Source organism: Mustela nigripes, chromosome 1 (genome assembly GCF_022355385.1).
Source record: "Mustela nigripes isolate SB6536 chromosome 1, MUSNIG.SB6536, whole genome shotgun sequence".
NCBI classification, from domain to species: domain Eukaryota; kingdom Metazoa; phylum Chordata; class Mammalia; order Carnivora; family Mustelidae; genus Mustela; species Mustela nigripes.
Genome location: NC_081557.1, coordinates 49183117 through 49322095, shown reverse-complemented (window position 1 = coordinate 49322095; position 138979 = coordinate 49183117). Strand labels below are relative to the sequence as shown.

At 54.7% G+C, this 138979-nt stretch overlaps 4 protein-coding genes across 8 annotated transcripts; 1 reads left to right on the top strand and 3 right to left on the bottom strand.

Annotated features, from left to right (window-relative positions):
• Positions 1-3517: 3517 nt before the first annotated feature.
• Positions 3518-21353, bottom strand: RELT (RELT TNF receptor). Of its 4 annotated transcripts, none has more exons than XM_059410271.1 (11): positions 12333-12576; positions 10340-10408; positions 9252-9326; positions 8954-9120; positions 8674-8753; positions 7795-8052; positions 6469-6549; positions 6094-6175; positions 5694-5951; positions 5055-5253; positions 3518-4918 (listed from the first exon to the last, which is right to left on the bottom strand). In XM_059410271.1, the coding sequence occupies exons 1-11, from the start codon at positions 12429-12431 to the stop codon at positions 4871-4873; spliced, it is 1416 nt and encodes a 471-aa protein (XP_059266254.1). In that variant the 5' UTR covers positions 12432-12576; the 3' UTR covers positions 3518-4870. The 4 variants fall into 4 exon arrangements, with proteins under 4 accessions (XP_059266254.1, XP_059266282.1, XP_059266264.1 ...); XM_059410281.1 differs by lacking the exon at positions 12333-12576 and adding an exon at positions 21191-21353 and having other exon boundaries at positions 3519-4918; XM_059410291.1 differs by lacking the exon at positions 12333-12576 and adding an exon at positions 20649-20737 and having other exon boundaries at positions 3519-4918.
• Positions 21354-27816: 6463 nt separating this feature from the next.
• ARHGEF17 (Rho guanine nucleotide exchange factor 17) lies at positions 27817-84106 on the bottom strand. Its single transcript, XM_059410246.1, has 21 exons — positions 80823-84106; positions 46398-46475; positions 41236-41418; positions 38947-39063; positions 38635-38727; positions 38253-38429; positions 37906-37956; positions 37551-37660; positions 37361-37446; positions 35706-35824; positions 35165-35378; positions 34578-34651; positions 33792-33991; positions 33329-33627; positions 32586-32835; positions 32232-32318; positions 31862-31929; positions 31481-31629; positions 30874-31048; positions 30476-30745; positions 27817-29614 (listed from the first exon to the last, which is right to left on the bottom strand). Exons 1-21 carry the CDS (start codon positions 84012-84014, stop codon positions 29418-29420), a joined length of 6189 nt encoding a protein of 2062 aa, XP_059266229.1. The 5' UTR covers positions 84015-84106; the 3' UTR covers positions 27817-29417.
• Positions 84107-84798: 692 nt separating this feature from the next.
• LOC132024218 (uncharacterized) lies at positions 84799-87445 on the top strand. Its single transcript, XM_059410258.1, has 3 exons — positions 84799-85095; positions 85183-85305; positions 87326-87445. Exons 1-3 carry the CDS (start codon positions 84799-84801, stop codon positions 87392-87394), a joined length of 489 nt encoding a protein of 162 aa, XP_059266241.1. The 3' UTR covers positions 87395-87445.
• A 451-nt stretch (positions 87446-87896) lies between these two features.
• P2RY6 (pyrimidinergic receptor P2Y6) lies at positions 87897-127039 on the bottom strand. 2 transcript variants are annotated; one of them, XM_059410224.1, is made up of 5 exons: positions 117868-117955; positions 98861-98952; positions 95828-95892; positions 94981-95042; positions 87897-94141 (listed from the first exon to the last, which is right to left on the bottom strand). In XM_059410224.1, exons 2-5 carry the CDS (start codon positions 98898-98900, stop codon positions 93121-93123), a joined length of 1188 nt encoding a protein of 395 aa, XP_059266207.1. In that variant the 5' UTR covers positions 98901-98952; positions 117868-117955; the 3' UTR covers positions 87897-93120. The 2 variants fall into 2 exon arrangements, with proteins under 2 accessions (XP_059266207.1, XP_059266216.1); XM_059410233.1 differs by lacking the exons at positions 98861-98952; positions 117868-117955 and adding an exon at positions 126931-127039.
• Positions 127040-138979: the final 11940 nt, after the last annotated feature.

The window sequence follows — 138979 nt, the reverse complement described above, 5'->3', positions numbered from 1 at the left end:
TTTTGGGTTTTTGTTTCGTTTTGTTTTGAAGATCAGATAGTGATCACTCTGAAAGATTGAAGCCAAGAATTTGTAACTATGATATTTACTGTAAGCTGTAGAACATTCAATAACTATTAAAAAAAAAAAAGTTTCCAAAAAAAAAAAAAAAAAAAAAAAGTCCGGGGTGACCAGACTGGTGGTTTTTGGGGCAGGGAGACACAGCTCATCTCTTAGGCTAGTGAATCCCCTGGGTTTCTTCCAAAGCTCATTCTGACCTTGTTTTCACCAGTCAGATAACACCTGTGGTGCATCTCCCCACAGGCTTAGCAGGCCTTCACTGGGATTCAGCTGAGGGGCCTGGGAAGTAGCCATCAGCACCTGAACTAAGGTGGGTGATACGGGAGCTGGGGGGGAGGTGGTCGTGAATGATGAGAGCTGCCATCTGTTGAGGGCCTCCCATGGGGCCAGCACTGTGCTTTATGTTTAGTAACTCTCCTAATCCTCACAGCCCAGTGGTTGGTGAGCCTGTGGAGAGGGGGCAGCCAAGGAGAGTAAGTACCTTGGCCCAGGTCACAGAGCTTGAGCTCAAGGTTCATAGTTGGAGCTAACACTTAGTCTGGCTCCACAGCCCAGGCACTGAGTCCCATTCTGCCCACCCTGGAGGCGGCAGTTTCTGTGTTTACTTAAACACAGGTAAATTTGTCAGGTGGGAAACCAAGGGAAGTGCTTATAGGTTTACAGTCACAGAATGACTATAATGGGAGGTCAGGTGGTCTCCATCCAAATAGTCACATGCTGTCAGTTTCTATCCTGCATCTCTTCCTCCTCTCCCCTCTGGGCAAAGGCACTGCTCTAGCCCAGGCCCCTGCTTCTCTTCCTGGTCATTGTGGCCACCATTCCCTCCCAGGGCCTGACCCGGACCATCCACGCTCTACCAGCCTCTAAATGTTCAACCTCCTCAACTGGAAAGCCCTCGAGGCTGACTGACCTGGCCCACACCGGAGCTGTAATTACAGTTCAGGACTCCTAAGCACCCCAGCCCTTTCTGGCACCCCGTGCCCTGTGCCTCTGCAGCATGCCCCCCAGTATCCCCACCTGTCCTCTGACAGGGAACTCATTCTTCCTCCCTTGTGCAGTGGAAGGCTCTGTCACATGTGGAAGCCAAAGGCATCTTTGGCCACAGACTTTGTCGGGTTGTGTCAACAGTTTCGCTAGGGCAGGAAAGGGATTTTCTCCAGGGACTCAACTCCAGGTCACAGTGGTAGGACTGAGGGCCAGGAGCAGGCAGGGAGATGGAGATCTGGGCCCTCATCCTCATTTGTCTGGTCCTTGGCGCGATGGGTGGAGTTAGGCGAAGTCATACTCAGAACTCCCCTCAGCCCAGTGCCCCAGCTTGTCCTCCAGCTCCCAGGGCTGCCAGGATTCAGAGGGGGCACGCCTAGGAGGGGACAAGCCAGGAAAACTTCCAGCTGAGGGTGCGGGCCCTGAAGGCCAAGGACATTGGCTATACCTCTACCTGATCCCTCAGCAACTAATCCCATCCTTTTGGGAGCTGGCCACATGGGACAGGTGAAGAAATTTAGGCCAGAGTTCTAGTTTCACCTTCCAGCAAACAGACAATGAGGGGGTGGTGCTGGAGGGGAACTGTTCTTACTACCCCAGAGCCCAGCACCATGGTGGGGGTCTTTCTTACCCGGCCTGGGAAGCCCAGACCCAGCCTGTTTCTACAGCAACATGGCCTTTGGAGTCCACAATCCAACCTTCCCCTGGGAAAGGAGGCCAGAGAGTCGAGAGAGTAGGAGAGCCCACCTCCTACCCCATCCACCCAAGCACTGGCTCTTGCTGTCTCATCTTGGGGTGTCATCCAAGTGCTGGGTGAAGTGGGGTTGGTTGGCTGAGGAGACAGCCAAGTTTGAAAAACCAAACCCTGAGATGCAGCTAACAGTTGACAAATAGGAACACCAAGTGGACCCTGGCAGCCCAAGGGAATGTTTCCTTAAAAGTGCTAGTCCCCTACAATAGACATCTGTTCTAGACTTTGGCAACCTTTGGTTGCCAAAATTCCAGAAAATTCCTCCTGGTTATTTATATGGGGCCGTGCAGGCAGGGCCCCACTGCCATCCCCATTTCTCTTATTTATGTGCAGCCTGCCTCCTTTCCTCTTCTCCCCTAGAGCAGGTAAAGCTTTGTCTCCTAGGCCCTAAGAGGTGCCCTCCCTTTCCTGCACACCTCAGAAGCCTCAGAGAAAAAAAGACCGTGCCCTGGAGAGTCAAAAGGCAAAAATCTCAAGGCTCATCTGCCTAGCTTCTCCGGGAAGGAGGTTTCCGAGCTGCTGCTGGGCCAGGCCCCTGCCTGTGGCTTCCACACAGGAGAAAGGCCTCTGCCTACAGACAAAGATGGTGACCTCACCCTGGCGTCCTACCATGGCCCCAGTCTTGGGAAGCCCTGGCAGAGTTGGGCAGGAGTCTGGGAGTGGGGGCAGTGGCAGCTGTGGCCTCAGGGGACAGCAGCACCTCAGGCTAATTCTGGCTACAACAGGAGCAGCAAGAATAAGAGAGTGAGCTGGCTCTCCTGTAGCCCCAGCCTGACAGCCATCTGCAGCAAGATGACTCCCATGGGCTGTCCCTTTCCATACCTCCCCCAGCTCCCTCAAACATTAGTAGCTGGTTCTTCAGCCTCTCTTTGGGACTCTCCCATTAGCATTTGAATGTGTCTCCTCCTATCTTTAAAAAATATACCAAATGCCCAGAGAACCCAGAATTAACTAAAAACCTCTCCCTGGAGCCTAGGTCTCCACCTGCTTTACCTGGCACAGTCTGGCTTCCGCAGGGAGCTCAATCCACTCAGACCTGGTCCTGCTCTCACCATGTCCCCATGTGCATTAACTGGGGGCTGACCCAGTGGTGGCCCTTGGCCTTGTGACCCACCTTGCCCCTCCCTCTCCTTTCCTCCCTTGCAGGATACTTCTCCCTTGGTCTCCTTCCCACCTCTTGGCAGTGCCCCGGAACAGCCGAAGGGTCTGTCCCGAGCCCTCTCCCGGTCCATTCCTGGTACATTCCCTGCATTTCCCTTTCCTAAATGTCTTGGTATCCCTGGCCCAAGGGCTTCTAGGAGCTTGTGGGGCTGCCTTCTGTTGCCCACCCTCACTCGTCTCCACACCTGTCACCTTTGACTTCCAACTTCTCCATTTCATCACAGTGTCCTTGGGCCTCTGCACATTGTTATTCCCTCTCTGGGGACCATGATCCCCCTCCCCACATTATTCAGCTCCTGCCATGTCTGTCTTACCCATCCATCCTCCAGGCTCCTTATCCTCTAGAGCTATGCTGTCCCAGACAGGAGCCACTAGCCACATGTGGTTAGTTCATATTAAGATGTGCTTTAACTATAAAACACCAGATTTCAAAGCAAAAAATGACTATTCATAATTTTTATGCTGACTTTATATTGAAGTGAAAATATTTCAGCTGTACTAGCTGAAATACATTATTGATACTTTAAAAATATATGGCTATTAGGAAATTTTAAATTACGTGATATGGACTGTATTTCCACTGGACAGCAGTGCTTCTAGGGGCTTCAGTGAGAACCAGTGAGGTGAGGGGCCTCCCCACATCCCCTGCTGTCCCATGCCCACCCACCACAGAGCCAGCCCTGCAAGGTGGGGGGGATGGCCTGTCCCCCACGCCATACCTGACACAGCAGTATTTGGTGAAGACGGACGACCTGGGAAGAGGCACAGGGAAAGAAGCTCCTCATGACACCACTTTCCCACCTTTTATTATCCAATAAATGGATGGGAATGTAGACAAGGACAGGACAACAGCAAATTTTCAATAAATAAGAGAAATGGGGATGGCAGTGGGGCCCATGCCTGCACGGCCCCATATAAATAACCAGGTCACTGGGCTACAGTGGACATGGAGCCGGGCTGGGCAGTCGCCTGCACTGCCCAGCTGGGGGATAGACACCAACAACCACAGAGACACAGAAACGACTTGAGGCCAGAGGGGCCTCTCCAGCCCCGCACACACCCCCTCCCTGAACACTCCTGAGATCTTGGGGTGACTATGCAGGCTGGCACCCTGTATCACAGCCTTGCCCAGGTCAAGACTGTGGTTCCAATTTCAATAAAAACAGCAGGGAGGGGGGCAGATACATGCATTAAGCCCCTTCTGTAGGCAGAGCCAGGGATGGGCAGCCCCATGGGGGCCTGAAGGCACAGGCCCTGGAAGCTGCAAAAATGGGGCCACAGATAAAGCTACTAATGGAAGGGGTGGCAAGGAGTCAAGCTCTCCCCGCACACCACCCAGGCCAGAACCTGCAAGGAACCAGAGAAGCCCTGCGTCCCAGGACACCTCTCTCTCCCCACTTCATGGTCAGAAGAACTATAACCAGGTGATGGCCAGGGACTTGCCCACAGTTAGAACCAGGGAGCTCAAGTCTCCAGCCCACGGCTTTTGGTACCTCTTCCCTATGTGACGCCCACTGGAAGAGGAGGGAGAGGTCCTCGCTAGGGCCCTGGACGGAGGCGGGGCAGTAGATTACCAAGGTGTGGGGCCAAGGGTGCCAGGCTGAGGACCCCTTCCCACAGCCAAGGCTAGCCACCTGGTGGTACAGAGGGTCCTGCAGGGTCCTAGGTTCTGGCCAGGGCAGGGCACAGGGGCAGGGGAGGTGCCCTCAACCTGCTCCTGCACACAGCACCCGCCAGCTGGCCTGCCTCTACACGGGGGTGGACACTCCCACCTCCAGGCCTTGGCCTTTGCTGTTCTGTCTGCTGGACCATTGCTTCTTGATCCTCACAGGCCCAGTTGCAGCTCTACCTCCTCCGGGAGGCCTCCAGAACCTCCCAGGGCAGGGCTGCTGTGTCTTCAGCTGAGGCAGGCCATCAGATAACCAGAGTGCTCTCACTTAGCCGGACCACATAGCGGTTTTCCTGGGAGACAGAAGTGAGGACTCAGAGCTGAGTTAGGGGGCTTCTGGGCTCCAGGAAACTGGCCCCTGCCCAGAGCTCCCATCTGCAAATCCAGGTTGGTCCAGGTGCCAACATACTTGCCCCCTTAGGCCCTCACCTCAGCCTTGTTCTCTGCCGGGGGCTTCAGCCACTTCGTATGGCTTCCACCACTTCCCAGCAGTGCCCGCTGCTCAGTGGGGAGGCCAGGTTGTGGGGAATCAGGGAGGTCACTCGCTGAGGGCCCAGCCTCCGTGATAGTCTTCACCTCAGGGGCTGCTGAACTTGACCGTTGCTCTGGAATTCGGGCCACTCGGAACCTGCAAGGAGTGGTGGTATAATGACACCCCCTCCCTTTAAAGGGAGAACCTTGGGTATAGAAAGGGCAGCACCTGCTAGGGTCCCACACCAAGTTCATGGATCAGAGCCTGAGCTCTTCCTTTATCCTCCCACCCACAGATGAGCCCCCAACTACCCCCCAACCCTAGGTTGTAGATAAACAGTCCTTTGGCCTGAGGGCCCCAAGGTGTGATGGAGGCCAGGACCCTGCCCTGGGTCCCAAGGACTCGAGTGAGATACAGCAGATATGGGAAGACCTGACTTCTCCCTGACCGCCCCACACCCCTTCTGCTTAGAAGCATATTGAGGCCAGAGAGGGAGCATCACTGAACAGGATGTTCAGGGCTCAGATAAGGTTGGGGAGATGGGGCCCTGAGTATAACGTCTCTCCCTGACGCTCCTGCGTCAGTGCCCATCTCACCTGCCCACAGATAAGATGGTGATCTCGCCCTGGCGTCCTGCTTTGGCCCCTGACTTTGGAGCCCTGGCAGGGTTGGGCAGGAGTCTGGGAGTGGGGGTAGCGGCAGCTGCGGCCTCAGGGGACAGCAGCACCTCGGGCCACTTCTTCTGGCTGCACCGGGAGCAGCAGGGGCCAGAGAGTGAGGCCAAGCCCTGCACGGTGTGGAGGTGGTGGCGATGCGGGCAGATGTGTGGCAAACTGGGGGTGCCTAGTGGCAGCCTGCAAAAGGCACAAGTGGGAGCGGTCACTAGGGCAGGCCCATGCCAGGGGTCACCAACAGGGTAACGTGAACACATCCGAGTGGTGAATCCCCCCAGAAGCAAGCCAACCAAGTGTGGGCATGGGGCCCCTGCCCACTCACCTGGGCACAGGCCCGTGGCCAGTCTGTACCAGCTGTTTGCTGTGGTACTCCTTCAGCAGCTCCTCCAGGGCCGCCGCATTCTCTGTGGGCAGCGGCAGTCAGAACCCAGCTCCCTGTGCCCTCTGTGCCCCCCAGCCCCCGCCCAGCTAGGGTCTACCCTCCCCACCCCCTCCAGCCCTTATCAGGCAAGAACAAGAAGAAAAGGGGCAGCACCCTCAGCCATGCTGATCAGGGAGTGCCAGCTGACCCCAGGTGTCCTGGCGGGAGGGGCAGAGCAGGTGGAGGTTGGGGGATGCTCTGACCCCTATGGCTGCTTCAGGCTCTGAGAGACTGTCTTCTCCAGGGCTTGGCCACAGGCCCAGACCCTCCCCTTACCTTTCTTCTCTGTGATCAGGCGTACCAGGACCCCGATGGTGTCCTCGTTGGCATCTTCAGCCCTGTAGGCGGGGTTGATCCCTGCAGAAAAAAGCCACAACTGTGATCCTGGGGAAGGGGGGGGGGGGGGGGTTGGTGGGGGGGGGCCTCGGGGGCTGGACGGCTACACCAAGATGTGGCAGCAGAGGGCACCCCAGGCCTCCCTACGAGTTGTGCTGCGCATGGGTGTTTCTGCACTGCTTGCCCTTCGGGCCTCCTTATCATGGCTCCCTATGGAGTGAGGGTGGGGGAGCAGTCTTTTCTGGGGCCTGCTGTCTCTCCTCCACAGCTTCAGGGAGCTGTGGGCTACCTTTCTGCCCAGACGCCCGGACAGCTCTCTGGCAAATTCTGCTGTTCCAGGCTTATCACACTTCCCTGCACACCACTGTGTCCACATAACTAAATGGGGGCCGTAAAGGCCCAAACCTCAAGAGCATGAGAATGAGCCACGTGACCAATCCTAGGCCAGCAGCCAACAGCTCCTAGATCTTGCACTCAGGCAAGATCCAGCAGTTAAAGGGAGACCTAGGCTAGGAAAACAAGTGCAGTCCTGGGCAAAATGGCCTGAGCTGCCATCTTCCTGCCCCCTCTAGACTGCAGTGGCAGGAGGTAGGAAGGACTCTGGCCAACCCCAGGCAGCCTGGGGCACAGGCCCCGGAAGCACCGTTTCAATCTTGACTTGGCCACAAGGCTCTTTGGGCCATGTATGCGCACTGGGGACCCTTGCCCTACTGGCCTTCAGGCAATTTGGGGTGGGGGGGCTGTGGTGGGAAGGGGCCTGGGGCCCTGGGAGGAACACATCTCTCCCTCTGGTTCCAGGACTCCTAACTCAAACCACAGCCTGGAGATGAAACCTGAGCCCCTCGTTGGGGGTGGGGGGGCAGCGTGCTGCTGCCAAGGACAACTGCCCTGCCAATGCTGAGGTCAGAGGTCAGCCTGAGTTCCCAGAAGGTGGACCAACCCTTGAACTGCAGCCCCCAAGGTGTCCAGACCCCACAGCTGGGCAGGACCTCACCCAGGGTGAGGATCCCACTGAAGCCACTTGACCTCTGCTCTGCCCCTGTCACCACCTCAGGCCACTTCACCTCTCCTTCCACTGCGTCACTCTGAAGAGTCACCTCTCAAGCCCACATGCTGCACCTCCAGGAAGCCCTCCTGGCTAGCCCTCTGCAGGCCCCTCCCTGTCAGTCCGTCTAGGCCAAGGGATTCCCTTGTGAAGCCCCCCAGCTGGGCTGGGCTCCTCCATGCCCTTTGGCCTCCCCACCCAGACCCCAGGCCAGGCCTCACCGCTGCCTCCACCTCCAGGGCCAGGCCCAACCTCCTTGTGGGCGGTGCAGTGGTAGCCCTTCCGCTTGAGCAGGTTACACACCAGGATGCCCAGCAACCCCATGAGGCAGAAGACAGGCACAATGGCAATAACTGCATACTGGGCAGCCGTCTCCTCAGGGCCACCTGCCCGGGTGCTATTCCCAGGCTGCCGCGTATCCCCAGCGCTGGTGTCCCCTGCTGCTACCTCCACGCCACGTCGGGCCCGCCGTCCCCGCTCTGAGCGCCAGAGGATGGAAGCATGGAGGAAAGAGGGAGGCAGAGAGGCCCAGGGCCTGAGTTAAAGTTGCGGGGGGTGGTGTGGAGGGGGCACTACAATGTCCAGAGCTGCCTACCACCCACTCTCCACCATGCTCGGGAAGCAAAGGCCAACTCCCCCCTCCACATGTTTCTGGCCTTCTTATTAATCAGCCTGAGCAAGGCCTCATCAGACCTCAAGACAGCCAGACCCAGAGCCCTGTGGTCCATCCCCCTCATTCTGGGACGAACAGACAGCACGTGAGCATATGCCAGTGCACACAGATCCCGGCTCCTGCGTCTCCCTGACTGCGTCCATGAGATAGTTGCCTCAGAAAGCTCCTGATGACAGGTGAGAGGTGTGTGTGCTCACACTCATGTGCACGTGTCTGAGGGGATGAGGACAGGAGACAGGAAGGACATTACCCCTCAGCAGCCCCCTCCCCCTGAGCTGTGGCTGCCACCTGCTAGATGGTCTCTACCACGCGGAAACAAAGTGAGCAGACACACTGCCAGTGGGACAACTGATCCCATCTTGCTGGACACACTCTGGCCATATTCCCTTCCCTGGGCTCAGGGTCGAGGGCCCCATCTGTCACTCACCAGAGCAGCCACGAGTACCCAGAGGCATCCAGGAGCATGGCTGACAGGGAACATGGGGGACCCCCAAAGTGGCAACCCACCTGCAGGGAGAGAACACATCATTGAGGCCCAAAAACTATCCTTAAGAGAGGCTCCTGCCAAGCACACTCACTAGTCCTGGCCCATCCCATTTCACAGATAGGAAGACTGAGGCCTGCTCCAGGTGGGTGAGGCTGGGACCCCAGGACCCAAAGTCCTGGTCAGCTAGCCATGAGCCCTCGAGCCCGACCCCATGGCTCACCCAGGCTGGCAGTCTCCACATAGAGTGTCTTGAGTCGCTGTGCCTGCCTGGGCCTCCAGCCTCCCCCGAGGACTGCAGCGGGAATGGGGCTGGCACGGGCCAGGGCCCCACAAAGCAGAGAAAGTGCCGGGGGGACAGGATCTGCATAATGTGCCCTGCCCCGGGTCCTGTGGGAGAGAAAGGGTGAGAACAAAGCCAGGAGCCAGGCCTCAGGTTCCTGGGAAGCCAGGTCTGGAGAACCTGCACCTGGTCCTCAACAGTTTTCCCAGGACAGGTCAGGTGGGCAGGGCAAACTCACCAGGTGGGGCTCCTTCCCAGGTGGGCACTGCCAAGAGGTCGTTGATACTGGAGTGGCCAGAGGCCAAGGAAGCAGCTGGAAGAATGGCAGGGAGGACACACTGAGCGAGCAGAATGTGCCGGAATATGGCATCCCTGGGGCCATCTGTCCACCACCCACTTCCTAATGCCCCAGGGGTGGGGACCATGACCACTCAGGGCCAGCCCCCAGGTTTCAGGGACACTCTTCAACCTCCATCCATCAGGCTGCACATAAAACCTGCCCGTCCCATACCTGCTAGGTCACCTTGGCCTAGGTACAGAGAAAACCATATCTGCTTCTGGAAAGTGCAGGGAAACCCCAGACAGAGCCACGTCAGGATCTCAAGCCCTCAGGTCCCTGAGTCACACCCATTCCAGCTAGTCAGGACGGTAAAGAGGAAGGGCTTCTGAATTCATCTCTCAACCACCCCCCTTCCTGAGGCTGTGGCCCTAGCACCGCAGCTGGCCATGTTGGTAACCAGCCCTGTCCATCACCCCTGGGGCCAGGTCTGCGGCTGGCGCTTCCTATTCTGGGCCCTCAAGAGAGTCTTTGGGACCACGTCCTCTGTGACCGCTCCACACAAAGCCACCCAGTTCACACTCCTGCACCCACACAGGGTGGGCTACATCCCAAGGAAGGAAACTCAATTTGCATCTTCCAGCACATTCCACTGAGGGCTCCCTCTGTTCCCCATTCTAAGCATGAACACTTGCCCAGAATCTCTCCTGCTGCAGGGAGATCCTCCCTGAAACCCTGTCTTCCAATTTGGCCCCTGATTGGGGTAACAGGCACAGAGTGCAGGCAACTGCCCTGAAGGGCAGAGGGAATATCACGCAGGAGGCTCTGGAGTCCTCCTCAGGCCCCAGATCTGGCTCCCAGCACCTGCTGAGTGCTGGGAGGCCTCCTGTGCCAAGAGCTGTGTAGATCAGGATGGGTTTCCTAGGGTCAGACTGCAATTCTACAAAGAGCTAGCACAGCTCCTAGCACAGCTCCTGGCATGGGGTCCCTGAGCACACATGGACAGCTGGGGTACAGGGCTTCATAGCAACATCGCATCTCCAACTCACCACAAAAAGGCAGGACAGGGGCCAATGTGACGGGCTTGGCTTCATCCTCAGGCCCTGGGAGTCGCCAGCCTGGGAAAGAAGGAGGTGAGGTTCAGCAGGAGGAGGGAATAGGCAGGCAGCTGCCAGCCGCTGTCTCTCCTCCCAGCACTGCTTCCACGACAGGACTAGATGGGAATTTGCAAGGTGTTGTGGAGCAGGCAATGCTGGGGGCGTTTAGCCTAGAATCACTACACTCTTTGCCCCCACAAACCTGAGTAGAGGTGGGGGTGTGCTGGCTGGGGTTAGCCTCCCAAGGCAGCAGAGTAGGGACAGAGGGCTCTGCCAGGTTTGGGGGGCTTCCCGGAGGAGGAAGGGCTTCCCTCCCTTTCCATAAATAGCCGGGTACACTGGGACTTGGGCAGGGGGCCTGCAGCAGCAGTCCTGGGGTGGGGGCTGAGAGGGTCTGCCATCCCCTCACACCCAGACTCTCTACCTCACCTCCAGCTCCCAGGGTCCCACCCCTTGGACCTCCTCGTAGGCCCTAGCCTTTCCTGCTTTTCTGCCTTCACTTTTGCTCCAAGTTTCTGCTCCAAGGAAATCCCTTTCCCTCAGCCATCAAAGACCCAAAACAAAGGCCTTGTTTTCTAGAAATGTCTCAAGACTTCTCTTTCCCCTAAGCTGAGCCCAAAGCCCTGCATGTCTCCCGACCCCACCCCATCACAGTCCTGTTCTCCCTACGTGTCCCACTCCCCACCCAGCGGTCTTCTCCGCCAAACGATGTGGAAGGATGCTGGGAGGGGTCTGATGGCATCTCTGGAGCAGCAGCAGAACTTCTCCTATCCTAGCAGCCAGGGTTCAGCCTTCTGTCCCCTCTTGGTCACCTACTACTGTACTACTGTGTGCCAGGCACTGCCCTTATCACAACAGATAGTAGAAGACAGACACTGTCCCTGTCCTCAGGGAGCTCACATCCCTATTGGCCAATGGCCAACAGATAAACAGGGAATGGCCCCCTGCCAGATGGCGAGCAGTGCCAACAAACAGGCAGGGTGAAGGCGCAGATGCCACAGGCCTAAGGTTGAGCACCCAGGCTCAGGGTATGGTGTCCTCTGGAGAGAAGCCCCTAGCCATAGACAGGTTGGAAGAGTAGGAGGGGAGATTCAGATTAGACAACAAAAGGAGCTGCCCCAGAACAAGGGGAAGGGAGTCCCGGTCACATACTTCCAGGAGGCCTGCCTTCAGACTCAGGAGGGGGAAGGAAGGAAGCTGGATTTGTCAGGCGTCCACCACAGGCCACACAGCTTCTGACCCCTAAGGGGCGGCCAAACCCCCAGTTAGAGCCCCCAGCAGGGTGAGGGGACCCCACCTGGAGCCCTGTGCTGCCTGGTGCCGAGCCCAACTGGAGAAGCCCCGCCTGCAGTCAGCCCGGGGCCCCACTCGAGCCCCTGGGGCCTACAGATGGCCCAGCCTTCCCACCTGCAAAAGGAGCCAGAGGAAACTGATCCCCTACAGGACCTCGGTGGCAGCGAGGGTTTGAATTACACCACAGAGGAGGGGGAGGGGCTGCAGGCCTGACGTCCCTGGGACTCTCCAGGTCCCTGGCAGCAGCTCTGGACCCAAGGCCAGCTCAGGGGAAAACCTGGGACAGGAGAAGGTCAGGCCACAGCATTAAGGCCACACACTGATGGTCAGCTCCCAACAGGTGGCATACCCAGACCCATCCCCCAAACCTGTTCCCTCTTCTAACTTGGTCAAGAATCTTCCTTGCCAGTTTCTGGCCCAAAGTGGCCCTTCCCCTACCCAGGCCCACCTCCCACTCAAGCCCTTCCCTGCATGAAGATCTCTCTTCTAACCCACAGACTCGACCACGAGCCCCAGGTTGACCCCACAGGGGCTGGGGCAAGGCTGAAAAGAGGCACGACAGCTCCAGAGAGGGCCCCAGTGCCACCTCTGGCCCCGACTGGCACCCACTGGGTGTCCCAAGCCCACATAGAGGGGCTGTGTAGCTGCTTACCTCCAGGCAAATGGGGAGCTGCGATCTCGAGACCTCCAGGAGGAAAATGGGGGTCCAAAGGCCCAGACTCCAAGCCAGCAGGGGCCCACTCAGGTACATTCACAGACACTTGCCGCCTAGCGCCCTGACGCCTTCTAATTACGTGCCTTCTAATTATCCCAAACTAGTACTTACTCCAGTCTGGCTGCCAGTCTCTCTGCTGACAGCCGCCACCCCCCCTCGGCCAGACTGAGACCCCGGATGGACCTGTCCAGTCAGGCAGCCCATGCCAGCCACCCAGAACCCCCTCTGTGCACACATCTGCTGCTCTGGCCTCCCCCTGCACCTCCTTCCTAGCAAGGACTCTAGCATCTAAGCCTAGACTCTTGGAATCTTGACTGAAAAGCAAGTTCAGATCAAAGCCCCTTGGCTGGGTGGGCCATTGGAGACTCTGTGAAGTCTCCATCCCTCCCCCTCTGCCTAGTCCTAAGGCCAGGCAGTCAGTGACCTTCTAAAGCCTCCAGAGGGGCTCCAGGAAGAAGACTGTCACAGGCAGGCGGGGAGACCCACGCCCACAGCAGGGAACCTCCTCTCCCAGTTCCACTGGGGGCCCAGTGCTCCCTGCAGAGAACCAACCCGAAAGGCCCCAGGGCAGAGGAGGAAGTAAGCCCAGAGGCCACTCCTCCTGAAGTCTCCCAGCCTGGGCCTGTCCCCACTGCCACCAATGCCCTGTGGGACCTGAGCCCCTGCTTCAGCTTGCTGGGTCTCAGTATGCTCATCTGCAAGATGGGGACGTTTAATCCCAGGGCAGGGCTGCAATGAGGTTTACATGAGGTGAGGAGCGCAACGCGGGTCTTGTGATTTCCTCCCCCATCGCTCCCTTTCCCTCTGCCCCTCAGGCCCAGGTTTGTAATTAAGTATGTTTGCTCATTTGTGCTGCGCCCCCACTCCCCACCCTGACGCAGCACCGGCTGGCCTGGTGTCTCTCTCCTTCACCGCAAACCGCGCCCTCCCCCCAGCAGTGTCTGGAGCAGAAGGCCGCCACAGAACAGGCTTGGGGGTAGCGGGGGGGCACAGGCTTCCTCACAGGCAGCCCACCGCACCTCCCAAAATGCCCAAACAATCAGACCCAGAAATTCCCTGGAAGAAAACCAGCTAGCGAAGCCCCGACCAGGGCTGTGGAGCCCCAGGAGGTGCAACCTGGAGGCCTCAGAGAAAGAGGAAGCTGGGACACCACCCAGCCCTGGGGCTGCTTCCCCTTTTCCAGAGCTGGTTTGGTGGGGTCACTCGGTCACTGTCCGAGGCTCCAGCCTGGGGCCCTCCTCTCCAAGTCACCCTGGCCTCCTAGAGAAGCTCTGCGGTATCCCAAACATCGCCCACCACCCCTTGCCCTTGGCCCCTGGCCTCCAGTTCAGCCCCAAGTGCAGCCTTGGTATCTTAACCCTGGGATCAGGCCCTGCCCCCTCCTAGCCATTCTGAGCTTCTTGCACTCCCCTACACTTGCCTCTCTCACAGAGCCACTGGTACTTGCTGTTTCCTCCACCCAGAAAACCTTCCCATCACCTGGCCAACACCTACTCCTCCTTCAGCGCTTAACTCACAGCCACTTCCTCCTGGAAGCCCCCCTTATGCATTCCTCATCCTGTGTGTAACTGTCCCGTTCACCCAGCCTCTTCCGCAACAACCTCCATGGCCAGTGCTCAGCACACGGCCCGACCCTGGCCCTGGCGAGTGGGTAGACCTGGGGGGTGGCTGGAGAACAAGGATCAGGAGAATGTACAGCTTCTGCCAAGGCCAGGAAGGCCCAGAGGCTGGAGTTGGGCAGGAGAGTTTGAAACTGGATCTGAACACCTGAGCTAATATGGGGGGAAATCAGTCTGCCTTGTTCTGCTCTTCACGGGCTCCGGGGCTGTGGACACCCCGTCTCCCACCAAGACAGAGGGCTGTTGTGAGGCCAAGAGAATTTACCTTAATACTCAGCGCAGGGCCTGGCACAGAGTCATCCCTCAGTGAGCACTCACCATACCTCAGTTTCCCCATGTGTAAGCTATGGAGCGGGGAACAGGGCACACCTGACAGGCAGGTATGAGGCATAAAAGCTTCTTCTCCATTTACATAGTGTTGGGCCCAGAGCCTGGTACACAGGAGGTGCTGGGTTAGCCATGGTGAGGATGTGGGAGGAAGGAGAGTGTAAAAAGGGAGAGAGGTCTGGAAAGGAAGGGGGTCAGAGCCCAGGTCACACCAAGACTCACATGGGAGCTGAGAAGCCAGCACGGCCCTCAGGGCCTATGGGAGTCTTGGAGGGTTGGGGGGTGGGGAGAGGTACAGGACAATTTGCCTCTCAGAAGGCTCCCTGGGTGGCCTGCCAAGGAGGCAGGTCTGGGGAGACAGAGGTGGGACGCAGGTCCCATGCGGAGCAGGGGGTGGGAGGCAGCTACTTCTGTTTCTGGCCGGGGGCTCTAGGGCCTGTGGACCTCCCTGCAGCCTCCAGAGGCTAGAGTTGCCTGGAAACATCTGGGCACAGGCCTTCCTTGGCAGTGGCCGAGACAGAAAGACAAAGGCCGCCCATCAATAAAGAAATCCAGGTTAGCAAGCAACCCCGTGGTTCCCTGGCAACTGAGGCTGAAGTAGGGCAGTGGCCACAGTGGGCGGCGGCGTGGGCAGCTCCACTGGCCTCTCAGCCATCCTCCGCTCTCAGACTCTCATTCCCTTGGGGTTGGTCTGTGTTGCTGTACTCCTCACAGAAGAGGTGAGCAGCCCTGTTTCACCCCCAGGTAAACTGAGGCCACGGGCAAGCACTTGTATGGGTCACACACCCAGGGAGTGGTGACACAGGGGCAGAGCCCAGGTCTGGCTGACTCTGCTTCCCCCCTCATCCCTGACGCCCCCAACCCTGAAGCCTGGCCTAAGCCCCAGTTCGTCGACTCCATGGCAGAGGCTCAGGAGCTAGTGGCACAGGGAAGCAGCTCGAGGAGAGGCTACCGCCGAGCACCCCAAGCACCCAGGCAGTCCCAAGGGGAGGAGGTGCTGCCCCCTCCCGTTCCAGGGCTCTCTGGGGCCTCTGGGGCTTCCCTCTAGCCAGCCTTGTCTGCACACTACCCTAGTCCACGCCAGCTCCTTCACAGAAAGGCACCGGCCCCTGTGAGAAGCAAGAAGCCCAGGAATGGGTGGGAAGGGGCGGGCGCAGGGCGGAGGCTGGCTCAGGGCTGCTGGGGAGAAGGGCAGCTGCATTCCCACCCCGGCCTTGGGCAGACATAATCTCCCAGGCCACAACCCTTGGGTAAGGAGCCCATGCGTGTGGACCCCCAGTCCTGCAACAGGGGATAGCATGGTTCTGGCCCTCAGACCTCCAGGCTGCCCCACAGCTCCACCAGCAGAGGTGCAGGGAGTTGAGGGGGGTAAGTAGGGCTGAGGGAGCTAATTGGCCCTTGAGGCTGAGGTGGCCAGACTGGGCTGACCCAGCTCCTCCCAGTCTGGTGCGGTACAGAGGCAAAGCCTGCCCCTTCCCTGAGCGGAGTCTGGGGCCAGGGGAGGGGGGCACTAAACCATACAGCCGTCACCGGGGCACTCTGGGGCCCCCGGAACCTCCTCACTGCATGCCTCATTCCCATTCCAAGCCTCAACGAGAGGGTCCCAGGTTTCACAAATGAGGAAACTGAGGCTCAGAGAGGCTAAGGAGCACCCTATAATAACTTGGTCTCAAAGGAGACGAGGTTTACCACCCAGGAGTGGGGGCACGCAGCAGGCAGCCCTTGTCCCCAGCACGCCAGGCCTGGCCTTCCTACAGCTCCTGCAGGCTTTGCTCCCACCCAACACCCAACTGTTCAGCACCCTGGACTTCCTGCAGGGACCCGCACCAGCCCTGGACGGTCTCCCCAGCCCCAGGGCCGGCCCACATCCCCAAGCCTCGGTTTCTTCCCCTGTAATGTGGAGAGTTGTACTAGATCAGCTGATCTCTTGACTGGAAGAACCAGAGTTCACAGTAGACCAGTGGCTCTTCTTACAATCGGGCTTCAGCCCAGGTGCCACCACCTGCAGGAAGCCTTCCCAGCCTCCCTGTCTGAGTGGACCCTCCCCTCTCCTGGCCCTTTCAGCCACCTGTGAGCTCCCTGGAGGAAGGAGGGAAGGCAGAAAGGAAGGCAGGCAGGCAGGCAAGTGCACACGGGAAGCTGGGCACACAGCAGGGCCAGGCCCCTCCCTCGGCTCACTGCTCCTTCTCACAGAGACCACAATCTGCAGACCCAGGCTTAGGTCCCTCCTTCTAGAAGCCCTCCTTCTCTCTCCACCCACAGTCAGACCCTGCTTCTAACTGGCTGCAGAGGCCCCTCCATCCCTCTCTCTGTGCCAAGGAGCCAGGGCACACGCTCACCGCCACATGGGCCGGTTATTTATAGAGCTCTCATCTTTCCCAGGGTGGCCCAGGGAAGAGTTTTGGCCTTCCAGGCAGACAGTCTGGGGTTAGGATCCCAGTGACACTAGGGTCTTGCAAGTCCCTTCCCCTCTCTGGGCCCTCCTTTCCCTGCCTGTACCTGGAGGAGACCGCTGACCCTCAGGACATGAGGCTAAAGATGTGCGAGCCTCCGGGATCCTAATTCCAGGGTCGGGCACATGGCAGGGATGCCGCACTGGCTCCTTCCTGTCCTCCTTGCCACGCCAGCCATTGGCCCGGGACCAGGCCCAGGCACCCAGGGCCTCAGCAAACAATAGGTGCTGAGCTCTGCCAGAGAACTTGTCCCACTCACCCCCAATCCCGAATTGGGGTGGGGCCAGATGGACCTTGCTGGCTGGCTCAGGCAAAACCCCTCCTTGCCACCTGGCCAAAGGGCCAGCCCCTTGCAGAAGGAGTCTGGCCTTATCCAGCCAGCCCCACCCCTTCCTCCTCCCAAGGCAGGTAGGCAGCACAATCCCTCTGTGGAAACTGATGCCACAATTGTCAGACAACACTTGCCTCCTCTTAGAGACAGGGCAAAGCAAGATCTTGAAGATCCTGAGTGCCAGACTCCAGCGTCATGGCTATGTGGCTCAAACTAGGTCTGCTTCCCTCTGCCTGGAGTCTCGGCGTCCCTACGGAGCAGCTTGGGAAGGAAGGGGATCCTGGGTCATTACCACAGAGACCTGAGCCCAGGGCCTGGCACACAGCAGGCAACCTCCTGGCCCAGAAGGGGAGCTTTGTCCCTACGAAAAGGAGGACCAGGAATCTTTTCCTCCAAGCCCCCAGAACACATGTAGGAGCATCAGAGACCCTGGTTGCAATTCTCCCTGTGCATCCCAGCACACAGTAGGCCCTTGGGGGCTGCCCTTCCTCAGGCAGAGGCCGGCCAGCACAGATACGGCAGAGAGGGAGGCCAGGCTTCCGGCTGAAGCCGCCCTACCCAGCTGGGTATGCAGTGCCCATAAGCACCCCACACCGGTTCCCGAAAGTGGCGGGGGACACCTGGCAGGTGGGCCACAACAAAGAAGAACTACCATTGGGCTGGGAGGGCTTCCTGGGTGAGGAATGGCCAGGAGGGTTCTAGAAAGAGGAGAGAGCAAAAGCAAAGGCTGAGTTGAACCAAGGCATCTGGTTGGGAGAAAGGGTGAAGATGTTCCAAAGGTCTTAGAAGGAAATGTCAATGTTAGGATGAAGAGTCTGGACTATACTGTGTAGGCAAAAAGTAAGCTGCTTTAGGGAGGATGCTCTGACAGGGCATGGAAGAACTGGAAATGGAGGCAGAGAGGCCGGCCCCGGCGTCTGGGGCAGGACAGCAAGGCTGGAGGGGAACAGAAGAGGGAGCTGTGATTTCGTGAAGGTGTGTCTTGGGCCAGCTTCCAGTCTTGGGCCACATCCAGCCTACCGGGGGACATGTGGCACACAGAAGGTAGGTAGGGTCCCTGTCTGCAGGGTGAGAGCCAGAGGGTTCTGGGGCCCTTGGGTAAGTCTCAGCACTTCTCAAAACTCAGTCTCGCTTGCTCGCTCCCTCTCACTGTAAAGTGAGGCTGACCCTATGTGTGGAGGCAGAGTGCTGACTGCCTGTAACAGTCTCCCCTCCTTGGCCAGACATAGGAACTTCCCTCTGGCCGCTATCAGATGAGTCCCATGTGTGTAGAAACCCAGGCTGGCCCAGTGTCATCCTGGGAGGCCCAAGTTCCCAGAAAGGTCTAGCTTTGGCAAGGTACAGGATAGGGCTGGGAGGGCCTCCATCAGGGCTAGGACCCCAAGAGGAGGCTAAACCTTCCTCTCTCCCAACCCCTCCCCAGGCCCTGAGCTATTTCCCTGTTTGCTGGGGATGGAAATAACTCAGGCTCGCCCCAGGAGACCAAGATAGCTATTCTGATCAGCCCCAAGAAGCACAGCTCCAGTCATTCCAGAGAGGACCAAGGGACACCCTGACCCCCCAGCTCTCGCTCTTGGCCAAGTGGCAGCAGCAGTCAGAACTAGCAGGGGCCTCTGGGAAGAACAGGGAGACTGAAGGACTGAGAGAGAAGGGCAGAAGCTCAAGGTCACCCCAGCCGGCCCCCCACTATAGCATGTGGGCAGATTTGTGTCTCTAGAGCAACTCTGAAGAGGGGAATAAAGCCTCTCCAGTATTGCGAAGATCAGTTGGGGCTCTCAGCTCTTCTTGCCATTCCCCTCCCGCCCCTGGGAGCCTGGGCTGTGCGGTTGACTCCTGACACTCTGTAGCTATGGGGATGCAGGCTCTAGAAGATAGGAAATGGGCCTCTCTGGTGACCTCTGGCTAGGGGTGAGATCTGTGGGAAGGGAAGAGGAGGAGGAACAGGAACACCACATAACCTACCCAGCCACAGTGTTTCAGACGTGTTTGCAAATACACACCACACTCAGAACTCACAAAGGCACACTCTGGCAAGGCCATGCTTGTAGGCCCAGGTTCAAGAGAAGAAGCCTAGATAAGCCATGAACAGATAGATACGAAAAAGGTGGATGGCCCTCTCCAAGCATCTCACAGGGTTTCGGGGACAGAAAACCGAAATTCCAATCCTGGCACTCTCCTGACTCTGCATGACCTTGGGCAAGTCACTTTGCTTCTCTGAACCTCAGTTTCCCTCTCTGAAAAACAGTCACATCTCAGAACAACTGTGAGGATTCAGCAAGAGTACATCATAAAGTGTTCAGCATAGCACCTGGCACTGTCCCTCTTTCATCGCCCCAACACAGAATGCAAGCAACATTTTCAGAGGAGGACAGAACTTCCAGATCCTTTAGCAGGTATCCCCTCACCCCACCTGGTCTAGAGAGCCCAATTTCCATTTCACCCTGCATGAACCCAACAGACCATCTTGTGGCGGTGGGAGCCTCAGAGGGTCTAGCCCAGATGGTGAAGGGGTCCTATGCCAGCTCTCCAAATCAGAGACCCCTGGTGGAGAACAAGTCCATGCCCCCTCTCCTCACACAAAGGGAACTGAAGGAGACGGGGGGACAGAGAAGTCAGTGTCTATGGATCAGAATCCTGGCCTTGGTCTGAGGAACTGTACTTCCATCCCTCTCACCAGCAGCCCCTAGGCCACTGTGTCCCCAGCAGCCAGCCTGCCCCCACCCTCCACTGCAGTCTTTCTGCCTGGACGACAGGAGGGAGGGGAGAACAGAAGCAGTTGACCCAAAAACAATAGAGGATCCCAAAGTGATGATTCACAGTCCATTCACAGCCCAACACCTCAGTGTGCAGAAGGGGAGACTGAGGCCCAGTGAGGGCAGGGTCTGAGACGAAGATGGGCCCACTGAGAATACAGGTTACTGGGGACAAAGATTTGCCAGGCATCTGGGACCTCAGTGTGTGAGTGTTTGGGAGGTGGAGCCTGAGACTACCTCAGGGCCGTTCAGTTGCTGCCAGAAGCGTCAGTCACCTCACCAGATGCCACCCAGCCTCAATGTCCTCTCCCGCTGCCAGGGCAAGTCACTCAGGGTCCTCCCCACTGACTAAACTGAGATGCTGAGAAATGCCTTCTTGGGGACAGTTCTGGAGAGACCCCTGGCCTCTCCTCCTCTCCCTCCCTTTATCTACTGGCGGGTGCTTGAGGTCCCTCCTCTTTCAGCCTCTTACTCATTCCCAGGCCCGGACACACCGATGGACACACACACATACAAATACACACGGACACTGACAATACTTGACCCAACAAGCACGCTACCGCGCCAGTGATTTGGGGGCTGGTTTTCACAGTCACTGGGGGTTTCTCTCCCTCTGTTTCACACTCACTCGCATTAGGGAGTCGCTCTGGCCCTGCCTTGGCCATGTCCCAGGCCACACACAGACTCTGTGACCTGGGTCTCACAGCAAGCTGGAGTCACGGTCACCCGCAGGGACCTGGGGTCTCTCTCATACAATCACACGCACTCACCCCGCCTGTCAGAGACACACAGAGCCCCTCTGTGTCTCTGGTTTGGCCCCGGCGTCACCGCTCAGCGTCCCGGCCACACGTTCTCCCGGGCTGGGCCGCCTCACCCGCCGTGTCACCCACAGTCACGGGCTGACACCGTTCAGAGGCCCCCCCTCCGTCCACCCGGCGCCGCAGCCGTCCCGTCCCGCACCGGTTCCTGGTCTCGGTCCAAGTTTCCCCGGGCCGGGGGCGTCTCCGCAGCCCGCCGATTCCCCAAATTGCAAGTCCCGAGGCGGCTTCGCCAACCGCTCATGGCCGGGCCTGGAGTCGCGGCCCGAGGACGCGCAGGTCCCGGGGCAGGGGTCTGAGAGACGGGTGGGGACCGGTGCGCGGAAGACGCCGGGACAGGACGCGGGGGCGCAGGGCCGGGGCTGCGGCATCCGCCGCGCCGGCCAACTTCCTCAGAGACGTGGGGAGGCAGGGCGCGCCACTCGGGTCCTCACCCCTCCAGCCCCGGCGGCGAGAAGCACACCCCAGGCTGAGGCCCCGCGCGCCCTCCTTACCTGGCCGCCCCGCAGCAGCTCCCGCAGGGATCCAAGGTAGAAGCGCAGCCCCGGGCCGGGTTCGGCGAGTGCACGAGCCACCGCGCAGGCTGCGCGCCTTTTGAATGAATCGCCGGCTGGGCCGGGGAAGTGCGCAGTCCCGCCCCCGCGCGTCACGGCCGCCAGCCCCGCCCCCGACGTCAGAGCACCGGCTCGCGCCCCCGGGCCCCTACCCCTGGCAGCGGCGGAGGGCCTCCAGGTCTCCCGCCAAGCCGCGCTGCTCTGTGGCGCCATCTCTCGCGCCCCCAGGGAACTGCAGGGGGCTGCGCAAGAAGAGGCCTCTTGGATCAGCTGGGCTCCAAACTGAGAAAGAAAGGGTTGCGCTATGCAAGATAGACTGAAGACTTGGGTGCTACTCCGGGTCCCGTCACCATTGCCAGTCCAAGCAGGACCACCGCTGCCCCTTCCTGGGTCTTGCTTTCCTCATAGAAATTGGCAGCTGATGGGGCGCCTGGGTGGCTCAGTAGGTTAAAGCCTCTGCCTTCGGCTCATGTCATGATCCCAGCGTTCTGGGATCGAGCCCCGCATCGAGCCCCACCGGGCTCTGTGCTCAGTAGGGAGCCTGCTTCTCCTCTTTCTCTGCCTGCCTCTCTGCCTACTTGTGATCTGTCAAATAAATAAATAAACTCTTAAAAAGAAAAAGAAATTGGCAGTTGGGGAGAACAACCTTGCTTTGTTGACGAGGCTCAGGCCCGCCCCTGGGAGCTCCCGCCTAATTGGTGAGAAACGTCCAGGTGAAAAGTGTATATGTAATGGAGGTCCATAGGGCCGTCTCCTGCGCATTCCTCAGGGCCAGCCCAAATCCTTCTCCAGACGCCTTTCCCGTCTCCACGCCCCCACCACTCCACCCCTGTCTGATAGGATAGTGAGTCCCTCCTTCCAGCAGGACAGATGACACACTGCTTGCTCTCCCTCTCTTACCATCAGCGGTCCCACCTTGCCAATTCCCATTGCCAGCCATCAGGGTGCCCAGCAAGGCAGTGACTAGGGACTCCAAGACACTAAGCATATTGTATTCCCAACTCTGTGAATTGTGCCCCCTGGAGTTGTGTGATCTGGAGGCAGCAGCTCAGCAGCCACTTTCCCCCTACTCATTACTATTGAGGGAAACTCCAGTGGTCCTCCCAGGACAGCAGGGAGGGCCTCATGCGGAGGGGGAGGGGCACAGAGGCCTCTCTGGGATCAGGATAATCATAGACCATGACAGAGGTAGAGGAAGGTAAATAAGTCTGTTGGGGATAGATGGTGGGGAGAGGTGGAGAATTCTAAACAAATTGAGTCATAGAATCTGAGCTGTGGGGTGAGGGGGTGGGGTAAGTCAGGTCCCCAGGGGCCAGGAGATTCCAGGAAGAGAAATGGACACCCGCAGAGGGAGGGGGGGCAGGAGAACAGTTTTTGTTTCCCTGGGTCCTGCCCAGGTTGTAGGAAAAGAGCAGGAAGAGCTCCAGGTGACTGATGGCAGCATCACAGCCCCCTCTCCCTCATATCTCAATGGAGACCGCCCCCTAGGGCTAGAGCACAGGTGGTTCCAGGGGGGGACTATCCCGAATCCAAGCCCATAGGGCATGAAGGGGGAGCCCAGAGAGGAGCCAGAGGGGACCTGGTGAGGGGGAGAGAGCACCCAAGAGAACTTCTCTGTTCCTGCAAATGTTTTCTTTATAAGGGGACTTTCTATACCCCAGTTCCAAGTTCCACAGTTCAAATGGTGGCATGTCATGTGCCATTTAATAGGCCAAAGAGGGAAATGCTTTTCGGTCAAGAGCACTGGCCGTCAATCAGACATCCTACAGAGGGTTTGCCCTATTGCCAGCTCTCTGTGAGGCTTTGGTCAAATCCCTCCCCAGATTCAGTTTCCCCACCTGAAAGTCCGGGGACCAGACTTGTTACCTAAAGGTTGTTCTAGTTGTCTGTGGGACGAGGCAATCTGCCCCACCTGCACAAGTGGAAAGGGTGGGCAGTAGCCCCAGAGCCAAGAGAACAGAGCAGGGATGGTGGGGCTGATGTGGTCCCTCTTGTGGCTCTGGGGGCTCTGGTTGGCACTTTGGGGCTCTCAGGCTGCAGCTCTGTAGAGTCGTAGCTCCTGGAGCCACAGATCACACGCCTCCCCTCTCTCCGAGTCCTCAGGTTATGAGGGAGCCTAATTGTTATTTACTGAGAGCTCTGACTCCTGAGCCACAATGAGCTATAGATGGGACCCTGCCAAAGAATCTGGGAGCATCTAGTGAGGAGGCAGGGAAGGAGTTGTGGAAGCCACAGAAGATTTAAATTGACTTCTTGGGGATCTTGGAGAGCCACAGGCTGGAGAACAAAGGACTCTTACAATCACAGGCTTTTAAAACTCCTGGCATCGCAGATGAGCCCGCGAAATCTTAGCATTACAATCCCTACCCTTAAGGACCTCAGAGACCATCTCATGTGAACTTGTCATAGTACAGCTGAGGAGCTGAGCCCAGAGAAAGCCTGCACCTCACCCTAGGCGGCCCCACACAGGCCCCAGTAAGCCAGTATGAGCTGTGATGGTGCTCCAGAGTCAGGGATGTGGGCTCCATGCTCCACAGAGGCCCTGCCTGCAGTGGGGACCCTGTCCCACAGGATCTGAGCCATGCAGTACTGTTGTTGACAAGGGATCTGAACAAGATGTCAGTCTCTGCGGGTGTGGACCAGGAATCGTGGCGCCCTCTGCTGGCCGCAATGGAATTTTAACAAGGAAGTACAAAGCAGGAGGAATGCTCTCTAAGGGCTCCTGGCTGGCTCAGTCAGTGGAGAATAATAGGACGGTTTATCTCCGGGTTGTAAGTTTGAACTCCTCATTGGGTACAGATATTACTTAAAAGTAAAAGATCTTTAAAAATTTTTTTTTCAATATTTTGCACTTGACTAACCTTTAACTGGCCAAGTCCTACCCCTCTAAATGTCGGTTGCCCCCCTGTGTGAGGGAGCCAAGGAGAGGGGTGGGCTTTGGTCTAAGGAGGAACTGTGGCTAGGAGGCCAGGGTGGGCCTCAGACTTGGGGCAGGACAGGAACTGAGCTGAGGCTGCTGGGCCCGAGAGCTAGGCTCAGGCCAAATTTAGGTCCAGACCCTGAGCTGGGTCTGGAATCTCACTGGGGTTGGGTTCTGGGGTCACAGAGATAGGGGTCAAGTCCCAGTTTTGCCATTGCCAGGCTGTGTGGCCTGTGTGGCTTAAGTAAGTGACTTTACCTCTCTGAGTGCAAGCTCACCAGCCCAGGGTGTAGTGAGGATCTATTGAGACCCCATGTCGGGGACACCAGCTTCTTCCAGGACACTGGGTTCAGAACCCTTATCTGCTCCCTCTCCTCCTGTGTCTTCAGTTCTTGCTCAGTGTCCTCCCTGCAGTCTGGCATGTGGACTCTGCTCAATGTCCCCCTTCTCACTTCAGCCCTGCAATTTCTTCCTGATCCAGCTTAGGAGGCCTGTTCACTTGCCTTTGCCAGGGACGGCTCCTCATTGGCCATAATGGGCCCAAAATAGCAATTTCCCTTGCTGCTTCCTGCAACCTCGCCTGTGGCTTAAAGTCTGCGAGGACAGAAGGGAGAATTGGTGTTTGGCAGGCATGCAAAAGATGTGAAGGGCTCACATAGGTCATTGGTTCCAGGGACAGCAGACACTTGCCTAGGGTCACACAGTGAGGAGAGGCTAGGGCTGAGGCGTGAGTTTGGATGTCTGGGTACCCCATCTCCTCCCCAGAAGGTCTAAGCCAGGGCCTTAGCCAGACTTGCCATGGCTTACACCAAGACTTCTAGACCTGCAGACTACTACTAACCCCAGTTTGAGGTGTACAATGGGGCCCCTGGAGACCAGCTAATCCAGTCCTGTGCTTCCTGGGTTCTAAGGGTCTTTCTCTGACTGTTCTGACCACAGGAAATCTTCCTGCCTGGGCTGCCCGCTAACCCACCTCACCCCAGCTCCCCAGCCTCAGTGTTGCCTTGCTGTGTGACCTGAGGTTAAGTCCCTAACCCTCTCTGTGCCTCATCTTCCCCATGAGGTGGATGTCAGCTAGCTAAATCCTACCCTCTGTCCCCAGCCCAAGGATCACTTGGAGAACCCCTTTGAAGAAGAGATGGTTGTCTCCCATCCTCTGAGGTCAGGACACCCTGCCCTGGGCTGGTCTACAGAATACGAGTCAGACATCTCCTGAGTGACTGGATGTGGCTGCTCAGACTCCATCCTCCTGTCCTCCAGCCACTCTGCGTGGCTGCCCCTCCTCTCTCCCTTGAGCCATAGAGCCCCAAGCAGACAGACCATACGTGAATCCAGGCTGCACCACTTAGCAGACTGGTGACCTTGAGGAAGGCATTTTACCTCCCTGAGCCTCAGTTTCCTCATCTGAAAAGAGAATAATGGTACTAATGTCATGAGAATTTGGCGAGATGGTCCATGCTCCTGAGTTGGAGCAAACAATAATTGGGAGCTGGAGTTATTGTCCTGTGACATTTAAGACCTAAAGGGGGACCCCAACTGGATCCTCCAGATTGAATTCCACAAGTATTTATTGAGCCTCTACTGTGTATCAGGCAGCCTGGGAATGGAGCAAGGAACAAAATAAGTGGCTCACACTCTGGCTTCCCCTACCATTTCCTCTGCTCCAGCTGGGCCTGCCCTGCAGACTCCTCCCTCTGGGCCCTCCCCTCCCCTGACTGCCTTGGCTCAGGCTGTTCCGTTTCCATACAAAACCTAAGCCCCACTTCCTCTGACCCTGGTCATACCCTGGCCAGCCCTGGTCATACCCTGGTTTCAAGTTTGGGCTGGCAAAATTAAAACGTGGGGTCATAAGCCAGGGTAGTGGTTAGTGTGGGGGGACAGAGTCAGAGGGGGGATACGAAGAGCTTTCAGGGTGACGAAATCATGGGTTTTTTGATCTGGAGGTGTTCACTTCACAAAAATTCATCAAGTCACATGCTAACAAACACAAGTTTGTGTACTTCCCTGTACAAACATTATACTTCAACACAGATCCCTTGAAAAACAGTGGCACCTGGGTCCACCATCCAGATTCTGATTTAATTGGTCTGGGGTGTGGGCTGGGCCCCTCAGGTGATTCTAATGTGCAGCCAAGATCGAGAACTACTGATTTAGAGGAGCAGATTCTTCCAGAACTCTCTCCATGGCCAGCAGCCTGATGACTGTTCATCCCAAGACCTCCCTGCCCACTGCTGACTGGCTCAGGGCTAACCACCCATCCAGAGGCTGACCAGGGCCCCAGGATGTGACCTCCTAAGTAACAGTTGGCTGGGCCAGGCCCAATCCTGCTGAGGCACTTGAGCTGGGAGAATGTCGGGGACCCGCCCTTGGGTGCCCAGCACCGAAACTAAAGTCTGGCCAGGGCCCCTGTGTTGAAGGCATAGAGGCCGGGAGGCCACAGAAGCCACTGTGAGCAGTGAGAACAACAGTCATGTGGCAGCAAGGGAGGGAGCAGAGTCTCAAGGTGGAGGGGCCAGGTGTCCTGAGGGAGCTCCCATATCCGGGCTACTGTGCTGGAAACTACTGAATTAGTGGTCCCACTAGTTAGCTCCCCCCTTTTATTTCAGGGCACAACAAATCTCTTCTTCGTGGGGGGAAACGATCATAGGCCCCATTTTATAGAGGAAGAAATGAAGGCTTACAGGGGATGGAACTCCTCCAAGGTCACATAGCTAGTTAATGGCAAAACTTTCCGTTCAAAGCTTTCTGTGTTCTGTTTTTCACCATGAATTCCACATGACCATTGCCTTCCATTCTGGAATATGTGTGTTTAATATCATCCCCTGGGGCGCCTGGGTGGCTCAGTGGGTTAAGCCTCCACCTTCGGCTCAGGTCATGATCTCAGAGTCTTGGGATCAAGCCGCGCATCGGGCTCTCTGCTCAGCAGGAAGCCTGCTTCCCCTTCTCTCTCTGCCTGCCTCTCTGCCTACTTGTGATCTCTGTCTGTCAAATAAATAAAATCTTAAATAATAATAATAATAATATTATCCCCTCCTCCCCAGATATTCCAGGTGAAGTGATGCTGCGGAGATGGACCTTGACGGCCCAGCAGACCCGAGGTGTGTATATTTCAGTTTGCGAAGCATGAAACTACACTCCCTCTTCAGCAACTGATCACTTAGGTTGAAAAAGGTTCCAAGGTGTTCAGCAGAGCGGGGCCCTGCCTCTGCCCTTTACAAGTGGTCGCCATCTTGAGCTCTGCAGGGGTACCCCGTGGGGAGGGGATCTGCCCTCCAGGACTGGCCGGCCCCATGGGTTGGCCTTTGTGTTCTTCCGTCTGATTTAATGACCTACCACACTTTGGACCAGAAATCAGACAGACTTGGATTCCACCCTTGCTCTAAAGCGTTAAGTCACTTTGGCTTCTGTCAGATTCCCCAGCCTCACACAAGGCTTTGCTGCAGAACACCGTTTCCTGCCGGAGCCGTCTGGTCTTCTGGTCGCCTTGTTTGTCACATGCTGTCAGCTTCGGTCTCCCAAGCCCCATCCCAGGCCCAGCAACTGAAAAGCTGTGGGGAGCCTGGGAATGTATACTTATATGGACATATAATTATGGATCATACTTTATATTCACACATGTAATCTGTAAGGCATTCTAACATGTCGCCCTGGTCACAAAGCTGTGAATGGGCATGAGACCTTGTTTTCCTGACGAGAGAGAGAAACAGCCCAGACAGGGACAGCGACCTGCCTGTGGCCTTGCCTTCCCAGCACCTTCTTGGTCTCTGAGCCCTCCCTTCTGCTCAAGTGAGTGGTGTTGGGAGGCCCGTCTGCTGAGGAGCCCTGAGGCTGGTGGCTGGAGGCCCCCGTGCCACCAATGGGGAGTGGTCATTTGGTGTTTCTATTTATTGACTCTTTAAAATTCATCATCCAAGGAAAGTTAATACATGACTGTTTGGTAGCAAGAGAAACATAACTCTAAGACCACAATGACCCACGCACCCCAAACAAAAACAGAACCAAACAAACCCCATCTGAAACCAGACCTTTGGAGCTGCAGCTGAAGAAGCAAGGGGGCTGGGGGTCAGACTGGCTCCGGCCATCCAGGGGGCAGGGAAGAGGCTGCCTGTAAGTGGTTCCCAGTTGAAGAGGCCATATCCAGCCCCTGGGCTTTGGGTATTCTTCCTGGAGGGGCTGCCCTGGCAGGAAGGGTGTGAAAAGAGGGTCTCAATGATCCGAGTGAGGGGGGCTCCCAGGCTCACCCTGCCAAGGTGACCATATGTGCCAGTGCATGAGACACAGGAGCTGCGGGGGCAGCTTGGAGGAGAACAAGGGCCCTTTCCTCTTCCCTGCTCAGGCCAGGAAAGAGCCCTGTCCAAGTCCCCATCAGTGTTAACAAATCTGGAAACGACTAAAGGCACTGCCAACAAGTTAGGAAATGCCAAAGCCTGGGGAGGCCCCCACACGGGAGTCACTGCCCCCTGCAGCCATCACCTTGTTCTGGATGACTGAGGGTGCTTGGTCCTTGGCTCTGGATACTGGAGGGCAGCCCAATCATGACAAGGCCATGGAAAGTGTATGTTAAGAGGCAATATTCTAGTGCCCTGAACATGCAGTGTGTGTGTGTGTGTGTGTGTGTGTGCGCGCACACACGTGCACACACCCATGTGTCTATGCACATGTGTGCGCAAGTATGTAATGAGGGGGATTGGTCCTTCCAGGAAGGCTCGCTTAGGGCCCCAGGGTGGCCCCCAGAACAGGAATAGGGTCTTTCCCCTTCTGTGACTTCCTCAAATCACCCCTGCCCAGGTCATTGCATAAATAAGTGCTTGGGAAGGTACGCATCTAGAAAGGAACATAAATACTGTACATGGGAAAGGCTTCTGTCCCTAGCCCTCCCACTGCCCCCAGAAAACCCTCCAAATATTGCACATGGCCCTCCCTAGCCCCAGGGGGTCCAGGCCCGGCCGTGTCTTTGGTAGAAGCTCCAGGGACAGCGGTCCTGGGCAGCCCACATGCCCCCCTGCCCCACCCCTGTCATGACTGGGGGCACCGAAGCAGCTGGAGGGTTGGCAAAGGCCTTGGCCTGCTGGCCAGCAGGAGTTCCATCAGGAATACTTCCTCAGGGCTGAAAGGGAGCCTGCGCAGGCACAGGTGTGCCCCTGGTGGGACGTTCCCGGTCAGAGACCGCTAGCAAGTGTGGGCTAGGAAGAGGCAAGCAGGCCGAGGGCAGCTGGGCAGGCAAGTCCTGGGCCACGGTGGACAGGGTCACACCCTCCACAGGAGGAGGTGATTTGTGCTGTCGTCTCGGCCCACTGTCTCGCTGCTGCCACCACCCCCACTGCTGAGTCGGAAGTCCTCATAGCCATCCCCACCACTGATAACGAGCATTTTAGGTCTGGCCGAGGCAGGTCCTCGGTGCCGAGGGGAGTCCCGGTGCTCCAGGGATGGCAGCTTCTCAGGGCCTGGAGGATGGAGAGAGAGACAGTCTGTTAGCTGGAGTGGGACTGGTGGCTGTGCTGTCCCCTAAGGGCCTGCCTCACCCTAGAAGACAGGAAGAAAAACAGGCATACTTTCTGTGGGGGAATCCTACTTCCTGTTAGCCAAGAACATCTTTGGAAAGAAATACCCACTTCCTGGCAGTCACACAACTTCTTACCTCTTATCTGTGCGTCCAAGTCAGAGTGACATAAGCTCTCGGCAACCCCTCCCCCATTACACATGTACTGTCTTCCTTAAACCGCTTCCTACTTTCCCAGCTGGGATGCTGAGGTCTTCTCCCGCCCAAAGCTTCCCTGCTTCTCGGTTCCCACAAGCACCTCCTCATGGGAATACGGTTTCCTGCCTGATCAAAGCAAGCCTTGGCTCACTGTGGCGCTCCTTGACGGATGCCATCTCCTAACACGCTTCCCTTGCTAACCTTCCCAGTCCATGTCTGTCCCGCCTGCCATTCTGTGTTCTAGTTGCTTCTGCTCCATTTCCCACTCTGCCCGGGACTTCCTGACGCCCTGCCCTGGCCCTCATTTCTGGCCTTCTCTGTTTGCCTGCTGTCTGCATCCCTTACTGTGCCATGGTCTGATTCTTAGGTGACAGTTCTTACAGTTCACTCCCTATCTCCGGTGACAATTCTGGACCGAGGTGTGCACACAGCCCACATCCGGGAAGGTTTTATTTTGGGGACTTTAGAGCCTACTTCCTGCTCTCTGTGCCACTTCCAGCCCGTACTGCACTCTTCTTCCCTCTTAAAAACCTCTTCTGATGGAAAAGGGGGTGGATCTTAAACAGAATCCGGACCCTCTGGGCCAGAGGAGGGGGCACAAACCCACCCGTGTCTGGGGGAGGTGGCGGGGTTGGGCAGAGCAGGCTGAAGCCATCTGGCAGCTGGACGGCAGCCAAGAAGCGGACGTGGCCAGTGTGCCCCTGGCCTAGGCCGGTGGGGCTGAGGGGTGCTCGCGGGCAGCTGACGGCACTGGATGAGGTGGGCATGGTGAGCACGACTCCGGCGCTGGTGCCCACCCACAGCAGCTCCTCGCACACCAGCAGCGCCGTGATCCTCAGGCAGGCGGCCTTGTGCTGCCGGATGATGGCGTCCGAGCCTAGGGGGCGAGATGGACTGGAGCTAGGGCTGCCTCCTGGCCCCCGGCTCAGCCTCCTCGATATGGGGGCAGAAGGGCTCCAAGGGGAAGGGGAAGGGGCAGGGGCAGGGGTGGATGGAGGTCAGTACCTGCCAGCATCCTGTGCACAGGGGGTGTGACGTCTACCTCTGCCAGCTGCTCAAAGGTGTCCGGGTGGTAGAGACACACGTGGGCACTGCCTTTCAACGTCACCCATACCCCCAGGCTGGAATCCACCATGCAGGCCACGCTGCGGCTGGAATCCTGGCCCACGTGGACCGTGTGCTGGCCGGAGCGGTGGGAGGGGAGGGAGAGAGAGCATGTGGGCGACTGGCAGGCCTGCCCTCCCCGGCCCCTCCCTGCCTCATGCTCCACCAGTACCTGCCTCACCCCTACAGCTCACACCAGACTTCTCCAGAAAGCCCCCTGGCTGACGGCAGAGGTGGCCTCGCTCCTTGGTCTAGATGACCAACCTGTCAAAGCCTGGTTTCAGTGAAGCCCCCCATTAAGCCTCAGAAATTAAAAATGGAGCTGGCTTTTCCCCTGCAGCTCAGTGATTCTGTGATCAGAGGATATTAGAGCTCAGAGGGTTTTCCGATCAATCACGGGCCTCTCTCTGGACAGATGGATGCTTTATGGCCCCCATGGTCTCAGCTCCCTCTCTCATGGGCCAAGCTTACCCCAAATCACCTATTCTATCCCCACGCCCACCGGTACCTCCAGCTGCAGTGTGTCAGGGCTCAGGACAAGGATCCGGTTCTGGCAGCCACACCACAGCCGCCCACCCACGGACACCATCTTGGTGATGGGACTCCCCTGAGAACCCAGGGTCACTGACTTGAAGTTCTGGGGGTCCCAGAAATGGCCTGGAGTGGGAGCAGGATAAAGAAAACAGCAAATTCAGTCTGGTATTGCCCTGGAGCCTCACCCCCACAAAAGTAATTATAGATGCTAAACTCCGCATTTGTACATGAGGACACCGAGGCCCAGAGAGGGCCTGAGAGGGGCCCAGAGCCATGTCTCCAGACTCACTCATGGGCCTCAGGGAGAGAGCCTGCACCAGTCACGCTGGCAGGGCGGGGTATGGAGGGCACTCACCTGCTTCTCGTTGGTAGACCACAAGTTCTCCATTGGCCAGAGAAACAAACACCTGGTTATTCAGATACCTGGGCAGGGCAAAGGGGAAGGAGTCAGGGGTTTCAGGAGGCCAGAGGAGGTCCCCTGGGGCCAAGGGACTCCCAGACAGAATGGCTACGATGCCCAAGAGACTGATGCTCCAGGTAGGGAGCCCAAGGCCAGAAAGGGGTAGTAACTTGCCCACCGTCACACACTGTAGGAGAGGCCCAGCTGGCCTAGGGCAAGCCTCCACAGAAAGAAGGGGCCAGTAGAACAGGGAGAGCTGGGTGAACAGAAGGAGGCCTGCATGGGTAGGAGGGTCTGGACCAAGAGGACTGGCCAAGTGCCTTACAATATGCAGGTCACAGAGGCCGCGTGCTGGAGCTTCATGCTGTTCCTGCGGTCACGGATGCTGTCAGAGGACTGGTACACGTGGACGCTGTGAATTGGAGCATGCACCTGTGACCAAGGCTTGCCCCCTGCAGTTCGCCCTCCACCTCGGTCCCACCACCACCTCCCCCCTGCCAGGGGCCAAGGTACTGAGATCCCAAAGCCTCCCTGTAGGCTTCAGACCCCGCAGGAGCCCCAGCGGGTCGTACTTCTGAGGTTGGACCCTAAGCCCTCCCGCTTCTGTTTCAGGATACCACGTGGTTTCCCAAGCACAGAGCTCGGGGTTCTGTGTCCCTGGCTCCTATCCTGCCCCTACCAGCCATCCTCAGTGCCCAGCCACACAGAGCTCTGGTAGGCCTCAGGGTCAACGTTCAGCAGGTCCTCAAGGCTGCCCCGGGTGAAGGAGCCACGGCTAGAGCGGCGAAGGGCTCTCCCATCCATGGGGCTGGTGCTGCAGGGACCGCCAGGCCCGAAGGAACCCGACAGGGGCAAGAAGCCAGGGTCCTGCTCCTCCTCTGAGCTGGTCGTCTCTGCCGTGGCCTCCTTGGAGCTCGGAGTCTCCTCATCTGAGGGAGACAAAGGTGTCTACCTCCATTCCCCTCTGCTGGGCCCAAGACCTGTCACCTTTCCAGGCCCACATCTCCCCTCTATGCCTCCCTCCCGGCCAAGTCCCTCCTGAGGGCCTCCCACCTGTTCCCCGCTTCCCCGAGGCATCTGCCGCTCTCAGGCCTAGTTATTCTGCTGGCTACACACGCCAATCCACCATCATGCTGTGGACAGGCGGATCAACCACTCCAGCCCCTACTCCATCTCCCCTACTTGACAGGGCGTTCTGGGGTCTTCGGGGTCTGGCCTGACCGGCCCGCTGCCGTCTGGGTCCTTGCTGTCCCAGTTCCCCTTCCCCCACCTTACCGGCTCGCCCTGCTCTGTGTGCTAACATCCTGAGACTCGATGCCATGCCTTTGCTGACACTGGTCCCTCCTCACCCATCAGTACCTGCTGGGTGCCCCCTCCTCAGGGCAGTCCACCCTGCCTGACAGCCCCAAGCCAGGCACTTACTGCCAAAGCTAGAGGAGATGGTGGACCGGCTGGCTTGGCTCTGCAGGGTTCCCGAGGGGCTGGGTGAAGACTCATCATCGGAGTCGCTGTCAAAGGGCACCAATTCCGGGCGGGGGTCTCCTTCGGCAGGGCCTGGGGCCATCTCCAGCCCCGAGCCTGCGATGGAGATATGGAGGCAGGGCTGGGGCCCCGGCTCTGCCAGCGTTGCTGCTTCTTCATCCACAGCCTCGACGTCCAGTTCTGGACCAGGGGTCTCCAGGGCCATCTCTGGGGGATTCCTCAGTGAGGCAGGCCGCTCCCTGTGAGATATAGGAGTGGGGATGGAAGCTTCCAGGAGCTGGGGCTCTGTCCCACTGCTTGGATGCCAGCCCCCAAGGCCCCGCCCCATCCACCAGCCTCGCCCACAGCTGCGCAGGGGTTGGGAGCCGGATGTGTCCGGCTGTCCCACTGTCGCCGGCCTCACCTGTGGCCGCGGCGCTGAAGACCAGGCACGGCACCGATGCAGAGGATGCGGGCGGAGCAGACAGCGATGCAGGCCTCCACGTCAGGCTCAGCGCGCAGGCTCAGCAGGCACACCTGACCCACGTAGCCGTCGCTGTTGCACACCCACACCTCAGGCATGGGCTCAGGGCAGCTGCTCTGGGTCGGGGCTGCACACGAGAACTGTAGACGGCACCAACAGACAGGGGAAGGTGAATGTGGGAAGGGCTGCCAGCTCCCCCCGCCCCGCTCTCCAGCTGGCTGGCGGAACGGAGGGAGGTGGGCCTACAGTGCGGGGGGGGCATGAACTCCCAGGACACCCCCCCATACACACGTGTACACACGCACACACACACACACACACATGCACAGCGCATGGGCCACTCTGTGGGCCAGAGGCACATATGCCCGCATGATGTCAGTCTCGTCCCTTCACATACATACGTGTACAGACAGCCACACACGTGGAAACCCTAAATACGATCCCAAATGTATGAGGTAACAAGTGTGAAAAGTGGTAACCGCTGTCCAGATGTAGTCAGACTTAGGCACGTGACGTAGACACCTCATGCCCATCGGACAGCCTTCGCTCACGTGCACACACAGATGTGTGTGGCCACACCCATATGTAGACGACCCACATAGTAGCCACATGTGTGTGCAGAGTAGTAAACTCACAGACACGGGGCGGCTGTCATGTTCGAGACAGGCACCTTGTGGACCCCCAACAAAACCATGTGTACCCGCGGGGCCGGGGCCCCCCACGCACCTGCATGCCACTGCGGGTCTTCATGATAGGGATGGCCTTCAGGAACTCGGGGTCTAGACAGCTTTTGCTGGAGGCTGTAGTGGAAATGGACAAATACTGCTCAGCTTCCACCTTGCCCTCGACCATTTCCCTTCCCACCCTGCTCATCAGGGTCTCTCAGAGGAAAGCGAGGGGGCTGTGGGTTATGCCCTGCTTGTCCCCAGCCTCAATTTTCCCACCTGTACAGTGTGGGAGGCAGACCCAGAAGTCTCAAAGATCCTCTAAGCCACAGACTCTAACAGCTTTCCCTGCTCCAGGCCTGCTCAGAGTGTACGGAGGACGCGCAGGGAGGAGGGTCCTGTCTCCTCTCCACAGCAGTGCCCCGTCCTAAGTTCACCCTTTCCATCCACTGAATCCCCGCCCCCGGCCCGGGAGAGCAAGTCCCGTTTCTCCTCGGGAGTCTCAGGCCACCCTCCCCCTGAGCAGGGACTGAAGCACAGGACACAGGGGTCTTGGGATTTCTGGTTCCTGATCTCCCACACCGCGGCATGGTGCCGCCCACTGCCTGGAAGTGCTGGAAAGAGGACACCAGCATGGGCCTGGCTTACCCAGTTTCCTCTTGGCCTCATCAAAGGCCTGCTCAAAGCCAAGGCGGGCGTCAGGGTGAGGGAACTCAAAGATGAAGGAGTCCGTGCCCTCGGGCCTCGTGCTGCACAGCTCCAGCTTCGTAGGGGGGAAGGAAAGCGCGTAGCACAGCGCCTGCTTCTCTGACAGGTCCCGGTGCATGGCAGCTGAGAGGTCCCGCAGTGCTTCGTCCAGGCTCTGCCGGGTGGAGGGCCCAGCCTTAGGCCCTGACATCTCCCCACAGTCTGTTCCTGCCCTGAGAACTAAGTGGGGACCTGACCTCCCCACCAAGACATGATGGGCCCTCTCTCCTCCCTCAGCTGGGGACAGAGCTGTGTCTCCACCCTCAGGCCTGGAACACATCACTTCCCTCAGCTGCCATAAGGCTGTACTTTTCCCTTCCAATAAGTGACAGAGCTGAGTGACCTCTTCCTCAGGCAATGAAGAGGCTGTTCTCTCTCCCTCAGATAGGGTCTGGGAACCCCCATTACCCCACTCCCCCTGCCTCAGGCAGAGAGCACAGACCTGGTGGGGGAAACCAAGGCTCTCCGAGAGTTTGCTCATCTGGCCCAGGGTGGTCAGGTCCTCATCCAGGCGGCTGATAGCCTTCTGGATGTTCTCCCGATTAGTGGCTTGGGATGCCCCTGGTAGAGACAGAGGAAGGCCATCGACAGATACAGAAGCAGACAAGGTCAGGCTTGGACAGACAGTCTCCCCTTTCCTCACAGTCTGCAGTCGAGCATGGGGAATGGCCTGACAAGCTGAGAGCTGGTCAACCCCAAGACCCAAGGATCAGAGTGATAGCCAGGTGGCTCGCAGAGAAACACCAGGCCTGGCAACAGGGACTGGGCCTAATTCAGAGCCACCTGGCCCAGGGTGCTGGTCCCTTGGAGAGCCCCACGGAGGAGCACACGGAATAGGCGGCGGACAGCCCTGTAGCTTCGGCAGCCTCCCGCTGACACCAGAAGCTGCAGGGGTGCAGCTCCCACAAGGGAGTCGGCCTGGCAGCCAGAGCCTCAGGCAGTCAAATCGCTGACCAAGGGACTCAGTTCCCTGACAGGAGGGGAAAATGAGCTGATGCTCTGGATTTCTCTAGTCCTACCCCATACCTGACCACAGCCAAGCAGCTGGACCCACAGGCCAGCTCAGCATCCCCACACCCAACACTGTTTGGTCAGGGGTGTCCACCCTAGACCAGGAACCCACCAATGGGCAGAGTAGACAGCAGTGGAATGTACCAGGAAAGCTAAGGCTTGGGTTTTCTCCTACTCCTTCTAAAGGATGCCATTCCTCCCACCCCACCCCAACAACGCTCACTGCCTGGGCAGCCCTGGTTTCTTCTGTAGGACCTTGCCCCACTCTGACCACACTCGATGGGGCCAGGAGCAGACACCTGACCTAAAGGTAGTCACTTTATCAACTGGCCTGTGTTCCAGTGAGAAGAGACAAACCGGACCAACCATCAGCTTGTATTCCTCCATAGCGGCCCACGTGAGGCCGGCCTGGGTTTGCCCTGGGGGCCACCACAGCTAAGCCTAGGGACAGAGTCTGAACCCGAACTGCCTGCCAGCCCAGAGGCACCCACACCACCATCCCAGACCAACCCGCCCCCTCAGAAAGGTAAACTTCGGATCCTGGAGCAGCTAGGGAGAAAGGCCACGATGTGGAGCAGGCAATGAGGGAGCACAGGAGGTGGAAGGAAGGAGGAAGCAGAGAAAGCAGTGAGAACAGGCAGGAAGAGCAATTCTCTGAAACCACCTCAGCCCCAAACAACATAGATCTTTCCAACCAGCCTTCTGCTTGCACTGACTTAAGGGAGTCTCTGCTCCCGATGAGCTAAACTGCTGGACCAGAGCAGTGCATCGTCATCTAATAGGATGCTGGTGCCTTGGTCAGTGGCTGGTGGCAGGTGTGTCTGTGCCCCCGCACCACCCCTAGGCGAGGTCCCTGCCCCGTCAGAAGGTGGTCTGTGTGCACAGGTCCTGGTGTGGCTCTGTGTTGGGCACACCGATCCTGCAGGCCACCCTCCCCCAATATTGGCTAGGAAAGTGAGGCCCCTGCAACAGAAAAGCAGACAGATCCAGGCAGCCAGCCTGGCCACAGGGCAAGCCCTCCAGGAGGGCTTCTGAGAGGAGGGCCCGGACACCCAGAACCCCCAGGCAGGCCTGGGCCAGCCCCACCTTTGACGATGTCCGCGTCCTCCAGCGGCAGCTTCCACAGCAGCTTGTACTTGCTGGCCGTGTCGATGACGCTGGCTGCCGTGTACCTGTGGGTAGCCAAGGGGGAGCTCTGGCCCGGCTGGCGCAGTGGGAGCAGGGAAGGACAGCTGCTTCCCCGCTGCCCCAGCCCAACCCCGCCCCAGCCACTCACAGGCTCATGGAGCTGCGCCGCAAGGAACCCGATTTCCGCTTTAGGGTCGTGCAGACGATGAGGTCCGTGAACAGGAAGAGAGACCGGTCCTTCTTGCCACCGACGGCCTTCTGTGGGGTCCGAGGCAGGACTCAGGCCCAGAGGCCCACCCTCCTGCCCACCGTGCCCAAGGGGACAGCCAGGCCCAGAGAGGGGTGAGGGCTCTGCCCCAGATGCCCAGAGGCAGAGCTGGGACTCGACCCAGGACTCCTGTTGTGGGGAAGAGCAGGGAGGCCCAAGGGCAGCAGGTATGAGCAGAAGTATGAACAAAATAGGGAGATGGGAACAGGTGGGTAGACAACGGGAAACTTCTTACCACTTCAATGACCATCTCCTGCCTTAGGAATCGCCGCAGAGGGGCTTGGAGCTGTGGGGCAGGAGAGACAAAACCTTGAAGGCCAATTATTAAACCCATCTCCTCCCCAGACCCCAGGAACCCCTGGCCCCCCTCCACGGGCCAGGACAGTAGAAGCAGCATCCCCTCTGTCCTCCTGATGCTGTGTGCTCAGGCCGCGGGATCTGTGGCCAGAGACAGACAACACGGTTGTGGCTATGGACAGAGATGGGTGGGGATGCTGGCAGACACACTGTGGAGGTGGACGGGACGGTGACTGCAGGGGACCACAGGTGTAAACGAAGACTTGGGTGGCGGGTGGCACTCACGTCCTCCATGCCCTCAATGTGAGCCTCAATTTCCTGCAGCACACGGGCGTGTCGCTCTGCCTCCTCTGCGCTCCGCACACCCTTGTTGATGCGTTCAGCCACCTGCTTGATGTTCCGCTGAGCATCCAGCAGGAGTGGGTGGTCTGGGTGGTCCTCGGGTGTGTGTTTCAGGAGGTCCTGGGGTGGAGATGGGGATAAGACCCCTGCTTATCAGCTGTCCCTTTCAGGCCCGGCAGCCCCATATTGATGGCTGGAGCAGGAGAGACTACAGGGAGACTCCAGAGAGGACTTCTCTTCCTACCCGACCCCTGGGGACACTGACATCAGGCTCAATCGAGGGGCCTTCCAGCCCTCCACAGCCTCACGTGCCTCCCACGCCCACCTTCACCAGAAGCTCATAGCGTGGGATCCGCTGCACAGGCTTGATCATGAGGTCAGACAGCGCCTGCTTCTCCTTGTTCTCACGCATGCTTTGCTAAAACCAGAAACAAAGTGGATGGGCACCCGTGTGAGGATGTCATGCAAAGAAGGGAATGACTGAGGACAGGTCCGCAGCCAGTGCCTCCAGCCCAGCCCAAGGGCAAAAGCTGAACCCTAGCCTAAGGCTATGGTGCCAGTCTGGGAGCTCTTGCCCCCTCCCAAAGCTGGCCCAAGGTAGGAGTCATGTCCATCCCCCTTAGCTGGCCCCCAGTACCTCCAAGAACTTGAGAAAGGCAGGCCTCGCCTCCTTAGCCACACGCACGGCATCCTTTGCGTTGAGAAAGTTGTCAATGTAGGCAGAATAGATGTTGACCAGGACGTCCTTGGAGAACTGTGGGTGAAGAGGTAGGTTGGGGACCTTCAAGGTGTCCCTTACTTCACCTCACCCAGTCCTGGTTTCCAGTGATGCACAAACCAACATCCTTTCCCTCCAACTGGACATGATGTGGTCTCTAAGGGATGGGGTATGTGCTCCTGTGTTGTGTATACACATACACCTTGTATGTGTGACCCTGTGAGCATGTGTGTGTGCAAACATGTATCTTACTTAGGTCTGTGTGTACATGGAAATACATATGCCTAGATGTGTCCTGTAGACCCGGCTCTCCCATTTCCAACTGGGCATTTCCATCCCTTGCTCTCCAGCCTCATTAAGTCCAGCCAGGAGTTCCCCCTCCTTACTGTCCTCTGAGAGACACTGACTCATTCCAGCCTCTTGGCCTTTGCCCATGTAATTCTCTCCACCAGATGCCCTTACTATATCCAAATCTCACCATCATCCAATCTCAGGGCTAAGCTCCAACCGTGCCTCCTCCAGGAAGCCCTCCCTGCCCTGACTAGAACTCTTTCTGGAATCACACTTGGCCTCTGGCCTCCCTTGATAGCCCCCTGGCGACAAGTCTCTCTTCTGGAAGGCAATAGGAATGTCCATCCTTTCCAGTGGGGGCACAAAGCTGGTGGCTAGCACTGATGGCCAGCTGATAGCTGGGCTAAATGTTAAAGTTCTTGGGCAGAAGCGCTGGCTAGGTGGTGGGACACCCTGGTTCCTGTATCAGCTGAACCACGGATGGATTAAGGGCCCTATGGTGGTATTTGCTTCTGGCCCCTCTGGGCCCACAAGCTCCTGTGTCTCTAAGGCACTGACTGTCCCCCTCCCCAGGCCCGGGGTGTGCTACAGAGCAGAGGCTCGGAGAAGAAGACAGCCCTTACGCCCCAGCCCACCCTGGGCCCAAGCTTGCTCTGCTGACCCTTCCCTGGGACCAGGGCTTCTGCTCGTCAGACCATGGTCAGCATCCAAGTCCAGACAGGGGATGAGCCCGGTGACAGCGAGGGTGGCAATGGCCTGGAGGTGTCAGCACCCAACGGGGGTCCCTTCAGAGTTCTTGTCACATCCATTCCGGGTCAGCAGGCAGCTTCTAAGACCTTCTTAGGCCCAAGGCCCACCCACATCATCACAAACACATGAAAGAACATCCACATCTCACAACAACAGGTAAGTTTGTAAGTTTGTTTTTGTTTGTTTGCTAGTACAATTTTTGAAAGGCATTTTACAATTGTGCTTTTGAAATCATTCGGCTCTGAGTAAGCAGTTTAGTTTGTGTTTGGCTATGATTTATCAGTCATCACGGTGCATTCCTGGGAATTCTGGCCAAAAAACAAAATGTAACAAGTTTGTTCAAATGCAATTAAGCTCGTATAAACAATACTATATTTAACAACTAAAGAAAATGGTGTGTTATGTTTTTACAGACATTTAATTAAATGTTTATTAGCTTTGCTTTTACAGCTTTTTTTGAGTTTTGAAGCCAATACCTTTTCTACGGTCTCATTCACTATGGTGGGATCCTGAAGAGCTCACAGGTGGGGGCATGCTCGTGATGAAGGCGGGGGGGGCACAGGCTGGGGCAGTGTGGGCATTGGACCCGCAGCTCTTGGAGCCTGAACCCTTTACCACTCACTGTGACCTTGATCAGGTTACTTACTCTCTATGCTGCAGAGTCATCCACTTTAAACTTGGGGGAATAATTGCACCTTTCTCCTAGCCTTGTGGATTTATGTAATGTATTTAGAATAATGGCTAGCACTTAAGTGCCAAGTAGTTAGCTATCTAATTAAAATGCTGGATGGAGAAAAGAGCTAGTCAACGTAAGGGCTGAGGTCAGTACCAGCAACCACCGAGGTCTGGGTCAGTGTCAGGACCAGCTCGAGGTCAGGACTAGGGTCAAAGTTAGTGCGAGCCACTAGAGCTGGGTCCAGGATCAGGGTCAGGAACTGGTTGGGGCTGGGGTCTGTGGCAGAGTCTAGCCAAGCTCTGAGGTTTTGGGGTGTCCAGGTTCAGGTCAACCACAGTGCTGGAGTCAGTGCCCAGGTTCTGGGGTTGGACCTGGTATCAGAGTCAGTGTCCAGGTGGAGTGGGAGAGGGGGGTCCATGGCAGCAGTCATCCCCTTCCAGGAGGGGCCCAGGCTCGTGGGGGCTGTAGCAGTGGGCAGCAGGGCCACTCACCGACTGGACGAGCAGGTCTCCCACCTTCTGCTGGGCGTGCCAGGTCTGCACACAGTGCCGCACCTGCTCAAGGAACTGTTCGTGGTGCTCCAGGAGCTCAGGGATCTGGTCGAAGATCTCATCCACCAGCGATGGGTCACAGAGCAAGGAGTTCTCTGGCTGCTTCAGCGGCTGCATATAGCCCTGGGGGTCCCCTACAGGTCAGTCTGGGTACCCTCAGAGGGATGGCATCCCAACCCACTGGCATGGGGGGCATACGAAATCACCTGAGCCTATGACTCAATGGCCATGCCTCCGGATCTCCCTCATTAGACTCAGAGCTCTAGCGGAGAGAGGAAGACCTATCCCCACACCTCTCACTGTGCGGCCCAGGGCCTGGCATAAGACGGGGGTGAGTGGGCTCAGTAAAAGTTTGTTGGATGCATGAACCCACAGAGCGTGGAGTGAGGAAAGCAAGTAGACTGGGCTCCTGGGAGACCCACATGCGCTAACTCAGCAGACACTTCACTGAGCAGTCACCGTGCACAGGCACAGTTCAGCAGTGAGCAAGGAAGACCAAACTCCCTGCCCAGTGGAGCTTACAGTCTAGTGTGATGGAACATACAGATATAAGGAAGAAACAAAAATAAACCACATTTCATTAAATCTTTAAGAAAAAAAATTGCTGTGGGGTGCCTGGGTGGCTCAGTGGGTTAAAGCCTCTGCCTTCAGCTCAGGTCATGATCTCAGGGTCCTGGGACCTAGTCCCGCATTGGGCTCTCTGCTCAGCAAGGAGGAGCCTGCTTCCTCCTCTCTCTGCCTGCCGCTCTGCCTACCTGTGATCTCTGTCTAATAAGTAAAATATTAAAAAAGAAAAGAAAAGAAAAGAAAAAATTGCTGCCAATTAAGTTATCATATGCCATCAATTACAGGATGAACCTGGAGTTCAGAGATGTTTATCGTCAAATCAGTTACATGTGGAAAGTTAAAAGTTGAGAACTGCTGTGGGGGAAATAAAGCAAGGAGGGGCCTGGGAGGCCTTTCGTGCCACCATCTGAGCACTGTTTTCATGGTTTTCAGGGCTACGGTCAAGTCTGATTAAAACTCCTCTTTTTTGGGCGCGTGGGTGGCTCAGTGGGTTAAGCCGCTGCCTTCAGCTCAAGTCATGATCTCAGGGTCATGGAATCGAGTCCCGTATCGGGCTCTCTGCTCAGCAGGGAGCCTGCTTCCTCCTCTCTCTCTCTCTCAGTCTGCCTGCCTCTCTGCCTACATGTGATCTCTCTCTGTCAAATAAATAAATAAATAATCTTAAAAAAAAAAAAAAAAAACCACTCCTCTTTTTCACCTCCCATCTGCGTTCAACCCGGATTCCTGAGAATGAAGAGCCTTGCTTCGCAGTACGCGTTCTCACGCAGCGGTCGCCCTCTACTGGCCGAAACTCTAACTACAAGCCCAAGAAATGAGGATGTTTGAAAAAGTAATGCAATGTTCTGGCAAACTTTATACCAAACATTTAAAAAACTGGCTTGATATAACAGCCTCGAGAAAGTCAAGCTCAACAGAATCCTCTTGCCCGGTTGGGGATTCTTAAAAGGCCAGCGGGTGATGGTGAAGGGGCAGGCAGGCAGCTTCCCTCCTAGAATTCCTAGGCCAGGGGCACCTGGGTGGCTCAGTGGGTTAAAACCTCTGCCTTCCGCTAGGGTCATGATCCCAGTGTCCTGGGATGGAGCCCCCCACCCCCACCCCCACATCCGGCTCTCTGCTTAGCAGGGAGTCTGCTTCCCCCTCTCTCCTCCTACTGTGATCTCTGTCCGTCAAATAAATAAATAAAATCTTAAAAAAAAAAAATTCCTAGGTCAGTCTGAGCCAAGGTTCAGGATGTGGGTTCAAATCCCATCACCTCTGTTAACCTCCGTATTTCTTTAAAAAAATACCAAGCCTGGCCTACACATGACACTAATGTAACACCATATGTTAATTATACCTCAATTTAAAGAAAGGAAAAAAAAAGAAACTCCTGGCTTGCAGGGATGATACCAATCAATGCGGGTGGCAGTGGTCACTGTGAGGGAACACTAGGGCCGTGGAGTCCATTCGGCTGACACTCTCCTGCTTATACTCTCAGTCCCGCCTCCTGAGAACTATCCTTAGCTCTCCTCTTGGCAGGTCCTGCAAGCCTCCACATGTGCAGCCCTGAACTGGCCAGGAGAGTGAAAGGCAGAGAGCCCTGCCCAGGTCACGCCAGCCTCCCAAGTGTGAACAAGGCAAGAACAGCTTCGTTACCTCTGCACCTTAGCACCAGGACCGGGTGTGATAGTCACATTCTGCACACAAAAGCACCGAGGCTCAGAGAAGCAAGGTGACTAGACTAGCATCACACAGCAGGGAAGCGAGTGACTCAAACCTTGGACTGCCTGACCCCAATGCCTTCAACTCCCACCCAGGAGACTCCAAAGGACCCCACATGACTACCCCTGCATGACTACCACCGCCTAGCGGCCAAGGGCATCCCTAAAAGATGGCATTCTAGTTGTGTCCCAGCGCCTTGCACAGCAGCCACCCTGGCCACCTCTCCAGGGCTAACTGCTCGAGGTTTCCTCCAGCCTCCAGCCTTTGTTCCCGCTGTCCCAGCTGCCAGAAGGGTGCCCTCCAGGCTCTCCCACTGCTTAATGCTTGCCTATCATTCAGGTCTCCGCTGAACACCCCAACCTCAGAGAAGCCCTCCCTGGCTTGTGACACCAGGGCAGGCCCCGTTCTATGATCTCTTTCCATGCGCTTATTTTTTCTTTATTTTTTAAAAAGGATTTTATTTATTTATTTGACAAAGAGAGACACAGCGGGAGAGGGAACCCAAGCAGGGGGAAAGGGAGAGCCACTGTGTGCTTATTTTTAATATAAAAAAGCAACGTGATGGTGAAGGGGCAGGCAGGCAGCCTCCCTCCTAGAATTCCTAGGCCAGGGTTGCCTGGGTGGCTCAGTGGGTTAAAGCCTCTGCCTTCGGCTCCGGTCATGATCCCAGAGTCCTGGGATCGAGCCCTGCATTGAGCTCCCTGCTCAGTGGGAAGCCTGCTTCTCTCTCTCCTCCCTACTTTTGCTCTCTCTCACTATCTCCGTCACTATGTCTCTGTCTCTCAAATAACTAGATAAAAATCTTTTTTAAAAATAAAATAAAAAAATAAAAGCAATGATATAAACACCATAAAACTTGCCGATTTCAATCTTTTTTTTTTTTTAAGATTTTTTTATTTGACAGAGATCACAAGTAGGCAGAGAGGCAGGTAGAGAGAGAGGAAGGGAAGCAGGCTCCCCGCTGAGCAGAGAGCCTGATGCGGGGCTCGATCCCAGGACCCTGAGATCATGACCTGAGCCAAAGGCAGAGGCTTTAACCCACTGAGCCACCCAGGCACCCCGATTTCAATCATTTTTAAGTACAGTTAGTACACTCACATTAAAAACCTTCACGCTGCTGTGGAACCATCATCCCCAATACCCTCTGGAACTTTCCCATCTTCCCAAACCACAACTCCATACCCATTAAACACTATCTTCCACTTCCCCTCCCCCAGGCCCTGGCAAGCACCATTGGACTTTTCTGTTTCTATGAACTTGGTCATCCTAGGTGACCCACAGAAGTGCAGTCATACAGTATCTGTCCTCTTGTGACTGGCTCACTTTGGTTTAGCCTCGTGTCTTTGAGGTTCACCCATGTTGTGGCACATGTCAGAATTTCCTCCCTTCTCTGGCTGGACAATACTCAGTTGTCACGGATACACCCTCGGCACACTTGTGAACCTGCATCTGTCCTCAGGTGCGGCTTGCCTGGCTGGTTACTGTCCGTGTCTGCCGGAGACCATGAGCTCTAGGAGACAGGACCTCATCACTCATGCTCTCTGCTGAACCCTCACCAAGAACACGGTCCGCACCCAGAAGATGCTCATTGTGGATCTGCGGAGTAAATGAATGTACACTCTGGATGTTTCCAGGGCTCTACCTTCTGTTCTTTGCTCTCAGTCTGCCTAGATGGCTTGAGTGAATTTACCAAGGCCAGGTCCCCTCAGCTGGGATCCATGTTCTTAGTCCTGGGCCCCAGGCCTACATGTGCACCCTGAGCTAGGGGCTCTCCCCAGTCAGAACCTGATCTGGCCATCTCACCCCAGCTTTCATGTGTGGGGCTCCTACAGTGCTTCCATCACCCAGACCAGAAGTCCAGGCCTCATCCCATAGCCGACCAGCTACCAGGCCTGGCCTGATCAGTCCACTTCCTGAGTGTCTGTCCCGATGCTCCTTCCCTGTGGCTTCTGCTCTGGTCCTGGCCTCTCCTCCCTCACCTACCCTCAGTGGCTGACTATCCACCTTCCCAGCAGTCAGACAGACTATGTAAAGCATGAATGAGACGACATCCATCCCTGGCTCAAAGCCCTTCGCTGACTCTCCAGGGCCCCTGGTAGGGTCCAAACCTTCTTCCTGGTAGTCAAAGCCTCTACCATGTGGCCCCCTGCATCCACAGACGGTCAACCCTTTGTGCTCTATGCTGGCCTCTCTTTACCTGACCTTGCACGTGCTGTTCCTATTGCCAAGACAGGTAGGGAGGAAGCCAGCATGACCTCCAGGGAAAATTCCCTGATCCCCTCACCTCACAGGTGGCCCCTCAATGCTTTGAGAATGAACATATACTCAACTCTGTGCCCAATGGGACGATGAGATCCTGTGGCAGCGGCTTGCCTCTCTTACTCATCCTTATGCTTCCTATTCCTGGGCTGGGGCCTGGCACACAGCAGGTACCCAGCATTTTATTCCATTCAATGATCATTTTCCCAGTCAATGAATAAAATGGATGGGGCTACCGTGGGCAGGGGCACAGATCTAAGCTCAGGCCCAGGGCTGCCAGGGGGAGGTGGCAGGACAGTAAAAGGAGGGAGCACCTGCCGTGGGGTGGCTTGTCTGGACTAATTAAGTCCCCTCCATGTTCTCCCCGACCCTGGCAGGGGCTTCCTCCTCTGGGGTAGTCACACGATGGGGGAGGGGGGTTTCTCCACAGAGGGATGATGTATCCCAGGGTCATTCCTCTCTCGTCTCCAGCCTCCATCCTGTCCATAAAAATGGCTTTTTTCCCATGTGTGTGACAGCCTCCTAGATTCAGAACGGCCACTCTCAGGGGCCTGGTTAATAGCCTCGAGCCTCACCTGCATCAAGGTGCGCAGAGACTCCACATACGACTGCTCCGTGTCCAGCAGGGTCATGGTCACGTGCTTCCGCATGTCCTTGGGAGACAGAAGGCAGAGGGTGAGCATGCCTTGTTCCCCTCAGACCCCACCCCCCGCAGGCACAATGACCGAAAGAACCCACCCTCTTCCTCTGCCTGGCCTTCGAAGCCTGCTTTCCCACCATCCAGGGCTGCTGGCTATTACCCCAAAGCACCATGGGCCTCCACTCTGCCAGAACTTGCTCACACGCTCCCCATGCAGGGGGCACCCTCCCCCCACATCTCAAATGCCCCCCCTTCCAGGGTGTGCCCCTTACTCCTCCACCACCTCCCTATGGCTGCTGGCAGAAATGGTGATCTCCTGTTCACTTCGAGGTTACCCAATGGGCTCCTAAAAAGGACTCAAAACAACCAATAACCTCTTACCTTGGCAAAGGAAGATGCCTCCAGGCCACCCCCCGCCCCAGCTGCCAACTCCAAAAACCCCTTCTTCAGGCTCAGTGCTACGGGGTGAGACCCTACCAGGCTGGGCTTCACACCATTCCTGAGAGTGGAGACTGTGGCCTCCTGCCACAGATGAAGAAAAGGTGACTCAGAAAGGTGACATCAGTGCCAGAGGTCACACAGCCAGGTTGGGGCAGGGTTCACCCACTCTCAGACAAGGCTGGATATCCATTCTCTCAGTAAAAACAGGTTAACTGAGCCCTACTCCACACCAGCTCTGAGCATATCATTATTTCATCCTCCTGACTACCCTGTGAGATAGACGATGTTCTTCTTCCCATTTTAAGGATGGGGAAAAGGAGGCCCAGGAGCTAAGGCCTCCATCCTAAGCATGTGATGGTCTACAGTACGGAGTCCCTGAGGGCCAACCAGACTCTGTACCTGCCCCTCCAGGGATAGGGTGTCCATCCTGCCCTGACAGGGCAGCCCCTATTCTGTGGGAAAGCTTTGCTAGAAGCCAGGCAGAGGATGCCTTCTCTGTGTCTGACTCCCTGGACCTCAGCTTACCTACCTATTACCTACCTACTGCCCCTTGCCACCAGTTCCTATACTTCTGGCCCACTCCTCCAGGAAGCCTTCACCAGATGGTATACTCTCATCTGATGATCCCCTCCCTCTGACTTGGGGACTTGGGGTCAGGTCTGTCCCCAAACCTGTCAACAATGGGACATGCTTAGAAAAGTAGGCTCCTGTGCTAGGAACTCACAGGTGGGGGGGGGGGGGTGCGAATGGCTCTCCCTTGAGGGAGGGGAGGAGACTGGCCTTGCCCCATCCCCACCAGCTGCATGCTCTGATGGGTGACAAGCCACTGGGCTTTTCCTCAGAGCCCCCAGCTATAGTCAGGTCATCTAACCTCAGTAATTCGAAGGCCCTTAAAACACCAGGGCAGCTTCTAGTAGGAGGGAACATCAGTTGGGCCCACCCTAGGATGGAGTGTTTGGGAGAAAACCTCAAAGGCCAGAAGGGCCTCCCAAGGAAAGGCCCAGATGCTCAGTCCTCCCCTTGTCCCCCAGAGCCCTCTCAGCACTCACAGATATGGCCTCATTTCTGCCTCACACTCGCAGGTGTCATCATCTCCACATTATAGACAAGGTAGTCAAGTCTGAGAGGTGACTGACTTGCCCAAGGTCACACAGCTAGTGACTGGCAGAGTGGGGACCGAGTTTATTTATTTTATTTTTTTTTAAAGATTTACTTATTTGAGAGAAAGAGTGCACTCATATGAGAGAGCAGGAGGAGGGGCAGAGGGAGAGGGCAGAGAGAATCTCAAGTGGATTCCCCACTGAGCACAGAGCCTGTTGTGGGGCTCAATCTCACGACCCTGAGATCATGACCTGAACTGAAACCAAAAGCTGGACCCTTAATTGACTGAGCCACCAGTGAGCACCCTGATCCGAGTTTCTTTAGCCACCTCATACTGAGTCTTAGGGCCCAAACACCCCGAGTTCTTGCCCACACTGACTGACCAGCCACCGGCCACAGGGTCCCCAGCTGGACCCTCATGAGCTCTGTGACCTTGGGTAACTGTCCTAGGTTCCCACATTGTCTCCTATGAAATGGAATGAATAATGTCTTCCTCCCGTACTGTGAAAACAAGGAGCTGGGAAGCGGGGCAGCTCCCTCCATTCATGCCGGGTCTTCAGTGTTGTTACTCTGCCTCAGCAAAATGGCTCTTCTATATCCATCTCCCTGCCCCACATGGAGCTCCCTGAGAGAAGAACCGGGCCAGGCTTGGCCCTGAGGGGCACAGCCTCCCTCCTCCTTCCACTCCCTGAGCCCAGCCCTGCTAGGCCCAGGGCTGAGGGTCATGGGCAGGCAGGGAGGCCTCCTGAGGGAGGCAGGGCTGGGGCTGGCCCTGCCAGCACAGAGGGCTGGGGTAACTCACGCAGGGAGGCTGACGCTGCAACACCCGCCTTTCCCAGCCTCCTCCTGCTTGAAAGCACAGTGCGCTGTCACTCAGCTGTCAGGTAGAGGCATGGAAATTAAGGCCAGCTCCCTGTCACTGCATGGAGTGCCCTTCTGCACGTGCCCAGACACGGGTGTGAGTGCACGTGGGGGTGGGGAGGCAGGAGCGGAGCGATGCAGCTGTCAAGCAGATCAGCAGGCCCACCTGTTCTGGGCGGGACAGCCCTGTAGGCTTAGCCTCCCCCAGGGGCCTAGCCTCCCCCCCAGAGCCTGTCACCCCTCAACAGCCCCATCCTCAGACCTTTACTACAGGGGGTGAAGAAGTGGGAGAGGGAGGGGGGCTGGAGGGATACAGCAGGAAGACAGAGGGGGGCCTCTCCTACCAGTGTGATTGGGACATCATGACCCAAAGCTTCAGACCCTGCACACAGCATGAAGACAGAGACACATGTACACAGGAGAAGCCATAAAGGCCAGACACTCTGCGAAGAGACCAAAAGGAAATGTGGCCAAGTCACCTAGCTGAGAACCAGGGCCTTCAGCCCAGAGATGTCAGGTGGTGGGGAGAAACACATCACACACAGCACAGCATGGGGAGGAAGACAGAACCAGAGGCCCAGCGGGAGCCGAGGAGAGCAGGACAATGAGAGACAGGGCCCAGAGACACACACAAAGGCACAGACACAGCCCCTGGAAGCCTCTCCCTCCTCTTCCCCCAGAGGAGAAGAGCACGGAGCCAGAAATGGGGACACCACCATTGCCACCACAGCATGACAGCTTCCAGGCCCAGCAGGTCCAATGGCAGGGAGAGAATGGCAAGGCAGGAGCATGATCAGCTACTCCCAATGCCCCATCCCCCGCACACACACATACACCTGGAGACTGCTGATGAAACCTCTCCTTCCGGAGCCTGTGAACCCAGGATACCTCCGGAGCCGGTCTCTGCCTACACCCTGACACATATCACACACTAGGTACCACTAGGCCTTGCCAAGGCTGGGTCTCAGGATACAGGGTCTCAGGATACAGGCCCACACCCCAGTTGAGGTTGCCAGCCCTTCTGCCATCCCAAGCTTACATTCTGGTACCACCAAACCTCAACACCCTGCCAGACGCACCATCCCTGCCCCCATCACTAGTCTCTGAGCCCCCAGTCCTACGGCCGGGCAGCTGTTGTGCCTGATCCAAGTTCCCGGTCCTGTGCCCTGGCATCTACCCATGCCTCCCCCAGGCCCGTTTGCGCTGGGTTCTAGGTCTTGGCCCAGGGCCCTGACTGTGTCTCCCCCTCCCTGTACCTGGGCCTCCCCAGGCTCCTCAGCGTCAGCACCACTGCTCCCGGCGGGCTCCCCGGAGGCGGTGGCCGAGCCCAGATCGCGCATGTCTTCCAGCGCAATGGTGAACTGGGCCAGGGTCTTCACCATCTGAAGCATGCGGCCGGGCCGCCGCCAGGGCGGGGGTGCCGGGGCGGCGGGGGACGGCGGGCCCCCTCTCTCCCACCGTCGCTCCCTCCAGGGGCTCAGCCCGGCCTTCGCGGTGTCAGTTCCAGCGCCGATCTGATCGCGTCGGCCCGGGCGGCGGCGCTGTTGCCTCCTCCGCTTCGCGAGTGCGCGGGGCGAGCCTGGCGCGCTCGGCACCGCTGGCGCGGGGGGAGGGGAGCGGAGAGGAGCGGAGGGGAGTCCCCGCCCCGCGTGCCCCCCCTCCCCGCTCCGCCCGCCCCCTTTCCGCGCAGCCGGGTCTCCCCCAACACGCTGAGGGCAGTAGGACCTCGTCCCCGCCGCTCCCGCACGCCTCAGCCTCCCCTTGCGGACCCATCCCCCTCAGAGGACAGAAGTTGGCGCACACCAGTTGACAAAGGCCAGTACACTGGGAGACATGGGCCTTTTGTCCACGCCTGTACCCAACCGGGCATGCACGGACCTACACTGAACAGGCCCATATACATGGAAACCTGTCCTCCGGCCTTGGTTTGTATACGAGTGTGGATGGGGGCCAAGTGCACAATCAACAGAGTCCCATACAGACCTGAGCCCGGACACACATGAACCCGACCCAGTGCTGCACGGTGGCACATGCTTCCGGTTCACACAACTAGAACCAGGCACAAACAGGCACACATATTTAGGGATGAGCATACATGTACATCCCTGGAAACTGACACTGTCCTCCCTTGGGAGGGGGGGTGCAGAGCATTAGGGCCTGTTAGCAGAAAGGGCCCACCCTGAGTCATGCATACTCCCACCCCACCCAGTTGACTTGTGTCTATACTTGAGACAGTCCTAGTGGATTCCAGCCCTAGTTCTCTCCACCCACGCCCCCAGCATGGGCGGGGGCTCAGGCATTTACAATCCCTACCACCATCACCAGATGATGCTCCAGAATGTATCCAAGCATGATCAACAGGACCTGGTCCTCAAATTGCAGGCGATGCCAGAACACATCCCAGACCCATTTAATCAGGAGTAGGGGCAGTATGAGCTTTGTTTTTGTACCAGCCTCCACCACCCACCAGGGGACTCTGCAGCTCACTGGGGGTCCCTCTGCTGTGTCTCTGCGCTGGCTAACTTTATGCTTCTTCAGTGTACTGAGGGCTCCGACACTCACCGAACTCCTGATGCCCTCCCTCAAACCTGCTTTCTGCTGGGTTTCTGGCACAGTGGACACCTTCTGACCCATCACCCAAGCTAGTCCACTCATTCCCTTTCTCCGCCTTGATTGATATGCTCCAACCACTTCTGTTTGAACTCTTAGAAACAGACCAGGCTCTCTCCTAGCAGTGCTTTTGCTTTTCCTTTAAGATGAATCTTAGTGTGATTGTCACCTCCCCCAGGAAGCCCTCCCTGATCCTCAGATCAGGCCAGATGCACCTGCTCTGCACTCTCAAAGATTCTCTGTTTTTCTTAACCAAATACCATAGTTTGTAATTACACATTTGAACAATTGCTAGGTTGATGGCCATCTCCTCCAGGGACACTGTAGGTCCCCTAAGGGCAGGGTCCATGGCCCTTTGTAAACCACAGCACTCTGCACATATATGTTGGCTAATATACAAAACTTCAATAACTCTTACCCCCCCACACACACTGAACAGTCATCACAGGGAGGCAAACCCTGTAATTTCCTGCTCAGGAATCTTCCCTGGCAGCCCCAAGGCACAGGATCAACCCCTTGCTGGCCCTTGCAGCCTCCTGCCACCTTCCCCTGTTCAGCCCTGAATCAGGTGAATCAAGACCCCACAGCCCCACATTCCCCATAGAAGGGAATTCTTCCTTCTCCTCTCCTGAGAGGGCAGGACATGGGCCCAACAGCACTGGCTTCCTCAGAGGATCCAAAATGTCCAACACTTGAATTTTAACTTCCCAACAGACAATCCCAAAGTAGTCAACAATGAAAACAGGCACAGGAAATTCCAAGAGAGAGCAGCCAGAGAAAAGAGGCATGACCCTACCTGGCAGTGAGGTGGCTCCCAGGGAAGTGAGGCTGCACGAGGGGGCAGAGCCTGACTCCTGAGAGAGGCTAGCTAAGTGTGTGCTGCCCCTCCCCTGTGTTCTGAGAGGGCCTGGCCCAGGGTAACGCCTGTGCGAGCTGTGCGAGCTTGTTGAGTGAAAGAATGAACGGAAGTGTGAGTGTGTCCTCTGCACTGACACCCTTGCTGGTCCCTCTATGACACTGGTTCTCAAAGGGCAGGCTCTGTGGACCCCGAGGGAATGTGATGGAAATGCACATTCTCAACCCCCCCACACTGAAACACACACACACACACACACACACACACACACACACACCCCTCTTTATAGACCTGAAACTCTGGCAGGGCGGGGGCGGGGGGGCGCAATCCGTCCACTGGCAGCACAGAGCCTTCAAGGCCTAGAGCCTGCCTGGCCACATCCCATCCTAGGGCACAGGTCCTGGCCGAGCCCCTCCTACCCCTGGGAGGCAGAACAAGGGTCCCCCAGGAGGGCCCCCAGCTCTCCTCTACCTCTAGATTGAACCAAGAAATCCAATGAGTGCAGCTGCCTCTTACCATCTCTATGGGCTGGATTATGGACTTCCCTGGGGGCTGGGCATGTTGGGGGAGGGTTTGGAACCACCAGACCAGTTGACGATGGAGTGATGATTTAAGCACAGAGGATGGACACAACCCCTGGGGAAATCTAAATAGCCAGGTCTCAAAGATAATCCCACACTAGCAGGAGGGCCATGATTCGAGCGTCCCATCTCTAGCCCATTGCTTGATCATGGTGGCTACTTAACTCACCTTTAGTTTTCTCTCAGCACCTCCTCCCCCATCTGACCCTGTCTCCAGCTATGTGACCTGGGGCCTCATCTCCCCTGAGCAGCTGGGGGGCTGTGCATAGCTTGGACTTATTAGTATAAGTATGTCTATGCCCTCACTCACTTTAGCAGGACCAGGCCCTGCACAGATGAACCACTCTGGCTGGCATCCAGGAGCTGCCAGACAATATACAGGACTCAGCAGAGGGAGTCACCTGTGCCTGGGGTAGGGGGTAGTTAGGGGGTATTCAGGGAGGCCGTCCTGGAGGAGGTGGGGTTTGAACAACCTCCTGAGGTCAAGAAATCCAGAGGCGCGTGGGTGCCCAGATAGCAGAGTTCACGGGAGGCTGCAGCCCTAGAGAAGGGGGCAGGGCTTGGCGCGGAGGCCCTGCTTGCTGCTGCTGCTTCATTAAAGATGGCTAATTACATCCAAGCCTGTTGTCATGGCAACAGGGGAGCTGGTGGGGTGGGGGAATGAAAGGAAGCTGAGAGAAGGAACAGGAGCACACAGCTGCTGAATTGGGGTGTCCAAGGATCATTCCCACAACAGCAAGGCATCGGAGCCCCTCAGGGTGAGGTCAGCCCGGATGCGTGTTGGGGACACCACGTATGCCCAGAGCACCCCGTGCAGGTCTGGTTCTTTTGTTGTTTGGCTGAACTGAACCCTCCTTTTAGGCGCTGACGTCTCTTTTCCTTTTGGGTATCTACAGTTGCTTGGAGTGGGTCTGGCTCGGAATTGTTTTTACAAGCGTACGACGTGGCTGGTAAGGGCCCTCCTCTCCTCTCCGTACCCCACACCCAACTGTGACACAGACACCACCCTCCTCCCACCAAGCAGCTCCCGTCCTCCTTAGGCCAGGGGAGATGAGAGGCAGGGAGGGACAAAGGGCTCTGCTCTGCCACACCACTGCGCCCTGTAGGAGAAGCAGGCTGGGCACCCCAGTTGGGTGGAACCACCCTTCTGCTGGTCCTGGGGAACACCTAACTCTCCCTCCCTCCAGTCAGTCAGCTGACACTTCCCCATCTCTCAAAGAAGCCTGATACCTTGTTTTCCTGCCTCTGGACACACCTCCCACTATGAGCCCCACCAAGACCTCCTCCAAGACTTCTTGCCCACTCGGGCCCACTTGGTCCTGCAGCTAGTGCTGGACCAGCTGGCAGCCGGGGATGAGATAGGATGTATAGATGGACAGACGGATGGGTGATGAGTACGGGCTGACCGAGTGAAAGGATGGTAGGATGATAGGTGAATGCAGGAATGGACGGGTGAGCAGAACGATGTATGTTACAAATGAACACATGAGTGGAGGCGCAAACACATGGTTCCACGGATGAGTAATTCATGGAGTTTTTATTTTATTCATTTGTTGATTATTTCAACAAATATTTATGAGTACCTCCCAGGTACCAAGCACTATGCTGCAGATTTACAGGGAAGAAAAGCGATCCGTGCCCTCCTGGGCACCACAGTCTAAACGGGAAGAGAGGAAGTGAAAAAGAAATGACAAAGGCAATTCAGATTCCGGGGCAGTGGGTCTCCTTAGGCTCCTGTGGGGTGGGGAAGGGTCTCCAGCCTTTCCTATCTGCACAGCTCTATCTAAGTATCTGCCACAGAGGGTCTGGACCCCAGAGCTGCCCACACAGATCGGGAGCATCATAATCTTAGAATCCTCACCATCACTAATGTTGTTGGAATACTTTTCGGGTGTCACCCCCCCACCGTTGTTTTCCAAGCTCTGGCTCCTTTAATCCCCACAGCAACACTACATCAAGGGCTCCGTTATTGCTTCTCCTCTATTTTACAAACAAAGAAACTGAGCCTCAGTGCAGTCACCTAAGCGATAAAAGGTGATGCTGAGGTAGCGGCCTGCAGGGTCCATATTCCGCAACCCAGCCCCTCCTCTGAGAGGACAGCTCTTCTCCACCACCCCTCCAGCCTCATGCGCTCAGCCTGGCCTCCCCCCTGCCTCCCCAGTGCACTAGTTGCCTGAACTGCCTTTCTCTGGCCTCACTGGTACTGAGATAATGATGTAAAAAGGTTCTCCTGACCCAGGGTGGTTTTGGTGGAAGACAAAATGCATCAACAGGCCATGCTGGGATCAGGGAGAATCCTCTTCCCTGGAAACCAAGCCCTGGCTAATGACCCAGATGGACCGTTTCATGTTCCTGACCCCACTGATCTCCACCGGTGTGGACTAGTGCTGGGTGTCCCCGACCTGATGGGCTAGTCATTTCCCTGATGGTGCTGCGCTCCTGGGGCTTCAGGTTCATCACTGAGACCAGAGTTCCAAGAGAGGGGGACTACTTGGCACAGAAATGGAGAGCAGGCTCTGAGGCCACCACTTGGGCTCACATCCTGGTTCTACCACTTGGTGGCGATGTGACCTTCAACAAGCCACTTCCCTTCCTGGGGTCTCAGTCTCTCCATTTGCTCTTGTCTGAGACCCCTTCCTGCTTCTTCCCATCATCTGTCCCTTTGTCCTGCCTTCCCAGGTCATGGCCTGTCCCCTGTAGACCTTCTCTTCCAGAAGGAGGAGCCTCCCAAGGCCTCACAGAGTTCCCAGGCAGTGTCCAAACCACAGGGCTCCCCTGAGACTGCTGCTCAGGCTGGGTCCCAGAATTCTGGAGAATGGGAAGGAGAGATCGAGGGCCAAAGGGGCCTCCGGTCCTTCCTGCCACGGGAAGGCCGCTGCTCTGCTTAGGTGGGCCTGTGAGTGACATGACGTGTGTCCCATCTGTGTGGACTTGTCCACGTGTCTGTGTATACCTGCCAGCGGTCCGTCACCACGTGACCACACAGCCCATCGCGGGGAGACGGTCCGTGTGGTTCGGTGGCAGAGGTGAACAGCGAAGGCCACTTCCATGATAATCAAAAGCAGCCATAGCTGTTGTTTCCTGAGCATTCACCATGTGCCAGGGACGAGCCTAGTACTTAACACCGCTGTCGCATCTTATCCGCAGAGCCACCTGGGGAGGTGTGGCATCTGGTACTTCCTGAAGACAGCTACCCCAGTATTCTCTGTGCTGCCTACTCTTCTTTTAGCGTGCTACTGACACTATTCCGTAGCCTGGTGAGGCCTGGGTCCCCTCCCCCTTGTAACCAGGTGACCTCTGTGACTGCCTCGGTGAGCAGAAGACCGCAAAAAGCAATACCAAGTGATATCCAAAGCTTGGCCATAAAAATGCCATGCACGTCCTTCCACCTTGCTGTCTCGGGTCCCTTGTTCCCGGAACCAGGCTGCCGCGCTGGGTGGAAGCCCAGGCCATAGGCAGAGGCTGTGTGTAGGAGCTGACCGCCCAGATAAGGTCCCACCCAGATGCCCTCATGCACTGCCAGGTCTCTGAGCAAGGAAGCCTCCAAGGGGATTCCAGCCCAGTCACTAAGACTGAGTGGGAACTACCTAGCTAGGGAAACTGAGGCTCAAAGGAGTAACAAAGCCAGGTGAAGCCAGGAAGCGGCAGAACTGGGCTAAGAACCCAGGGTCCTTAATGTTCTGAAGGGAGAAGGGAAGCAAGGGGATGATTTCTGCACAGACCTAGATTTCATCTATTGGCCTAGAGGAGTCTAGCTGGAAGCCCTCATCCCGGCAGCACTAGAAGATCACCTTCTAGAAACTGACCCTGCTGGCTGACGGAAATTCGAGGTGGCAGCTCTCACTCCTTGTGCTGGGGGCTCAGGCCCGATTTCTAGCTGATGAACCATGCTGGCCACTACTCAACCCAGAAGAAACGCCTCCCCCCACTGCACTCCTGACCCCCTCCTGGACCTCCAGGAGGGAAGTGCACTCCCCACACCCTTGGTGGGGTCTGACTTTTACTACCAGCTCATGTCCAGTGAGGTGCTGCTTCTCATGTATTATCTCATTTAATCCTCACACCAATCCTCTAAGTTACGTTTAACTATTACCTCCATTTCACAAATGACTGAACAAAGGCTTCAAGAACTGAAGCAACGTGCCTGAGGTCAAGAAGTTGGATGTGGCAAAATTGGGACTTGGCAAAGCAGGGATCTGGCCCCAAATAATCAGCCTAACAGAGAGGCAAGTGACTTCCTCAAGGTCACAGAGCACATAAATGAATCAAGCCAAATGCACGACACCTTGAAATAGATGGTGACGGTCTGTATTCTCTTCCTTGGATGACTGGCAATAATAGGAGAGATGGAAACAAGAGGAAGGTCTGTGTCCACGGCACCCCTTTCCCCCAGTAGGATCCAAAGGGCAGAGACCAGGACTCTCTGTGTTCACAGCTGTGCCCCTGACCCACACTAGGTGCACAATACATGCGTGTCAAACGACTGACTTGCTCCGTAACTTAGCAGTGTCACTCCACACTCTGGGATCCTTTCCTCCTGGGGAAGGAAGGAGGGTTCAGGTGGACTCTGATTCCTCACCATGTTCCTTGAAGGAGGTGTGTAAGTGAGGCCACGCCTGAGACAGCCAGTGGACAGCCTGCCCATCCTCCTAGATTTCAGGCATCAGGCTTCAGTGAGAGAGCTGGGCCTCCAGAACTGCACTTCCAGCAGACAACCCCAGATGGCAGCAGAGGCCTGCATGGCAGGAGCTGCGGTGCATGTGGTTTAAATTTAACTGGTCTTTTTTCATTCGGGGTTTTTTTCCCTTTCTTCTTCTCTGCCCTCCCCCATACCCACTTAATTTCGAGAAGATACAGCTGGACCTTCCAGCTTGGAAAAGAAGAGTTTCTTAACATCAAGGATAATGGGCGGAAGCGGGAGGTGGGGGGTGAGGGAGGTAGGTGGATGGAGAGACCCCAAAGGATGTGAAAAACACCTCCAGACCAGCTAATATGCTCTGAATTGCCTCATCTCCAGGGCCCAAGGGGCTCGGTTTGTCATCTGTACTTTTCAGGCAGAGAAACTGAAGCCCAGATCTTCTAGGTCCCACATCTGAGTCTGAGGGACCAGGCTGACCCACTCTTGGAGGCCAGGGGTTGGGGGCAAGGACACCACTGGGAATTGAATGAAGCTTTAGAGTAGGATTTATTAAATCTGGCAGCCGTAGCTCCCAGGAAATACACCCACCCAACCCTGTGCACACTTGTGCCCACAATAGTGGTCTGGCCCATGGTCCCAGTCCTAGCTCAGAACCTATGTATGAGGTCATGAGGTCACCTCCCAGAGCCCTCCCCTCCCAACTCCAGAAACTGTCTCATTCAGGATGTCTAAACCTTGCTCAGCAGAGACCACCACAGGGATTTGGGCCAGATAGTCTGGCCCTAGCACTGCCACCTTCTAGCTGTTGCAAACATCCCTTCCCTTTGACCTCAGTTTCCCCACTTGGAAAATGAGGGTGAACACCTGCTGCCCAGTAGATGCTCTGCGAAGGAGGGCTCCCTTCCCTTGCCTCCACCCAGTTCTCCAGCTTGCAGGGAAGCTGGGGTGAGGGATCGTGGGAAAGGAAGTTATCCAGTGTCTGTTTCCAGACCCTCCTGCTCCCTCCCTCTCTCGGACCCAGGCACAAGCTGGGGGAAGGGAGGGGGTGGGGCTCCATTTGTGTGTGCCTTCGGGGTGTGGGATGGGGTGTCCTGGCTCTAGAGCGGAAGATGACTCACTGGGCTGTGGGCCAGGCACCCTGGGAAAGGCCAGGCCAGCCTCAGGCCAGAGCCCCAGGGAGCTGAGAGGCAGGGAGGAGGGAGCAGGGCCTGTCTGAGCTGCAGATATGATCCTGGGGGCTCTCAAAGCAGAGCAGACAGAGGCAATCTTCCCCACTTACAATGGTGCCAGAAATTATATTCAAACCACCAAAGGCTGAGGGAAGTTTGAGGTGTCATCAGCTCCTACCAACCTACGAATCTGACCTGTTCTAGGTGTGGATGCTGCTGAAACAAGGAGGGGTAATCCCTCTCCTTTGGAGCTCGCAGATTTCAGTATCCGTGCCCAGAACAGTCTGGCCCAGAGTAAGTACCCAGTACATATTCGTGAATAAGTGAATGAATGAAAGTAAGTTTCAGTGTTATGAACGTGCACCGCAAGCTTAGAATGCCCGCGTTCCAGCTTTCCTTATAAAGGAGGGAGCCAGAGAAAGGTCCATTCCTTCTCAGTTTATGGATAGGCACGGAGGCTCAGAGAGGAGAGTGTCTTAAGACCCCCAGGGCAGTAGGCAGTCAGCTGAGGCTAGAACTGGGCCCTTGGGACTTTTGCACTAAATCTGGTCCAAAGGGGCCCAACCTACTCCCCCATCTTCCCTACCCCTACCCTAGTCCAAGATCCAGGGGACACCCCAGGAGAGGAGCAAGTTCAACCCATCAGTAAGTCTCTCTGGCTCTAAAGTAAGCCCTGGGTGCCCTGGCTCAACCTAGACTAGCTCAGAGAAGACCCTCCCATCATACCAGCTAAGCTGAGGGTGGTCGAGCTGCCCGGGACAGGGAACAAACAAACAAGACTTGCCCACCAATCCCTCTACCCCAGCCTCCGGAGGGCTGTCACTGGGTCTGGGTCACATTGGTAGAAGTGGCCCCTACCTTGGGCCGACCAGAAGCAGCCTCAACTTCCAAGCCTTGCTGCTCAGGATCGACAATTAGTGACCAGTCCTAGTGTCTGAGCCGCCACAGTCACCTGTGTGTGCATGCATGCACGTGGGTGTGCACACGCACACGCAACAGGATTCAGAGCTGAAAGTCAGCCAGAGACAGGCCGAGGCTCCACTGTCCCAAAGCCCCAAGACCAGGACTACCACTTCCGGGAAGCTGTCTTAATACCCCAGGATCTGGCGACTCCCCTCCTCCTCAGAGCACCTTCAGCCTCTGCGGTTGCAACCATGTTCTCCTGACCCTGATAGTAGTAAGTGGCCCCACCTAGCACTTCGCTGTTTACAGAACGCTGGTAGGGCCTAATTGCATTGGAGCATCTCGGGGGGGAACCAAGGCTCAGTGAGGAGTCATAACTTGCTCAGGTTTTCAAGATAAAGGCAGTGAGGTTGGGGCCCAAATCCTGCCCTCTGTCGGTGACAGAGGTCGGGAAGAGAGCAATGGCAGACAAACGGGAGTTCATCTCTCACAAGCAGTTCCTGAGTGCTGCTTACCCAAAGTTACTTTAACCTGAAGGCAGACCTCCTAGGTGGGCCCTTTTATTACCCTGCTTTACACGAAAGGAGATGGGCCCAGAGAAGCTAAGGACTGGACTCAAGGTCTCATGGTGACAGGGTCTGTGCCCACGGGGGCCCCCAGGGTCAAAATGTCTGTCCACATCTGTTCCACTGTGCAGGAGAGGGGCTGCCTTCCAGCCCAGGCAGCAGCAGAGGGGGACGAGGACGCTCACACTGCCTTCTCCACAACAGTGGGAACTGACCGCAGGGCTGTGGGAGTCGTGCACTTAGGGAGCTCTTTAAAGGGCCATGGGGGAAGTGTTCAGTGTGATATTAACTGCAAGAAGCAAGAAGTCTACATACTGCACCATCACCACATCATGAGAAAGATGTATGCATACATACATACAATATACACCTGCATATATATGTGCATATATGCAAGGAGAAAAGCCTGGAAGCAAACACGCCACACACCTGGAAGTTAACAGTGGGTGGGAGCCCTGGAAGAAGGAGGGCAAAGCCAGAGACCACATGGCACAGACGGCCGCCCCAACCTCCAGGAGGCCCATATCAGTGCCAGTTTCATCTATACGATACAGGATATAAAGGGCTTACTTAGCATTATGCCTGGAACAGAGCCCTCCATAAACACTGGCATGTTATGAATAACCAGAGAACCTTAGAAGGCAGGTGATCTCGAGGGTGCCCGAGTGGCGCAGTTGGTTGGTGTCCGACTCCGGGTTTTGGCTTAGGTCATGATCTCAGGGTCATGGGATCAAGCCCCGGGCCTGGCTCCCTGCTCTGCTAGGAGCCTGTTTGGGATTCTCTCTCCCTCACTCTCTGCCCACACCCCCACACCTCTATGTGCGCACACATTCTCTTTTGCTCTCTCCCTCTAAAAAAATAACTAGGTAGCTCTTTTTTTTTTTAAAAGATTTTATTTATTTGACAGAGAGAAATCACAAGTAGATGGAGAGGCAGGCAGAGAGAGAGAGAGGGAAGCAGGCTCTCCGCTGAGCAGAGAGCCCGATGCGGGACTCGATCCAGGACCCTGAGATCATGACCTGAGCCGAAGGCAGCGGCTTAACCCACTGAGCCACCCAGGCGCCCTAAATAGGTAGCTCTTAAAAGAAAAGGAGGCAGGTCATCTGAGAGGTTGAGGGCAACATCCCTCTCCCACTGTAGGCTTCCCCTGGCAATCCTTGTTTGCATAACCCCAGGGCCAAGGAGTTCACCCCCTCCAAGGGTACCATGGCAACTCCTTCCACGATGGGGCATGTCTACTTGGAAGAAAGCCCAAGATGGGATGGGCCCCTCGGTCCTGAGGCAGCCTTAGCATTGGACAGTGGTGACCTTAGGAAGGATCTTCCATCTCCCATTCCAAATCCTTTCATGGGGCAATTCTCCAGCTTAAGTTTCGAAGACCCTTTCTGGGTGGCTCTCTTGTCCCAGCCCCGGTGACCATCTCTGTCCCTCCTACTGTGTCTGGGATAACAGGAGCATTTGCTGGCAGCACTCTGTGCCTTTTCCATTTTCTCCCTTGGAAAACAAATGAGAAACCAGCTGGGTCTGATCTCCTCCCTATCCCCAACCCCTCTAGTCCCCTAGGGGTGGGAGGCCCTTTCTGCCTCCTCCCTGGACAAAAGCCTGGTAGAGAATCCCTGAGAGGAGGGGCTCTGTGAGCTGGCTGTTGCCACGGCAATGGCAGCCCTGGAATTTGACCACTGGGGCCCAGGAGTGGGGGTGGGGAGTTGGTAAAGGCCCTGTGGGGGCAGGGAGGAAGGTCCAGAGGCCCAAGAAAGCCAAGAAGAGCAAAGGCAGGGCAGAGGTCAGGGTCCCCTCTGTCGCCTCAGTTTCCCTATCTGTAAAGGGGGAAGAGGCAAGGACCTCAAGCCCTCCCCCTACACAGCTTTAATCCAAACTGGAATCTGGGTGAGGGCCAGGGATGGCAAAAACATGCGAGGCAAGTCCAGTAGCCCCTTTTGCTGGACAGTGACCCCAATGGACAGGGACTGGCCCCAGGTCACAGAGCAAGTCCAGGACAGTACTGGGACTAGCCCCTGGGAGAGTGGTCTGTCCCTATTTCTCCTCCTGGAGAGGACAAGGATGCCTGCTTCATGGAGGGGGGATAAGGACCTCCAGGAAGAGCTATGGCTGGGTTGGCCTGGGTCCACAGTCAGACAACTGACAGTGTGCCTGCTCCAGCAACCGTCAGCATTTCTGGACCCAGAGGGCTGGCAGAGGGCCTGCCCCCAACCCCTGCCTGCAGTGCCAGGCGGCAGTGGGTATTTTTAAATGGGTGCCCACCCCTCTCTGCCTTCCCACTGGCCCACTCCAAGAACACAGTGAATTCTGCTGCCAATCCCCCAATCCCCTCCACTTCAGCCCAACTGAATGGGTGCTGGACCCATGGCTGGCCTCTCTGTCCCTGCCCTCAGGATGGCCCCCACTTGCTGGCCAGCATGCCGGCCACCACCACCCTCATAGTCAGCCCTGGGTTCACGGTGATACCCGGGACCCCTTCAGCGACACTCTAGGTATATACTTTAGGCCCAGAGAAGGGCTGGGACTTGTCCAATGTCACACAGCAAAGATGTATGTGGGCAGGCAATGCCCCCAGCCTTGGCCCAATCTCCACCTGCCTATCCCAATATACGGGTGTTGCCCCAAGCCCTTCCTACCACTCTGCCATTGACCTTCAACAGCTACAGCCTCTGGCCTTCATACCCACCCCAAAAAGATACTCTAGTTCTGGGAAAAAATGGAGTGGGAGTCATAACCCCCACTACACACCAGAATAAATTCCGAATGGGTCAAAGATTTAAATGTAAAACATAACAAGAAAACATAAAACACCAGAGGAAAACATGGGGAAAGTGCCTTTTAACCTTGGAGTGGGAAAGGGCTTTCTAACTGCAACTCCAAATACAGAAGCCATAAAATAAGAGCTTGATAAATCAGACCAAACAAAAACAAAACCTTCTGCAGGGCAAAAATATGCCATAAACAAAGTCAAAACTCGAGTGACAAATCTTGAAAAAAAGTATCTACAACTCATAACCCAGACGATAATAAACTCCTTAATATTATAAAGCTTCGTAGGAATTGATGAAAACAAAAAGCCAACAATCCAATAGAAAAAATGGGCAAAGGGGAAATGGCTCATTGAAAAGAGAATCCAAATGTCTCCTGGACAGGTGGAAAGACGCTCAGCCTTGCCCGTTGTAAGATAAATGCAGATTAAAATACACTGAGATGCCATTTCACCTCTCAGACCAGGAAAATAGCACAGGTCCAACTCGGTGATGCTGTGGGGACACAGTCTCCTTACGCCGGCGGTCCCTCCATGAAACATCAAATCAGAATCACATATACCTTTCGTCCCAGCAATCTGACTCCTAAGACATTACTCTAAACATACACCAGCCCCCATACAAAATAACCTATGGACAAGTTTGTTCACGACAGCACTGCTGGTAATGGCAAAAGACTGAAAATAACCTAAACATCCTTTAATGTGGGCTTCAGTACAGATCCGGTAGTCAGCGTGATGGGACACCCTACAGTGCGAGAAAGAATACCCAAGCTCTTAATGCACTGAGAAGGGAAGATCTGGGCCGAGATCTCACTAAGCAGACAGCGGTGTCTGTCTGTGTGGAAAGTGGAGGGAAGACAGTGCATTTGCTGGCCTTTGCATATAGGATTCATAAGAACTAATAACCGGGTATCCTGGGTGGGGCAAGGTGGGTACTAGGTAGCTGGTGGGAAGGCTTTTCCCCTTTTTGATTTTTTGTTTGTTTGTTTGTTTGTTTTTTAAGATCTTATCCATTTGTTTTAGAAAGAGTGTGCACATGAGAGCCGGGGGGAGGGGAGGGGAAGAGAATCTCAAGCAGACTCCCCACTGAGTATGGAGCCCGACTCTGGGTTCAATCCCCCGACCCTGAGATCATCACCTGAGCTGAAATCAAGAGTCGATGTTCAATCGACTGAGCCACCCAGGTGCACTGCCCCCCTTTTTATTTTTCGTAACTACATGAGTATGTTACATATTCAAAATCTTTTTTTTTTTTTTAAAGATTTTATTTATTTAACAGACAGAGATCACAAGTAGGAGGAGAGGCAGACAGAGAGGAGGAAGCAGGTTCCCTGCTGAGCAGAGAGCCCTATGTGAGGCTCGATCCCAGGACCCTGGGACCATGACCTGAGCCGAAGGCAGAGGCTTTAACCCACTGAGCCACCCAGGTGCCCCACATATTCAAAATCTTAATACATACATTGAATTTCCATTTCAGCCTTTGCGACCCTCTTAATCTTCCCTCTCACCCCTCAAAAGCTTAGCTTCAGTCTCTTCCCCAGGAACTGTCCCTTATGCACACTGACTTTCTGTGCTCCCCCTGCCTCCAGGCATCTCCACCTAGGCCCCCAATCACCCCTGGGCACTGCCCTGTGTTCCCAGCCTATGCAAAGGACCAAGTCCCGAAGGGGCTCCTGGTGAATGAAAACCAGATTTCACTGGAAGAAGGAGGGTTTGTTCTGGGACCCTGAGTTTGGAGCCTTTGTCTTTGCTTTCTCCCTTCAGCTTCCCACTCGGTCTTCTCTTGCGCAATGCCAGTGTCATCTGTGCTCTCGTCCAGGACACTTTCCCTGGCTCCCTGCCCTGCAGCCAGAGAGGAAGTTCCTAACCCCTTCTGCAGAGAACTGTCAAATTCCTCCTTCATAGCTGCCACGCCTTCTCAAGTCAGGCAACCTCAGAGCTGGGCTTTGACCTCAGAGCCAAAGCTTGGAGATGAGTCCCCAGCCTGGATGAAGGACGCGGGGCTGGAATTTGCTGGGCAACACTGGCAATCCTGCCTGTCTCTGGGCCACAGATACTGACTGTAAAGTGAGGTCAGTCATGGGCAAAGTCATAGCAGGCTGGGAATCTCTGCCCGTGAGAATTCAGTAGGTCCTCAAGCCCTCGGAATCCCACCCCACCTCTCCAAAGCCCCTTCCTATGGCAAAGCTCTCATCCTATGACAGCTGCCTGGGAGGGGGGGGAGATGTTTGAGCCTCCCTTGGAGAACTCAGTCTATCCTTCTACCTCAGAGATGACTCTAAGCTGTTCCTGGTGACCCCATACACTTCTTCTCATCCCTGGGACCCCTCCTCAGCCAGGCCAGGTCATTACCCTCCTCTTCCAACTTTACGATTTCCCACTGGTCCCCTGTGGTCAGTGTTCTAGCCCAACCACCGCAGGCATTATCACCTTTAATTTTTAAGGAAACCCTATAATAGCTGCTGTCATTGCCATCACCATCATCCCCATTTTACAGGTGCATGAATTGAGCCACCGAGGGATTAAATATTTGCTCCAGGTCACACAGCTAAGAGGAAGAGCAGGAGTTGAACCTGAGCCATCTGGCTCCAATCTATTCTAGCCATTACACCAACACAGCTGGACGTAGGATCAGAGGTGAGCGCTCAGGCTGCCCCCGACACTCTGGGTGCCCCGGCTCTTGCTGACACACTAGCATCAGGTCAAATTTCCCCACTTCCCCACACATGTCCCATCTGGCTGCATGATGCTCCGGCCACAGTGATTCCTCCAGCCCATCACACTCCTATATACCAGGCCTCAGCAGATGCTGGTCTCTGCAAGGTGTGTCCACCCCCGTCTTTATATCGGGCATTTCTGCCTCCACCCATGTTTTTGATGGCCAAGGAAGTGGGAGCCTAAGCTAGGTGGCAGGCCAGGTAGGCTGGTGCCCGAGGTGGGCAAAGTCTGGGTTGCAAAGGGTCTCGGACTTGACAGGTGCCTAGCTCGGGCCTTCTCCTGACAATAGCTGTTCACACTTCCAGTGACTCTGAGCTCTGGGGGAGCCTTCTCGATTCATCTCAGTTGAGCCAGATTCCTCCCCCTGTCCTCAGCCAGGGATGGAGCTGGGCCAGGCAGCATGCCTACGCTGGAGGCACAGCTAGCTGCTATCCCCCTGCCTCCTCAAAGGGCCTGTGCCTTCCCGGAAACAGCAGTCAGCAATCAGGGCCTCTCTACCACTCTGAAAGGTCGTTTTCCTAATCAAGCAGGGCCCAGCCCAGCTCTGCAGACCCCTGGTAGGGGACATCGCCTGCTCATTGGAGTCCCAAGGTAGGGTGCTCCATCATCCTGGCTCCTTCTGGAGACATGTCCCCACCAGGGTTTGTCCCTGCCCAGGGAATCTGGCTGGGTGGAACTTCTGAGCCTGCAGAGAAGCTGAAGGGAGACGCTTGTCCTGCTCTCAACCCACGTCCCTGCCCCCACCAGGGCCCTTCTGCCCCAAACAGGGATTCTCTGCCTGAGTCCCAGGGGGCTCCATGGAAGCACACGGGGGAGATAAGATCAAGAGGGCAGATATGCCCCCACCTCCACTTATATCAACAAGGTTCTAAGCTGACCTGTTTTATAGTTCATCGAGATTCCTCTAGAAGGTAGGGTTCCACTATTTAAAAAAAAAGATTTTATTTATTTAATTGTCAGAAAGAGAGAGAGCACGAGCAGAGGGAGGGGCAGAGGAAGCAGCAGGCTCCCGGCAGAGCAGGGAGCCTGACTCGGGCTCGATACCAGGACCCTGGGATCATGAACCGAGCTGCAGGCCGATGCTTAACCTACTGAGCCACCCAGGCGCCACCACGCTATCTGTAAGAGTTTGGAAATTCCTGCCCCAGGGTGAACTCCAGACTTTCAGGGCTGGACTTTTAGACTCCCCAGAACCCACCTGACTTTCTCCAGAACCAGTGGGCTTTCATGGCACCCCAGACAAACCAGGGCTTTTCCATCACAGGCTTCTGCCTTCCTGGTTCTCCCTGACAGAAAGGCCTGGCCCCATTTTCACCAGTAAGTCCTGCTGGTTCTTCAAGGCTCCAGCCACATTAGCCTCCCTCCCCCTCAGCCACTTCGGCCTCCTTCGGATCCTCAGTTCTCAGATGGGGCTCCCACCTCTTCTTGGGGCAGGAACCTCTGTCTGTCTGTCCTGTAGCCCACATGCTAACCCTACAAATATAGGTACCAGTGGGCGACAGTGGAGCTGAATTTTAAAGGTTACCCTGGGCTCTCCAAACCCATTACCCAGGCTGATTCCAGAGTTAATTACCCAGGGCTCATTAGAAAAGCTCGGAGCAGCTGTGGAGTCAGCTCAGATACCCCACCAGTGACAGCGAGCATCTGGGTTCTCCCCCTGGGAATGAGGTCCTGCTCCAGGCAGAACATGGGCTGAGGCCCCCTCCCGGACACGTGGTTCCGGCACCCACCACACAACCTAGCCCCCACACGCTGGGTACTCAGGGTTTCAGTGCAGGGACAGACGACTCTGTCTGCATGTCCCCAGATGGATGATGACTGTTTACACTGCTTGTTAAGTTGACCTCTGGCTGTCCCCATCTACTCTAAGTCTGCAGTCATCAACACTTGCTTTGGGAAAGGTGTGAGAGATTCCCAGGCTGGGCCCTCACTTCTGATATCTGCATAGACGTCTTTGTGAATACGGAAGTCGACTGGGGATTGAAAAGAAATGTGTAGGGACGCCTGGGTGGCTCAGTTGGTTAAGCAGCTGCCTTCGGCTCAGGTCATGATCCCAGGGTCCTGGGATCGAGTCCCACATCGGGCTCCTTGCTCCGCAGGGAGCCTGCTTCTCCCTCTGACTCTGCCTTCCACTCTGTCTGCCTGTGCTTGCTCTCACTCTCTCTCTCTCTTACAAATAAATAAATAAAATCTTAAAAAAAAAAAAAAAAACAAAGAAATGTGTATGAGTGTGTATGTGTGTGCGCGTGCGTGTGTACCTGCCTGCATGTTGCGGACCTCAGGCTTTGCCATGCTGGGTTCACACCATAGTCAACTTACCCCATGGCATGTGCATTGTCTGTGTAGGTGTATACACCTGAGTGCTCTGCCAGGACTCCTCTCCGCATTTCTACCCCAGGCTCAGGGCCCAGAGCTGGCTGTTTCTTCTCCAGCACCCATGGCCCAGGCTTGGCCACATGGAAGGTGGCCTGATGACTGAGGGGAGGAGGCCACAGTGCTGCCTGAGGCCCAAGAGTTAAACTCAGTGGGATAGGGCTCAGGGCTAGGGGCCCAGAGGGAGACCGGGGGTGGGGGGAGGCGGCCTCTCTGGGCTCTTTGTCCAAATATGGAAGGTTTTTTTGTCTCCATTTGAGTCACGCCGGCCATGGCCCAAGAGATCTGCTTTCCAGATACTGCCGGCAGGACCGCGCCAGCACTGCCTGGCCTGCCCCTACCCACCCCTCCTTCCCTCGCCTATGGTTCATCTCAGCACCTTTCTAACCCAAAGCTTTCTCCACAAGCAAGGAGCCTGACACCCACCTCAGCTGCACTCTAGCATCAGGAGAAAGGTCCCTGGGCCAATGGTTGGGGGAGATGCTCACTCCTTCTGCCTGTCCATCACCTCCTCTTGCAGCCCAAGGGCCCCTTATATTCAAGGAGCCATTCAGCTAGTATTTACCGAGCCTCCACTCTATGTTTCTCCTCGGGGCTAGGACTGCGGACTGCAAAAAGAGTGGATTTCCCATGTCCAAAGCGGAATCCCCTCTCCTCCCTCATACCCACCTTGGTGATGGCACCGGCCCCACCCAGGCGGTCTGAAAGCCAGGAGCCTCGGGGACATTCAGAGATCCTGGAACCAGACTCCAATCTCCCGCTCAGTTAGCTTCCCTAACCCTGGCGAACTACTTTATCATGCTTTGTCCAAGGCTCCTCATCTAGAAACAGGGATGACAGTATCTCCCCACGGCGGCTGTTGAGATTAAATGAGTGGATGCGTGGAAGCGCTCAGACCAGCGCCCGGCACATGGGGAGAGCTTGACACGCTTTGCTGCCACTATTTGTGACCCACCCCCACCCAAGTTGCACCATATTCAGTCAAGTACTATGGGCCAGATACCCCTAGACTTTGGTCCACTTCCTTCTGAATCTCTCTGCCACGTTAGACCAGCAGCCTTGGAGTGAGGCCAGCCTGGGTTCTAATCCCACCAGCTCTCTCCTGAGCTCTGCAATCTGAGCTAGGAATCTCACCTTCCCTGGGCCTCAGCGTCCAGTTCCCACCACACCTCCACCCCTACTTGGTACTGGCTTGGGACAGTACCTTTGCCCATCTGCCAGCTCTCACCTGCCTGGGTGCTCAGGCCTGCCATCTCCAGGGCAGAGCCCATACAGGGCTGGACATGGGTGGTGGGAAGAGCTCTGAGCAGCCTGGGAATTCCCCCAAGGGCCAGCCCCAGCTCTCCTCCTCCTGCCTTCCCCACTCCCTCCACATTATTTGTTTAATACATGTGTTTTGATGCCCTGTGTGCCAGGAACAGCAGGGTTTGGCAAGGGTGGGGCCGCCTGACCAGAACCATGTACCAGGCCACGGGGTGAACCGGGGGCCCCACCCACATCTCCACATCTCCGAACCTTTGAGGTCTGTCGTCCACTATACTCCTGCCCCAGAAGAGAGGGGTTGCAATCAGCTGCTGGTGGAGGGGAGGTGATACCTGACACGCAGGCTAGGATACCAAGGGGGCACCTCCCTACACAAGGCCCTCTTCTGAAGTCCTGGTCCTGGCCACCAGCCTCTGTCTGGCTCTGTCAGAGGCGGGGAGATACAGGGACAAGAGACAGCCAGTAGGGGCGAGGCTGGGGGAGGAGGGCAGGGAGAGGAACAGAGGAGGGAGGAGAGAAGAAAGCACGAAGCCCCAGTGAGGGAAAGGCCTGGTGTGAGTGAGGAGGGAGGAGGCAGCTTGCAGCCCAGGCCCTGGGTCCAGGTAAAGGGGTGGGGCAGGCAGGATAAGGGCCTGCCCTGCCCTCCTCCTCCTCCACCTCCTCCTCCTCCTCTTCCCCCTCTAGCCTTGGGGCCAGGCCGAGGACTATTTTTAGCCAGGGCTGAATTTAGCTGTTCCCTCGGAAATTCCTCACCCGCCCCAGGCACCGCCCCCGCTGGCCTTGGGGAGAAGCCTGAAAGCTCTGGTCCAGGAGGAAGGGAGAGGAGGACCAGGGTGCAGAGAGGAGCTAGAAGATTACTTAGGCATCTGATGAGGAAACGGCCTCAGATCAGGCCCCAAATCTGAGTTACTCCTCTCTCTACAGCCTACTCTCCTCCAGGAAGGCTTCTAGGACTGCAGGGTGAGAGAACAGCACTGGTCTTGGGGTTGGTGGTACATATATCATACGGACACTTTGTCTCTGACTACAGGACCCACGTGAGCACTGCTAGCAAGGTGGCCTTCCTGTCTACCCACCAGTAACTCCACCCCCAGCTCCTAAGAGCCTGCACAGTCCAGAGCTTTCCTGGACTCTGCCACATCTGGGATTCCCACTTCACAGAAGGGAGACTGAGACTGAGTGACTGGTCTTGGGTCATAGCTAGCAAAGCAGCACAGGCCTGCTCTGCCCACCCCTCCACCCAAGCTCCCCACCCAGGCCAGTCCCAGAGGTAGTGGGACTGGGGGTGTAGCCTGGAGCTCTGCTCTTCTCTGGTGACCCCACTGAGAAGCAGGCACTTCTGCTGGAACAGGAGGTACTGAAGTTAGACAGGAAGCAAATGAGGCACAGAGACATGGACCTGAGCTGGTTCAGAGCTCCCTTCCCCTTCTGGAAACGCAGAGAAACATTCAACCGTGAGGCAGGGGGATGACTTAGATGACCATGCATTCTGTCCCACTGCCCTATTCTCGAACTGCAACAAGGGAGGCAGCCCCGCTCCCCTCATGCTGCTTTCTGGTAGGGCCCCTGAGCCTAAATTTAAGTTGTCAGTTTTTACCTCCAAATGATCTCCCTAGTAAGTCCTTTTTATTCCATCCCTGCATCACCTGTACCCCTTAGCTCGGGCTTCTCATCTCTTGCTTTCTCCAGTCCACAACCAGAGGATGTTTTTGAATGTGTCCATCTGGCAATGCTCCTCCTTGGCTTCTAACCTTCCATGGCTCCCCACTGCCCACAGGACAAAGCCCGGCCCATTTAACTTGGCACTTCCAGCCTTCAGCCTGGCGCCCGCTCACACAACCTCTCCCTGGGTGCTCCGGTCAAACGGGGACCTCTCTGCAGACACATATGGAGGCTTCTTTTTCCTGCCTGGTTCAGCCCGACTCCCTAAAATGCCGAGTGACCCATGCCATCCCGTCTCGAGAATTCCCAGTGGCCCCTTACATGCAGCAATCCAAGTGTGAGGCTGGAACAGCAGTGAGGTGCCTGGTCCACTATGTCTCGGCCTTGGGGAAGACCCCTGCCCTTGCTGGCCATCAGTTTACCCTCTGAATAATGCTGGGTTGAGGGATGGTTAGAAGACATAGCTGACAGCTGGTTTCTCTCTCTTTCTTTCTTTCTTTAAGGTTTTCTTTCTTTAAGGTTTTCCTTCCTTCCTTCCTTCCCTCCTTCCTTCCTTCCTTCTTTCTTTCTTTCTTTTTTTGGGATGAGAGACAGGGACAGCACAAGCAGCAGGAACAGCAGGCAGAGGGAGAAGCAGGCTCCCTGCTGAGTAAGGAGCTCAATGTGCGAGATGTGCGTAGGGATCCCAGGACCCCGGGATCATGACCTGAGCCAAAGGCAGACACTTAATCGCCTGAGCCACCCAGGCATCCTGACACAGCTGGTTTCTAAAGATCTTTCCAGGTGGACTTCTTGGGACCAAGGGCCCTATCCCTCTTCTTCCTCCTCCTGCCTCCTGGCCTCCCACGAAGTTGGCTATCTTACCATCACACCACACCCCGCCCCTCCCAGGGAGACAGAAGGCAGAAGGGGACAGTGAGAAACCAGAAGTGAGACTTCAGTGACACAGGCAGCCAAGAAAGATGGAGTCAGTAGGATTTTTTGGGGGGAAGGGTCCCTTCCTGTCCTTCCAGCCTTCCCTTCCACATCTGCTCCTTGACCTCCAGTGCCCTGTCCTGGGAAAGGACTGGATGTTTGTCTAAGGGGGCTCAGGGGGAGGGGTCTCAGCAGTCCCAGGAGGCTGAACTGTGGGGCTGGCTGGCTGGCTGGCAGCCAGGACACCCCGCCTCCCTCCCTCCAGCTCCTTGCTGCTCTGGGGCAGGGCCTGCTCACCCTCTGGGAACCAATAAACAGGAAACAGACACCAACCTGGCGCTGGCTCCCTTAGCCTGGCTCCCTCCAACACAGTCTGCCTGCCCCCCCCACAACCCCACTGGCCCAGGACCTGCCCCCCCTCTCCTTGGCCCCAGAATCTCAGAACATCTCAAATGCATGAACAAAATCAAGCTAAGAGGTATGGACTCCTGGAAAAAAACGAATCCTTCATCCTGAAAGCGCAAGATACCAGATTCTACACTCTGAACTAGCAATCTCGAAAGCACATGCTCTTAAAGTAGTCACTGTTCTGAGAGCTTCTAAACCCGGGGTCCTGGGCTGACAGCGTGGGACACTGAGGCTCTGCACTAAGATGAAATGACTTGTGTTTTCATGCAGTGAGGGAGCCAGAGTCTACTCTGAGATGTTAACCTTCATTGTTCTGAAGCCCACCAGGCACATGGATGGATCCTCAGACTCCCTGGCTAGGAGAAGCCACTGAGCCCTGTTTCGGAGGCTGGTTCCAGTGGGTCTAGGGCTTTGACCAGAGAGGGCTCTGGCTCTGCTTAGCCTCCCAGGTTGGGGCTGGTTGCAACAAAGCCAGAGGGGGAGCTAGAGAGAAGAGCAAGGACACTGGGTACTTGATTCCACCCAAATACCCAGCCCTCTCCTCTGCCCACCTCCCATCTCCAAAGGCCGGGGCTGCTGGGCCACCAAACCTACCTAGTCAGTACCCCACCTGCCCGCCTGCCCAGAGCTCTGTCCTCTGCTTTAAGCTGGAGAGGGATGCCGGGAACCTGAGCATGCTGGAGTCGGTGTCTATTAGAATCTTAGAATCTTAGCGCCTTGCCTCTCAGTCATGAAGGGAGGAACTAACACTCCTTGAGCACTCACTATGTGCTAAGCCCTCTTAGCAGGATTCCAGTTAATCTGAACAATAATCCCTGTGGATCGAGGCGACAGTGCTGAGGAGTCTCTATATGCTTGCCCTGGTCCCAAAGCAGCCTCGGGGAAGAAAGGATCCGGGTCACGCTCCTGCCCTCCACAGGAAGTGCTTCGGTCTCTCAGGGCATGAAGTGGCCTGACAGGTCCTCTGGTCCCACGGCACCAGGGTCACCAATCCCCAGTATGCGGCTCCTCCCCATCTGCCCGAGCTCCACCTAGGGCAGCTCCACGGAGATGGGATTCCCACTCCCTTCCTAGACCCTCACCTTCCCTCTTTGCCCTGGCTCTGAATGGCCCTGCCAACGGCGCCTCCTGGAAGCTGCTTCATCCCAGTTTTTGGTCAGCAAGCTCAGGGCCAGCTGCCCCTAAAAGCCAAGCCCACCCGTAAGACCTACAGACACTTTTGTCCCTTTCTCATCAGGCCAGGGCTCAGTCACCCAGTGGATCCCACCCACCTCAGGGGACAAGGACCCTTGTTGAAAAGCATTGTCAGGCAGGGATGGTGTCCAAGCTTTCCCTGTGTGTCCCCACTGCCCCCTAAGGGACTCAACAACTGACCGCAGAATGAACGAATGACAGATGACAAATGACCCTGGGAAGAACCTAGTGTGGGACAGATGCAGTAGGCCTGTGCTCATAAGCTCCGCATCGTGCCCAGCACCTCCTGGGAACTCTGGATCTCAGGGACTGACAGCCTGGCCCCTCTCCGACCTGTGGTAGGCAGAATAATGGCTCCCAAGGATGTCCATGTCCTAATCCCTGGAACCATGAATATGTTACCTTACGTGGCAAAAGGGACTTTGCAGAGTACGGATCTGGAGAGGAAGAAATTATCCTGGATGATCCGTGTGGGTCTAAAGTGATCACCGGGGCCTGACAAGAGGGCGGCAGGACGTACAGGGTGAGAAAAAGATTTGAAGGTGCCATGCTGCTGGCTTTGAAGAAGAGGAAGGGGTCACAATGCAAGAAGTGCCCACAGACACCATAAGCTGCCAAAAGCAAGGAAACAGGTTTTCCCCTAAAGCTTCCAGAAGAAACCCAGCCCTACTAACACCTTAACTCTTAGCACATTGAAACCCTTTTCTTCTGACCTCCAGAACCGTAAGACAGTATTTGTATTGTTTTAAGTCCTAAATGTGTAGTAATTTGCCACAGCAGCAATGGGAAGCAAATACACCACCCATTCACCATCCCGGACTGGAATCCACTACAGTCCCTCTGACCTCAGGTGCTGACTAGCCTCCCCCTCAGGCTCTCCCGGTCTCTTCCGGAGTGTCTCAGAGCCACGTGACAGCCCCAGGCCCAGGACAGAGTTTTAAAAATCCCGGCTAGGCCCCAGCCTGAGCCCCACAGCCTGCCACCTGTATGGGGAGAGGCCTCACATGTGTGTGTGGTGGAGGCCAGAGCAGCCACCAGTGGCAAGGGCAAGGCCTCGGGGGCCAAACCTAGTGAGGCCCAGCCCCACTCAGCCTCAGTCTCCTCAGCCACTTAATTCCAGCTCTTCAGTCTACAAATTGGGACCTGCTCAGGGAAGCTAGAGCCTCTCCCACCAGCCCTGGGATAGGGGGAGAGTTTCCATCCTGGGGTCCAAGAGCATGGAGGAATTTGTGGCTCTGAGGGGAAGCGACTTACTTAAAGCCACACGCAGGAAACTGGAGAGGCTAAGGCTGGACCCCATCTCCTGAACCCTAGTGCAGACCTCCATGTGCTCCACCAAGTCATCCCTGGTGACCCTGGCTACTGGAGGGGGTGGTTGTGGACACCCCGCTGGGAGCTCAGATATCCTGGCTGGGGCCCCAGGCCCCTGCATGTCATCAGCTGGGGCTCACTCACTGCCCAGGGTCTGGCAGCCTGGCAGCTGTCCTCTGCCTGGGTCCACCCCTGGAATGCCCCAGAGGCTTGAGCTGGAAGTGGGAGGAGAGCCTCAACTCCCAAGGCGGGGGCATTGGCTCCAATAGGCTCCTGCTTCCCAGGGGACCCAGAGCCCCTGTTTTAGGGCCTGCCAGCGAGGCGCCAGGCTGCCTGGGCACATTTCCCAACAAGCACGGCAGGGCTTCAAGCCTTTCTGGGAAACATGGGCTCCCCCTTCCCCCACCCTACTCCGCCATTCTAGCAACTCTGCTCAGTGGGAACTCTGTGGGGCCAATGTATGGCCTGGGTGTCAGGATACCTGGGGCGAAATCCCATACTTGAGCCATAGGGAATTAGGTAAACCTCTGTCTACTCTGGACCTGCTTCTTCATCCATATACTGGGCCCAGGGCAATGCCCACCTGCCTAGGAGACCAGATGGGAGGGACAGAGTTACCTTAGGGTGGCGGGAGCTCCCTGTCCCAGGAGATACGCAAGTTGGAGCTGATGGGTGTCATTGTGGCTCTAGAAGAGACACCAATAGGACATGGCACTGTTGCTATCCTCACGAGGGCCCTATGGTGGTTCCACCCTCCTGCTCTTGGAGCCCAGCCAGTGTGGTTCTGCAGGGGGCAGTCAGTGTAGTCTACCACCCCATGACACTCTGAGGGCTTGATCAACTCCCCCCTCCCCACCCTAATCAACCCCTCGCATACTGCCCAGCTATGAGAGCCTCAGTAGCTCTGTGTTCACCTTGAATGCTGGGGTCCAGGCCCTCACAAAATCCTATGGGCTGCAGCAGAAACCCACTATTCCCCCACCTCGCTCTAGCTGAAGCCACCAGCAGCTCTTAACCCAGATTATCCAGGGACCTCCTTACCAGGCTCCCTGCTTCCACCCTAGGCGCCTGCAGCCAGAGCAGACCTATGAAAGCCTAACTCCGATCAGGTCACTGCTCTGCTCAGAACCTTCCCGAAGTGCCTACCCCATCTCACTTCCAGTAATGCTGGAGTCCTCTTATTGGCCTATGACATCTACCTCCAGCCTGATCTACTCCCACCCTCCCTTTACCTCTCTGACCTCATTTCTGCTTTGCTCCAACCACACAGTCCTGGGGGTAATTTCTCCAACACTTCTACCTCAGGACTTTTGCACTTGCTGTTCTCTGCCCAGAATGTTCCCTCTCAGAAACAGCTACCTTGCTTGCTCTCTCACTTTTTCCAGGTCTCTGCTCAGATCTCACTTTTTGAGACAGGCTTTCCCAGACCTCTTGATCTAAGCTAATACTCCCTCCCTGTCAGTCTCTACTCCCTTAACCTGCTTTCTTTCTCCCTAGCCCCATCTCTCCGACACATAATGTATCCATTGACACACAGGCTTCCTCATTAGCCTGGAAGCTCCATGAGGCCAGGCCTTTGTTTTGCTGGTTACTGTATCCCCAGGACCTGGGAGAGTGCCTGGCACTATCTGGGAACTCAGTATCTGTTAAATGGATGAATGCATTGCTCTATCAAGGGTCACCCACCTGGCCTTGAAAACTCTTAGTTTTTTCAAGGCCAGGCTCCAGGCATAACCTCCTCCAGGAAGTCTCCCCTGCCAGCCCTTAGGTCGATTCCTCACCATTCTAGAGTCCCCTTTGGCTGCTTCTAGATTCTGAACTCTCCGAGTGTCTGGTTCCCCAGGGCTGGGGGTGCCTCCATCTGCTGCTAGGCACCATATGTAGCCTGAGATCACAGATGTGGGGAGGGGGGGAGGGGCAGGAAGCAGGAGGGGCAAGTCCTTACCCTGGGAGGGTGCTGGGGACAGGATTAGCAACAGCCCAGATCATCCCCAAACCCAGCTGGATTCAGAAATGTGGGGGATAAATGTCAGACTCAACTCTGGCCCATCCCCCAAGTCTTCCATGTTTGTGGGGGCGGGCAACCCATTTCTGGACTGTACTCCCTCCAGTAGTCCGGGGCCCCTTAGGAAGGAGTAGGGGAGCAGGGAATAAGAGGGACAGCCCTCTGCCTGTCCTCCCCATCCCACCCTCCTACTGGGTGACAAGATTTTTAATTATAGATATTTGGTACAGCTCAGAACTCCAAATGTCCTGACTGTCTCCCCTCCCAGAACCAGTTTCCATGGAAAAATCACAGCAAAGAGCCAAGGAGGGAGAGGAGAGAACCCCCACCCCCATGGGTTCCCTGCTAAGGGGACACAGAGAGAAGAAAGGTGATGAAGAGCTGCAACCCAGGCCTTCCTCAGCAAGGCAGGGAGCTGGCTAGGCAAGCTGGGGGTGGAGGGCATATCTGCCAGGACAGGGGGTTGGTGCTTGGGCCTGGCATGCCTTGCCTTATTGTGTGACCTTAGACCCAGCATCCTCCTTTCTGAGTCTTAAAGTCCTTTCCAACACACCCCCAGATCCCAGTGAATTAAATAACCACCAGGAAGATGTTCAGGCCATTAGGGGTATGCAAAGGACACCCCCTGACTTTCCCCGACCCTGTCCCCATTACTTAGATGGCAGGCCAATTCCACCAAGAAACAGGGATCACCTGGGTTCCTTCACGTCTAAGATACTGACATTCTAGGACTCAGCGGGAATCTACCAGCTTGCCATTCTAAGAATGAAACGTTCAGAGTATCTGGCATACAGTAAGTACTTAATAAATGTTAGCCACTGTTACTGCTATTGCAGTATGCTAAAATTCTGAGAGTCGATCCATCTGTGATTCTGAGACACAGGCCATTTCCTGTTCTGGGCTACATCTGTCAAGGGGTATCAGCACCTGGGGGCAGAAGACTAGGCTATAAGACTCTGTACTCTAGGGCCAGGGTAGGGGAAGCCCTGGAAGGAAGAGTCTATCACCCAGGCTACTGTGGTTCTAAGTGGCAATGACAAGGTGTGTGGCAGGAGCAGGGCATGGAGGCTCCAACAGCTCTGCTTGGTCCCAGCAGAAACGCAAGCAGGTGTTCAGAGAATAAAATGACCACGAGCTAGTCCTCATTCCCTGGGCTCCTAGGTTCTCACAGCTGTTGCACAGAGTTGCCTTTCTCTTCCAACAACACTCCAACGCTTCCTGTTTCCCTTGACCATTCTGCCGGCTGTTCTCTCTCAGAGCTTCAAAGACCAGGCTGTCTAACATCCCACTGCGCAGATAGGAAAATCGAAGCCCAAGGTGACTCTGCCCGGGTCTCAGAGTGAGTCAGAGGTTGAGCCGGGCCTGGGTGCCCAGGCCACCTGCTCACAATGAGGACATGCCATGCAGAGGGCAAATGCAGATTCTGGGTTGGGAGAGACCTGAGTTTGAGGGACTCCCCAGAGCCTAGGGTTGGGTCAGAGGCCACCTCTGCCCTCCCCCACTCCTGGGGCTCTCTTGTTTGCCCCTGGCTGGGTTCAGTCTGGTTTCTGCTTCATCAGCAAAGTGTGAAAGCCTCTTCTCTTCCCTTCTTATTCTGGAGCTCACACCACACCATCTCCACCCACAGCCCAGGGAGCGTGACTGGAGCCCCAGGCCCGAAACAAGGGAACATTGTCTCTTCCATGGAGGCCATACGGAGGGGGTGAAGAGCTGCTTCCCATCTTCCTGGAGGCAGAAGGAAGGGGGCAGCAGAAGGGATTTGGGCTAGCAGACAGGAGAACTTCCAGTTTTATGAGGGGTTTGGGGAATTAGGGGATAGTGATTCTCTTTTGAGCCAGTTCAAGTCCACCTGGTAATACTGAGGCTCAGAGTGCCCAGCCTAGTGCTCAGAAACCAGGAGGGGGCAGGGAGGAAAGGCCACAACTAGTCACTGAGAAGCAGCGGGGGCAGTGGAGCCTGTTTTTCCACCCCCTCTCTCCTGTTCCTAGGGAGGGAGTGGTCATACCGCCCACTCACCTGACAAGAGCCTGCCAGACAGAAACCATTATCCCCATTTTACAGAAGGGGAAAGTGAGGAATGGAGCAGGGATGTGATGGATCCTAGGCCACACAGAGATCTGGAGCCATGGCTCAAACCCTGCTCTTCCAAATATAGACTTACTAGTTCTCTCCTCTCCGAGGCAAGAGGGAACATCAAGCTAGGCCTAGAAAGATGGGAGAACTAGACAGGGCTAAGGTTTGGAGGCTGGAGAGCAGCTCTGTTGAGGACAGGGAGAAGTTGGTATTATGGGGCCCGTATGCCCCACCTCACAGCCCTCCGGGGGTGGAGGGGGCTAAGCTTCTCCCTAAAGTTGGGGGACAGGTGGACGACATGAAGGGAGGCAGACCAAAAGCCAATTCTGCAAAACCTCCCATCTCCTCTCTGGGTCTCAATGCTTCTTCTTAGGAGCAACCCCTTCCCATAGTTTCCCTGGGTCCCTGGTTCATTCCTGCCTTCTTCCCTAATTTAGCTTCAAGGCCCCCCGAGGAGATAATGCTATGGGAGAGACAGCTGGGGAAGGGGCCCTGGCAGGAGCTGCTCTTTCTTTTGCCCTCCCCCACCCGTGTTCCACTGACAACAGGCACTGGAGTTCGGGCATCGCAGCTGTCCCACCAGGTTCTCTCGAGGAAGACTGGTCCAAAATTTCCCCTTTCCCCACTCCCTGCCTGCTGGCTCTCTCTGTGGCCTCCGTGAGAGACACCAGAGCCAGGATGAGGGGGAAACAGAGAAAAAGAAAGAGACACAAAGAAAGAGTTCAGAGGGGCTGTGAGAGTGCTGGGAACTGGGAGTGACCAAATCAGTCCAGGCTTTAGGGTTTCCAGGCCCTTCGCACGGGCAGGGAAAACAGTGGGCATGCAGGCCGTGGATGAAATAACTTGAACCATCCCCACACTAGACCCAGAACCCAAAACCTAAAACCGAGCTTCCAGGACAGGTGCTGGGCCATCACGGAGCCCAGAACCTATCTGAACCCACAGCCAACACTCCAGGGACATCTGAAGGCAGAAGTGGGGGCCTCAGAAAGATGGAGTCCCCAAGAACTTGGGGTCTGGCAGAGGAAGGGGGAAACATTTCAGAGTCACTAGGAAGGGGGTGGTGGGCAGGGAGAGACCGAAGTTGGAGGATGGGGGGCCAGTGCAGAGGCAACCCTCCTGTGGGAGCTGGAGACCCTCCCCAACTTTCTCCAAGCCTCTGTCCGCTAGGCTTGAGCAGCTTCTTCTTGGTCCCTGCTCTCCCGTGCAAGTCCTTGCTTTAATCAGAAGAGGCACCGGCAGACCTCAGGCACCAAGGACGCCTCAAGTCCAACCTGTGAACTCCCTAATCTGGGCAGCAACAGCTGGACGAAGGCTTAGGGACCCTGCCCACAGGCCCCTTCTTTCCCAGATGCAGAAGTAGAGGTACAGAGAAAGGCCGGGGCCACCAGAGTCCTTTGTAGAGTCTTTTCTGCTCCTCCGTAAAGTAACAGCTGTCCCTCTCTCCAATTCTCCCAGGCTCGGGGACAATCCCACATTTCAATCTGCCAAAGGAGAGCCACAATAGGAAGTACAAACTTGTCTCAGCTGTGGGCTCCAAGCCCTAATATCCTACAAAGGGTCTGGCCGATAGCACAGTATGACTCAAGAAAGACTCACACGTCCTTGTGTATTTATAAAAAAGAACCAGATAGAATCTGTAAAAGCAGTCCCTGAGAAACAGCTAAAGGCCTAGATTAGAACCCTTTGTAATTATCACCCAGAACACTGCGAAGCAGGCAAGAACCTTCTTCATCAGCCCTGGCAGAAGACTTCGGGGCCTGAGTAGACAGGAGCCCTGTGTCATTAACACCCTTAAAACTACCTGAGTACTCCCAGGACCAGGGAAGCGCCCTCAGACCAGGGCGCAGACCCAATGAGCACACTCAAAAGGCTCCTGAGGAAGTCAGCTCCCGTGGCCTTCGTTGCCTCTCCCTGCAGAGCCCCCCACAAAGGACTCACCACCTGTGGCTTGCTGCAGCACTTGCTGGCTGGGGCAGGTTCATCTGGGGCCCGGGCTGCCTCAGGGGGCTTGGCCTCAGCAGAAGGCACTGCAGCAGGGGTCAAGCAGGGCATATCCACAGGTCCTGGGGCAGGAACCTCGCCAGTGTGGAGGGTCAGCATATACTGCTTAGTGACATCCTCAAGTGATGGCGCCTGCAGTGCGGTGTGGGCTCTAGCAGGAAAGCCCACGGGCTCTGGCACAGCTACAGGGGGGCCGGCAGAAGTCGGAGGCTCAGGCACCATGATAGGTGTGAAGGTGGCAGGCACACTTGCGTGGCGAATGTGTTTGGAGGATGGCCGGGCCCGAGACAGGCTGCTAGTCTGGTTCTCGTTGCCTTCCTCTCTCTGTAGTTCCTGATGACTGCTCCGGGCTGGGCGCTTCTTGGAACCCCGCCGGATAAGCCGTGGGGACAGAACATCAGCCAGTTTAGGGTCAAGATGGAAGTCACGGTGGGCAGTGGAGGAGGCAGGTGGGGTCTTGGGTAGGGCCCTCTCAGACTGTGCCCGGCCCCTGGCAGGACTGGGCTCTTCTGGTTCTGCCCGCCGCTCTGCAAGAATGGGCTCACTGCTAGATGGAGGCAGCATGGGCTCAACTTCTCGGATGGGCTCCCCTCCGGGGCCCTCAAATCCAGGCCCGGTCAGCTCCCCACGGCGGCTGGGGTCACTCAGAGATTTCTTCTTGGGGCCTTTGCCAGCAACCCTGTCATCCACCACTCGCCCCAAGGCACCAGGCCCCTGAACAATATTCTGAATTACCTCTTCATAACCCTTGCTCTCTTCACTGCCCACAGACCAGTCACTGTGGCCACTGGTCAGACCCTCGTCCACAGCTGGGGCTGCTGGAAGCCCTGTCTTGGGGCTTAGCGAACCCAAAAGGTTGCTATCCACAGAGAACCCAGAGGGCTCCTCGGAGGTGGCAGCCCGGTGGCGCTGTGGAATTGGGTCACTCAGAGACCGGTAGGCCTCGCCGGCCTCCCCATTGCTCAGGTCAGTCCCACCAGGCCCTGAAGGAGGGACTTTGCGTCTCCGTCGGAGGGCACCTGATGTGGGAGGGGTATCAGGGGACACCAGGGCCCACCCTCCCAGACCATCTTCAGCCCCAGGGCCATAGTGGTTGGTCTGGGCTGAGGATGAGGAAAGGGGTCGCCATACCCCTGTGGTACCCAGGCTACAGAAGGCTGAAACAAGAGGCTCAGGGTCCGCCCCAATGCCCTCGTCTGTCAGACTAGACTCGGGACCAGAAAGCTCCTCCTGGGACCGCTGCCCCTGGGTCATGTCTCCTACCCAGTCAAGGCTTCCAGAGGGGACATCACTTCCGTCATCCTGCTGGGCACCCATTCGCTGGATCTTCTCAAAAACCTGACGGGCCTCTTGTACATACTGATCCTGGACCACCAAGGGCAGTGGGTCCTCCTCAGTACTTGGGCCTGCCAGCAGAAGCTCAGAGGAGCTGGGCTTCAGGGTACTGGTGCGCGATGGGCGGCGGGCCACAGGCTTCTCAGAGCAGGTAAAAGACTTTGCCCTCCGCAGGGTGGCAGTCAAGTCTTTGAGTGTGGGGCGGATGCCAGGTGATGCTGGGGCTGGAGCAGGTGTGGGTCCAAGCTGTGCCCCGGGGCCACCTGCTGATGGTGAGTCTCTGCCGTCTAAAGGGCCACTGCCGAGGTCATTGGGGCGCCCACCGGGCTTTCGGACCCTCAGTTCGGAAAGGTCTGAGCGAAGGAAACTGAGCAGCGTCAGGGTCTCTGAGGCAATATCTGGATTTGACAGGGACTTTCGCTGCCGGCTCTTGTCCAGCTCCAGTCCTCCATCTCTCAATGCCCTGGTGGTGCCCACAGGTCCCTTGGTGCGGCTCCGAGGCTGAGGCCTTAGGAGCCCCTCTCCAGCTCCGAAGCTAGGGGAGCGGTACATGCCCCAGCCCCCAGAACCCCGATTAGCCCATGGGTCCTCATCCTTGAGGGTCTCCGTGCTGGAATAACGGCTGCTACCACGGGACCCTGCTGGGCTGGCTAGGTATGCAGGGAAGTTCACTTTGGCCACGCGGAAGGTCCCCCCCACAGTGTCAGACACCGGCCGGAGTCCCTCCTGGGGACCTGGTCCACAGGGAGGCAAGCCAGTACCCCACTCTCGGGCTCCTTCCTCACTACAAGCTCTTGGAGATTGGGGGGCCTCGGGACTCCTGGCTCCCCCAGCTGAATCCATGCTGCCCAGGTTTAACCCATAACTGTCCGGCCTACAGTCCTTGTCCAAGAGGGAGCTTCCAGGCCTGGGTCCCGGCCTCCCACCCCAACTGTGGCCGCCCTCACCGTCTTGGTCCTCGTCACTGCCCGAGGAGTGGCCTCCGTGGTAGGCCGGACTCTGCTCCCCGGGAGGCGGCGGGACCTCCTCTTCCTCCTCGCTGGAGCTGGCAGCCCGGCCGCGGCTGACAGGATAGGAGGAGGCGATGGAGGAGGAGCAGGAGCAGGAGGCCCGGGCCCCGGCCTGCGGTTGGGAGAAGCTATGCCAAGAATGTAAACCATCCGCCGGACGCTGCGCCCGCTCCTGTTGCTGCTGCTGCCGCCGCCTCCTCCCCTCGGTCCCTGGGCCGGGCAGCGGCCGCGCAGAACGCAGGCCCGCCAGGGGGAAGCACGTCCGAGGAGGTGGCGTCGGTGGTTGCCGGGGTTCGCGGGCCGGGGGCTCCCACACCGCACCGTCGGGGCTGGGCGTACTCGAGGCCTCGGAGTCCGCACTGGGCCGCCTGGAGCCAGGGCCGCCGAAGAGCTTGCGCATCTCGGTGACGCTGGGCCAGGCCCCGCGCGCCGCGCCCTCCGCCGCTTCTTCCGCGGCCCCGGGGGAGACGCCCCCGTCTCGGGCCCCCGCGTGGTCGTGGTCCAGACGCGGCGCGTCGAAGCGCCGAGAGAGCTGGCGCACCGACGGCGAGAGGCTGCGGAGCTGGCGCGGCTGCGCGGGGGCGGCCGGGGGCCCCGACGCCAGTTTGGACACGCGCCGGGAGGGCTGGCCCGGGACGGATGCGGCGGGCCGGCACGAGGCGCGGCGCCGCAGTCCGGGGGTGTCCGTGGCCTCCTCCCTCGGCCCGGGCCCGCCGCTCCAGCGTTCCAGCAGCTTGAACGAGACGCTGCGATATAGCGGGGACCGGGGCGCCCCGTCCGCCATGGTGGCAGCACTCACTCTGGGGGGGCTGGCCTCGGGGAGCCGCGGCCAACCCCCCCCCCGCGCCCTCGCCCCAAAGGAGCGCAGCAGCCGGGGTCCGAAGGCCTGGGTTCTGCAGCAGCAGTGTGAGGGGGTTTGCTGGGAGAGGGCGCAGAGACTCAAGCAGAGGTTTATCTGCCGCCGCTCAAGTTTCTGAGGCCGCGGGCGGCATCGGCTCCATCCAGCGTGGTCCCTCCTGCCTCAGCGCCGACCTCCGGGACCGGCCCCCTCTTCTGCCGGTGCGATTCGGAGCATCGCGGCCCGGCCCGGGCCGGGCAGGATCCCAGTGCTCTGTTCCTCGGCTCCGTGCCCGCCAGCCGGCCTGCCTGCCTCCCCTCGCGCTCCCGCTCCAGCTCCCGCTCCCTCCCTCTTGGCTGCTCGCTCCGCGCTCCCTTTTGTTGCAAATAAACTTTGTGGTTGAGGAAAGGGGGCGGGAGGCGGGGCCTGGCGCCCAAAAGAGGGGGTGGGCTCCGGGCGCGCGCAAGACTGGGAATCGGGATTTGGGGGGGTGGGGAGGGAATCGGGGAGGAGTCGAAGGAGAAACAAGACTGCTTGAGCACATGTAGACCGAAGCGACCCTCAGAGGATCCCTTCTGGAACCCATCGCCAAACTGCTCCTCCAAGGACTTGCTCCAACGCACGAAACCTCTTAGAGTGGTCAGCTGCGCCGACATACAGCCGGGGATGCACACCGACTGCGGTTCAGACGCTTCTGCACCGTAACACCTTCGGCCAAAGGAACTCAGACATGGAACCTTCGACCCATAAACTGGTATACAGACTTTCAGGTACACCCAGAAACACTCTCCCCGCAGGAAAGGGGCGGGACTCGCCGCCAGGGGGAGTAGGGAGCGCCGCGGGCGGACCTGGGCGCCTGCGGCTCCCTGCCCCACCCCTCCACCCCGCCCAGGCCACGCCCCCCACCCGGCCCTCCGCCGGGAATGCTACGGTCGCAGAGACCAGGTCCAGCTGCCCGCTGCCCCAAAGGCCCCGCCCCTCTTACCTCGGCGTCGCGTCCGGCTCGGACCCTCCCACGTCGCCCCAGGTGCTCCACCCTTTGTGGCCACGCCCCCACCCGCCCTCACGTTTCCAGCTCCCCATTGTAGTCACGCCCCCCACCTGCCCCCGCCAGCTCCCAGGTCCCCCTCCTCGATGCTCCGCCCTGAGCCCCCCGCCCCGCCTCCTGAGCTCCGTGGAACGCGGCTCTTACGCCCTCTACCGGCCGGATTCTCCTACCCTGTGGAGTCCTGGACAGGTAAAGCAGTTCCCATCCCCCCAAAATGGGAGTGTTGGGAAGTCTTCATTTCCTTTCCTTCCTTTCAGCTCTTAACTAATCCCTGCAAGAGGCTTTTCCCAAATCTAGTCCCTTCGCCACACACACAACAGGAGCTTCAAATGAAACGCCCTTGATTTGCCACTGCCAAACCGACACGCCTACCTGGGGCCCTCCAGGCTCCTACTAGGAGTGGGTGGCCTCTGTGGCTTCAGTCTGATCTGACCTTGAGCTCTCCTTCCACCTCTGCCCTAGTCTGGCAAGTCTTACATTGTCCCGGGTACTGGGGCCTTCCCCACCCCCACCTGCCTCTGGGAGGTCCCATTCATCCTCAGGGTCCCAACTTAAATGGAAGGCACCTCCTTGACATCTGAATGAACCAATGAGAATTTATGGAGTGCCTTGGATGTATGGGTAATATTATTTCATTCATTTTATTTAATCCTAGAACCACCCTGTAGGTTGGATAATATTGCCTCTTCTTTGTGGGTCATGAAGGAGATGTAACTTTGACCACTGTCAAAGTCAGAAAATGGCAGCACCTTCAATGACTCAAATTCAGCTTTTTGGGGCTTCGAACACTATGCTCCCCTCTAGTCTTCATTGGTCCCAGATTCCTGATGAAGAAAGGGTTTCTCTCTCCTTGAGCCCCCAGCAGCCTCTTCTTCCTCACCTTCCCTGGGAACAGAGGATAGCCTGGTCTGACTCACACTCCCCTCAGCTCAAGAGGACAGTGTCTGGGCCTGACTAGGCTGACAGGCCCTGGGAGCAGGAGGCCCTGGTCCAGATGAGAAGGGCAGGGATGGGTATAGGGCAGGACAGTAGACACTGAGGGGTTGACTACTGCATGAGAAAAGGAAAACTCAGCTGGAATCTGGCGCCCTGCCTACTGCTTCCCTTGGGTTGTGGCAAATCCTTGTAGGGAGAAAACTTCTTCTTGGAGTGGCGACCAGCCTCCTGTTAAGTCCCTTACCTCAACTTCGTCTCAGCTCTGCCTCAAAAGGACATCTCTCAAGGAATTGATGGCAAGAAGGAGAGCCCTGCCTGGCCTAGTGCCTCTCTACCTTGGCCTAGCTGTGTGGCCTTGGGGCGTATCCGTACACTTCTCTGGGCCTCAGCTGTCTCATCTGGAAAGTGAGGAGTGGGTCTAGATTTCCCCAAGGGTACCTCACTGACTGTATTTGAAGTCAGGCTTTTGTTTGCTCTGGAGTGTGTTTCTACTCTTTGGGGGAAATTTTGGTATGGGGGGGGCCTCATTCTAGGAGTCACTGCTTTCCTCTAATGACAATGGTCCCTAGCATCTCAAATTTGTATTTTCCAAACTCTTGCACATCCTGTCATATTTTGTCTTCATATCACTTCTGGAATAGAGGTTTTTATTCCCATATCACAGATGGGCGAACTGATGGATAGGAGTAGAGACTCAGGCCACCTCAGCATCCTGCAGCTTGGCCTAGAGGTGGGCTGACTGGGGCCTTTGAATCAGGAATTTCCCTTGTTGGGGAAGGAGAGTGTTTAAGGATCTGAGCTGGGCCTCCACCCAATGGAACACTCACCCAGAGAGTGGCTTGGCTGCTCCCAGCACCTCTTGAGTCCTCTCAGCTTTAGCCCCTTCTGATTCAGGATGAGAGAAAATCATCTTCTAGGTATACAGAGACCCTGATTGTGTTTAGCCCTTCAAAGACTCATCTAGGAGGTGGCTGGAAACACCAGGCCCCAAGGTGGAGAGGGGGGCACTGTGTTGGGTGTTGGGCTGGCAGGAAGGGCTACTAAAGATGGCGAAAGTTCCCGCCACAAGACCTGAGCTCGGACAGGAGAACAAAGGCCCAAGCAGGAATCTGAGACCCCCGCCCCGGGTTCCTGTGGACCAATGGGATCCCGATGAGCAGGCGAGATATCCAAATAAGGGAAACTTGCCAAAAGACCCCTGAGCTTTCCCTAAGACCCCTTAAAAGCCCCCTCCTCCCTGCCTTGGGCCGACTTCAGCCACTCTGCTTTCCAGAGTTGTGGAACCTCGCCCGAGGGTGCCCACCTCCTCCCTGCGCAACTTTCCTGGCTCCCCTTCTCCTGAGCCCTGAAACTTCGCTGGAGAGTGTTTTTAATAAATCTTGCCTTGCACCCACTTTGCCTGGTGTTGTATTTATCTCGCCGAAAAAAGCTTTACATTGGGAATCTAGAGCTGGGCCCAATGCAGGCACTCTAACAGACATGCCTGGGACTCTCAGCAGGTCACTTTCGGGCTCCTCACCTATGAAAAGGGAATGAAAACGTTAATCCATCTACCCAGTAAGTCATGGTGACCCAGCAAGATCAGGGCTGTAAATCTCTTGGAGAAATCAAGATAGTAAGGTTGTGGTAGTCCTAGTCATGGCCAGTGATGGGCCTTGAGTACATAAGAGGGAAAAAAAAATGAGGAGAAGACCCCAAGAAGCAATGAGCTCCAGGAAGAAACTGTCTTAGGGGGAATCAGGCTCCTGACTCTGTTCCCAAGTCAATTAGAAATGACCTGAGATTGTCCCTCCTATATAATTAGACCTCAAATGCCCAGAATTGGATTACTTATAACCTTTTATTCATGACTCATTCTCACTGCTTATTTAATTGGCTCCCACCACAAAACAGAACAGCTAGGACTTTGACAGTGTCCTACATCTCATTACGTAGTTTCCCTAACCCATTCTGCTGCGGTACCACCCAGGATAACCATTACCTCCTGTGTAAGAAGGAAGGGCCTGGAGGACCCTGGGAATTCATGCCTTCAGCATGCCTTTGCTTTCCTTTTTGTACAGATTTGTTGCATCTGTGTATTTCTTCAAAGTATATATTTTCATTTCAGTTGTCTTTATCAAAAGGACATCTTGCTGTGTATAATTTTTTTTGAGATTTCTTCTCTTTTTATTTTTTTAAAGATTTTATTTATTTATTAGAGAGAAAGGTCACAAGTTGGCAGAGAGAGGGGGAAGCAGGCTCCCTGCTGAGCAGAGAGCCTGATGCAGGGCTCGATCCCAGAACCCTGAGATCATGACCTGAGCCGAAGGCCGAGATTTCTTTTCTTTTTAAAGATTTTATTTACTTACTTGAGAGAGAGGCGGGGAGAGCATGCTCATAAGCCAGGGGGAGAGGCAGGTGGAGGGAGAAGCAGGCTCCCTGCAGAGCCGGAGGTGGGGCTTCTGACATCACTACCAGAGCCAAAGGCAGGGACCAATTGAGCCACCCAGGTGCCCCGCCCCCTACCCCTCTATGTTCTTCTGAGCTCTCTTCCCTTAGCTGTAATGATCCAGGTTTCTGTTTATTTCATTACTGCCGTTCTCCTCTATCAGACTAGGAACTCCCTGAGGGGCAGGGGCCCACTGTTCAGCATGATGCCTGGCACATGGTAGGTGTTCAATGTTCAATAAATGTTGTCTAGTGGCCGAACTGCTTCCTTGTCTGTACCCCCACCCTCACCCCCAGATTCTTTCTGAGGGTAGGGTCTGGGTCTGAGCTGCCTCTGTGTTCCCATTGCCATCTTGGAGGAACAGAGAGAATGTGTGTGGAACAAATGAATGAGGGAGGGAGGGGAAAGCTGCTTCTGTTGCTAGGACAGATCCAGTGCCCCTGGGCTTTTCCAAAAGGACAGACCCTGGTTCCTGACTCTCTCTCTCCTTCATCTTTGGCCCTGCCCCGTCCTCAACCCACAACAGCCAACACTCACAGGTCTCCTGTCATAGAATTGCCTTCCCTGGACGGGGTCTCCCTGGGAAACTTCTCTCTTTTCTTCCCCACCCATCAGCTCCACTTCCTCCCCTCACCCACCTCCCCTTCCACCACCACTCTGAAAACCCCAGGCCGTCTCTCTGGCTCCCCATCCTCCCCAGCCCCTTAATGGAATTCCCAGGGTTCTCCAGGCCCTTCCTTCTTAGTCTCTCCCTCAGGAAACCCAACCACCCCTTAAGCCCCCAGCCAAACGCAGCACCACCACTCCCCAAGTTTTGCAGCAACTTCTCTAAGCCTTCTTGGGTATCCCCAGATCCTGTTGACTCCTAGCTTGTCACCAGGCTAGACCCTGGCCCCCACCCCAGTCCAGGACACGGCCTGGCCTCGCCCTAGGTACTCATCTCAGGATAGAACCCGAATAAAGGGATTCATCTGGCTGTGGGTAACAACAGCCCAGAAAGCTAGTGGCTTAGAAAAGATCAGACATTTATTTTTCTCTTGTGCAAAAGTCCCGGTTTAGGTGGTCCCAAACCAGGATGGTCAGAAACCCAAGCTGTTTCTCATGGTCTAAGATGGTGCTCCAGTTGTGATGTCCCCTTTGTAAGCAGTGAGAAGGGACGGGAGGCAAAGGACAGACAGATACTACCACTCTTTTACAGACATTCACCCCCTCCCCATATTAAATTGCCTTAAGGTACTTTGCTTATCTCCAATTGCCCAGGATTAAGGTACCTGGTCATACTTAGCTACAGGTAAGGATGGGAAATGAAGTTTTCATCCTAGGAGGACAGGTGCCCAATTAAAAGAAAGTTGCGGTTGGCACTTAGCTGTCTCTGTCACAACTTCCTAGGCGGTCCCGTTACTAGGACTGGCTGAGGCAGGTGGACACTTGGAAGGCAAGTGAAGAAAGGAAAGGGAAGGGAGGGAGTGTGGAAGAGCTGGAGGGGGGGATCCTAGTATCTGGTTTAGAAAAAGGCTGTGTGACCTTGACATGTTGATTCCCACAACTGGGCCTCAGTTTCTGTAATTGGCGGTAATGTAAGGATTAAATGAGAAAATGTGTATACAGCACACTGCACAGTGCCTAGAACTTGCAGAGCCCAGCAAATAGCCACTGCTGTTATTGTTGTGACTTCCCTGGGCTGGCACCAAGCCTTTGACTCTCCAGCCATGACAGCTGTTACGCCCAGTCTCATGCCACAACCCTTCCTAACCATCCTCCAAAAGCCTCCATGCCTTGGGCTGTGCTGTTCCCTGCACCAGGAACAACCTGGCCCTCTCGTCTTCAGTCTAATTACAGCCATCCTTCAAGCCCCAGTGGCACCACTCTACCCCCCAGGAAGTCTTCCCCAAGCCATGAGAATCACCCTGGACCCCTGTGAACCCAGGTGCTCCCCAGACCTCTCACCATGCTCTATCCTCATACCGTGTCTCTGTCCCCTCCACCCCCAGCAAGCAGACCTCTCCAGTGTGATCCCCCATCACGGAGTGTGCTCTGGGTTAAAGTGAAGAGAGTAGGGGTGTGGGGACAAAAGGAGGGAAAAGGAAGGGGGCATTTCAGGCTCCCCGAATGGCACCTGGAATTCCTTGTACTGGCATGTAATAAATGACTTTTCCTTCTTGCAGGAACAGATGGGGCTCATGGATTATGGCCCTTGTTCTGACAAAAGTGTGCTGAGTTTTTCTCTTAAAAGACCAGCTGCAGGGCTGGGTGGCTCAGTGGATTAAGCCACTGCCTTCGGCTCAGGTCATGATCTCAGGGTCCTGGGATCGAGTCCCGCATCGGGCTCTCTGCTCAGCAGGGAGCCTGCTTCCCTCTCTCTCTCTCTGCCTGCCTCTCTGTCTACTGTGATCTCTCTCTGTCAAATAAATAAATAAAATCTTAAAAAAAAAAAAAAAAAAAAAAAAAAGACCAGCTGCCTCGCAGGTGAAGGCAAGGAGAAATCCTCTGCTCTTAGCCCCTTGTTTAGAAACCTCCCAGGCCAGTTCCTAGAGAGAGATGCTGAAGGAACTTGTGTGTACAATAGGCAAGTTCATTATAATAGTACCAGGCATTGCACACTTACTCTGTTCCGGACATTATTCTAAGTGCTTTGCACATATTAATTTTCACAACCGTTTTACAAGATAGGTATCGTTACTATTTCCATTTTACAGCTGGGGAAGTTAAGGCACAAGGAGGCTAAAGAACTCGCATAGAGTAAGACAGCTGCTGAGTAGTCAGGCCAAGATAAACACCAAGGGGACCTGGCTCTGGAATCCCTGCCCTTTATGTGATTCTGGCTCTCCAACAGCCCTGGAGGTGAGACAGGGCTAAAAGAAAAATACTAAGTTATGTAGTCCTTCCCTTCCCTGCCCTGTCCCTCTGCCCTGCCCTCACCCCTCCACTTTCTGAGAAGGGAGGCTCTTGGTCACGGCTGGTTTGTGTACAGGGTCTGAATGGTATACCAGCAGCCAAGGGCAGGCTAGATTGTTCTACAGGAGGAAAGCTGAGCTCTGGGAGGGGGATGGGGTGGGCAGGGTGGTGGAGATAGAGAGGAAAGAGAGCAGAGAAAATAAGGAGCTCTATGGGTGGGGCTAAAAGGAGGCGTGGGTGGGAAGAGCAATTAAAGAATTCTTATGTGGTGGAATCCCTCAGAGATCTTCAGTGAAGATGCCTTTCCAAAACTTTCGAAGGCTCAGGTGTGTTTGAGATGCCTCCATGAGAGGGCCTCCAGCGGCTCTCAGGCACCCACAGGCCAGAATGATGGAGTTGGGAGGGCAGGAGCAGAACACATGGAACAGGCTATCTTGAGACTGGTTGGTTGGCAGGCTCCTGGCCACAGGACCTTTGCACCTCCACGTTGCAGCCTCCTGGTGGCCCCGCACTTCTTCAAGCTGTTGACTTCTTCTAGAATGAAGCACTGTTGAAGGGGTATTTCCTCTCACTTGGGAGGCCTGGTGGAGGGGTTCTCAAGCACCCAGGCTCCCCCGAGGCTCAAAGAGGCATATTTGAAGAGGTAGGTGGAGAAGAGGTAGAGTCTGGGGCTCTTCCTGGCATTCAGTGCTCTGGTTCTGTCCACACTGCCCCCTCCTGGCTTAACTGAAACTCACTGTTCAGGGCCAGATTCAGCACATCTACACCTCTGGGGTTTTATAGACACACAGTGCCTTCCATCATCTGCATTTTGGATTCCTTCCCAGCTCAAGCTCCACCTCTCTGAAGACGTGCTCCGATTCCTTCCTCTGCCGAGTCCCCACAGGCTGAAACATTCGAGGCCACGCTTGCCCTTATCTGGAGGGTGGTCAAGGGACAGCTCTCATTTTCCCAGCTTTCACACACAGGAGGCCATATGCCTGCCCCCCACCCAGCTCTCTCTACCCCTGTACCCCAGAACAGAGTCTAGCCTAGAGCTGTGGGAACATGCTCCCACTTCTATTGGCTGACCTCCTACTCAGCCTTCAACATCTGGTTCAGATGCCCCCCCCACCCCGTCCCAAGAGATCTTTCCTGACTCCTTGGACTGGATCATGGGCATTCTCTATTTATCTGTCCCAGCCTTGACATCATTGTTGTCAAGTGTTTGTAAGCCCGGTAGTTGGGAGCCTATATGGGGCAGGGCTAGGACTGGTTCTCCCGGTGCCCCCGAATCAACCCAGGCCCAAGGAGAAGGTGTAGGTCAAGGTGTGCTGAATGAAGGGACCATCACACATCTCCAGAGAGCTCATACTCAAGCCATCAAAGTCCAGCTAGAACACTCCTTTCCAGAACTTCTCACCTCCTCCTCCCATCTTCCCTCAGTCCCTATACTGCTGACTCCAAAGCATCCAGCACACTCCTCAATTACAGTACATGCCATGCCGTATTTTTGCAAACAGCTTCTGGCAGCTTCCCTGACTCCCCGGGGGGCTGACTAGCACCTTCTGGAAGGCCAGGTTCAAGCCTGTCTTTCTGTGCCCACAGGTCCAGAGCATGGGCTCAAGGAATAGTCATCGGTGAGATTCTGTAGTCTGTGCGGGACCTCACTCCCTGCCCAGCTGAGCTAAGCTCTAATTCTCTGCCTGGTTTGGGGTTGGAAGGGCTTCTGGTGCCCAGGCCCCAGGTGTCCTGCCCCAGCAGACTCAGTGACCCTGTCGCTGCCACGTGGCTGTGAGTTTCTGGAGCAGCTCATGTGGCCGCCGGCGGAACTTCTTCTGAGTGAAGTAGAAGAGGATGGGGTCCAGCACGCTGTTGGCGCTGGCAAAAGGCCGCGTGCCCTTGTAGGCAGCAGCAAAGGCCTCCAGGACGGGGCAGGGGACACCGGCTGTGGAGCGCACTGCCAGGTAGGCGGTCTTGGTGATGTGGAAGGGCAGGAAGCTAATGGCAAAGACAGTTGCCACCACCAGGGCCATGCGGGCCGCCTTGCCGCGCCGTTCCCGGGCCACTGGCCCCACTGGGCCGTCCTGGCGGCACAGACGGCGGGCCAGGCAGCAGTAGCAGGCCAGCAGGGCGATGAAGGGCAGCAGGAAGCCGATGACGGTGAGGGCCATGCCATAGGGCATATAGCGGGCGGCCAGGGCTGGTGGGCTCAAGTCGTAGCAGACGGTGCGGTTACGCTGGATGCCGGTGGCGGCGAAGAGGGCTGTGGGCAGGCACTGGGTTGTCACGGCCAGCCACACGGCCCCGCACACCAGCCAGGCTGCGCGGCGGCCCCCACGCTTGTGCCAGGGGGCCAGCGGGTAGCAGATGCCCAGGTAGCGCTGGAAACTGATGCAGGTGAGGAAGAGTATGCTGCCATGGAGGTTGGCATAAAAGAGGAAGCGGACCAGGCGACAGGCGAGGTCGCCAAAGGGCCAGTGGTCCCCCTGGGCGTAGTTGTAGATGAGCAGGGGCAGGGAGCAGGCATAGAGCAGGTCAGCCAGGGCCAAGTTCAGGGTGTACACGGCTGTGCGGGTCAGGGCCCGGCGGGAGGTGCAGATCTGGGCAATGACACAGGTGTTCAGGGGCAGGCCAGCCGCCAGCACCACTGAGTACACGGGTGGCAGGAGCAGTCTCTTGAAGTTCTCTTGGTAGACACAGGTGGTGGGCGGGGAGCCCAGGGCCTGGCCTGTACCATTGTCCCACTCCATGGCTGCCCGACTGCGCTTCCTACATCCAGAGAGGCTGGGGAAGCAACACACAACCTGTCAGTAACCATACTCACTGACCATCTGGTAGGCCCCTGTCCCTCTCTGGGCCCTTATCTCCACTTGAACCATCTCTAATACTCACCACCCCATGGAGGCCCCACATAGTCCTCACTTTAAGGAAACCTAGAATACAATAAAGCTCACGCTTGGGAAAAATCTGGTTCACTTTCTACAATATTCATTTCCCACCAACCTTCCTGGTGAACTTCTATTCATCCTTCAAAACCCTAGTCAAATGTCTCCTCTGGAAGTAGAGATTGACAGACTTTAGTTTGGTTTTGTTCGTTTGTTTTAAATCTTTTTTTTTTTTAAGTTTTATTTATTTAAGTAATCGCTACACCCAACATGGGGCTCAAACTCATGACCCCAAGATCAAGAGATGCATGCTCTGCTGGCTAAGCCATCCAGGTACCCCAGACAGACTTTAGTTTGTGTCCCACCTGTGCACCTACTAGCTATGTGACCTTGGGCTAGTGATATACCTTATCTGAGTCTCAATTTTCCTATCTGAAAAATGGGGGAAAGATACACCCATCTTTCAGAATGATAGGAGATTAGAGGTACTAAATCAAACTAAGTTTTACAGGGCTTCCCTGGGCTTTTTGGAGTTTGGAGATTATGGTCATGGTGAGCCTGCCTGTCTGTCTCTCCAGCACTGACTGGAACTTCCTGAAGAGAAGTGCCAGGTCTGATGCTCCTCTGTGTCTGAGAGCGTGGTCTGGGGTCCAGGGCAGAGAAGGCCCTGGTAATTCTGAACTAATCAACAGGAACAGAACGTCCATACACTGTGAGCTGACAAAGGACAGTGCCCACCTCCTCAGCCTGGACTCCACCTTCCAAAGCCATGGTTCTTCTTTTGGCTGCAGTCTTCTTATCTGTAAAATGGAGGAAGAAAGTGATTCAGGAGTCCCCTAAGCCTCCTTCCACTTGACTTCAGGCTACAAATGCCTGTCTGGCCGAGCCACTGGGTCACAGCACCCTCTGGTGGCTACAGTGAGAACAGCGTTCCTGAAGGCAAATGGCTGGGTACCAGCCAAATCTGCTTCGTTGTTTGTTTGTTTTTCAGGGTTTTGTTTTTTTAGTTGAGTTGAGTTGAGTTTTGTTTTGTTTTTCTAAGACTTTAATTTTTAAGTAATCTCTATACCCCAGGTGGGGCTTGAACTCACAACCTGAAGACCAAGAGTTGTGCGACACAGGCAGCCAAGTGCCCTTCCTGCTTGTTTTTTATAGAGAGGAAAATACGGCACAGCCAGAGGCTGTGGTGGCTCAGTCTTACTCCGTGAGTTAGAAGCAGAGCCAGAACCATAGCCTGCCATCCTGACTGAGAGGCTGCAACTTAGTGTAGCCCAGGGTCATGGAATGTAGAGGCTATAAACCAAATGTCAGAGCTAGGCAAACCTCATTCAAATCCTGGCTCCCCTACTTCTATGCTGTTCAACCCAAGACATGTCAAACTTGACTTTTCTAAATCTCTGTTCTTATCAGTAAAACATATCATAGGCCTAGTATATAATAGGTGCTTAATAAACGCTATGCTGTGCTGCTGTATCCTACACCTCATCCCTCCATTCTTCCCTCAGGCTAGGTTTTGGGGGAGTCAGAAGCACAGGTGCCTTAAGGGGGTTCCCTGGTGAGGTAGGTCTGACTTCTTGATACCTACCTCCCAACCTGCATGTCCACATTCCCTGGTGTCCAACGAGAATTCACAACTTAAATCCAATGGACCTGTAAGACAAAACCCTTTGAGATAGTGGGTCAGATCATCCCCCTCCCTATTAATAGATGGGAAAAACTCAAGCGAAGGAAAAAATATGAAATCCTGCAAATGCACACAGAACAGGATAGAAGGTTGAGGCCACGTACATGGGTTCTGGTCCAGAACCCATGTTCAAATCCCAGCTCTGCTACATGTGATCTGTGGGGCCTTAAGGCTCATTATTGGACTTCCATGCCTTGGTTTCCCTATTTATAAAATGGGCTCATATAGTACCTGCTTTCTAAGCTTGATATAAAGATCAGTGCCTGGCACAGGGCAGGTGTTGGCTATTCTTAATGTGAATACACCCTGCTAAGTCAAGTTATGATATTTTTCAAAGTTATGTTAGAGCAAAACCTAACTACCCAAACTGATTTCTTTCAACTTTCAATTTGATTTTGATGAAAATATTTTCCCCAGATTCTGGGAAACTGCAAAATGAGGTTCAACGAGTCTCTAGTTTATAGTCCCACAGGCCATATAACCTTAAATTATGGAAAACCCTTTGTGGGGTTTCAGCCCAGGTCCTAGGAATGCTGGGTGCCCAGCTAGCCAGTTAGGAGGTGGGAGGTGGTTATAGAGGAAGAAGCATGGCCAGCCCCCCATTGTAACCAAGAAGCCAAGATTAGTACAGGCAGAGAAAGTTCATTTCCTCATCACCTCATTCATTTGTCTGTGCCTTTCTTTCATTTATGCATTCATTCTTCTGTTTTCACCTGTCAGGCATTTAAATGAACACTTATTACCTGCAGGGCACATGCAGGTACAGTATACAGATGCAGATGTAGGTAGAGATATAAAAATTATACATACACATCTGCTAGTCTGAAGAGGGGGACCCATGTGAGCCATAGGACGGAAGAGAATTTTCAGAGGAGGAGAAAGGGTGGAACATGACCCAGGGGGTTGAGGAGGAGATCCCTGGGTGGGGAGGGGTGTCCTCAGGTCTGGGGGTGCGGAGAAGAGGCAGGCCTTGAGAGGAGAGTTGCCTACTAGGGCTGACGGTCATGGTAAGAAGGAAGAAGCTAGTAGAAGGAGCAGCGCTGTGCCTCTGAACATTTTTGGGAGGCCTGTTGTCCTCGGATGCCACCCCAGGAAAGAGACCTCTGCCTCAGGTGATGGGAGGCTCCAGATATTTTTTTTAAAGATTTTATTTATTTATTTGGCAGACATGGATCACAAGTAGGCAGAGAGGCAGGCAGAGAGAGAGAGGAGGAAGCAGGCTCCCCGCCGAGCAGAGAGCCCCTGTGGGTCTCAATCCCAGGACCTTGGAATCATGACCCAAGCCGAAGGCAGAGGCTTTAACCCACTGAGCCAACCAGGCACCCAGGCTCCAGATATTTTCCGCGCTCCACTCCCTGGTAAGACTAGACCTCTTGGAAGGAGTCAGAGGCTGCCCTAGGCGGGGCAGGGGATGGTTCTGAGGGAGGGCTCCCTTGGCCCCTGCCTCCCAGCAGCGGCTAACACGGGCTCCTCGATCTCTCACGGCTGTCACTCATTCTTGAGCCCTGAGCCCTGGGCCATCTCAGGCCCCAATGTCCTCCTGGGCTCTGGCCACTCTGACTACGGTCAGGGGCTTTCTAGCAAGTTGCTCTGATAGATGACATCCTTCATTGCATCCCTCTACCCTTTGAGGAAAAGCTCAAACTCCTGACGTCGCAGCTTGCTGCCGAGCCCTCCAGCCTCATCCAAGGCCCCCCTGGTTGTGCCCCTCTGTCCCCTCCTGTTCTGCCGTACTGTCCCTGAGACAGCACCCCTGCCACAAGACCGTTCAAAGCCAGAGATCCAGACTTCCCCTCGGGCCTCCGCATCTTGGCAGCTCCCTCCACACGAAGTGCCATTCATCCCATGCCTATCAAAACACTAAGTGTCCGTCCATCCAGCTCCAGATCTGATCTTGCTTCCTCCTTTCTGGGCCTCCGGCTAGGTGGAGTCACTTTTTCTGCCCCCACCCCCCAACACTGTGGACCTCCTTTAGGTCAATGCAGCCCAGCCTGCCTGCCCAAAGTCACAGTTCCTTGGGTCCAGCTCCCATGCCCGCCTCATACTGGCCCCCGGTGCCAGGACGCACCAACACTCACATGCGGCCTCCTGTCCCTGAAGCACCTTGGTGGCCTTTAATGCATTGGCACAGGGAAAGCCAGATGTGAGGCTCTCCACTCTCCTGTTCTGAGCCCAGGCTGAAACACCTCCAATGGGGCCGGCGGCTTCCTCTGTTTCCTGGCAGGGCTGTCTCTGACTGAAATAGCCCCTGCGGGGACCACCCCCTCCCTGCCACCCCTAACACTGAGGCCTGGCGGAAACCGGGCCTAGAGGAGCAAGGAGGCGGAGAAAAGGTCTCCTTCCTGGAACCCTTCCCACCCCAGCAGAGGAAAGAAGGTGATGTGGGGGTAGAAAGAGAGGTGGGAAGAGAACCAGAGGCTGCTGGTCAAAGGCTAACCCCACAGACCCAGCAGCTTCCTTTCTCCTCAGCCCTCTGTCAGTCTTCTCATCTGTCAAATGGGCACGTTGGTGATAAAAGAGCTTTTGGCTCCCCCTTTAGCTGTAACACCCGGAGTCACCTTCCAGTCACTCACTCCCCAACCATCCTTCCTTTCTCCATTCATTCAATAGCTCATTCACGAACATGTGATGCCATCCCTCCACCTGGCAATCCACTTAGGCAGTCACTTATTTGCTCACCTTCTCCCTTCCCCCTTCCCTCTCTTCCTTTTCTCCAAAACCATTTATTGAACTCCTACTGTATACCCTCCAATCCTCCTATATACTTCCACTTAACACTCACTGTCTCCTTCCACATGGCAGGTCTGGAGCCCCTGGGAGGGGTGGGTGTGTGTTGTGGGGATAGATACGTCCAGAAAACTCACCTGAGTGAGAGTCTCCCTGCCGGTGCCAAGCCCTCTTCCAACCCCTCCTCACTCCCAAACCAAGACTCACAGCTGTTAGGACGGCCAGGGGAAGTGAGGTGGCTTCTCATTGTCCTGAGGGGGCCAGCTCCGGTAGTAGAGGCAGCATTTGAGAGGGGTGACCTGGAGGAAGGAGGCTTTGGTTGGGAGCAGCTAAGGCAGCTAGGGAAGGGGGGATAGCATAGGGCAGGGAAGGAATACGTCCCTGGGCATCTGAGACTCAGGTTCTTGTTGTGCTTTGGTCCCTATTCACAAGCCCCTTCTCCTCTCTGAGCCTTAGTGGAATGCGGTCATACCGGCCACCAGCATGTTGTGAGGATGAGAGGCCAGAGTGACGGAGGACCCTTTCTACCCTGGAAGGTGTAAGCACTGACCTCCCACCCAAACCCCCTTTACCAGCAAGGGGATTAGGGAACCGAGTCGGGGACAAAAGCCTGGGTCAAACTGAGAAAATTCAGATTTGGACTGCCAGTAAACACTTGGTCAGCTGTGTAAGGATTGAGCACCTGCTGTTTATTCAGTCTATGCAAGGATCAGATCCAAGTGTGGGTCTCCTGTTCTGATTTTAGCGGTGCTGGAGCCCCTGAGGGCAAGGACACCTGGCCTTCAGCCCAGCAACCAGTTCTTCGCTGGGTTCCCAGGACAATCTCCAGGGGTCACCCCTATCGTAGTTGTCTGTCCCAAGAATGGGAGCAGTTCTGCGGGCTTCCTGGAGGTGTCAGTCTCAGGGCGGGGCTGGAGTCTGAGTTCTTGCTATCTGGGTGGGGCCCAGACGGGAGAGCTCAGATCATGGGGGTTATGGGTACCCCTAGGACAGAGTGATCCAGAATGGATCCTGCAGAAGGCACATCTGTGGCTGGGCCTTAAAGGGCCAGGAAAACTTGGACGAATGAAGAGTGAAGAGGGCATGATGTTCTCAGGTGGAGAAGGAGCCGACCTCATGTGAGAAATGAACAACAACATAGCATGGGATGCGTCATGTGATGAGGGGGCTGGCCATGCTCCCAGGCCTTCGAGGGCTCCCGAGTCCAGTTTCAACCCTTCCCTACCAGGCTTTCTGGCCCCCAGATGAACATGCATGCTGTTTCCTCTGCCTGGGATGCTTTCCCCCCACCTTCTCCAAAGAATCCCTGCTTATCCTTCCTGTAGTTCTCATATCTCATTTTCAACGAGAATGACTAGTGGTATCTGCCATCTAGGCTGTGGTAAGACATAAAAGGAACCACACAGGGGAAGTGTCCCAGCACATGACACAGACTCCACACACTCTTGTTAATGGAATGAATGCATTCCGTGTCCCGCTTAAAGGCCCCCACGTTGGACTCCCTCCATGCACAGCAGTCCACATTTACTTCCGGGTCCTCTGGACCTTGTGTCCTTTCTTTCTTATTTATTTATGTATTTATTTGACAGAGATCACGAGTAGGTAGAGAATCAGGCAGAGAGAGGAGGAAGTAGGTGCCCCGCTGAGCAGAGAGCCCAATGCGGGGCTCGATCCCAGGACCCTGGGATCATAATCTGAGCTGAAGGCAGAGGCTTTAACCCACTGAGCCACCCAGGCGCACCCCACCACCACCAGCTTGTCCTTTCTTAACAGCCTACCCTCTGTGGGATGGTTTATCTGCAGTGCGGGCAGGTGGTGGGGGACAGTGTTCTCTCCGTTCTACAGATGAAGGAAGTAAGACTCAGGAAAGTTCAGTGAGTTCCCCCAAGGTGTCCCAGCTAGGGGACATTTCAATACAGACCCCTTATCCAAGGTTTCCCTGAAGTCCATGCTTTGAAGTTCGGGCTGGGAAATTCCCAGAGGATTGTCTTTCCTGCACCAAGGGCCTCCGGCCATGAGATGGTGCCAGCAGACTGCCTGGGATGGCCAGGCTCAAGCCTTTTGCCAGCTGCCCCGGGGTCAGGGCTGAGCAGCAGGTCTACACAAGGCCAAGGCCTCCCCTCTGGGGCTGGCCCTGAGTTACCTCAGGCCTGGGCTCCCAGCCTCAGTTCCTCCTGACCCACTCCCCAGCCTTTCTGCTCTTTATTATTCCCGCATCGGTTCAAGCCCTGTTCTCAGAGCCTTACCTGGTCCATGTGGCTCACAGGAGCCACTGGGAACATTGGCAGGGGGACAGGGGCAGTGTTGAGCCCTGTTTGTCTGAGGTAGAGGCTCTCAGAGTGTTGCCCCAACACCAGGCATCTGCCACCCAGCTTTGTTCCAGGTATGCCCTTGGCAGAAACACTGAAGTCCCTCACTGCTGAGAAGGGACAACCCGGCCAGTTTCCTTTTTTCAATTAAGGCAACACGTGGGATTGGTTTGTGCCCATAGCAGAAGCAATTCAGGACAGATGTCAGGGAGAACTGGCAAGGGTTGAAGCTCCTGGGGCTGCTTGGCTCCTATGGTCTCAGGATCCCCTTTGGATGACTCTGTAGCTCCCTCCCCGTCCCTGCTCCAAAGCCCTCCTATCTGGAAGGGATGAGGAGGCCAGAGACAGGAGCTGGAAGCCTGAGTCACTGTCTGCCAGCCAGCCAGGAACCAGCCCAGACCCGGTTGGATGTGGGAAGAGGCCTGCTAAACTTGGCCTGCCTGCCTGCTGGGAAGTATGGCCTGGAAACCCCCCTGCTTGGCCTCTGGCTTGTGAGCTTAGCAGCAAGGGCACAGGATGACAGGGGTCAAGACTCAGCTTCCTTCCCCTTACAAGGCAGAACGACTGCTATCCATCACCGACTTACTGAATGACCTGGGGAGAGCCACCTACTCTCTCTGAGCTGGAGACTTCACATGGCAAACAGGTCACGGTGCCTGCCTTCCAGGGCCACTACGCCTGCTGCTATAGTCACCAACCCCACCTCGACCCAGAAGCATCCAGCCTGGGACAGGACCCCGCCTCAAGCCAGCCTGAGTCCAGGTTCTGGATGCCAGTGCCTCGGGATGCTGAGAGGACTGTGGGCAGGGGTCGCGCCCACCACTCCTGGAGGAATTTGGGTCCCCCCGCCACCCTGGGGTACCAGGCTGGCTGTGAAAGTGGCAAATCTGGTAGGAGACGAGCACAGAGCAGGCAGAAAACTTGATCTCTCTTCTCTTTTTCGACTTCCCCTTCTTACCTCCTACTCAACAGGAATTAAAGCTAGAACTGAAACAGCCATTTTGAGTGCAAGGAAGGGGAAGCTGTAGCTTCGGGGAATTTGGGAGTTGAGGCTGCTTCCTTTAATTTCGTTCTGGCCCCTACAGGCTGAGCACAGAGGGAGCTAGCATCTCTGGACCCCCTGCTCCACGCCAGGCCCATCAGCCGGGCTCATGGAATCTCCACCACAATCCGGACAGATGCTTTTATTCAGCACTGACTTCACGCCGTCACTGTCCAAAACGCCGCATCTCACTTTCTCTTCAGTTTCCACCTAAGCTTTATAGACGACGAAGCTGGGGTGTGGTCCAGTTAGCAAGAGGTTCTCTCTTAGGAAAGGGACTGAAGAGGTCAGTGACCATGGTGGCCCAGGTGGGCACAGGACTGAGAAGGCATGGGGCAGCCTCGGGGCTGGGGAACCGTGGGAGAGAGGACAGGGGCCTGAGTGTCCCAGGGATGGTGGGGTCCATGGTGCCAGCTTTCCAAATCCATGCCCATGGGCTGTGGCCCCTCCCACCCAGGGCTCTGGAAGATTCCAGAACCTTCCAATCCCCCCCTCTTCCCTGAAGCTAGTGTGAGAGGGTTTCTGTGCCTTGCCTGGACCCTGCTCAGGTTTTTTGGATTTTGGTTTTGGTTTTTAATGCCCCTGTAGAGGTATGCTACTTGGATTCCCCTTCAAGTAAGAACCTACTGTTTACCGGCAAGGACTGTGGTTGGCTGACAGTCTCTTTTGGTGACCTCAGTACCCACCCATCCTTCCAGATAACCAGATAACCAGATAACCTCTGGGGAAGACATGGTCCATCTCCAGCTATCTGGCTTGTCCTGCAGGAAGTAAGTTCTCCTTTACAGTTCCTTCCAGCCAAGTCCAGACCCCTCTCATGATGATGGCTTGCCTCCTATTTTTCATTTGGGGATCCCCTCCTTCCTGTCAAGTCTTGACGATCTGTGGTCGCAGACCCGTGACCTAGGCCTGCCTGTGGGAGAAGAGTATGTCCTCAGGCCCTGAACAGCTCAGGGGTGGATGGGTGAGCTTCGCTATGTGCCTCATAGTCAATTTTGGACATTTTGCTGGAACACTGGGGAGGAGGCAGGGTTTCCGCTGGTTTGCAAAGCTGGTAGGAAGTGATCCTGGAGCTTCTAGAGCCACGTGAACTATATGCCAGCTACTGTCCTATGCAATGGTGATATTACCACCAGGAAGGAAGCTGTGCAAAATAAAGCCAAGGGATGGCAGAGTGGAGAAATGAGAATATACAGTGTCCTGAGCATACCACTGAGTGCCTGGTTCCACTTACGCCTGAAGCTTTACCTTCCACTGGACTTTCTGATGGCATGAACTGAAAAATTCCCTTTTTGCTGCAGTCCATCTGGCCTAGGATTCTGTCACTTAAAATCAGGAGTCCTGTCTATAGACCCGCACCTGCACCCTCCACGTGTCTCCTCTCCTCTTTCCACATCACATGTTCACAGGCTCATCCCTGGAGGCCTTCAGGGGAGGCTGGAACTGGCTGTGTACCCGGAGGCCACCAGCAGAGGGGCAGGTGGGGACTGAGGGACTCTCAGGTCAAGCTTGATCCCTAAGGGGGCTGTCAGGGAGGCCCCCAATTCATTTCCCATGAGGAGAGCCCCTCCTCCAGCAGCCCGTAGAGCAACCACTGTGTCTTAGTAGCTCCTGGGCAGGAGCCTGGAAAGCTGGAAATCCAGCTTTCAGTCCTGGATTCATCACCCACCTACTATGGGACCCTGAGAAGGTCACTGCACCTCCCCAAGGCTCCCTTTCCTGAGCTACTTCACTGTAGCTGTGTCATTTCCTGGCCATCGAGCTCAGGGCTTGTGCTGCAAGATCTCATTTGCTTTTACAACAATCCTGCATGGTGGAGGGTCTTATCCCCATTTGAAGATGAAGAAACAGGTTTAGAGAAGTCTGGTGACTTGCCTAAGGGTGATAATGTGAGTTGTGGCAAGCCAGGACGGGACACAGACCTAAATGTTGATATTGCCTATGCTCCGGAAGAGAGACAACATTCCCCTGTGTGAAAACTGAGGCGAGAGAGATTAGGAACTTGCCCAAGGTGCATGGTAAATCTACCAGCCTTCCCTGCCCCTCAGGAACACAGTGGCCTAAGACAGGACACAGGAATGGGGGCCAAGAGTCAGGGCAGAAAAGAAGACCAGCCTGAGAGTCAATGGCAACCAGACTCCCTCCCTTCTCTAACTTTGTTAGGAACTGGGGACAAAGTCTGCTTTGACTTTGGGGTCCCTGGAGCTCCAGCTCCCAAGTGGCACTGGGAAATGTTGACTGAGTGAGCCTAGTCTGTAAAGATGAGCCACAGGGCTCTGTCCTTGGTGCTGCCGGGCTCTATTAAAAAAAAAAAAATCTTTGTCTTGGTTGATGACAGGGAAGACTTGTCAGGGGAATGAAGGTTACGGGCTGCGGGAGCAGCCCCTCTGCGCCTACCTGGGTCCCCCAGACTCCAGCTCTCAGGAAAGGCAGACCGCCACCACTGCCTGAATGTTCATTGTGGGTTATGATCCTGCCCATTTCTGACACAGACCCTGAGGTCCCAAAGGTAGGCAACTTTGTCCAAAGCTCTCCTAGGCAAGAAGTCTCAAATAACCTCTCACCTCCCATGAAAGGCAGCTCCTTCGCCTTGGTCCTGCTCTGACCACCCCCAGCATCTAGTCCACCTGGCAGCAAGAGGAGACCCAACTGGGGTTGCAGAGCCTAGGGGTCGATGACAGGGCTCTGTGTTCTGGACTCTAGGGGCCAGAGATGCCTTAAGAGAATCTGACCCTGAGCTCTCCCTAGGCTCTCAGAGAAGGAGGCTTCTGAAGCCTCTTTGACAGAACTTGTCTGTTCTTTAGTTGCATGCTGCCCATCACAGGGGACTCGCTCCATCTCTCCCAGGCTGCTGCATTCCACCATAAGAAAGCTCTCTGAGAGATGTGCTTCTTCACACAACGCCCTGAGATCTGCCCCTAGCCACTGCTTCCCTTCCTGTCTGGCCTGCTTCGGCTCTCCCCAAGTCCCCAGGTCCCAGGATCCCCTGAAGAGAATGTCCCATGACTATTCATCAGCTGGTCTTCATTCCAACAGGTCAAATCCAGTGCTCTTCCTTGTCCATGCCCAGGAAACCTCGTGGTGGAGCTCATAAACCAGACATGAGGCCAGGGAGCCATGCCCATTTCCAAATCTGAAGACAAAACCCTTTGCTTGACGCTTGTAAGGGGTACATGGTCTCCTCTTACCATTTTGGGAGGATAAAACTGAGCAACCCCCCGCCCAAGCTTAGTATCTTGCCAAGGCCACCAATCAGCTGGTGGTTTTCCAATCGGCTGGATTGCTTTCCACCAAACCCCTAATCCTTGCCTGCAAATGTCAGGCACGTAGGACTGGGGTTCCATTTGTGGCCAGCCTAGCGTGGGAGAAGACATGCTTTGTAGGCATCTGAGGGCTGACCTGGAAGGAGGAAATCAAAGCAGGGCAACTACCTGGCTTTGAATGTGGGAGGTCAGCCATGACACAGGCGGTTCCTGCCACAGAGTGTGTGGCTGCGTTCTGCGTGTGCCTGAGGACCACTGGGCAGACGTCACCTCCTCCAGGAGGCCCTCCCCTGCCATACCACCTAATATGGCCACTTCCCACCTTAGACCCACACACTTCCTATTCCCCTTCTCCGATATATTTTTCTCCATAGCATTTGTCATCTTTTAACATATGATTCTATTTATTGGTTTGCTTACTGTCTGTTTCCTCCCACCAGGACCTTAACTCTACCAGGCCAGGGTCGTTTGTTTTACTCACTCCTGCATCTCCAGTGCTTAGGGTGGCACCTCACATGAGCAGGTAGTCAGTAAATATTTATGGGAAGGATGGATGGATGGATGGATAGATGGGGAATTTCTAGGGGTGACTCAAGAATGTCTACAAGAGAGGACCGAGGGGCAGAAATGTGATGGGGGCAGAGGGGACTAGGCATGACGTTATGCTTGTATCGCAAACTACAGTGTATTTACAGTACGTTTACTGGAGCTCGGGTGCTGATAGAGACTTCAAGGCCACCCAGGGGGCCGCCTCTCACTGGCCCTGAGGCCCCACCAACCGGGTCACCACCCCACTTGGCTGAGTCCCCAAATGTCTGCCTGTTCTTGAATGGGCCCTTTCCTGTCTCTTCTAAGAGCCTTTGCCCAGTTTTTCTTGTCAGCCCTACCCTCAACCCCAACAGCCTTCAACTCCTCCTTCAGAGCTCAGAGTGCCCCTTCAAAAGGGCCTCCTTCGACTTCCTGGTCACCTAAATAAACTTGAATCCGTTCCTGGTCTCTCATTCCTCCTGGGCCCCAGGCGGCCTCCTGCAGCGCCGCTCCACCCCTGGCCCAGCCCTCAGTCCTTCCCCTAAGCCCACACTCCCTCATCCTCTCCCGCCTTCAGCTGTGCTTCTTCCCTCCCAGTCCAGCTGGTCCAGGAGTCCTCTGCCTCCCATCCTTCCTCCCTGCCCTCATTTCTCATCCCCTTATAACCTGCCCAGGGTGCCGTACGCAGGGAGCCTTGGGGCCAGCTCAGGGAAGAGGGGTGGGCACCCTATCCTTCTGGGTGAGGCTGGTGAGTTGGGACCGTGGGAACCAGTGACCTCTGAGCTCCATCCCGAGGAAATCTCAGAGGTGATCTTGATATAACAGGCCTTGGGGAAAAAACAGGCCACTGTGAGGTCGCTCGCGTTTGGTGCCGTGAGGATGAGGTAGGGCTGGGGGAGGGGAGCTGTCTTTGTGGCTTCCAGGAATGGCCCTGGGCTCTTCTGGGAATTTGGACGGGGCCCCCGGGCTGATCAGCGGCACCTCTAGAACGTCTGTATAGGTGACAGCTGGGGATTCTGGAGGGAGCAGAAGAGGGGCCTGACACCCTGCCATGGCTCATGATATGGGCTTGAGAGAACATCACAAACAGTAGGGGCTGTTGATCATGCAACAGGTGAGGGTGGGGAGCATGCTACCCCCAGTGTCACCCGGGTCATGGGAAATAGGAGGTTTCATCCCAGAACAGGTCTCTGCTCAGAGCTCCCCGGAAAACCCAGAGTTCTTCAAATCCCGTTAATAGGGTTTCTTCCACGTGGTCCCCTACACTCCTCCTAACCTACCCCCCACCACCCAAGGTCACATAGATCTAACCGCCCATCCCTGGCACCCGCAACCCCTCGGCCACACATAGCTGTTCCCTCTGCTGGCACCTCTTGGGCGTGGATCCTGTCCTGGCTCCATAGCTCGTGAGTGGTGCTTTTGCCTCTCTGAGCCCCAGATCCCTAAGTATAAAACAGAGATAATCATATCCACCTTCTGACACGGTTGGGGCCCAAATTACGTAATGGATCTGAAACACCCAGCCAGTATCTGGAACAAGTAGATATTCCCTCCATGAAGCTTCTATTACCACTCATAATTTCATCACAGCCCAGCTGAGAGATGGCCTCGCTGCCTTTTCTGATTTATTCATTCATTTATTCATTCATTCTGATTTATTCATTCAATTTCTGATTCATTCATTCACACTTTTGACATGTATTGGCAGGAAGCCTTACAATGCATAGGGACTTCACTGGGCTCTGGTCCCTGTCCTGGAGGAGCCCCAGCTGATGGAAAAGACAGATGAAGGGGTTTGCCTCTGTCACAGGAAGACAGAGAAGGGCCCCATCCCTGCCAGGGGTATCAAGGAAGGATCCTTGGAAGAGGCGATTCTTTGGCGGCAGGTGGACGGGAAAGGGGAGGGTGTTCCTGGCAGAGAGGCCTGCTGGAGGTATGAGGGCACAGGGTAACTGCAGGTGTCTGTGTTTGCAGGAGGTGAGGCTGAGAGAGCATCAGAGCCAGGTCCCAACAGGCCTTGAATGCCAGGCTATAAATTTGGCCCCTGTATTGTGGGTGCCCATCAAGGAGCCCTCGACAGTGTATAAAGCAGGGTAGAGGTATGATCAAATTTGAGCTAAGGCGGTCTTCCGTGCTGCTGGATGGAGGGTGTGATTGGTTAAGGAGAGAGTCATGGTCAGAGACAGTAGGACAAGGACCAAGTGGGGTCCTGGGTCCTGGGCCAAATCAGGGGCCTTAAAAGCCAGGCTCACAGCCCTCTTCTACACACCCCTGCACAAGCCCTGATAGCCAGAGGGCTAAAAAGATAGGTTGGAAGAGGGCAGGTTCTCCGAGATGCCCTGGTCCAGTCCTCAGTTCACAGTCAGGAATCCAAGGCCCAGAGCAGCTCAGAGGATGGCCTGCGACCCTGAAGTGAGACCATGGGGGGCCTTCTGCCCCTGTACCCTGTTCTCGAGGCTGCTGTTCCAATCTGACTCTCCTCTCCTGGGTAGATAAGGAGTCTAGAAGGATAACCTGCTCCAACTGCCAGGCCCACGTAGGCCCTCTCCTCTCCATCTAGGGAGGGAAGCCCATAGAGCTTCCTGAGTTCTCCCTTCCATTTACGCCCATTCTGTAGCTGAGGAAACTGAGGCCCAGAGAAGAGAGGCATTCGGCACCTGTGAGAAACACAGCTCTCTGGGCCTTGAGATGGGTGTCAGGTGTGGGAGATAGAATTCCTGGGTCCTAGTCCTGGCCCTGCCAGGGGACAGCTGGATTCATGATTCTTGAGGAGACTCAGCTGGGGAGGGGTGGAGCTCTTACAGCACAAGCATGTGGTCCTGGCCCTGCCCTTGTGGCCAGCACTGTTTCCTGGGGGCACCCCCCTTCCATACCAGCCTGTGTTTCTGCCAGGCACAGCTGAGAGGACAAAACAGGAAGAAACCATGTGCCATCTGCTCCAGGGAACTGTGGGCTGGAGCTGGGCCCTTTTCTGTCCAGTCCAGGTCCCACCCTGCCCAAGGGAGTCAGATGATCTCACCAGCACAGCTCAGCCAGGCCCGGCCCCTGTCCCCAGCCCTACCAGCTCTCCCAGGGTGGGGTGGGTGAAGAGACTTGGCTCTGGTCCCTGGAGCTTAGAGATGTGACCAAGCTTCCTCAGTGTCCAGGCTTGTGCTTGACCTGGACCCCACCCCGGGAAGGGGACGGGCTGTGGGGAGCATGTGGGACTGCATGCGGGATATGGTTACTGACTGTTGGAGGTGGTCAGCTCTGGTGCCCGTCTGCATCCAGCCTCATCCACAGTGGTGGGGGGTCGGGGGGCAGGACGTGCCCATTGCCACTTTCCACTTAAAATCAATCACCAAGACTAACATCCAGGGGCGCCTGGGTGGCTCAGTGGGTTAAAGCCTCTGCCTTTGGCTCAGGTCATGATCCCAGGGTCCTGGGATTGAGCCCTACATCGGGCTCTCTGCTCAGCAGGGAGCCTGCTTCCTCCTCTCTCTCTGTCTGCCTCTCTGCCTACTTGTGATCTCTGTCTGTCAAAGAAATAAATAAAATCTTAAAAAAAAAAAAAAAAAAAGCTAACATCCATCAGACTGCTCATCTCATCCTGTGGTCCCTGCCTCAGCCTAGACCACATCCACCCAGTGCTGTCTTCCATCTCCCCAGCCAGCTTGTCTTCTTTTTGCAGCTGGAGGGATCTTTGCTCAGCAAAAATCTGACCTCATCGCTCCCCTGCCTAAGCATTTTATGGTTCCCCAGGGCCTGGAGATAAAGGCCAAGCAGGGCCCTGCTGACATCTCTGTTCTTAGCACTCATGCCTGTCCCTCACATGCAACCTGCGGGGCCCAGAGCTACTTTCAGTTCCTGGGACGTTTGCTCCTCACTCAGAACTCTTTCTGCCGGCCCCCGGATTGCCTGCTCCTCACATCTGCCGCTGGCCAACCCCCGCCGTGGGCTCAGTGACAGAGGAGATCCATGTCCTGCCCTCAGGCGCTCAGTGCAGACAGGGATCCTGAAGACCCATTACCTGAGGTAGGCATCCATGCTCCAGACTCCTGCTGAAGCCCAGGCAAGGGGAGGGGATGGTTCTGCATGCAGGGAAGGCTCCGTGGAGGAGGCAGTAATGGAATGGCCAAGTGCACATGGAGGCAAAGGCATTTCAGGCAGAGGGAACAGCAAAGGCTGAGGCTAGATGGGGCATGTTGAAGGATGCTGAGCCCAGCTGGAGCTGCCAGTGTACTGGCAAATGCAGCTGGAAAAGAGTCCCCAATGAATCCTACTAATGATTCAGTTATTGGACCCTTACTGTATGCCAGATATACCACACTCCATGCAATCCTCATGATGGCCCTGTGAGATAAGACAGGTATTATCTCCGTTTAATCCCTCAAGTGGAGAAACCAAGGCACAGGTACGTTAGCTGACTTACCCAAGGTAGCACAGTTAGAAAGAATGGCTACTGGGCTAGGAGCCCATACAGTCTGGCTCCAGAGGCACATGTCCTAAGCTCCCACAATACACTAGGGCTGGAGTAGGGAGGTTCTCAGGTGCCAGGGAAATCCAGCCCCTCCAATCTCTGCCCAACCTGCCTGGAACCCAGCCTGACCGGAGCTCACACTCCCACTAGTCACGGGACTTCCCCTAGGGAAGGAAGTCATCTGGGAGCAACTAAAAGGATTCCTTCTACTTCTCCCAAGGCTCCCCATGGGAAGTCTGAGGTGAGGGATGCCCTTTCCCAGACCTCTTTGGGGGAGGAATGTTTGCCTGTCAAGCATCTCTTGCTATGGGAAGCTCCCTCCCCCACTGCATGGTGATCTTGTTCATTTGAAGTGGGTATCCGACCCCAGCTGACCAGTTAGAACCTCCATACAGACCTGTTACTGGTGATTGGTTTAGGGAAAAGCAATCAGAGTTTGCTCTAAGAATTTTGGGGGAACCAAAATCCCTTTTCCTCTAGGATTATTAGTTGTGATGGTCATGGAAGCCTGGTGCTTCTAGAAAGAAGTTGCAGGCCAATGTAGGAAACAAGGAGAAAGTCAGGAGGGAGGATACAAAAAGAGTGCTGATGCCATCGTTTTCACTGCTAGATTTAGTCAGGCCTCATCCAGGTCTACCTTTGACTTTTTCTTTACTTTAACGTATAATACCTTTCTTGCCTAAAGCAGTTCCATTTGTCACTTGAAATCAAAGCAGCCCTGACCCCTAGGACACCAAAAGTACAGGCCACAGAAGAAAAAAAAAAAAACAGATAAATTGGGGTTCATCAAGATTTAAAACTTTTGTGCAGAATGGGAGAGATTTACAAATCATGTACCTGGAAAAAAGATGAATATCTAAACCACACAAAGAACTCCCACAACTCAACAACAAAAAAGTGAAACAACCCAATTCAAAAAATGGCAAAAGACTTGAATAGATATTTCTCCTAGGAAGACACACAGATGGCCAATAAGCACACAAAAAGCTGCTGCTCATCATTAGGGAGACTCAAGTCAAACCCAAAATGAGAAACCACCTCACACTCATTATTAGGATGGCTATTTAAAACAAAACAAAAGACCAGGAAACAGCAAGTTCTGGGAAGGACGCGGAGATGCTGGAACCCTTGTGCATTGCTGGTGGGAATGCAAAATGGCGCAGCTGCTCTGAGAAACAGTATGGCGGTTCCTTAAAAACCAACAAAAAACAGCCCATAGGATTGCCTTAGAGATCCAACAGTTTCACCTCTAGGTAAAAATAATTGAAACTTATTTGTAAACAGACTCAAACAGATATGAATACACCAATGTTCACAGCAGCATTATTCACAGTAGCCAAAAAGTAGAAAGAACCTAACTGTCCATCAGCAGAAGAATGGATAAACAGCGGTCAATCCCTACAAGAGAACACTAGCCAGCCTTCAAAACGAAGGGAATTCTGACAGATGCTCTAACATGGATGAACCTTGAAAACACAATGCTGAGGGACCCGAACAAGATACAAAGGACAAATACTGTATGAGTCCACCTATGTGAGGTATCTAAAACATTCAAATTCATAGAGATGGAAAGGAGAACACTGGTTACCTGGGACTGTGGGAGAGAGAAGTGGGGTGTTATTATTTAGTGGGCACAGTGTTTCAGTTTGGGATGACAAAAAAGTCCTAGAGATGGATGGTGATTTTGATTACACAACTATGTACTTAATGCCACTGAACCGTGCGTTTAAAAAAGGTTAAAATGGTAACTCTTAGGTGTGCCGTAAGAAACATATTTGGGTGGGGGGGCGTCTGGGTGGCTCAGTTGGTTAAAATAGCCAACTCTTGATTTCGGCCCTCATGATCTCAGGGTTGGTCATGAGATGAAGCCCTGCATTGGGCTCTGTGCTCAGTGTGTGTGGGGGGGTCTTCTTGAGATTCTCTCTCCCCCTCTCCCCCTACCCCCACTCGTGCGTGCTTTCTCTCTAGAATGAATAAATCTTTATATATATGTATATACATACATGCATATATACACACACATACGTGTGTATACACACACACACACACACATATATGTATGTGTATGTATATTTTTGTCTTTGTCCCCGATTCCTGACACAGAGCTCCTAAATTCCTTGGAATTTCCTGCATGATAGGAGCATCTTTTGTTCTAACGAGTTGACTCTTGGCTGGCCTCTGAATGATTTCAGGATGGGGGTGGTTGCCAGAAAGAACAAATCTTGATGAGAAACTTAGAACTTTCAGCCCTGCTCCCTAATCTCCAGGGAAAGGAAAGGGGCTGGAGATTGGGTCAGTTGCCAATGGCCAGTGATTTAAGCAATCATGTCTATGTAATGGTGCCTTCTTAAAAAAAACCAAAATGGCAGGGTTTGGAGAGCTTCCAGATTGGTGAACACATCAAGAGCTGGGAAGATTGTGTCCCTTCCCTCATACTTCACTCTATGTACCTCTTCCATTTGGCTGTTCCTGAGTTATATCCTTTAAACAATCTGGTAGGGGGCGCCTGGGTTAACCAGTCGGTTAAGCATCTGCCTTCAAGGAGCAGGTCATGATCCCAGGGTCATAGGATCAAGCCCCACATCAGGCTCCCTGCTCAGCGGGGAGTCTGCTTCTCCCTCTCCCTCTGCCCCTCCCCCTGCTTGTGCTCGCTCGCTCAAACAAATAAAATCTTTAAAAAACCAATAATAATCTGGTAATAGTTCAATAAAGTGCTTTCCTGAGTTCTGTGAGCCATTTTAGCAAATTGTCAAACCTGAGAAGGGGGTTGTAGGAACTCCTGAGATACTGCTAGTCCGTCAGAAGCATGCGAGGTCCAGGATTGGTGACTGGCATCTGAGTTGGGGGATAGTCTTGTCCTGTGGGACTGAACCCTTCCCCTGTGAGGTCCAGGCTACCCCCTCAGAGCTGGTGTCAGAACTGGCTGACATCAGGAGGGGAAAACCCTGCACAGTTGGTGTTGCCTTCCTTGGGGCAAAGATCAGGCAGGCTGACTGCCCATTGTAAAAGATTCAAGTTGCCTCAGGTCCAGGCTCTTTTACCAAAACTCAGCCCACTGTGTGTGCAGGCATTACTCGGCCTTGTGTTCTACTGCCCTTGTGGGAACTGGGGCTTGCCAAGCCAGTGGTAATACCGACATTCTCCCTGCTTCTGTTGCTGAGGAACAAAGTTCTCCGTCTGCAACCAGGAGTCAGGTCTTCTGCCAGCATCTGTCAGAAGTGCAGTAGGCTAACCTGGCAGCTTGGATGGCCCTTCAAAGTTCTTGATGATCCTTGTTTCAGAATTGCTGGTGGGAGATGGAGGGAATTCGTGTTTTTGGCAATTTATTATGATAGTCAGCCGACTCAGGCTTGGAGGACACTCGCCTTAGAGTGAAACTGTGGGAGAGTTGGCCTTCCTTCGGAGCTGGCCCTTTCCTTCTCCGGGAGGATGCTTCTCCCTTTTTGCTCCAGATGCCAGGAAGCTCACAGTCGAATTTCTCTGTGCTTCTGCCCTAGCGTCCACATTAGTCTCAACCTTCTGTGCCCCTTGTATGTTCCTGCTTCTGTTTTCTGAAAAATCAACACGTAATCCACCTACCATAAAATACACACTTTCAAAATGTACAATTCGGTGGCTTTTAGTATATTCTCAAGTTTGTGTAACCATCCCCACTATCTCATTTCAGACCATTGCCCTTACCACAAAAGAAATCTTGTACCCATTAGCACTTCTTATTCCTCTCTCCTTCCATCCTGAGGAAGTTACTTACTGACTTTCGGTATTTATAGATTTGCCCATTCTGGAGACTTCATGTAAAGGGGACTCACATTGGTTGATGAACATTTGGGTTGTCTCCACTTTTTGTTTATTATGGATAACACAGCGATGAACACTGTAGGAAGTTTTTGCATGGATACATGCTTCCAGCTTTCTTGAATATATACCCAAGAGAGGAATTGCTGGGTTCTATAGTAACTCTATATTTAAGTTTTTGAGAAATTGCCAAACTGTTTTCCAAAATGGCTGTGCCATTTCACACTCCCAGCAGCAATGTATGGGAGCTTCAATTTCCCCGCTTCCTCTCCGACACTTGCTACTCTCTGTTTTTTTCATTAAAGTCACTATAATGGGGGTAAAGTGGTATTATATTGTGATTTTGACTTCTATTGTCTTAATTACTGCTTTTTCATGTTGTCATTCCCATTTTAACATTTTATTTTATGTATTTCTTATCTGAGGTTTGACATTTTTAATGGAACTAGTGCCCCATGGAGTAGGAGAGTCAAGGGTTTCAGGGTTAGTCTTCCCTGGGATACCTTCGTCTGCTACTATTAGCTGTATGACTTGAATGAGTTACACATCCCTCTGAGCTTTGGGTTACCTATTTATTAAACATAGTATTTGCCTTTCATGGTTATTGCTGTTACCATAAAGTACATCTGTGATACAGCTGTGGTTTAGGCCTGGCACAAAGTAAGTCCTCAGTGAATTTCTCTAAGCCTGGGAGTCTGACAGGGAGGTTTCTAGGAGGGTCAGGAAACCCAGGATGGATTTTAACTTAGTATCTGCTTTATTCTAGCAACTTTTTACAATAGAGACATTTTAGGATGTCTCACACATCAGCCTCTTCCAGTCTCTATTTCCCCTTTGAGACATGAGAAATGAGACTGTGCCCCATGATGTCGAATGTTGGTGAATCTATAGGGTTCCTCCTAACATCTTTATAAGTTTTGTCTCCTGCTTTAACCATCAGACCAGCTGCTGCCTAGAGGAGAGTCTCCTCCCTCAGATGAAGGGCTCTCCAGGGTGAGGTGGGAAATGAATTAACACTTTGTAGGAACCTACAGTAATGCTATGTGCACAGTCTTATTTACCACTCTGTGAGTTTTCAGGTATGCTCTAGCATCCCATTTTACAGGTGGGGAAACTGAAATTCTAAGAAGTTAGGTAACTTGTCTGAGATCACACAGCCAGCAAATACTGGTGCCTAGATTCAAACTCAGCTCTGATTTCAATATCTGATTTCTTTTCCCTATGCAAAGAGCTCCCCCTGTCTCTGCCCCTTAATCGGAGGTACTCAGAAAAACTTTGCTGACCTGAATGGCTGGTTCTCAAACCCCAGGCTCAGAAGAGACAATGTCATCCCTTTGGGCTGAGATCTGTCTCCTAGACACCGCAGGTCAGCTCACTCCTGGGGCCACAGAACAGCCCTTGCTCAGTCCCAGCCACCCCCACCCCCAAACAAGTGCTGCGCTGGAAGTCAGGGTACCAGGATCTGCCCGCACTACTAGAGATGCAAGCCACCTAGGGCTCAGCACTCGTCCCAAGTTCACTAAGTGGAAAGTTGCACCTACTCACTCCTGGGTCCCTGGCATCCAGCGCAGTGCTGGGCACGGAGACCACAGACCTAGCCTAGGCCATCTCCACAGACCCACAGCTGCACCCTGGCCAGGCCTGCCCTCCCATGGCAGTTGCTAGTGACAAGGCCAGCCCTGGGGCAGGGGGAATAGGAGGCCACCTCCATTTGTCCAGGCTGGGGTTCTGGCCCTTACCAGACATGCCGACAGTCAGAGAGGAGGAGTCTAAGCTGGGCCACCAGTACCCACCCCAGACTAAAATAGGAACCCATTTCAAAGACAAATGGGGAAATGGGCCTGGGACCAGAGAGCTGGGGTGGAGTGTCACTGGGGAGAACTCTGTAGACACAGCTGCCTGAGAGTCTTGTCTGGCCTCTGCTACAGAGAGCACCAGTGGCCAGACTCTGCCAACTCATCCCTCCCCTGGGGAGGACAAATTCGAATCCCAGGTCCCATGCTTTAAATTCTCTGAACCTCAGCTTTCTCAACTGCAAAATGGGAGAACAACAAGCTTGGCTGTATTCATTGGTTCAGTCTCAGGACTTTGGAGCACTTGGCACCTAGTAGGTGCTCAATAAACAGCAGCCATTGCTATCCTCACTTCGCCTGCTCTTTCAGCTCAGTACTGCCTGACTGATTCATTCATTTGTTCTCTCCTTCATTTATTCATCTGGTCAACCAGCCAGCACATGCCCACTAGGTGAGTCACAACAGTTAAGAATAAAGTCTCTGGAGTCAGATCACGGTTAAAAAACTCCAGAAATGCCACTAGTTGGCTGGGTAACCCTGGGAAAGCCACTTCCCCTCACTCAGGCTTCATTTCCTACGTGTAAGATGGGAATTGTAAGAGCCCCTCTGGAGGGGGCTGGATGGGAGAATGGCATGACAGCAGCCAGCCCAGAGTCTTGGAAGGAAATGTGGGTGGCAGGTGAGCCACACAGAGGAGCCAGGCAAGGCGCCAGCCCTGCAGACCACGCCAGGCTGGGAGCCACAGGCAGTCAGGCCTCTAGGGACAGTCACAGGATGAGGCGACGGCGGGCGGGAGGGAAGAAGAGTCAGCAGGCTCAGAGACAATTGCTAGGTTTCTGGACCATGGCCTGCTCCCTTTCTGGTAAACTAGGAAGCAGTGAGGAAACACACACACACACATACACACACACACAGATTGTAAGAAGTGTAGAGGAGAAAAGCCCTAGCTAAACAGGGAGAGTTGGGCAGCGTGGGGTCACCCCACCCCGCCAGGCCAGGCGAACATGTCCACATACACACATTGCACACATGTGCGCACACACTCACAAGCTGCATGTTCTCGCTTGTGCGTACACCCCCAAGGGCTTGCACACACAGGCTCATGCCCCCTCAGAGGCACGAACTTTGTAGTCTGCAAAGAGCCTTTTCATCTATCATCTCATTCCATACGGAGGGGTGAGAGGTTGTCCCTGAATTGGCCTGGGGCGCGTTCCAGAGCAAACATGATATGTGAATCCCAGACGTCTTCAGGACACACCCAGGGCCCATCCCAGGGCTGTGCTGCCTCAGTGTCCCCCGTCCCCCAAACCCGGAGGTGTTAGCAGGAGCTAGACGGCACCAGAAACCTCAGGAAGGTTTGAACGCAGCCTCCTACCCCAGATTTACTTACTCACCCCACTTCACTCTCCCTCAGCAAGTCGCACTGCGCCTCAAGAACTCACTTTCCCCACCGGTCACACGCGGTCGGCTCTAGCCTGTCCTTTGATTTAGCTGGGATGGCAGAGGCAAGAGTTTCCCAATCGCCTTTTCTGTGGACCCCCATCGGGTCACCTAATCCTTCTAAGCCTCTCCCACCGTAGGCTCCCATAGGGCTCTGAGGGCAGAACCTAGCCTCCTCCCTGGGCGACCCTCACCAGCATACAATACCTAACATTTTTCAATCCTCAGGGGGCGTCATTGTTATCCCCATTTTATAGAATGAGAATTGAGGCCTTAAGAGGGAACATGTCCTGTGCCACTCGAAACTCAAACCAGAGGAACATCGCTCCCAATTCTATCTTTACTATTCTACCCCTCCACGGAGCGCCCCCCCCGCCCCCGCCCCCAGTACCGAATCTTCATCTCCTCTGTCCTATGTGGCCTGCAGGCTCCAGGTGCAACCAGGATCAGGAAGGGAGGAAGACCCCCGCGTCTTCTCCCACCCCCCACTCCAGCCTGTGATCAGCCACAGTGGCTGCAAGGGGGACTGTGGGTGAAGCGTTGAGAGGAGGTGGGAGCTCAGGGTCATTAACCCAGATCACTTACCCAGCAGTTAGTAAGTTCCATGTTGGTCCACGAAGCACTGGAGCAAATTCTGACTCCAAGAACAACCCCTAGAGCTAGCCAGTTCCTGCGCCACAAACTGTCACATGCATGTTTCACAGAAGTCCAAGGAGGTAGCAAGAAACCAAGAAATCAAGGAGGGGAAGTATCTTACCGCAGCACAAAGATGGCAAGAGGCAGGGCTGGGGCTCAAATCCCAAGAACCAGTCAAGTTCATTCAGCCACTACCCAGTTGTGAGCGGGGCCCCCCATCGTCTGGGTGTGCTTCCCTGAGTGTGCTCGCCCATTTAGTCTGAGGGCTGTTGGGACAAGAGTCTGAGATTGCCTTTCACGACGGCACAGGGAGGCACTCCTCCTCCTTTCTGCCCTACCCCTCAGCCCTCTCCTGGCCTTTCTCAGGAAGGTCTGGAGAGAGTCCTGGCCCTGCTTCTTGTTGCCATTGAGAGCAAATGACCTGTGTTTTTTTTTGTTTTTTTTTTTTTTGTTTGTTTGTTTTTTTTTAACAGTGTCTGGAAGATCCATTAAGAGAGGCTGAGACCCTGAGTTAACAGCTCTGTCATCTACAGCTCTGACTCCAGATGCCACCCGCTCCTCCTAAGGGCCTAAGATGACTCCTTGGATTGAAGGTGCCTCGGAGAAAAAAATGGCTGAGCCTGACCCACCATTCTCTTGACAGCTGTAACCCACCTTCGAGCTTGGGCTTGACGAGAGGGCAGACAGGGTGGCTCTGCCCAGAGCCAGTGGTGGCCTGGGACAGCCCCTCCCCCTCCAGAAGACTGGTTCCCCTCCTCCTCCTCCTTCTTCTTCTTCTTTTTTTTTTTTTTTTTGTGTCTTGTTTTGTTTTTACAAATACTTATTGGGTACCTACTCTGTCCAGGTAATGTCCAAGGCATCTGAGAACACAAAACTAAGCCCCACCCTCACACCACTGACATTCTATCAGGGAGACCAGTCTATTTTAGTTAATGAGTTTAGTAACTACAGAGCAGGTCAGGTAGCGCGCTGGAGAGCGACATCAGGAAGGGTAAGGAGGGCAAAGCGCCAGGGGCTTGCAATCTCAGCCACGCTGGACAGGTGCCATCACCATCCTCCCCGGCCACCCAAACCAGAGGAGACCCCAAGCCCTGAGTCCCCATTCTGTGCCAGGCCCTGCCTCAGGGGTTCTCAGAAGCGGGCCCAGGCTCTGGCTCACAGGCCTTAGCTCAGGACCATCAGGGCTCTGGCATGGAGCATCCTGAGCCTGCCTTCCTCTCATGGCCATGGAGAAGCCTTCTGAAGGTTCCACATTTTCCAGTCAACTCCAGTGTCCCATTGTTGAGAGAGCAGACCCAGATAGGCACAGGTAGGGACTGGCCTGGATCCCACAACAGGACAAAGGTGTCCTTGCTCCTGCTCCTGCCTTCTCCCCTGGCATGTCCACAAGGGGAGACTCAGGGCTGAGCCTCACGGCAGAGCACTGGCCTAGGGGGGCTGTCGGTGCCCTCAGCCAGCTCCTGGCAAATGACTGTGAGGTGCTCCTCCGTTGGGCCTACCTGGTAGTCGCAGGCTGCCCCATCCTCCCACCGCGGACAGGCCAAAATGTCCTTCTCTATGCCCCGGGGGGCTGTGACCACTTCTCCCCAGCTCAAGCTCAGGTGACTAGGGTTTTGGTTAACTCTGCCTCACCCCGCTGTCTGACTTCAGGCACGTCCCATCTCTTTGTGGGCCTTGGTTTCTTCATCCATCTGACAGGAGATGCAGACACCTGTATCTCTTTCTGTCATAAAGAAGGAGCAAGCCACTGGCAAGAGGGCAGTTTGCAAACTTCTCAGTGCTATCCATGTGAGAGGGGATATTATATCCTTAACACCCCTGCTTGTCTGAAAAACAGCCTCCTCATGCTTGTGGGTCCCTGACGTAGCCCCCAGAGCAGGCCCTTGATGCTTAATGGGATCTGAGTATAAATTCAAAAAACACAAAAGCACCTCTGTTCCCAGTCTGACGGCCAACAGCCAACAGGAAAAGCCTCTCCTCTTTAAGAAGATGAGGAAGGAGACATGGAGAGGAACAAGGCCAGGAGATCTGGGAAAGGCAATTCCAGGAGGAGAGGGTGGAGGATTGAGGTAGGTATAAGGGTCAACCTCCTCTGTCTCAGGTCCCGGGGCTGGGAGATAATGAAACTAGATGAATGTTGGGAGGGGGGTGTCAGCCATGTGTGGGTTTGACCCAGAAACTGTACAGGTATTCACAGGGGTACACGTGCTTAGAATTGCACCCGTGTGTCTAGGGCACACATGTGTGCCCATGGGAGTGGCCCTGGAATGTCTGTGTTCACATGCATGGCAGCCTTTGTCTGTGTCTCTGCGTGTGATGCACACATGTGCCCACTCCTGTCAACCTCTGGTTCACAAGCCTTGTTTTCCCAGGAGATTTGTGGGGTTCCTGGTCCCTGTAGGCTCTCAATTTTCTCTGGGAACAAAAGCAGTTACGCAAGAGGAGGAGGAAGGCTTAGAGGCTTAACTCAGGCTCAGGCGCTCCCAGCTCAGCCATGGGCGTAGTCTCCTCACCATGGGTGTGTGCCCCAGGTCAAAACCCTGCCTCGCGGGGGTCCTCAGACCCTCTGCAGCACGTGGGCACTGACCACCCCCCCAGTCACCCTCCTGACCTCCAGCACTGGCAGGAGCCCCTCAGTCTCCGACAATAGCCAAGCACTTTACATTTTATGCCCCATGTCCTTGTTGGATGATTGCTGAACACGAACTTCAGAGTCCCATTCCCTCCCCACCCCACAGGCAGCCGCTGCCAACTGGGTCTCAGGGTCTCCCCTTCCTCACTCTGAGCTGGGCTCATAGGACAGCTCTAGCCACTCCATGGGGTAAGTCTCCCCTCTTCCAGAACCTGGGTTTCTCCAGCTGTCCAATAAAGCTCTCTTGGCCCAGAGCAGACTGGACCACTGAGAAGGCCCGTGATGAGCCACCAGTAAGCAGCAACAGTGTCCTGCACGTCCCAGACACCCAGACACCCAAGGCTGCGGCTCACTGGCACCTTGCTGCTCCCCGGATCCAGGAGGGAAACACAGCCCTGAGTTCTCTGCCTGAAACAGGAGACCACCTGGCCCCAGGCTCAGGGCTAGACCTGGTTCCTCTGGGGTCCCCAAGGGCCTGGACCCTCCCTGAGGCTTGCAGGCAGCATGCCTGGTGGTCTCCTCAGACAGGGTGAGGCTAGGCCCTCCTGTTGCACCTCAGCTTTCCTTTTCTGCAACCTGGGCACCCCGTTCTGTCTCGCATCTGGGGTCTGCTGTTACACATCATCGGGAGGGTCAGAGGCACATCCGAGAAGTGGTGGAAGAGGAAGGAACTCGTGCTGGCAGGGGCTGTCCCTCGCTGGTGCACACCCAGCACACCCAGACCCTGACAAAGCTCCGCACCACCCACATGGGCCCACACATACACGCAGGGGCCCCGGCAGCTGCCACCCCTAGGCACACAGGCAGCCGCATAAGTGTGCATTCTCATGCAGCCCAGGATACACAGGGTGACCACTTGGCTCCACAGCCCGTTTCATTCCAAGACCTTTCAGAACAGAGAGGGGTGCACAGGGAAGAGCTGAGTCCTTGGCTTCTGCCCAGAGAGGCTGAGGGTTTCCCAAGGACACCAAGTGGTTTTTCTGGCCCATCCTCTCCGGCCACCCGGCAAAGCCCTGCCCAGAGTGCTCAGAGAGAGCAGGTCAAAGTCCTTTTGGGAGTGTGGTCCTCCATCTGCCTAATCCTGTGTGTTTCTGGCTCAAGGGGAGGCCTTGGACTAATCAGTCACTCTGGATTTGGGAGCCGCAGGGGCAGAATGTGGGAAAGAGAGTTGTGGGGGTGGGGCCATTGCTAGTCAGAGAGGGCCCAGCCTCCCCCAGAGCCCTCACTGCACGAGATTTGTGATTCATTCACTCATTCTGTATTTATCAAGCTTTTCCGAGTATCAGTGTCCTAGTAGTGAAGCTTCTCAGCCTGTCTCAGACTTGGCTCAGAATCCAGTTTCCACAGAGCTTCCGGGATGGTGTGGGTGGGGTCCAGTCCCAGGTGCCTCCACCGCACTCTGGTTCTCCTCCTGGATTCCAGCCATAGCCCGATCTGATCCTCACCACACGGACTGAAGTGGGAACTTCACTGAGGAGCACTGACATCGTCTAAGAACATGTTAGAAATGCACCCTGAGGCCCTGCCTTCACCTACAAAAATCAGATCCCCAAGGAAGCCAGGCATACAGTGACATTTGAGAAACATTGATATAGAACATTTCATAGAGACCCAGTTCTTCTTCCCGCTGCCCTTTCTAGGATGGCAAAGGCCCATTTGGGTAACAACTATATGGGCAAACACACAGTGCTTATAACATCTTATTCAACCCTCATACAGCCCTAAAGGGGAAGTACCATTACTATTCCCGTATTACAGATGGGGAAAAGAGGCACTGAGCAGTTGGGTAACTTACTAAAGACTGGTAGAACTATTAGTAGCAAAGTCAGGATTTGAACACAATGCTTTGGACCAGTACACTGCCCTATTCAGCACCAATGTCTCCGTATCTGGGTAGGAGTCAGTGTGGTGAGATAGGCCATAAAAAAAGTGAAAAACTTAAGGAGACAGTGAACCTTCTCCTAAGAGCCTAGGAAATAATCAGATTTTACTTATGATATTTTTAGAATTTACAGCTCTGGGGGCACCTGTGTGGCTCAGTGGGTTAAGCCTCTGCCTTTGGCTCAGGTCATGATCTCAGGGTCCTGGGATCGAGCCCCGTGTTGTGCTCTCTGCTTGACGGGGAGCCTGCTTCCCCCGCCCTCTCTGCCTGCCTCTCTGCCTACTTGTGATCCCTCACTCTCCGTCAAATAAATAAATAAAATCTTAAAAAAAAAAAAAAAAGAATGTACAACTCTGTCCTCAAAGGGCTGGAGGCAGTGCAGACAATAGCCACAAAGGCCATATGATCCTATTAGAGGCAGAGCAGAAATAAACGGTAGAGAAATCTGGACTAAGATGGTGACTGAGCTCCCTGGCAGCCAAAATAAAAAGGGAGGGAGGAACGGGGCTAGCAGGAGAGAGGCTCTGAGGGTTCCTGAGCTGAGCCAGAGTCATAGGGAAGGAGATAAGTGGACCACTGGAGAGGTATTCGGGATGAAAGTTCAGTGGGGCTTGATCACCAAATGGAGGGTAAAGCCCAGAATACACCCAAGCCTTTGGCTCCTGCGGGGGTGCTAGAGGAGCGAGAGCACACAGATAAGGACTGGACACAGCACCTCACACAGTAAGCACCAGTGAATGTTAAGCTACCTGTTCCCTCTTCATTCATGGTAATGCCACTCCCTTCCTCACCCCGCTTCGCACAGCCTGGAGGCTCAGGACTCTGGCGTCTGCTCTTCCCCAACCTCTGGGAGGCTCCTGCTCACCACCCCAGACTCCAGAACCACTGCCCCCCAAGCTACAGCTCCTTCCTTCCCCGCTTGGGGGCGGTCGTGGGAAAAAACTCAGGGCGAGCACTGTGCGTTAGCAGGCCTGCGGTGCCGGCTCAGGGCCGGGCTGGGTGGAAAGGCTACAGGTTAAGAGGTGACACCCAGGAAGCCTGTCCCCCCCACCCTCCCCAATCTCATAAACTCTCAGCCAATCCTGCATTCTTCCAGAGGACAAGCCTCCCCAGTTCTTTCAGTTCTGAGACCAATTTCTCACATGTGGCTGAGACTGAGGCGGAGCAGAGAGGAGGGGCAAGAGGTCACAGTCGCGGTGTCTCGTGCTCTATTTTCCTAACTCTTCACCTGATCGTTCATTTCTTCAGGCTCTCCTCACCTGTTCGACTAATATCTACAGTCTGGTCCAGGTATCCCACAACAAGACTGCTGTCCGCAGGAGCAAGAGGTCAGGGCGTTTTAGTCCTGTGTGACAGTTTATCAGCCAAGCAAAGGGGGTTCTGGAGAGGGAAAGTGACTTGTCCAGGCTGACAAGGGGCCTGGCCGTCCACCCTCCACTCCCCAGCCCACGCTGACCTCCAACACGGCTGTGCATTAATGGTGCCATTCTTGCGAACCCCACAAGAGTTTTTTCAATAACCTAAGGTACTTAGAGAGTCCCCAACACAGTGAGGTTTGCCTTTGGGGTCTCCTCAGCCCCATTTCTTTTTCTCTCCCTTTGTCCTCTTTGTGTCCCCTTCAGGAACTCAGTGATCCTGAGGGGAACGATGACCAACCCTGGATCCAAACCACTCCTTCTCCGCGGCCACCCTCCCTTGAAAGCCATGAGTTCCAAGTACCTCCACTGCCCTGTTGGGGCAGGTTCACTGTCACCCATCCCAGGGAACACGTGGCAATTTTACCAGGGACCTCCCCTCACCCCTTCCCTTACCACGACAGGAAGAGCTCCAATGGCTGCGTTTGGCTGTGGACAGATAGTTCCTGGAGCTTCTCAGATAATCCTGCAGAAGTGACCACTAGCATATTTTCTCTGGCAGTTTATAAGCTTGAAAGTGTTTCAGGCTTCCAGAGCCAGGGTCAGAATCCTTGAACACTTTAAGCTGGAATCAGGGAATGTTACAGCTGGAGCACAGAAAGTCAGAGCTTAGGTTATAGACTTCAAGAATGTGTGAGTTGAGATTATAGATTCTTAGGGCTAAGGCTGTAGAATCACTGACAATTACAGCTGGATTGTGGATTAAAAGGAAATCTGACAGCTGAAAAGAGAGAGCTGGCCTTGTCACCCAGCCAGTCACGGATGGGCCAGGTCTCCCGAAACCCAGCAAAGTTCTGTCTTCCAGGCCTCCTGGAGCAGCACAGAGGGTCTCTGGGGCCAAAGCACTCTCTGCGTGGGGACAGTGGGGACACTGGTCTGCCTCTGTCCTGTCCCGAGCCTCACTGCCAGGCCATCACAGCACGCCGCCACCACAGTGGATATATTTAGGTGCCCTCCCTAAATATGTTTCCACAGCTCCCAACACTGCCTTTTATGTCCCCTCCTCCTCCGAGGCCTCCAGGCACCTTCTCTAAACTGCCCCAATGAAGTCATCAGGAACAACAGCTCTTGCTCCACCAACGCAAACATTCCCCTCCCCTAAAGAAGGCCCAGCTTGAGGGGTCTCCTGGGTCACCTCAGCCTGGAGCTCAGTCCCACCTGCTCTAACTCTGACCTCACCTCCTCCCTCCAGCTCCCAGGGCTTACCTTGGGCCAGGGACCAAACATCCTTGATCTTGCCCTTCTTGACTTTCCTTATTCTAGACAAAGGGCACCCTTGCCCCTGGCAGTCCCCAAACACACACACACACACACACACACACACACACACACACACACACACGTGTGCGTGGGCACACATGCACCAGCATTTTTTTGTTCCTCTAGTGTTTGTCAGGAGAGAGTCCTCTATCAGACGGCTACCCTCGCACTTCACCCCAGCCTCCCTCCCACACTCCATTCCAGCCTTGCCAGAAACTTGGCATCCTCCCTTTTCAGACTGCATCTTCCCAGCAGCACAGAGTCACGTAGAGTACCAGAGTGATGGAGACCAGGGACAGGAATGGATTCCCTAGATGTGCTTGGATGGAAGGCTCTCAGATTCCCAACTGCCCATCACATGAGAAATTGTCGTTCCTGTGGGTATCGGGGTTCCTGGGGCAGGCAGGGAACCCCTCATGTAGGGGCTCCATCACACCCATCATAGTTTTATCACCAGCAGTTAGTCTTATCACCAACAGTTAAGGGACTTTATGGGCTGGAGTTTGTGCTAGAGTTTTATATCCTTACAATGACCCTTTGAGGCAACTATATTAATGTCTCCATCTTACAAAGGAAGAAACTAAGGCACAGACAGGTTTTAACCAAAGTCCCACATGTAGAGCGTACCAGAGCTGGGATTTAACCAAGCCTGGATAACACAACCACCTCAACAGTCCCAGGTGGTAACCTGCCATAGGGACCTCCTTCCCCGTAGTCCCCAGTGGTCCTGCAGCCTCTTTCTGCCCAGCCGGTGGAGAAAAAGAGAGAATCTCATTGATTCTGCTCCCCTGCTGCTGAACTAGAAATAACCAACAGACCCCAGTACAGTCCCCTCATGTGGGGTACACCCCCCACATCACTGGGGCCCCTTCCTTAAGTTGTAGATGGCCCCATCCACAACTCCAGCTTCCCATAATGCACACAGGCACACATAGCACAACACACACCACCCATACCTTGTGTTAAGTCCTGCCATCCCAGTCTGGAGGACAGGCAGGGGACTCCTACTCTACAGGTGCCAGAGGACTCCCACCTCAGGACAAACCCTGCCAAGCCTTGAGTCAACTCATGGGATGCTAACTTACCCAAACAATATTTTACATTAAAACCAATGCGGAAATCTTACAGAGAAGAATGCAAAATCCACATGAATGCTAAAGATTAGGAGACTTCAGAGAAGCTGTGTGTGTGAATGTGAGTGTGGGACTGTTTGCACTTCCTCCACCCAGATCCGGGGTGAGCTTTCATTCTCCAGAGCCTTTCGGGGTGCTGTGTGGAAAAGTAAGAACCACCCTGGGGCCACGAAAAATGTTCTTCCCGGGGTAACGGCTACACAAATGCTTCTCACCTTCCACCACCCGGCTCAGCACACCACACAGGGCAGCACAGGTGCCACACACGGAATACACATCTCAAAACCGGCACAACACGCGTATGTATGCACCACTGTGTCGCGGCGCCTGCCACAGTGTGCACACTCCTGGGGGCACACATGGAACCCCGAGGTTCCTCCCGCACAGTCACCTGGAGCTTTGGGAGGTAATGCACACACTTCCTGCGTGTGGTCACACCCCACAATCCACTGGTCACATGTCACACACACACACACACACACACACACACACTAATGCATACAACCCGGCACACACATTTCCCATACTCCATACTCATGTCTTACACACTGTCAACACCACACACACACACCCCTAGGAACCCCACCCCGGCAGGGCTTCGAGCCTGGAGCTGGGGCGGGCAGGCATACTCCGGACCCGCGCTTGCTGGCACCTCCTGTCCCTGGATTCCCCCGACCCGCACGCCCTTACCTGTGCCCCGCAGCACCAGCCGGCTCCAGGCGGGGAACAGCGCTCGCCTCGGCGCTGAGAGGCGAACTCGCACGCCTCCGTCTCTGTCGTTAGGAGGCGAACCCGCAAATCAAGCGGCCGCAGGAGTTGGTCCCCCCTCCCAGCCCAGCGTCTCTCGCCTCCCGAGTGCCTCGCAGCCCGAGCCCGAGCACCAGGACTGGGGCGGGGGCGTGGCCGGGCTGGCGCGCAGCCACGTTGGAGTCCCGCCCAAGCTGGACCCGGCTGGGTTGCCCGCCCCTTGGGGAGAGCAGGGGGTGCGGAGAAGAGTCTGGAAGAGGCCACAGGCGTCGGGGGCGGCGCTCTGGGTTGGGAATCGTGATCCCCTGGACTCTAGTCCAGGTTCCAGCATCCTTAAGGTTCCCTGGTCTCAGTTTCCCTCTTTGTACTGGGGGCAATGGGAAGTGGTGATTCCTCGGGTCTTTGGGGCTCTGACATTCTGCAGTTCTGAGCTGGTGGCAGAGAGGAAGGAATAATAATTATTTCTTGAGTACCTGTTATGTGCCAGACACCGACTATGTTAGGTATTTTTTTTTTTTTTTAAAGATTTATTTATTTATTTATTTGACAGAGAGAAATTACAAGTACACTGAGAGGCAGGCAGAGAGAGAGAGAGAAGGAAGCAGGCTCCCTGCCGAGCAGAGAGCCCGACGTGGGACTCGATCCCAGGACCCTGAGATCATGACCCGAGCCGAAGGCAGCGGCTTAACCCACTGAGCCACCCAGGCGCCCCTATGTTAGGTATTTTAATCCGTTACCTCATTTAATCCCCATGGCAATTCCAGGGACTTTTTAAATCCCATTTTACAGGTGGAGAAACGGAAGCACAAACAGATGAAGTGACTTGCCCAATATTATGCAGCTGGTAAGTGGCAGACCTGAGATTTGAAACCAGGCAGTCTGGCTCTAGAGCCCAAGTACCCCTACAGCCCGGGTTGGTGACACTTTCCACACCAGAGGCTGCTCCCTGATCATCATAACAATCCCAGGAGCCTGGTGTTACAGATCCATTTTACGGATTAAGAAATTGAGGTATGGGAAGATTATCTTACCCTAGGTCGTGGAGCTGGTGGAGCATCACACTAAAGATGGGAGTTGGAGGGACACCTGGGTGGCTCAGTTGGTTAAGCAGCTGCCTTTGGCTCAGGTCATGATCCCAGCATCCTGGGATAGAGTCCCGCATCGGGCTCCTTGCTCCGCAGGGAGCCTGCTTCTCCCTCTGACTCTGCCTTCCACTCTGTCTGCCTGTGCTCACTCTCGCTCTCTCTCTGACAAATAAGTAAATAAAATCTTTAAAAAAAAAAAAAAAAGATGGGAGTTGGAGTGATGCTGGGGATGGTGAGTGTCAGGATAGTGTGACCGGACAGAACTTGGCACATAGGTGGTGCTTAATCAATGTCAACATTCCTCCTGACTGTCACTCCCTGTGCCTCGCTTCTTTTATCTCCTAAGATCTCCTACTGGACTCTGGCTTCCACTTCCCTCATCCCTGAAACCTCTCTGACCCATGGCCCTCAGATAAGCCAGACCCAGTGGCTCGGTGACCACTGCAGCTTTTATTCAACAACTGAGTTCCTAGTATGTGTCAGGCTCTGTGGTAGGCACTGGAAATGCACAAAGACAGTTCAGAGAGCTCTGGCTCCATGGAGTTTACAAGCAGTGGGGAACACAGACATTAGTCACACAAATTAATACATGATTACACATTGTGATGAGTGCTAAAAAGGAAAAGTGAAGGGCTGTATGAGAGATTATAATGCGGGGCAGGGGAGACATCCAGTAAATCAAGAAATTTGGGAAGACGTCCCAGAGGAAGTACCATTTAAGCTGAGACCAAAGTGAGTGGCTGGCCTCAGCCAGTTGACAGTGAGGGGAAGGGAATCGAAACCACGCAGAGGGCTTGAGGCAGGAAAGGGCTTCTCTGGTTCCAGGAAATGAAGTGCAACCAGACTTGGGGGTGCCCCACAAGCTGGGAGGCATGGTGGGAGATGGGTTACAAGAGCAGCAGTGGCCATCCCAGACAGATCTTGTGGCAATGGTCAGGAATCTGGCCCTTGTCTGCAGGGCCGTGGGAGTCACAGAAGTGTTTGGAGCAGCAGAGTGACATAATCCGATTTCACTTTCGTAGATTTCTCCAGGTGCTGGATGGAGAATGAGGAATGGATGAGAGGCAGAAGGTGGCAGCAGGAGCCCAGCTAGGACATTGCCTATAGTCGGCTTTCCATAGGCTGCAGGCTGGCTTTCCATAGTCTGGAAATAGATGATGGTGGCAGGCTTCTGTAGGGAGTAGGGGATAGAGCTCTGAGGACAGATCCAAGGATGTCTAGTGTCGGGAGCTCTCTCTGTCTGGATAGATCTTGAGGCAAAGCCTTGTCTGGTTCATCCCTTTGCAGGGAGAAGGTGTTTGCCTGTGACTCAAGGGACTTGGGCCCCTAGAAACCCTCAGCTAGGGAGGCTCTCTCCTCTGACTTCACAGTGGCACTTCCAAATCCCCCCTCCTCACACAAACCCTAACTTACCGATATCTTCATCCTAGCTGCTGACCTCACTCTCTACTGGACTCACCAAGAAAATTCACTCACAAATGTCCACTGGCCCTTTCTTGCATCAGATAGACACTAGGACTGAGATCAGGCTTTCTAGAAGGGGCTCACTCAGGTTTCTGCCCCCAACCTTTCAACTCAACAGCCTTCTATCCAAGAAGTGGCTCTTCTGTCATCCGCAGTGAAGGCCCCAGCCAGTGTCCAGAGCTGTTCTGCTTCTGCAATCGGGTCCCCCGTACCCTCAGGCAGCCCACTCTCTCCTGGTCTCCTTTCCTGCCAGTCTGAACCTGCTCCAGCATCTCCCCTAGCCCTGCTTTGGGGCCAGGCTCTCCAGGTACTGCCCCCTCCCTTCCCTTCACCACCACTGCAGTCCTTTCCCATTTACTTCAGTCCCTACAGCACTCCCAACACAGCCCCTCCAAGAACCTAGGAACCCGTGTCTCCAAAGGAGTGTCACTCCATGGACACTGTCAAGAACTCCCAGGGTGGCCCCCACAATACCCTTCCTGCTTCTCCTCCTGCTTCCCAGATCCTCCCAGGGCTCTGTCCCTGCCTCTTCTCTGCTCACTCTGCACATTGTCCCTTGGGGAAGGCTCCTTCAATTACCTCTGTGTGCCAGACACCCAGTCTCCCCCTCCAGCCCAGCCTATCTCCTGCATCCCAGACCCATTGTTTCTTGGACATCTTTGATGTCCTTTGATGACCAAAGCATCCTCTTCTCTGCGTTACTCTCCCTCATGTCCTCATCTCTGTGATTCATCAGCCCCATCACCTCACCCCAATATCTGTGACACTCAGAAGATAGCTCCTCCTTTCAGCTCCCTTTGTAGCTTGTATTCAGCAAACATTTACTGAATTCTTGCTGTGGGAAGGATTTCTTAAAGAAAAACAACAAAAGAGAAAAAGATTATGCAGGAAAAAATTGGTGAACTCCAGTCAAATAAAATTTTTAAAGTTCAGTTAATCATAGACATACACACACACAAACACACACACACACAGACACCACACACACATACACACAGGAGTGAAAAGACAGACCACAGGCTGAGAGAAGATAATTGCAATACATGTAACAGACAAGGGTTACGATTCAGCACATATGAATAACGTCTAAGTATCAATCAGTAGAAGCCAAACCGCCTAATAGAAAACTGAGCAAAACACATAAACAGGCATTTTAAAGAAAAGGAAGCGAGTACGGTCCATGCATATAGGAAAATATGTTCAACCTCATTATCACCTAGGGAAATTTCAATTAAAACTGCGGTAAATGGGCGCCTGGGTGGCTCAGTGGGTTAAGCCGCTGCCTTCGGCTCAGGTCATGATCTCAGGGTCCTGGGATCGAGTCCCGCATCGGGCTCTCTGCTCAGCAGGGAGCCTGCTTCCCTGTCTCTCTCTCTGCCTGCCTCTCCGTCTACTTGTGATTTCTCTCTGTCAAATAAATAAATAAAATCTTTAAAAAAAAAACGGTAAAATGCCATTTCACACACATCAAATTAGCAAAAATTGAAGAGCTTGAGAATATCAGCTTTGCCGAGAGCATGGAAACAGGAACTTGTACGCACTGCTGGTAAGGCTAGAATGCACACAACCAAGTCCAAGGGCAGTTTGTCAATATCTCCAAGTTGCAGGTGCATGGGGGTCTAAGACTGAGCCGTGCCACTCAACATGCATAAGCAAGAGAAACCGCGGATGCTTCAAATGTACATCACAGCATTGTGTCTAAAGTAAAACACTGGAAGCAATCTAAATGTCCATTAACAGGAGAATGGAAAGATACATTTTTATTCAGGTATCCCTTGCTGTCTGAACTCTCACTCTCCCGGTGTTTGTTATAATGGCTCGCAAAAATTTTAATTGTGGAAAACCTGACATAATGGAGCTCCATGTGCTCACCAGGGTGAGTCTGGGTAAGCAGGTGTGGAGGGGATGGTGGTCCTAAACTCAGCTGTTCTCCCAAGAGGACAGGATCGTGCCCCATGCTTATGTCCCTTAAACTCATTTGATCCGTAATTGTCACCATCTTCCTTTCATTAAGTGAAAGTGTCTTCTAAGGAAGTTGGAAAGCCTGACAAGAAAGCAGGTAACCCAAGCGGCTTAGAGAAGCCCATACATTGGAAGAAAATGTGGAAGTCATAAAACTCATTGAGAGGCTTGGCCAGGCCCACGTCCTCCTTCTTCACACACAAGAACTGTTCTGTGCACGAGAAAACAGGAAGAAAAGCTCATTCAGTGTTAGATAATGGAGTAATCAGTTTTTAAATGTTTTAGAACTTTCCTCAATGAGGGAAACGTCCCATATCTGCCATTCACTGGGTAATCTCTAGTCCCATGTGGCTATTGAGCTCTTGAGATGTGTCTAGTGCAACAGAGAACCTGAATTTGTATCTCTCAATTAATTTACATTTAAATTTAAGTAGCCTTGTGGGGCTAGCAGATACTGTACTGGACAGCACGGCTTTATACTGGGCCGAAGTCTTTGCTGATTATTAATTAATACCTTTAAAGAATTTCAGTGCTATTGGGGGGAAATCAGTTGAAGTTTTTAGGTGAGCTGGGAACCTATTGTTTTTCCCAGCTAAAATTCTGTACTGTGAGCTTTCACTACTCATGAATTTGCTGTTAGGAATGGACTATGTCCTGATAATAAGGGATGGTTGTAGAGTCGTATAATGGAGTTCTCTACAGCAGAGAAACTTAGGGAACCAGAGCAACACATAGCAACAAAGCTATCTCTCACATGACTGAGAAACATACACAGGAGGGAGCACATGGAATGATACCGTGACCACCAAGTTTAAAAACATGTGAGATAATGTCAAAGTCATGTAAAAGTGCATGAAGATATGAGTGGGAATGACCAACAGGGTAGAGGTCACCTTGGAGAGGAAGGAGGAGGTGAAATTATAAGGGACACACTGATGGGCTTTGTTTCTTTCCTGACTCCCTGCACAGTCTGCCAAGACGGAGGGTGAGCAGGGCCCCATGGAGAGGAGGCACCTCTTGTCAGTAGCTTTCTCTGCCTTCCTCCCCACCAGTCAGGGCCCAATGCTCCTCTCAGCTGCCAGGCTCCATTGTTGGCCTCTGATATACCCAATCATTTCTGCCCAATGTTGTCTCTCTCCACGTCTCTCCCCTCCCAGCAGAGAAGTCTCTAAGGGCAGGACCATGTCTGGTGTTCACCAGCCCCATGATCCCCCACACTTGGCACTGGGCTTTGTAACTATCTAAATGAGGGAATGAATATAGATTTTATTTTTTTGAGGATTTAGAGTTATCCTTATCATGTATTTATTCTCTGACCCTTGCTATGTTCCCAGGCATGTGCAGGACCATGGATCCAAAGATGAATTGTTTGTGGCTAATGCCTTCAAGAAGTGTTCAGTGTGGCGAGAGGATAAAGCAGGACATGGTGGGCATTGGGACATGGAGACTTGCACTGAGGCAGGGGTACAGGGGGTGGTAGAGTGCAAATGTGTCCTAGGCTGAGTGTTCGAGAACAACTTGAATTGTCTGGGTAAAATCCGGGGAGGTGGCAGCATGCAGATGGGGATGAGAATATTGTGAATTCTGAGGACCTTGCAAATCGCAGTCCTACTGTAGCGAGGAGGAGTAGACAGGACAAGGCTGAAGAAGGGGCGGGGACCAAGTCTTGCAGGGACTCGAATGCCATGCTGGGAATCTTGGTTTATCCTGACGGTGATGGGAGCCATAGAAGGGCTTAAGCAGGGAAGGGATATAATCAGAAAGCTGTTTTAGAATGATTGCTTGTCCTGGCTGCTGTACCGGGCAGAAGAGGAGGCAGGGGACCAGTGGGAAAGCTGGACCAGTCATCCAGGCAGTGGTGATGGAAGAGGGATGATAAGTGAGGAGCTGATTAGAAGATGGGTTGGGGTGCCTGGGTGGCTCTGTTGCCTTCGGCTCAGGTCATGATCCTGGAGTCCCAGGATCAAGTCCCACATCAGGTTCCCTGCTCGGATGGGATTCAGCTTCTCCCTCTGACCCTCTCCCCTCTCCTGCTCTCTCTCACTCTCTTTCTCTCAAATAAACAAAATCTTAAAAGAAGAAAAAGAAGATGGTAAGTTGTGGGGCTTTTAGGAGGTAGAATCAGCAGGGCCTGGGCAGATTGGATATGAATATGAGGGAGACTGGGGATTATCTTGGTTTGGGTTCCCCTGGAACTGATCCTGAGTTGAGGATTTAAGTGCAAGTACTTAATTTCTGAGGTGATCCTGGGAAGCGTGAGTAGGGTCTGGGGAAGTATGACAAAGAGAAGGAAACGAATTCAGGGTGGTGAGTGAGCAGGTCATCAATGGGGGTCAATCTCATTGGGAACCACTAGGAGGCAGCACAGAACAGGCCTCAGAGAGGTCCCACCGGAGGGAGGGACTCTGGAGCAAATTTACCTACCAACTCCAGCTGTCATTGGTTAAAGGCTGGTCTCCAAACTGTCTGGCACTTGTGGCCAAGTGTGCTCCAAACAACCAGAGAAAGCCCCTGGGTAGAGTCCCAGGCGCCTTCAATGAGAAGCGGCAGGGGTGTGAGGAATAGTGGGTACTGAGGCTCATGGGCTGGGTGAGAGGAGTCCCATTTACTCCCAATAGGTTGAGCCCTGGTTCTCAAGGTGGGCAGAGGAGGGAAATCCGTGTCAGAGTTGGGGGACTGGGGGCAGGCTTGGTGGCCCTGACTGTTCCCCAGCATCCTTCCCTCAGGCATCAGCCTCTCTTGTCTGGTCCACCCACCGTCCCTAGGGCCTCCTGAGTATGAAAGCCTTGCCCAATTTCAGTGGAGACTGCTCCAATTGCTGGAAATGCCTCTTCTGATTAGCTTAGCTAAGTGATTTGACCCCTGCCCCCTATCAAGGCAGAGAAACTTGGTGACTCTTTAATAAAATCAAGTCCTGTCACCCAAGGTTAGCAGTGGATGGCAGACACCGATTTGGGGCCTAAAACGTATGTTCTCTAGGCCAGAGGGTGGGTGAGGTTGCTGAAGGGGAGAGAGAAGAACAGAAAAGAACGTTTAGGATAGAGCCATCGATTACAGGAAGGCAGAGGAGACATCCAGGGATGAGACTGAGGAGGAGCAGCCGGAGCAGTGAGTTGAGTAGGAGACCAATGTGGTGTCACTGAGGCCAAAGGAAGACAGGCTTGGGAGAAGGCAGATGATGGCTGCAGGCTCAGAGCTGGCCCAGGAGCCAGGCACCATTCCCTGCTGGCCCCAGGAGAGGTTAAGGACCTTTCATTAAACCGCGCCTGGCAGCAAACTTACATCCTCCTTTTCCTCTCCCTTCTCCTCCCCCTCTTAGCCTTGGCCCATGACCTCAAAAGCTGGCAGCGGGCAGGCGTCCAGTGAGACCTGGAGCTGGAGGAGCTAGGTCTGGCATTTCCAGTGACTCCCGAGACGACCCTGCACCAGTCAGCCCCCAGACTTGATGAGCCTGCAGCTTCCTCTTGAGGCCAGCACCGCTCTTTCAGCCCTAGCCATGGCCCCAGGACTCCCCAACCCCTTTCCTGAGGTCCGGGAGCCATTTGTTTCTCCTATTTACTTTGTCAGTCTGGAAGCCACGGCCAGCCTACGGAACCCCGTTTCCCATCCCCACACTATTCCAGCTGCCCATGAGTGACCCAGGAATCTCTGCCATTGCAGCTCTTCCTCGGGTCTCTGGATCCCTCTCTTGCCTCCCCGTGTAGGGCGATCGTGGATGCGAGTGAATCATTGCCCTTTTCTGGGTCTCGGTCTACCCAACGATGCAAAATTGGGTTAGAAGTCCCTGCCCTGCCTCCCTCCCACAGCTGGCTCGGAGGGTTCATACTTTGTAAATTCTGCTATTTATACATGCTTCTCCGCCTCTTGGAATGTTATTCCTTCCCTTATCTTCTCTGTGGGTCTTATTTATCCTGCCAAGCTCTACTAATAAAGCATGCTACTATTTATTTCATGTGTGCCCTGAGCCAGTATTGTGCCAGATGTTTTATATTCATCATCATGCTTCATTTGTAAGTGGAGTCTGAGTAGTCACTCTGATCATTCCCATTTTACAGTTGAGGAAACTGAGGCTCAGAGGGACTACCTATATGACTTGTGTTAGGTTAACACATCTAGGAAGTATTGCTCAGAACTAGAACTCAGGACTTCAGAGGTGAGACTTTGGTGTTTCTCCTTTCAGCTCAGCTCCTTCCCACCAGCTTCATGCCCATCAAAGCTGCTCCTGATTCAGACGTTAACATGCTCTGAAAGGGACAGAGGTGCCCTTTCAGTCTCAGGGTTGTAAGTTCGAACCCCACGCTGGGTGTGGAGGTTACTTAAAAATTAAATCTTAAAAAAGTAATAATAATAAATAAAAGGAATATAATACCTTTGACAAAATAGGTGACATTCCAGAGAGTTCTGTGGCTCAGCTGCCCCTAAGGCCTCACTGAGTTCCATAACACTGATGCTGCCGGGGGGCACAGGGGTGACAAAATCAACACATGGAGGCAGGAGTCAAATAACCTGAGAGTTGAACCTTGAGATCAGGAGGCAAATCTTTCACTTGGTGCCAACAGATTCCTGTCCCTCTTAAATCAGACTTGTTGAATCTGAGATACGGCCAGACATGATTATTTGGTTTCATAATTTAAACATCACCACGAAGAAAAAATTGATATTTGCATTCATTTCACGTCCTGAAGAAATCAACAAATCGATATCCAAAGCCTGAAAATGACCTAAATATCTATTCACAGGGAACTGGTTAGATAAATCATGGTTGATCCCTGGACCCTGGGATCAGGACCTGAGCCAAAGGCAGACCCTTAACCAACTCAGCCACCCAGGTGTCCCAGGGATTTACCATACTCTAATTAGTTTGCATAAATGCACACATTAATCTTCTTAGGACTTATATAGAACACATGATTACTCCCAGTTTTTCAGAGGAAAAAAGGGAGAGACCCATGGTTTTGTCCAAGGTCACCCAATCTCTAAGGAAAGGAACTGGAGCCGGGGGTCCTGCTAACAGGAACAACAGAAAAGGCAGAACAAAACCTTCACCTTTACCTCTCAGAGAGCCAGTCCCTCATAAAAAGGGGGAAGCAATGTAAGTAAAACTCCTAGCACTGTGCCTAACCTGGAGTAAATAATCAAATCCTCTCTTTAACTATTGGAGTGCTTTATTTAAGTAATAGAACAAGACTTTCCAATTCAACTGATACTTCTTGATATTTCAAATTGGTATTCAATTTGATATTTCTTGCTATATAAATTAAGAAAGGGAGAAGCAAGCACTGAGGAAATGAAGTAGGTATAGGAAACCACTTTTGTCCTAATGATGACTGTGGTTTTCTTTTTTTTTTTTTTTAAGATTTATTTATCTATTTGACAGAGATCACAAGTAGGCAGAGAGGCAGGCAGAGAAAGAGAAGGAAGCAGGCTCCCCGCTGAGCAGAGAGCCCTATGTAGGGCTTGATCCCAGGATGCTGGGATCATGACCTGAGTCGAAGGCAGAGGCTTTAACCCACTGAGCCACCCAGGTGCCCCAATGATTGTGGTTTTATCAGTGAGACAAAGTTAAGTGGACCCACATACCTAAACTTGTAGACTGACAGTTTGTTATTGTTGATGTTCAGCTGATTTTTCCATGCTGAACCTCACTGTAAAATTAAGAAGCAGATGAATTATTTATATGATTTTTAAAAAGATTTTTTTTTTATTTATTTGAGAGAAAGAGAGAGAGTATGAACAGGGGGAAGGCAGAGGAAGAAACAGACTCCCTGCTGTGCAGGGAGCCTGACCCGGGGCTTGATCCCAGAACCCTGGGATCACAGCCTGAGCTGAAGGCAGATGCTTAACTGACTGAGCCGCCCAAGTGCCCCTACAATTATTTTTAAGGGTTATTTAAGTAATCTCTACACCCAGCATGGGGCTCAAACTCACAACCCTGATCAAGAGTCCATGCTCTTCCAGCTGAGCCAGCCAAGCGTCCCTGTTTACCCAAATTTACGTTCAGAGGTTTTAAATGACAAAACTCGCCACAAGAGCTAATTTTTTTTTAGAATATTTGATGCCATTTTAGATAATATTGTGCAACTTTCATACCACCAACCACCCTCCACCCTGAGTTCTTGGATATGTAACTAGTCCTTTAATCACCCTGGATTAAGGCTGTTTGGGGCATTAATGGTGTCAAAATGGTGGCATGGTCATATATTCTCTTTATCATGTAATGTTAAATGTATGTATTGACATACATGATGCTCACTTTGTTTTCTGGCAACTTGCAGATCAGAAAATACCAACAGAGTATTGCTGTCCTGCAGTGAAAATCAGATAAGAAATCGAGGTGCCTGGGTGGCTCAGTAGGGCTGAGGGCCCAACTCTTGCTTTCTGCTCAGGTCATTATCTCATGGGTTGTGAGATGGAGCCCTGTGCTGGGCTCTGTACTCACTGGGGAGGCTGCTTGAAGATTCTCTCCCTCTGCCCCTTCCTTTAAAAAATTAAAAAAAAATTTTTTTTCATGAATTTTCTTTATTTGAGATAGAGAGACAGAGTGAGAGCAAGAGAAAGAGAGCATGAGGAGTGGCAGAGGGAGAGGGAGAAGCAGACTCCCCACTGAGCAGGGAGCCTGATGTGGAGCTCGATTCCAGGACCCAGAGATCATGACCTGAGCCAAAGGCAGATGCTTAAGTGAATGAGGCATCCAGATGCCCCATCTCTGCCCCTCTCCCCTGCACGCATGCATTCTCTCTCTCTCAAATAAGTCTTTTTTTTTTTTTTTAATTTTGTTTATTTACTTGACAGAGCGAGACATAGCGAGAGAAGGAACACAGCGGGGGGAGTGGGAGAGGGAGAAGCAGGCCTCCCGCTGAGCAGGGAGCCCAATGCGGGGCTCCATCCCAGGATCCTGGGATCATGACCTGAGCCGAGGGCAGATGCTTAACGACTGAGCCACCCAGGTGCCCCCAAATAAGCCTTAAAAACAAGAAAATTATCAGATAAGAAGCAATGTAATTGTTCCTTACAGTTTATTTTTTGTCTCCAAAGTTTGAGAATAAGGGGATGTGATTCACATCTCAAAGGAAAAGGTCCTGACTTCCTTCTCTTTTGTGGAGGCAGGTCCCAAAGGTCCTTACTCACCAGGGAGCATGGTTTTATGTGGAAATAACCTCCACCTGTGACCTCTTGAAGATATGGCTGGCAGAAGCTCCTAGATGTCACCACTCTTACAAGTAGACAAGAAAGGCTGGAATAACAAAGCAAGGGTGACTAGGAATAATAAACCAAGATCAAGACGGTTTGGGTCCACTCTGAGCTGTTTACACAGGTTGAAAGAGAAGCATTTCTTTGGAATCCTGCTGCCTCTTCCAGTAACAGAACTGACAAGAAAGATAGCCCTTTCCAGTATATTTGGCACTTCTGGGCTTAGGTAAGCCAGTTGCAGTGTTCAACTTTTCTCCAGGTCATTATGGACTCATTGTATATGTGCAGAA

Bases quoted from the DNA above. Each gene is read 5' to 3' on its own strand.
- RELT (XM_059410271.1), bottom strand. From the start codon at position 12,431: ATGTACCTGAGTGGGCCCCTGCTGGCTTGGAGTCTGGGCCTTTGGACC. The intron at 9,327-10,339 runs GTGAGTTGGAGA...CCATTCTTCCAG, and splicing joins CCCTGTCCTGCCTTTTTGTG to CTGCTTCCTTGGCCTCTGGC. The intron at 6,550-7,794 runs GTGAGGCCTGGC...TTTTTTCTGCAG, and splicing joins CCCTGGAGGTGGAGGCAGCG to GGATCAACCCCGCCTACAGG.
- LOC132024218 (XM_059410258.1), top strand. From the start codon at position 84,799: ATGGAACCTTCGACCCATAAACTGGTATACAGACTTTCAGGTACACCC. The intron at 85,096-85,182 runs GTGCTCCACCCT...TGCCCCCGCCAG, and splicing joins ACCCTCCCACGTCGCCCCAG to CTCCCAGGTCCCCCTCCTCG. The intron at 85,306-87,325 runs GTAAAGCAGTTC...TCTGCTTTCCAG, and splicing joins CCCTGTGGAGTCCTGGACAG to AGTTGTGGAACCTCGCCCGA.
- ARHGEF17 (XM_059410246.1), bottom strand. From the start codon at position 84,014: ATGGCGGACGGGGCGCCCCGGTCCCCGCTATATCGCAGCGTCTCGTTC. The intron at 38,728-38,946 runs GTACTGGGGGCC...TTCTGGTTTTAG, and splicing joins CCTTTCTCAAGTTCTTGGAG to CAAAGCATGCGTGAGAACAA. The intron at 37,447-37,550 runs GTGAGTGGCTGG...GGCTACCCACAG, and splicing joins CGGCGCAGCTCCATGAGCCT to GTACACGGCAGCCAGCGTCA.
- P2RY6 (XM_059410224.1), bottom strand. From the start codon at position 98,900: ATGAGAAGCCACCTCACTTCCCCTGGCCGTCCTAACAGCT. The intron at 95,893-98,860 runs GTGAGTCTTGGT...TTTGTCTTACAG, and splicing joins CCCTGGCCGTCCTAACAGCT to GTCCATTGGATTTAAGTTGT. The intron at 94,142-94,980 runs GTGGGCACTGTC...TTGCTTCCCCAG, and splicing joins GTGGAGTCCAGGCTGAGGAG to CCTCTCTGGATGTAGGAAGC.